Below are 144,179 nucleotides of genomic sequence, written 5' to 3'. Positions count from 1 at the left end.
TGGGCTGGGAAGGTGGCTCAGTGGTAGAGCACTTGCCTTGCATGCCAGAAGCCCTGGGTTCGATTCCTCAGCACCACATAAGCAAAAAGAAAAAAGCCGGAAGTGGCGCTGTGGCTCAAGTGGTAGAGCGCTAGCCTTGAACGGAAGAGCTGAGGGACAGCACCCAGGCCCAGAGTTCAGGCCCCACGACTGGACCCCCCCCCCCAAAAAAAAAAGACTGCAGGACTTGTTCCTGCTCAGAATTGTGAAAACAAACATGACACACTAGAGGGAGTGGCTCAGGCTTATTCCTGACCAGCTCTGTGTCTCTAGGCCTATGTCATATCTTTAATGCAAAGATGATATTGCCTAGAAGTATACGATAGCTATGGAGCTCACACCTTAATGGTGGAGACAAGATTAACACACACAAAGAGGCAGAAACAACATGCAAAACAGCATGTTAGGTTGTGTAACTTGGGAAATGTCAGCTAGGACTGAATTAAGTCAGCTGGTTGCTTCTGCTCCAACGGTGAAAGGCAAGGGAGACAGGCCTTGCAGTTAGGCAGAATTTGGAGATGTAGATTAGAGGAACAATATTGGGGGTCTTGAGGAAGTCTTGTGCAACCTGCAATTTCCTCCTGGTTAGTAAGAAGTAACCACTCCGAAGCAAGCAGGGTACATGGTGTGTTTCTAAGAGGAATTTATTTAGGGAACTTGATGTTTGGAAATTTCCCCAGCAGAACAGAGTCAATATCTTACTGTTTTTTTTTTTTTCCTGATAAATGAATTCTTAGAATGCAATATTGTGGACCTACTAAGTGTCAGCCTCCCTTCTAAGTGCTTCCTGTTAATTTACTTATTGAATCATTCCAAGGACACTGTAAATTAACAAACAGATGTACAAGCAATTAAGTCTTTTGTCCAATCTAAGAGCAGATGTGTGACAGAACCAGATCCCAAAACAAATTCCACTAACTAAGGGTTGTTGTTTTGTTTGTTGTTCCTGTTTCCAGGTCTATACAAAAAAGTATTTGAAGATAACATGACCTTTGTTCTTCCCATTCTCCTGAAGTCTTGGTTATCTCCTCCAGTTCTCTTGTTTGAATGCAGTGGTTTAGGGGATGGTTGGCTTTCCATATGTAATATATGAATAACATTAAAAAGGAGCTGTTGCTGAGTTTGAGAACTCAAGGGTTAGGGATAGGTTTCAAAACTCTCACCTTTGTTCATGGAATTCTGCTTGTATAGCCAATGGTGGGTGGGTTTAGGAGGTAAATTCCAATTGGGAAGTAAGAGTTCTTTATTTTCATTCTCAAGCAAAAAGGCTCTGAGAATGTACATGTCTGCTTCAGGGATTCCAGTACTCAAGTCAGGCTTAGGTAAAGCACAGAGAGGTAAGAATGATTCACCATCATCATTATGAACAAAAATAGCTATACATGATTATTATTATGGTTTTAAGTGTTCCCCAAAGAAAAAAATGTGAAGCTTAATCATCAGCCTATGGCACTGTTAGGAGGGAAGGGAGCCTTTAAGAGGTGGTACTTAATAGAAGAATATTAGGTCACTGGGGTCAAATATGCTTGGGGGTCAAGCAATGAATGGAAGGATGCTAGGTCATGGACCTACACCCTTGAGGGAAATGTTGGGATTCCAGCTTCTTTCTGTCCTTTTGCTTTTCAGTGGATGTGGTAGAGGCTCCTTCTCTGCTCTGCCACACACTCCTGCCGTGATGGACAGTCTACACAGGCCCAAAGCAAAAGAGCCAAGCAACACGTTGTCTGGATTTTCTAAAAACCACCCCAATAACCACTTTCTCTGTTTAAGGATGATATGTAAGGTATTTTGCCTTAGTAAAGGAAAACCAAGACAGTAATCAAGCATCTTTACTGGGCAAGATGCAAGATGTGTTGAACCTAAGTCTTACCTTTGCCCTTATAAAAAGTGAAGTCTTAAAAGTAGACAACTATCATTTAAGATAAAGGCCACAAGTGACATAAAGCATTACAGCTCTCCTTTTGGATTTGACTACTTTTGTTACTAACCAATTCCTCCATAGCTCCAAGATTCAGTTGGATGTATTTTAAGCACCTAATTCCCCTAGATTTGAATCCAGTTCTTTCTTCTCTGAAAGGCATAGATATTTCTTACCTTTGGGGACAAGTCTCCACAATTCCAAGGTCCCCAAAGCCAGATCCATCATAGCCATAGTAGTAATAGCCATAGAAATAATAGAAGCTGTGATTGCTGAACCAAAGTCAGAAGTTTGGGAACCAAGTCTCTCCAGTCTGAGGCTGGCATGCTGTCATCAGCCAAACGTAAGAGGAACTCAGAACTGGTTGTTAAATGCTTGAACAGGGAGGGAAATAGGAAGCAATGAGAAATAAAGGCACTTCCAGAACAGGGTCACAAGACATCCACTCAGGGAGGCCATGTCAGCCTCAGCTCAGAGTAATTTGGATTACATGTAATTGGGGTTGGAGAAGAAGACTTCAGACTGAGCATGCTCAAGGTCAGCCATGTTAACTGCAAAGATAACAGACTTCCATTCTGCCTGCTCTAGCTATAAATCATTGATTGATCTTTCAACAAGCCTCAGAAACCACCAACGTATTTACATAAAGATGGAGCAATTGCTGTTACTGGTAGCCTTTTTAGATTTTTTTCTACTATTATTTGGATCGTAAAGAAATGTAATTGCATCAATATCTTTTTTAAGTTTATTAGATTAAAAAAATAGAATTCCATCTGGGTTGGTTCCATATCTTAGCTATAGTAAATAATGCTGCAATAAACATAGTTGTGCTGGTAGCTTTAGTGTGGTCTTGTTTGTAAACATTTGGGTAAATGCCCCAAAGTGGGATTGCTGGGTCATAGGGGAGCTCAGATGCCCCTCAGTAGATGAATGGATCAAGAAAATGTGGTATATATACACAATAGAATTCTATGCCTCCATCAGAAAGAATGACATTGCCCCATTTGTTAGGAAATGGAAAGACTTGGAAAAAATTATATTAAATGAAGTAAGCCAAGCCCAAAGAAACATAGGTCCCATGGTTTCCCTCATTTGCAATAGTTAGTATATGTATGAATCAAGCAGGAAAGGTCAGATAAGGTGATGTTAGGAAAAGGAACCCTAAGATATGTATTTAAATGTTTTTTTTTCATGCATTTGTTTCTAATGCATTTATATGATTATTTCTTTGTTGCTTTGTATGTCCCTGCCCCACAGTATAACCCCTGCTTTCGTTGTATTTGATGTCGGTATAATTTGTGGAGGGGAATGGGAAAAACAAGTCATTTAAATAAGGATACAGGTGGACCTGTTGCAACAATGAGAAGTACAAGTTGTCATGTCGAAAGCGAACTTTACAACTTTGGTGGGGAGGGAAGACTGGGGGGGGAGGCTTGGAAGGGATGGGAAGGGGAAACAAAGGAGGAGGCTACAATGCTTGATAAGAAATGTACTCATTATCTTGCCCATGTAATTGTAACCCCTCTGTACAGTTTTTTCACAATAAAACAAAGTTTTTTAGATTAAAAAAATAAACCAAAGACCATTTTAAAGGATACAGTTAGCTGTGTTAAATACATTAGGATTGCTGCGCAACTAACCAACTAATTAATCTCTTGCAGTTTTTCACCTTATAAAATTGAAACCTGGGCTGGGAAGGTGGCTCAGTGGTAGAGTGCTTGCCTTGCATGCCTGAGGCCCTGGGTTCGATTCCTCAGCACCACATAAGCAAAAAGAAAAAAGCCGGAAGTGGCACTGTGGCTCAGGTGGTAGAGTGCTAGCCTTGAGCTGAAGGGCTGAGGGACAGCGCCCAGGCCCAGAGTTCAGGCCCCACGACCGGACCCCCCCCCCAAAAAATTGAAACCTTATACTTATTAAAACTATAATTCACACTTCTGTCTCTCCTGTACTTTGTGAACAATCATTCTACTTTTTGTTCCTATGAATTTGACTACACTTCAGACCTCATGTAGGTAGGGCTGTAAAGGATTTGTCTTTTAGTGAATGATATTTCTTCTAGAATGATGTCCTCAAGATTAATCCATGTCATAGCATAGCATATATCACAATTCCTTTCCTCTCCTCTCTTCTTCTTTCCTCCTTTTCTCTCCCTTCCCCTCTCCCCTCTTTCTAATTCCCCTCTCTTTTTAATAAACATCCTTATCTATCCAGCTTCTCCACCTCTTGGCATACAGATGGGCCACAGAGTGGTATCAGGGCCCAATGCGCCATGCACCCCAGAGATGCCCACATCCTCATCCTAAGCCTGGGACTATTTGTGAAGGGGGATTTTGCAGATGTGATCAAGTTAGGACTGTTAGATAGGAAGTTAAGTCTTAGGATCAATGTAATCATTAGGGTCTTCGTAGGTAAAGGAGAGTTAACCAGGCTGTGCTGCTGACCTCAAAAGTGACTCAAGACTCATTGCAACTAGAAGCTGAAAAAGGGAAAGGAACAGGTTAGGCTCCAGATTCTGCAGAAGTTCATCCCTTCTGAGACCTTGATTCTGGCCCCACAACAGCATTTTTTGAACTTCAAAAACTTTAAGATAAAATCTCCAAAACTTTAAGATAAATTTTATTTTATGCCACCAAGACCACTACTGAGGGGAATAACCTTTCTGCCATCTCGTCGCCTCTCCCCATTTCTTGCTCCAGATTTCCATTTTAGAGCTCTTTTTTGTCAGACACTTTGTACTCATATACTGCTTTGTAGAATGGGAACTCCTTTGTACAACTACTTAAAGATAATAATAAAAAAATAAAAATAAAAATCTCTTTTTTTCCAGTCCCAAATCATAAATCTCCATGAGTGTGTTGGTAGAGCCAGATAAAATACCTGACTCATAAATATGAGCTCTATCAACACACTCATGGAGGTGGTGGAGAAATCATCATATAAAGCATACTTGGGCCTGACATCCTTGGGACATTTTATTGTTTTGATGGTTATCCCCATTGATCTATAAGTAATGCTAAAATAAAATATTCTAGGTCATCATTAAAAGACATTCGTTTCTGCTGGAATTTATTTCATACATTTGAAAGAACCCCATCAGATGCACAACAGGAGCTCTCAGCTGCTTTCCTTGCTCATTCGTTGTATTTTCATCTTTTGTAAATTACGTTCCCTGTCCCACCAGTGACTGACTCTTCACATCATTTCACGAAAGTACAGACCTGTGGCACCTCTCGAGATCCCACTGGGAGCTGCATGCTGTCATTCAGCCATCCATCCCATCTTCCCACAAGCAAGATTTATCGGAGGCCCCCTGTGACAGGCCCTGAACTAGGATCAGGGTGTGAGAATGCAATGCACAAGCTGTGCCTTTACACAGGCCACAGGTGTTGGATTTGATGGCTTGAGAACAGTAAGCCTACCTTTTTACCCCTTCTGTAAATGTCCAAAGATTTTTTTTTTTTTTCTGAGAAGCAATTGGTGTACAAGAACCTCATTGACCAATGAGTAAAGGACAGGAAGATCCCAGCTAGTTTTCTAGTTTGTATTCAAAGCCAGGCAAGAGTTAAAAATAGTTAGATGATAGATAAGCACAGATGAAAACCAGCTCAGTTCAGTGTTACTTCCACCTTCATCATTTTCAGTCCTGCCTACCTGCTTTTAACTCAGGGAACTAAGGGTTTGAATGAAACCTGCTGGAGGTTCCAATTAAATCTTTGTGGACAAAGGACGGACACACACACACACACACACACACACACACACACACACACACACACACACACACACACACACACACATCATCCTCAAATAACAGGTGGCAATAAATCCATCAGTGCATCCACTTTCAGAGAACAGAGTCCTCTTACTCAGGAACAGCTGCCAGTATATTGAAGAGTGCCTCACACCAACATGAGCTATAAGGTAAAGTATTTTTCTCTCTCTTCAGAAAAATTTAATAATTCCCTGCAATTTGTGTCTGTTATGAAAAGATTTTTGGCTTATCAAGTTTACCTTTGATTTGCTGGCCAGTTCTTGGTGGTTTTCTGCCTTTTTGTTTTAGTTGTTTTTGTCCTTATTCTCCTTAGCATCTTTTAGTTTTCATTTTTTTCTTTAAGGCTTATTTTCATCCTTTTGATTGTAAGGATTTAGGAATGAAGGGTGTGCATAATTGCATGTAGTTTCTGGTTAAAGATTACCTACGAATTTGGTTTGCTGAGTGCTTGATTGCTTGAACTACATTATGGAAGGTATTCTTCCAGCCTGGTCTAAAAACAGGTAAGCTCAGAGCTTGCGGTAATTTCAATATTTAAGACTGACATTGAGCTGATTGATTCTCACTTAAAACTACTGCTTGTGGTTATGAAATTAGTTCATTATAGAATATTTGGAAATGACAAAAGAAAAAGAGAAGGTACTTTTAAGTCATTGATTAGAAATAGCATTTGGTTCTGTATCTTTCTAGTCTTTTAAAATTGTGTACCTACATCTATTTTTAAGACAATTTAATATCTTTTTTTTGCTTAGCATTAGTTTGAAAGTCATTAAAATTATTTGAACATTTTTCACTAATAAAAATAACTTAATAATGAATCATTTTTATCACAAATCTTTGGCTGCACCTCATATTATGACTTTAGGACTAGGTCCTTTTAAGTAGAATTACCAAATCCAAGAGTATACAATTTTTAGGATCTGATTCATTTCATGACAGTAGTTAATGTTCAAAATTCAAATGTTGATATTTTTTATACCATTACAAAAGCCACATGGCAGAAAAGGAAATCTTATCAGAAACTGTGATTACCTAACATTGGATAAGGCGACATAATATTAATGAATAATATGCAATCTTAAATAGGAACTTAATTGTGAAAGGTAATATCTTTATCTTATTTATTCTAGGTCTAGGTAAAAGTACATAGTAAATAAAATACTTCTTGAGGTGGGGGGGAGAGGGGGGGAAGGATTGGGTGAGGGGGGAGGGGAGAGGCTGGGAAGGGAGGTGAAGGGTAAACAAAGGAGGAGGCTGCAATGCTTGGTAAGAAATGTATGCATTATCCTGACCATGTAATTGTAACCCCTCTGTATAGTATGTTCACAAATAAAAAAAAATACAATAAAAAAATAAAATACTTCTTGAGCAGGGGTTCCCAGCTTAAATAAAAGAATTAGAGCAATTCGTAAATTACGGAGGAAGGGGAAATGGTGGAGCAGAAGTATGAAAATGGAAAGACTGGGCAGCACCGTGGGGCTGCAGGCTAGAGGACTGCAACTTTGAAGCCAGCGTGGGCTCCATAGTGAGAGCTTGTCTAAAAGATCCAAAGGAAGAAAGAAAGGAGGGAGGGAGAGAAAGAGGAAGTAAGGGAGGAAGGAAGAGAAAGAAAGAGAGAAAAAAAGAAAGAGAAAAAGAAAGAAAAAGAAAGAAAGAAAGAAAGAGAAAGGAAGGAAGGAGGGAAGGAAGCAAGCAAGGAAGGAAGGAAGGAAGGGAGGGAAGGAAGGAGGGAGGGAGGGAGAAAGAAAGAAAGAAAGAAAGAAAGAAAGAAAGAAAGAAAGAAAGAAAGAAAGAAAGAAAGAAAGGAAAGAAAGAAAGAAAAGAAAGAAAGAAGAGGGTCTGGGAAGGTGGCTCAGTGGTAGAGTGCTTGCCTTGCATGCCTGAGGCCCTGGGTTCGATTCCTCAGCACCACATAAGCAAAAAGAAAAAAGCTGAAAGTGGCGCTGTGGCTCAAGTGGTAGAGCGCTAGCCTTGAGCTGAAGAGCTGAGGGACAGTGCCCAGGCCCAGAGTTCAGGCCCCACGACCGGACCCAAAAAAAAAAAAAAAAGAAAGAAAGAAAGAAAGAGAGAAAGAAGAAGAAGGAGGAAGGAAGGAAAGGAGGGAAGGAGGGAAGGAGGGAAGAAGAGAGGAAAGGAAGAAAAAGAAAGAAGGAAGGAAGGAAGAAAGAAAGAAAGAAAAGAAGAAAGGAAGGAAGGAGAGAGAGAGAGAGAGAGAGAGAGAGAGAGAGAGAGAGAGAGAGAGAGAGAGAGAGAGAGAGAGAGAGAGAGAGAAGAAAGAGAAGCTTGGGATTTCATTCCCATTTGGCACAAACTGTGTTAGACAGAAGAAATCACACAGGTTCCTGAATCTCTGGGGTTTTTTGTTTGCTTATTATTATTTTTAACGGTGAGATGACAGTTTTGATTAAGACCAATGTTTGTCAATGGTCAGTATGAGTCACACTGTGTCAACCCAACGAGATTTTGAGGAAGTACTTAGAATCAAGACCATAATTGTTTAGTGATGTGTAGATATAGAACATAACCTATTTGCGTAGATTTTTTAAATGACACTTTAGTATTTCAGAAGTTTGGATTTATTACAAGCAGGAAGTAAGTAAGAATCTGGGTGAAACCTAAGCCACCAAGGTGAGACGTGAATGCCTGCCATTGAGAACCATGGACAGGTGCTTTGTGGCATCTCTACATGCTAGCAATAACTCAAGCACAAATCACCAGCAAGTAAGCAGAACTTACCTGGCAGGCATTCTGGGAATTGTAGAGTTACGGAGATGCATAAGATAAAAACACAACAGAGATACAGGGACTGAGAATTCACATCCCAATTGATTCGTACTTTTCATTATAGCAGTGAGTTTTACTCACCTCGGCAGATCTCCACCTTCTGGCAAAGTTCACAGAAGACCTGTAGCTGTAGCAGTGTCCATCCTAAACACCTAGAGAAGACTGTACCCCACTCCAAGCTAGGCCTCACCATGCTCCGGGCTGTCCTGGGAGCTCCGCAGCGGGTCCTGAAGGAAGGAAGAGCATCTCCACAGCTGGTGCTGGTGGTGGTGTTTGTCGCTCTGCTCCTGGACAACATGCTCCTGACGGTGGTGGGTACGTCGGTCTCCTTGCTCTGTCAACTTGCTCATTTCTACGACACTGGCAGACAGCACATACCACACCTAAGGTCAGCAGTGAGGAGGATCAGAGATTGCCGGGGGTTAGAAGGACGTGCTGGCCATTGTTAAGGTTTCAGGAGAAGGAAGGTCAGAGGGCAAGAAGGCCTTTGTGCCAGAATGACCTCGCTTTTTCTTCCTCTCAATTATGTCCTCCTAAGGTGCTACTGCACACAGTGGCCTTTGGCACAATCAGCATCTTGCCATTGTGATTTTTTTTCCAGCAACTAACCAACTCCTGATCAGTTCTTATCCACTCAGATTCATGCTCATCTAGTAGACACTCACAAATGTTATGTTATGGCAATGTATGGATGTGTGTGTGTGTGTGTGTGTGTGTGTGTGTGTGTGTGTGTGTGTGTGTGTGTGTGTGTGTGTGTGTGTATGCTATCCCTGAGCTTTTTTGCTCTAGCCTAGCACTCTACAATTTGAGCCACACCTCCACTTCCAGAGTTTTGGTGGTTAATTGGAGATAAGAATCTTACAGACTTTCCTGTCCAGGCTGTCTTCAAACTATGATCCTCAGATCTCAGCCTACTGAGTAGCTAGGATTACAGGCATGAACTACCTGCACCTGGCTGAATGGATATTAGCACACGTAAAATATATGCTTTTAACTGAGACAAGTAGTTAGTGCATTATAGACTATTATTATTATTCATGGTTCTGTAGTTATAGTTATATTCTATAGAGTTATAGAAAATGGAATTAATGAACACTGAATTATTACTTCTAGAGTAACTACACAATCCACTTACACAAGCACACATACACCTATACCTACCATATAGACAATAATCTTAAACTTAATGTAGCATAGCCTTTAAGTTTCTATTTTCTTTACAAAAGAAGACATTGGTTCTAAGAGTTAATTGACATATCAAGGCTACAAGCAACAGGTGCCGAACTGGAATTCAAGCCTCATGAAACAGACTAGAGTTAATCGTTTCTTCTATCCCATCTTTAATCTTTTGGTCATCTTGCTATGATAGATGTGACAAGGAAGCAGAGTTCCAAATTTCCTTCATTCTGCACAGTTCTGTTTGTAAATTGATGATCAGTTTATAATAAATCTTAATGAGTAAGCAAATTACTCAGTACAGAATCTACACATCGAAGCAGAGCAACTATATGATAAGTGAAATTTGTGTACTTTAGCTAATAAGATAACTCGAGTAGACGTGGCCTTTAGTAGACTTTAAATGATGCCATATCTTCTTTAGCAAAATCAAATCTCATAGCAGTGGTAAACAAACAAATTTGGAAAAAGTTCTGTCCTTAGTCCTTGTCATGTTCCCATTCATTTCCAGTGCCCATTGTGCCTACCTTCCTATATGCCACAGAGTTCGAAGAAGCCAACCCTTCCCTGCCCACCAGCAATCCTGTCAGCCCCCAGCAGGGTCTCTCCTCGGCTCCCTTCTCCACCATCTTCTCCTTTTTTGACAACACCACCACGATTGTGGAAGGAAGTGCACCCATGGGCTCTGCTCTCCCAACCTGGCCTCCAGTCACAGAAGACAGCTCGGCACATAAAAACAACTGCTTGCAGGGCACAGAGTTCTTGGAGGAAGAGAACGTCCGAGTTGGGGTTCTGTTTGCTTCAAAGGCTTTGATGCAACTTCTGGTCAACCCATTCGTGGGACCTCTCACCAACAGGTAGCTCAATGAGCCCAATGCTTCGTAAGTACTCCCAGACACAGGAATAGCAGAAGCTGAGGTTTCAAACAGGTGCTTGGGAGAGGAAAAGAGGTGACCCTTGAGGATGAAATGTTATTGAGGAAATGTTATTTGGGGCTGGGGGGCTTTGTATTTTGCTAGTGATGTAGTGATTATTGAGCATCCAGCAGCAGTGTCCAACAGCTGTAAACTACTGAACATGCTAAGAGGGCTGCAGGTGGCCAGGGACATCCTTCAATGGCACTGGCTTCTGAGTAATCCTGTTTGGGAATATCTTGATGTTTTTTCATGACACTGGGGGTTGAACTCAGGGACTTGCACTTGCACTAGCTATGTAGGAGCTCTACCACTTGAGTCACTCTGTCAGCCCTTCTTGTACTGGTTATTTTCAAGAAAGGGTCTTGCTCTATGCTCAGGTTCACCTGGACTCCAATACTTCTAGTTGTGCTGCCCTGAGATGACAGGCATGCACCACTGTTCTTGGCCATTGCTTGATATGGAATCTCAGGAACTGTTTTATTTGGTCTGACTTTGAACTGTCATTTTCCAACCTGTCTCCCAAGTAGCAGGGATCACCCATTTGACCCAGTGCCTGCAGCTTTATCCTGATACTTTAGGAGACATATACCATATGCAGGTTAAACTTTCTGGAAAAGAGGATTTTGATGTTAGTCTTCTGGTAAATTTGCATGTTTGCCTCTATTAAATAACATGTTGTTTTCCATCTCCATACTTCACATTCACAGATATGTTCTATCATGCACTCAAATGAATTCATTTCAGTTCCTACAAACAGTAAAAACTGTAGTCCCATCATGTGAATGTCTACTGAACGAGATCTTCTGAATTCCTTTTAGGATTGGCTATCATATTCCCATGTTTGCTGGCTTTGTTACCATGTTTCTCTCTACACTGAGTAAGTACTTCCTTCCTATTTTCTTCTTTTCATTAAGTTGTTTGATTTTTTTTCATGTGATTGCAGTGCAGAGAGCAGTGTCAGGTTGGACTGGATTGTTATTAGGCGTGTGATTACATGACAGCTTGTCCATATGAATGTTTAGCAGTTTCTAGACTGGGGCCTAGAATAGCGGTAGCAACTTAAGTTCTGCTGGTCTGTTCTGCTACAATAGATACTTCATTTACTTCTGTGGGAATCAAGGGTATTGTTTATATATGATTGTGTGTGTGTGTGTGTGTGTGTGTGTGTGTGTGTGTGTGTGTGTGTGTGCATGTGTGTGTGTGTGTGTGTATGCATGCACACATGCAAACTTTTTTAGTCCTCCAATGTGCATGTTCCAGATGAAGTGGAATAAAGTGGGTCTGCTTCCCCCTCTTACACAAGATGCCCAAGGATTGAAGATGTGATGGATCAGGGTAAATATAGTAGGAAAAGATCTAACTTTGAGACTGTCTCACCAGGCTTAAATTTGAATTCTGGCCTCCATTGCTGGCAGCCTTGGACATGTCAATTAACTCTGAATGCACTTTTTTTTATTGTGAAAATATTGTACAGAGGGGTTACAATTACATGGGCAAGATAATGAGTACATTTCTTATCAAGCATTGTAGCCTCTTCCTTTGTTTCCCCTTCCCATCCTCCCCCTGCCCCACCCAATCCTCGCCACTCGCCCTCCCCCCCACTTTTTTTTTTAAATAAAGAAACCAGGATGTATTTGGCAATGGAAACAAAGTTTTTATCTTTATCATAAAGTACTTGTCTGATTCTTTGGCAAGAACTTACATTTTAAAAACTTTTTAAAAATCTGTAAAGATTTTATTATTATTATTTTGTATTATTCATCAAACAATAATAATGGTTTTCATGAAATCACCATGGAAACTGTACTGGATTGGTCTCATTCTAGTCAAAAGAAAATACATTTAGTGTATTCAGTGTAGGCATTTAGTGTATACATCATTTTTTAGAGTTGATTCACATGCTTTAGAGTGCCCATTACCACCCTCTGGGAAACGATGCTCCATGCAAGTAGAAACTAAACAATGGTCCAGAAGTGCCAAATGAAAAGAAAATTAATTTGATCTTCCTGAATACAGTGACCTTCCTAATTTCCTGGGATAGGGGTACTTATCAGAAAGAATGTGATACTTTCAATTTTAAAACTAAGACAAGTTGGTCCCCCTATTCTCTAAGGACAAAGAAACAGTGGATTTTGAACAGACTAGCAATCAGAAAGACTGAGAACAGACATTGGGGGCTAGCAGGAGAGCAAGAATGTGCATGTTTGAGAGATGATAAATAGCTCAGTGTGATCATGTCGGAAAGTAGCTGAAGATGATCATACACACAACCAAAGATACCAGTAATTAATGGGCAGAAGGATTAAAATTCCTCTGATTCAGACACTTTGGGAGAGATTCTTCTGTTGGAGGGAGACATTGTTACAGAATCAAGGATAAGGCATGTCTGGACCTACCAGTCTGACCACCAACACCCTATCATTTAGTTTTTCATAACATTCCTGTTTGGTTCTCAGTTTAATGTATGATAGTCTCCAACAAACAAATACTTTTAGGGTATGAATTAGACTTTTTGTTTTTCACATCTGGCCCAGAATCTAGCAGAGCTCTGCACTTAGTATTATATAATAAACACTGATATGGATTGCTCGAAAGATCTTCTAATATATGGCAAGGGGAAGGATATAATGCCTACATTCTTTGACATGGCTTATTTTCATGGGATTCTAGATGAATCCCACAAGAGTGTGGCCATCCAATGTGATATAACAATGGATTCAACAGTAAAGACAATGTCTGGTTTCCAGCCCAGGGCATTGGGCTTTATGAACTTCCTCAATTGTGGTGGTTAGGATGTTGGACTAGCAAGAAATATGGCCACTCATCCATCCATTGTGTGGGGACTTAGCTTAGGTGTTGGTGGCATGTCAATCTTCTTGTCAATTAAGAATCAGTTATGATTGAGGACTGAGGGGATAAGAAAGATAACGTCAAGAACAGAAAGTAAGCAGCATCATGCTTTCTTCAAACATAAGCATAATGATTCATCTCTGCCATATCAGAGGCGTGCCATCTGGTGGCCGGGGAATCCAAGGTACTTTGCTAATTGAAGCATTCTTTCTATTCTTTGTGCCCAGTGTTTGCTTTTTCTGGCACCTACGCCCTGTTGTTTGTGGCTCGCACCCTTCAAGGCATCGGATCATCCTTTTCATCTGTTGCAGGTAAAACTGACATCATTATCAACACACACACACACACACACACACACATACACACACACACACACACTCCTTTTACCACTAGTGACTACCTTAGAGATTATACAGTTTATATGGGAAAGTTAAGGAAAACACTATCCTGGTATGTAGAAATTGTTTCTGAAACAAGGTAATTTTAGAGTTGCTTAGATCTCTAAGCCTACCCCAACTTCTCATGATGCTATTCAGTGCAGCTGACTCAAGTCAGAATAAGCTCAAGGGAAAACTATGAAGTGGAGCTGGCTCCCTTTTACTGCCACATTATGGCTCTTTCTTTCCACTCCTTTATTTTATAGGACCAGTTATACCAGTGATTATCATCATAGTTTATTAGCATTGTCATTTACAATATTTCAGAGATCCTGCAAGGTTGGTATTTTATGCCATTTTATATGACTGAATTGCCTGAGGGCACAAATTGCCTTTTATTGACAGCCTGCCCAGTATTTTAATTCTTTTTTTTTTTTCCAGCACTGTGTTGAACAGAACAGTCCCTAGTCATAGATTTCCTGTTCCATAGCTACCTCATATATGGAAATGCATTAGGAAATGACAAAACACTGTGAAATGTTGTTTCTAGACAATGGTGTTCTCCTTTAACCTTCCCAGAAGCCTTTGTACTTCCAACAATATTAATGCAAAGAGTGAGTGCTGTGGAATTTAGGGAACCAATGGGTGGAGAGTATTGGTATTTGCCAGAGTGTGAGCTCAGTTCTGTAAGGCCCCACAAATGAAAGCTCTCTCTAAACCTATCACTGAAGAGGTAATAGGCAGGGAGTGAGGGCCCTGAGTCAGCCATACAGAAATCTCCCGTATGCTGACTGCACCATCATGCTCTTCTCAGGTCTTGGAATGCTGGCCAGTGTCTACACTGATGACTATGAGAGAGGAAGAGCCATGGGAATTGCTTTGGGGGGCTTGGCTCTGGGAGTGCTGGGTAAGTGTACCTGGATGGAGATTTAAGTTCAGGAGGTTAGGGGTGTGCTGAACCTCCAGAGATGGCTCCAGGAAGCAAGTGATACCAAGGCCATGGAAGACAATGACTATTTTTCTTCCCTCCCTCCCACCAAGGACAGATGATGTTTTCCTTCCCCTTTAGAAGCCAAGTAGCCTATAAGGGCATCCTGAAACTCAGCCTGTCCAAAGCAGTGAAATTCCCCACATTCGTGGTAACTGCCTGCTGGCTGCATCTCTACTTCCAAGGTTGGCCAATGCTGTCAATATGAAAGCAAGCCCTTTCCACATTCTCTGAAGAATTCATCGTGTGTATCATCTCTCTTATTCTTTACTGCCATCCCATGAAGGACAAATGATTGTCCCCAGGATAGAGAGGAGGATAAGAAAGGTCAAGGAGCCCTCAAGGTCATTCAGCCAGGAAAAGCGAGATCTAGGATGAAGACTCATGTTTTCTGTATTCAGAAGCCCAATGGTTATACTTCCCTTGAGTACAGATTATATGAATTGTATTTATATGGATTAACTAATAGTCCCAAAAGCCACTTAGTTTGCTGAGCATTTTGTACATGACAAGCACAATGCTAGCACAGAGGGCATATGGGTAAGAAGATCAGACACAGTTATGCCCTTTAGGAGTTACTAGCTCACCGGGGAGACACCAAAAGCCTCTTCCATGGCCCATTTCCTACCGTCTTTCACCACTGAGAGGAGTGGAAACAGAGAGCTCTTGTTTGGTAGTATCCATGTAGTTGAACACTCAACCAAAAACTTTGATGTATTCTGGATTCCATCATTCCAAATAAATGAGTCCATGATATGGACGCTACACCACAACAAGGTCAGATCCTTACCCCTCCTTGGTTAGAACATGGCACCTGTATGATCCTGGTGCCACCTGGAGAATCATCCTGAGTCCTGAGCTGCTGGTGCTTCTCCTTGGCTAATTATCACTGACATTTCTCCCTAGGCCACAAGGCCAAGTAGATCTCTCACCCGGATATTCAAAACACCTGACTAAGTGACCTCAACAATTCCCAACTTTTTTCTTCCCCTCCTAAATGCATATAATAAAAAAACCCACTGGCTTTCTTCCTCCACCTCTACCCTCTCTCTTAACACCTCTGTGTTCTTCTTATGTGTTTATGCACTGTACTTGGAAAAGACAAGTCACTTGGTCTTTCTTACTTACTATGTTAGGCTTACATAACATTTTGTACATATAACCATTCACTGTTTAGTTTTTGCCATGTTTGAATTAATTAGACAACCCCTTTCCATCCCTACTATATACCACCTTGAACATTCCCCTTCACTACAAACTGGGGACAGGGACAAGGTCTTTTCTCCTCCTCCTCTTCCTCCTCCTCTTCCTCCTCCTCTTCCTCCTCCTCTCTCTCCTCTTCCTCCTCCTTTTCCTTCTCCTCTTCCTTTTTCTTCTCCTCCTCCTTTTCCTTCTTCTCCTCCTCCTCCTCCTCCTGAAGGTTTGTTGGAGATAAGAGTCTCATGGTCTTTCCTGCCTGGGCTGGCTTTGAACCAGGATCCTCAGATCTCAGCCTCCTGAGTAGCTAGGATTACAGGTGTGAGCCACTAGCACCAGGCTGACCAGGTTTTCTCTATCTTTGAACCTCCAGAACCTCAGATGGAGCTCAGCCCTTCATAGGTCTTTAGTAAATGCTCACTGGGTGTTGTGGGTGAGTCTTGCCTTTTTCTCACTGGCTAGATGAAACTTCAACTCTGTGTGACTTTGTCTTTCCAGTGGGCGCTCCCTTTGGAAGTGTGATGTACGAGTTTGTCGGAAAGTCTGCTCCATTTCTCATCTTGGCCTTCCTGGCACTTCTGGATGGAGGTAGGTTAACAATGTAGCCCCAAGCAGGTAAAAGCATACGGCGATGCATTATATTGTGGCATCAGACTTGACTGCTCATGGCAGGCCAAGCCAAGGTTAGATGGATAAAGGATCTCCTTGATCACAATAAAGAAGGAAGAGACTCAGAGTTATGATATGGTAGCAATGTGGTTGTTATTAGAGCCATTGGCCAATCAGTGGACAAATTAAACTCTCTTTGTCTCTCTTCTTTCTTAGTGCTCCAACTTTGCATCCTGCAGCCTTCTAAAGTCTCTCCTGAGGTATGTAGATATCAAGACCCATCACTAAGAGATACATAGAATGGCTGAGGATTGGTACCTCAGCATGTCTCTCAAACCATAGGGAGAAATGTGAAGGGATGGATACAGAGTAAGGATGGTCAAAACTGTTCTTGAATTTCCTGATGGAGTTATATTTGGAGTAGTGTGTAGATGATGGTAAAGGAGGCTGGTTTAATATTGGACAAAGATGGGAGAAAGAATCTTATTTAAAAAACAGTTTCTTGTCAGAGGGAGCAAAGACTATAGAGGCCTCCAGATAGGCTTCTTCTAACAACAGACTTCTGTCGAGAGCCTCCCTCACAGAATCTCATGTTGTCACGGCTAGAAAAGTTCAGAGTTGGCATCTGTCTGACTTCAAGTCAAAGGTGGTTCTGGAAGATCAATGTCAAACCACATTGGGTTGAATTACTCAACAGGCAGAAGATATAGGAATGTTCGAGCTAAAGATCTGTTCTTTGCATCCAATGGCCCATCAAGGTATTTTGGAGGTAATTTACAGCTACACAAGTTCTTGATGACCTTGTGTATCCCATGAGCTTTGCCTAGCATGATGTCTATGCCTTATCACATATTCCATGGGTCAAGGACAGTCCTCAGCCTTATTCTACAAGCAGAGAAATAAAAGGTTAACAGACAAGCTCCTGAAAGAGTTTGGCACAGTGACACAAGTGACACTTTGAGAGGGAAGGCTCTACCAGCTGCTTTGCTGGGGCCTCTTTCAGCTTACAGACCTGTCAGCCCTTGGGAACCAGCTATAGATGTAGAATATCTGAGTCATGTGCCACCACCCACCTTGGACTCCTAAGATCCAGAAACACCAAAGACCTGCTGCCTGGACTTCCAGGCCTGGAAAGTGCTTGGTTCTAACATCACTCTTAACACCTACCCAGGCTTAGAAACATTCATCCCGATGGTTCTGTCACTATTGACTGAGCCACCTCTGTGTTGCTAGCAATGATCACTCAGCAAGCAAGCTGAGCTGGGGATACTAGGATAAGCAGGGTATCCGCAAATATTATTTTCAAAACTTGACCCAAATAGTCATAATGCTAATGTTATTTTTTGGATATATGGAACATTATCATTTAGAAGTAAAAGTTACTGAAAGGTATACTCAGAGAATGTCAGTCCCTCCATGACCTTCCTACCCTCCTTTACTCTTACTGCTTATAAGTAATCAATTTAATTTTTTCTTATCCTTTTGTCCTTTTCCTCCTCAAACAGTTCATGTATGTTACATCCCTAGGCATTTTTATTACACATTCTTCTTTGAATTTCCCACTTTTTCTCTCACTTACATGTAAACTTCCTAGATTTTTTTTGTCAGTTATAGGGCTTGAACTTGTGGCCTGAGCACTGTCCTTGAGCTTTTTTTGCTCAAGGCTAGTGCTTTGCCACTTTGAACCACAGCACTACTTCCAGTTTTCTGGTGGTTAATTGGAGATAAGAGTCTCATGGACTTTCTTGCTCAAGATGGCTTTGAACTGTCTCAGGTCTCAGCCTCCTGAGTAGCTAGGATTACAAGTGTGAGCCATTGGTACCCAGCTCCTATTATTTTTCCAGCTATGTGCTCCTAGTGTGAGCATATGTTTATCATATTTCATTCAAGTTCCCATGTGAGCATTTATATAGATTAAGTACTTTGCCATTACAAATAGTACCTCAATAAATAACCTTATATGTGTGTTTGTGTATCTGTGTGTGTACTTATAATGTTGACAGTAATTTTTAAATTCCTAGAGGTAGGACTGTCACACCAAAGAGTTTATTCAGATTCTGGATAATTTTATGATTTACATCAGTTTCTTTAAAAAAAACTAGGATGAAGGCATAATTTTGTTTTTAGGGTCTCAATATGTCTTAATCCATTGCTGTATGTATGGAAAAAGGATTATGATGTCAGAACTTTTAAATCTCTCTTGGAATATAATGTAGTAGACACCAAGGATGATCCAGAAGTTAGAAAGAGGAAGAGATTCCATTTACTGAGTCAGAGAACATGGTGGCAAGAAGGGTGTATTTGAACTTGACCTTGAACAGTAGGCAGGATGAGGTGCTATGGAGCTGAGAAGGAAGGTGGTTTAGGCAAAGGTGACCATGATGGAAGAGGGCCTTCTGGGCTATGGGAAGGAAGGTAGCAGCAGTGGGGGAATGATTTGAGGAGCTCCCATGAGAGCAGCCGCTCACACTTTTCTCCAAGACAGACATTTTAACCTCCGTGTTCAAGCTGTTCTGCTGCTCAATCCAGTGGCTCAGAAGCAGTTAGAGGGAAGATTTTGGATGACTAGGTTTACTGAGGCGTGGGCTGCAGTAGGTGTCTGTGCTTACTTGGGGATTTGGATTCTGTGGCTCTCCTGGGACGGACACAGAGGCCAGAGAGATCTTCATGGGAAGGCTCTGGGACACCTGTTGTCAAACTCTGGTCTTGCTACCACTCATTGTGACCTGGCCAACTGTCATTGTGAGTTAGAATTCATCCCCACGACTGCCACAGGGCCTGCCTGACTCACAGGACAGGCTGGCTGCAGCTCACGCTGGGATTCCAGGCAGGATACATTCTCTCTCTGGATGTAGGTTTCTGGGTCTCTGTAGCAATGGAGCTGATGTAGCTGGTGTCTAAGTTCCTGTGAGCACGTTCTCAGACTCTGTGAAAATGGAGAGGTGTGCAAACACTGTAGAAAAGGAAGCTCTTTGTTGTCTATATCCTCAGAGTGTCAAAGGGACTCCGCTACTCACACTTCTCAAAGATCCTTACATCCTGGTGGCTGCAGGTAAGCTGGCCCTAGCCTCACTATCCTACAGGCCCAGAAAATCAGTCTCCAGGCAGCCATGGTGGCTCACAGAACTCTCCTCCCTACCCCACCAGGTTCCATTTGCTTTGCCAATATGGGAGTGGCCATCCTGGAGCCCACCCTGCCCATCTGGATGATGCAGACCATGTGCTCTCCCGAGTGGCAGCTAGGTAAGTGGCCTCAGTCCCTGTGACAGGCTGGGGCAGTAGGTGGGTTTTATGGGCCCTTCCTCAGGTAATCAGGAAACATCAGACCCAGGCATCAGTATTTCAGAGGGTGCCTGAGTCCCTTGGTAGCAGAATTACCTACCTGTCATGACTATACTCATGGATCCAGATTCAGAGGGTGAGCAGTCATCAGAAAAGCAACCAGAGAAAGAACAGGGGGCTGGATGGAGCCTGCCTAGCTGTATGGTAAAGCCATTAAAGGTTTACAGTCAAAACACCTTGGTTTACTGTGTACCAGTGGCTCACACCTGTAATCCTAGCTACTCAGGAGGCTGAGATCTGAGGATTAAAGTTCAAAGCCAGCTTGAGCAGGAAAGTCGAGGAGACTTTATCTCCAGTTAACCACCAGAAAACCAGAAGTGGTGTGGTAGCTCAAGTGGAGAGGGCTCACCTTGATCTCCAGAGCACAGGGACAGCACCCTGGCCCAGAGTCCAAGCCCCACCACTGACAAGAAACAAAAGAAAGCAAAACAAACAAACAAAAAACCCTTGGTTTTTGTTTCTGCTCCTTTGACTGGCTATCCAAGTACCTGCAAGTCATTTAAATTCCTGACCACCACTTCTTGTTTTTAATGATAACCACTTTAATTATGTGAATTATAAATTTCATAGTTTACACGAATTATTCATTTAAAGCTTATTTTGTTCAGTTGCTTTAATAATTATGAGAAGCACACAGGCTAGAGACTATGGGTTCTATATTATAGGTAAAAGCAGAAACCTTGTTCCCTTATTTATTTTGGGTGGTACTGGGAATGAATGAAACCCAGGGCCTCATGCATACCAGGTAAGCGCTCTACAATGCTACAACCCTAGTCCTCTTCTTCTGTTTAATAAGACACATGTGGCATATAAACTCTGGGCTTCTATAGCCATGAAGATTTTTTTTTGTTTGGGTCCGGTCATGGGGCCTGAACTCTGGGCCTGGGCGCTGTCCCTCAGCTCTTCAGCTCAAGGCTAGCACTCTACCACTTGAGCCACAGCACCACTTCCAGCTTTTTTCTTTTTTGCTTATGTGGTGCTGAGGAATCGAACCCAGGGCTTTGAGCATGCAAGGCAAGTGCTCTACCACTGAGCCACCTTCCCAGCCCACCATGAAGATTTTTTTCATGCATTTTTGGCCTCTTCCTCCTGTCTAAAAATGGGTATCAAAGTACCTTCTGGTTCAAAGACAAATTGTTGAGAACAAATAGCACAAGCTGTGGAGATGCTGTGTACCACGTACAGGTGCAGCACCTCCATTAACCACCCATACTCCCCCCTCCCCACCATCTTACTCCCTTTCTACCATCTTGTCTCCTCTAAGCAAGGGTGCTCAAGGAGGATGAAACTGTGCTCTCTCCCAGAGATCAATGGAGCTCTGTGCCCAGGCGGAAGGTTCTGGGCCTAGGAGAGTGGATCTCAGTTTCTCCTATTTCATGAAGACCTTCTGACTCATGTGAATTTGTGGGAAGCCCAAAGGAGAGAGGGGCCAGAGAAGGTTACGTGCACATATGCAAATGGCTCTGTCATTTCAGGAAGGAGAAAGGTGTATGGGGCCAGAGAGCAGTCTGATAAGGCTCTGATACAGCTTAGCACGTAATAATAAAAGGCACGGAATCTAATTTTGTGGGGAACAATTCTAAGCCAGGCTCCAGCTGCACTCCTAGCCACAAATTGAATTTTTCTAGGTTGCAATTGTCTCTGACCATGCCAATTAATTGAGTTAGCTGGTACTCAGTACAGATAAGACTCTTCTAGCCTGAGGCTCTGGCCAGTCAGGCTCCAGAGGGTCTGGGTATCTTCAGCTTGCAGCAGTTCTCAGAACTGCTTGGTTACCAGCCTCAGTTGCTGGTTACCCAGTTGCTTACCCAACCTTTGCCATTGCCCTGACAGCTTTTCTCAGTGCTGTCTGCATCTCTAGCAGACAGCACCAAAAAGCAGCAAAGCTTTTTCCAAAGATGACAGCGGAGGCATTTGGCATCTGTCTGCTTCATCCTCACAAATGCTGGGATTTCAGAATGTACCACCACAGCTCAGTTGTCTTCTTTCACTTGCAAACATGGAAGTATTTTCCCAAGGTGTTAGTCTGATGTGCATGGATTATGGGCTCAGTCAACACATAATGACCATGTTCATAACTGCTGTTGGTTAAGTTGTCTTGATGGACCCATCTATGTGTAATCTGCTACGTGCTGTGAAGAGCCTGTATGTGTCAAAAGACACGTAGTATTGGGCACAATTGTGGCTGAAATGTGAGCGATGGCCTGGTTTGAAGAACAGGCCACCTGGACTGAGGCAAATTTCATTTAGGAAACTGTACACCCATTTGCAGAGATGTTAAGGAGACAGAGCTAGGCCAGCGAGCTTCCTAGAAGAGCCTATTTTACACATCAGACAAATGGAGTACTCAGAACTTCCACTTTTTTTTTTTTGGTCAGTTGTGGGCTTGAACTCTGGGCCTGGGGGCTGTCCCTCAGCTCTTCAGCTCAAGGTGAGTGCTCTACCACTTCAGCCATAGTGCCACTTTCGGTTTTCTGGTGGTTAATTGAAGATAAGAGTCTCACGGACTTTCCTGCCCAGACTGGCTTTGAACGGTCCTCAGATCTCAGCCTCCTGAGTAGTTAGGATTACAGGTGTGAGCCACCAATGCCCCAGACTATTTTTTTTAAAGCAATTAAACATAAATAAATAGATACACTTTGCAACAGATTGCCACACTATGCTGATAAGAGAAGACAAATACCCTAAAGTATACTTCCTTTCTACTCCATACAAGAGAATATTAAAAGCAAACAAGCTTTCAGCCAGTACCTGGAGGTCTGTTGACTTTGGGCTTAGTGTCAATGGCCAGGGTGCTTTCTATTGGGCTACATTGTCTCCTTGAGGTGTCCTGAGAGGCAGAGGGAAGGTTGAGAGTCAAGGAAACTCACTGCTGATTTCAAGCTGGTCCTTAAGCCAGAGCCTATGCTTACTACACTGGTGAGGGTGGAAACACATAGTATTGGGGAGAGACAACCCTGGATTCGAGTCCTGCCCTTCACCCACTGGCTAAGATGATAATAACAGAGACCATTGACCCCGGGGCAATTACTCTGTGTCCAGCACTGCTCAGAATACTTGGTTTGTTGTATTTTCTTAATGCATCATGACCAACCTATCTGGAATGACTCTTCCCTGTCTGAGTAAGCTTTGCTATTATAACAAAATACTCGAGTGGACTGAATTTATAAAGCCTAAAAGACTTATTTGGATCACAGTTTTGGAGCGTAAGACTCCAAACAGCATTGCATGGGCTCTGGGGAGGGACTTGGGTGGATGATGACAATACATGACCACCTCCTCAAGTAGGAAGTAAGAGAGTAATTCCAGAATCAGGGTTGCTCCAATCACTTATAACAGCTCACTGTCAGATTTCAGGAGTTCCAGGAGCTCCACCTTAACGCATGGCCACATACTAAGGTCTTCCAGTGACTGGAAGTCCTCCCACTCAGCCCCACTTCAACGTTGCTTTGCAGTGCTGGATTGCTAAACAAGTCTTCCACCACTCGAGCCCCATCCTTAGCCCTCATCCCACTCTTAAAGGTCCTGGACCATTGCACTAAGGATCAAGACTACTTTTAGCACGTGAATCTTGGGGAAAGGAGGGAAGACACACTCAAACTATATCTAAACTCCAGCGTCCCTTTATCTCAGAGAGTTATTTTTTTAAATCAGACTCAGTTTTGTTCTTTCAAATCCTTGGCTTTGCAAACTGCCCTGTTGTTGCAAACATCCCTATGACCTCACCCTCTTCTCTGAATGGGTCGCCCTCGTGGAGGCCTGGATACCTCCTGAGAACATTTTCTTGTAGCTCTCTCAACAGGGTTTCAACTCCTTCAGGTCCTACTGTCCTTTGCTGCTTCCAGAACATTTCTGTTCTCCTTCAAGAATTGCTCAACTGCTTTGGGGATCATTCAGTTAGATTGTATTTCCCCACTTCTTTTCAAGACAACTGTCTGTTGTTATTCCTCTTCACTCATTAAAGTCACCAACACCTCATCTTTCCAATTCTATCCCAGTTAGTGACCTTGGTATCTAGGTGGTTAGTTCTAGTAACATCTAACCTTCTTCTAATTTGTTTTTTGGGTCCGGCAGTGGGGCCTGAACTCTGGGCCTGGGTGCTGTCCCTCAGCTCTTCAGCTCAAGGCTAGCACTCTACCACTTAAGCCACAGTGCCACTTCCGGCTTTTTTCTTTTTGCTTATGTGGTACTGAGTAATCAAATCCAGGGCCTCATGCATGCAAGGCAGCGCTCTACCACTGAGCCACCTTCCCATCATCTTCTTCCAATTTTTAATCTGCTCTCTTGTGATGATCCTTTTCTCTTCTCTACTGGAACCAATCACTCCTACCTATACCCTAGTCTTTATGTTACTAAGACTGACATCACCTTTGAAAATGTGAATTCTAAGCAAGCCAGTTTTGACTTACCTTAGGAGTTCTAGAAACTCCACAACCCTTGATCATGCCGTGATCAACTATCTGTTGGCCTCAGTTTCTTTTTCTGTTCTCACTACTCATGTCCCCTCTCCCTCTCCAAAGTTGTCTGGTTGCTGCACCTCCACAGCAGAATGGAACAGTAGAGAAACATTTGGGGGCTGTGTGGTCTCACTTTATTTTTATTTTATCCATTAAAAAAAGTTACTTTTTTTATTTATTTCATTTTCGCAATACGGGGGAATCAAACCCAGGGGCTCGCAGATTCTAACTAAGCATCCTACTATTGAGCTATATTCCAGTCTCTTTTCATTTATTTTGAAACAAGGTCTCTCTGAGTTTTCTAGATTGGTCTCAAACTCAAGATACTCCTGCCTTGGCCTCCTGAGTAACTGGCACTCCAAGCATGAACCACCATACCCAGCGCCCACCTTTATATGCATGGTCGCAAATCTAAAGTGGGGTTTGACATAAATATCCTTCTTAGGAGCCCCTCACCATGTATTTCTTTCCACTTTCCAAAATAACTATTTTATATCACTCCATTCAGAGGGCTGCATGGGCCTTTACACTTGGCTCTGTGTCTGTCTTAACTGCTCTGTCCTTTGCTCCATACCAATAATGAATGAATGAGACTCAGAGAGACAGTAAGTAAATTGTTCGAGGCCACAGAGTGTTCAAGGAATGAAACCACAATGGGAGCCCAAGAGGGATGACCTGAAACCTGTTTTCAGAATATTTCATCCTTTTGTCACACAAAGGCATGTGTGGCAGAGCCTCACTTTATAAATACGTCTGCAAATGCTATTCAATTGAGTTCTCTCTGTAACCTGGTCTGACATAATCACAGCTTTGCTTTTTCCAGGTGTGAGAAATGAGATTCAGAAAGGTTAAGTAACTTATCCCTAGCACAGCAATAAAAGGACAAAGAGAAGAAATAGAAAATCAGGAATTTTACTTCCCAGAAAGTCTATGTTTTGCTCTGAGATTCATGTTCTCTTGTTAATAACCAAACATATTTTATATACACCAGTGGCTCACTGGGGCTCTTTGTGGGAGGGAGAGGCTTGTGAACCCCACAGAGGCCAAATAAAACCCTACTTCTGAGGAAAGTAGATACATAGGGCCCTGTGAGCACTGCTTTTGGTTTGTACAGGGATCTCCAAGCCCTACAACAATGATCCTTTGGGATCCTGGAAAGTGATGGGGGTCTGTAGGAGACAAACATTTTAGATGAATGTGGGCACTTCTTAAGGTAAGGATCTGTGTCCTTCTACAGGTCTAGCTTTCTTGCCTGCCAGTGTGTCCTATCTCATCGGCACCAATCTCTTTGGAGTGTTGGCCAACAGGATAGGTCGGTATGTAATCTGGGGTCTGGGAAGAAGGATTGGGGCATGAGATAGGACAGCCCTTCGAGGTTGATCCTGCACTTGGGATGATGTGTAGCTTCTCTGAGACTCAACATTTAGGACAAATAAATTGTGGTAAAAACTGCCCACAGGAAGCCTGAGTGGTGGATGGGCAGTGAGGGCAGTAGGGGGGGGGGAGTATTGGGGGGAGGAGAGCATTGTCCTGAGCTGATTGCTACAGCAGTGGAAGAACCAGTGTACACACGAGGACAGCCCTGAAGCAGATAAGCCCAACAGAAAACACCTGTGGAGGGGCTGGGACGTTGGCTCAGTGGTAGAGCGCTTGCTTTGCATGCATGAGGCCCTGGGTTCGATTCCTCAGCACCACATAAGCCCAGAGTTCAAGCCCCACGACAGACTACCCCCCTCCCAAAAAGAAAACAGCTGTGGAGAAAGTAGTGTGTACTTTGTAACAGGGATTGTTAACCTGTTCTGTGGGCCCCAAGGACATTCTATAGCTAGCCATCAAGGGCATAGGATGGAATCAAGATATGCGAGTCTCGAGTTCCCCCACTACAATGGAAATAGCTACAGCTTACATTTTATCTTTGAAGTCCAGCATAAAGACCTTCAAAATAAACTTAAAAGCACTGCGATAAGCAATTATAGATAAGATTTTTTTGCCAGTCCTGGGGCTTGAACTCAGGTCCTGGGCAATGTCTCTGAGCTTCTTCTGCTCAAGGTTTGTACTCTACCACATGAGCCACAGCACCACTTTCTGTGTATGTGGTACTGAAGAATCGAACCCAGGGCTTTATGCATGCTAGGCAAGCACTCTACCACTAAGCCACATTGTCACCCTCTAGATAAGATTTTTTGGTGTGTTTTTAGGGGAGGATCTGTAAGACCAAATAAAATATAAAAAGGTATGGGGAATTGGAAACACCATGAATCAAGTTCAAGGGCTGCTCCCAAGAGTTAAATCTACGGATTCAGATTCACATCTACTGAATATGAGCTACTGTACCAGATTGGCTTCTGCTAAGGGAAGAGATGGGAAGCTAGGGAGGAGATGGAGACAAGGAAAGGGAAGGTGAAGCCCTGAGTACTAAGTGGGCGTACAGCAGTGAAGTAAGCGTCTGTCCTAGCAAGTCTACTCAGTGTGATGGGTCAGGGTGGCAGGTGACTTTGTTTGATGATGATGTTTTTCTTCCAGGTGGCTTTGCTCCCTGATTGGGATGATGCTGGTAGGGACCAGTTTGCTCTGTGTAAGTATAAGGCCTACTTGAGGGAGTGAGTCATTAAAAGACTATTTTTTTCTTTTTGAGTGGGTAGGAATTAGTACTCAAAGAGATGCTCCCAGTGGAAGTGGTGTGCCATTGAAAGGAAGGATGCATGCAAGGAAGTGAGAGGCAAGTGGGTAGCAGGAGCTGGAGTTCCATGGCTTTATGGGAGGACCTACAAAGACAGATGTGTTTGGCACATGTTGAATGGCACATTTTACGACCTCACAAAATTATAAAGTCACCATCAGTTCCCATAAATCATTAGGAGAACCAAAATTTATGGCTAGATCTCTAGCCTCCGAATACTTGGTGGAGGAAAGAAGGGCTTTTCCCTCTTCAAGATCCCTTCCATGCCTTTTATGTTGTCTGAGGCTTCATTTTCTACAGACCCCAGTGAAGATCTTCAGTACACGGGCCTCTGGGCTTGAGGGAAGTGAGAACAAAACTCCCAAACTCCAGGCAGCATGCTCACGATGGGCTGGAAGTCCCAACAAGGAATGTGAGCTCAGCATTCTATCCCCAGCTTTGCCATTGCTCTTTGTGTGGCTTTGAGTTATCTGGATCAAGATCCTCATCTCAGTAGAGAGGATCTGCAGGATGGTGGGTGGAATTGAAACTGAAGCACAGTGTGGAAAGGTGGTAAAACCTTAGTAAGCCTTGGCTAGCACTACTGATAGATATAAACACTTCTTGGGACATCACCCCTCCAATTGTCATCAGCTGCTAATACCTAACAGGTATGTTAAGCCTTGTTGGGCAAATACTCTGTAATAGTGGGTCTGGGTGCCCAGAAAGGGAAGTAAAGTATATCAGAGGAAAGGAAAGGCTTTCAGTAGAGGGTTGGGTGAGCAATGAGAATGGATGTCATAGCTTGCTGATGAGACACTTCCAAACCATGCCACTGTCTCTCCAGCTGTTGAGCTGTGAAATTCTTTATTCTGTCTTTGTGCTCCAGTGGCTATCAAACCAGGGGCTTCACCTTGGCTTCCATTAGTAATGGAAAGGATCCTGTGATGAATGAGGGCAGTGTGTGTTGGGTGTGGAAGGGTAGAGGATGAGAAGAACCATCCATAACAGAAGAGGAGTTAAGCCTGACACTCAAACTTGGTCTTGGTATTTACTAACTTTGTAACTCTGGATGGGGCAAGTTAATGGTAGCAATGGTACCAATTTAGGCTTTGTATGTCCAACATGGAGGTAAAGATTCATCTTCCTAAGAAGGGGGAATCATTGAGAGATGGTGCATGGAAGACACAGCAGGTGCATTTCACCAGGAGTCCTTCTGCACCCGCCTCCACCTAACCGTCCCGAAGCCCGAGGAACTCATCTTTCTTCCTCTTGCAGGTTCCTCTGGCTCACAATATCTTCGGTCTCATTGGTCCCAACGCGGGCCTTGGCTTTGCCATAGGTAAGATGCACCCTCAGAGGTCACAAGAAGCCCTTGAAAGTTGCCTTTGGGTCAGATGATCCTCCATGTTTTCACCTCGGAAGAGGCAGGTAGAAAGGCCGAAGCCGGAGAGCAGTAGTAGCGAGGATGCAGGGCAACTGGCTCATACTCGCGTGTGGATGCTGTGGGGGATGGCTGCAGGCCAAGGGAATGGATTACATGGGGAGACAGGGGGTGGGGTCGCCACACCTGTAGGCCAAGCTGATTGGCTGAATCCTGTTTGCTCTGGCCACAGGCATGGTGGATTCCTCTCTCATGCCCATCATGGGACACCTGGTGGACCTGCGCCACACCTCGGTGTACGGGAGCGTCTATGCCATCGCCGATGTGGCTTTTTGTGTAGGCTTTGCTATAGGTATGTTGGTTGGGACAGAGGGGAGCACCCAAGTCCAAGCACCCCGATGTCCCGTAACTCCTGTGGGCAAGTTGGGAGTGGACCCTGCCAGCTGATCATGCTGGATCGCCCTCTGGGTGCCCCACGACCCCCGGGCACAGTGGGTCACAGGGGATCTAGCAGGGCGCATGAACACTTGTGAACTCCACTTATTCCCCATAGGCCCGTCCACCGGGGGCGCCATTGTACGGGCCATTGGTTTCCCCTGGCTCATGGTGGTCATTGGGGTTATCAACATCGTCTACGCTCCTCTTTGTTACTTCCTGCGGAGTCCGCCGGCCACGGAGGAGAAGCTTGTAAGGCACTGTGGAAGCTCATGAACTCACCCCAAACCCATCCCTGTTTCTTTCTAGTGTTTCTCTTACACCCTCCCCAGCCCTTTTTTTTGGTCTTGTGCTCATTAGCTTACCTCTTGATTATCTCTCTGTTACCACTTTCCTGATATCCATTTCATGTTTATCCTGCTTTTGTGCTTTTTAAAAAAAATCTTCTCTAAGAAATGGCATCCCCTCTTGTATGAGTATTAAATACAGAGGAAAGGGAAATGGGAAGCTCACACAGGGTTGGAGGCAGGAGACCAATGAAGACATCCATCAAGGTGATTTTATAATTACTGGAGCTACTAGCAAGGTGTGAATGACCATGTTATCTCTTCCATTAATGGGTGGGACTTCACTGGGCATATTCATTCATTCATTCACTTACTCACTTATTCGTTTGAATCTGCCATGATCCTTATGGAGTGCTCTTTGTCTGTGTCTGTGTCTGTGTCTGTGTCTGTGTCAGTGTCTGTGTCTGTCTGTCTGTCTGTCTGTCTCTTGCAAGGTTTTTCTAGATAGCCCAAGCTAACCTTAAACTTAGAATCCTCTTGCTTCTGCTTTCCCAGTGCTGGGATTATAGATATGTTCCACCATGCTTGGACAGGCCATCTCTTTTAAATTACAAAAATTCAGGGAAAAGATCTACACAATTATATTTAAAATGATAAGATCCTTTCTTTTTTTTCCCCCCCTGAGATCAGGACTCAAACTCTGTACCTGACATTTTTTGCTCATTTGCTGGCACTCTACCATCTGAACCATGCCTCCAGTCCCATTGTTTTGAGACATGAGCCTTTGGAGCCCTGCATGAGTTTGGGATGGGTATAGAAATTGCTTAAAGGAACAGAGGCAGAAATATTCCAAGATAGAGATGCTGCCAGTTTCAACCAGTTTCCTGATGCATCTTATACTGTCATGAACAGGAATCAATGAAAAGCCTGTCATTGGTCCTGACTAGAGTTGAAATACCAGATCCTTGGGAGGTCTGTGAAGCTTTACAAAAGTAGGAGAGCACCGTACTTACTTCTGAGTCTCTCCTAAGCAATGGTGGGCTTGGATGAGCTAGTTGGAGGACAGCAAATTCAGGAGCTGGTCAAGCATGCTCAGTAATTTCTTTTCTTGCTTCTTGGTAGGCTATTCTGAACGAGGACTGCCCCATGGAAACCCGGATGTACGCAACTCAGAAGCCAACGAAAGAATTTCCACTGGGGGAGAGCAGTGAGGAGGCTGACAGTGAGGAGTAGGGTGGCAGGAAGATTCCCCTGTCCCAGGGAATTCATGAGGCTTCGGGGACTGTTCATGTCAGAAATAGATCATGAGGGTCTGTCTAGTACTTTACTTCCTCTCCCCTAGGGATTGCCTCCCCTCTCCTTCCCTCTCCTCCCCTCCCATCCCCTCCCCTCCTCTCACCTCTCTTCTCTCCTCTGATCTCTCTTCTCTCCTCTCTCCTCTGCTCTCTTCTCCTCTCTCCTCTGCTCTCCTCTCCTCTCCTCGCCTCTCTTCTCCTCTCTCCTCTTCTCTCCTTTCTCCTCTCCTCTCTCCTCTGCTCTCCTCTCCTCTCTCCTCTTCTCTCCTTTCTCCTCTCCTCTCTCCTCTGCTCTCCTCTCCTCTCTCCTCTCCTCTCCTCTCCTCGCCTCTCTTCTCCTCTCTCCTCTTCTCTCCTTTCTCCTCTCCTCTCTCCTCTGCTCTCCTCTCCTCTCTCCTCTTCTCTCCTTTCTCCTCTCCTCTCTCCTCTGCTCTCCTCTCCTCTCTCCTCTCCTCTCCTCTCCTCGCCTCTCTTCTCCTCTCTCCTCTTCTCTCCTTTCTCCTCTCCTCTCTCCTCTCCTCTCTCCTCTTCTCTCCTTTCTCCTCTCCTCTCTCCTCTGCTCTCCTCTCCTCTCTCCTCTCCTCTCCTCTCCTCTCCTTGCCTCTCTTCTCCTCTCCTCGGTGCCAGGTCTTGGGCACACCTCTCATCTGCGTTACCCATTGTCTCCCTCCACTTTATTCTGGGAGGAGAATAATGCTTCCTCCCAGGCTACTGAGGTCCATTAAAACTGGAGCTGTGAGAAGTTCTGCAGGTGGTGACTCATTTCCTGGAGCTGGCTGCGAGCAGTGTGCTCCTGAAACCAGACTGGTGGTGGCTGACAAACTTTGCTTGATCTGTTCTGAGATTTTTTTCCTTTGGCATATTCCTGACAGTTTTGTCTTCTGTTCCCTGGGTTTTTCCACCTAGCTGAGCTGAGCAAGGTGAACTGTCTTCAATGTCTTGCCAACTATGAAACTTTTTTTTTACAAATAGAGTGGAGTGTGTGTGTGTGTGTGTGTGTGTGTGTGTGTGTGTGTGTGTGTGTGTGTGTGTGTGTGTGTGTGTGTGTTGTTTTCTGCTTTGTTTTGTTGTTGGTAGCTAAACCTTCAGCTGGGAAAATGCCTTTCCCCTCAGTAGATAGAGCCTCTTGCCCACTGTCTTATCTTCATTAGCCAATGAAAAGGAAAAGAGAATGTTTCTTTTATGCTTTAGTCACTCACCCTCACATTACTCCCCCTCTGTTTCTCCTTTGCCTGAACTTTTAAAGTCTTAGATATAAAAGTAGGGGAGTGACAGGCCCAAGAGTTCATGGGAAGAAGTAAAGAGATACTGCCTTGAAATTTCTCCCCGTGAAGATTTCCTAATAACCATAAAAGGAGGCATTGTTCACACCTGTTAATGAGTAAGCTATTACCCAATTCAGTCACGGTAAACCAGATGATATTCTGTAGCAAAAACAGAGGAGGTGGGCAGAAGTGGAAGGTGCCATACACAGTATGGCATCTTGAAATAGTTGTTGGATGATGAAGTTTCAGAAGAGATGACAACTTTGGCACCCACCCCTGTGGCTTCCATCTAAGTAAGCAAACCAGATACACATGGTATAAGAATAATCAACACTGCAAGTTAATGTACATGTTGTGTGCAGTCCAAGGAGGCTGGGATGCTCCTGGTCTGGTGGGTGCAATGTCAGGGATGGAGATGGAGACAGGACAGGCTCCCCACCAGGTGGCAGCCCCACCAGGGCAGACTGCCCTATCAGATGGGTCCACCCAGGCTTTACCGGAAGGATGCCTGGTTCTGATGATTGCACTCTGTAGGTGGATGGGTTCAGGACATACTCTTAAACACTAGAACACATTGGGTTGACCCTCTCAATGAAACCTTTACTTCTTGGACAATGAATGCCTGATGAGTGGATGTGATTTCAGGAGTGTGTCATTAACTATAGAAGCTCCTTATCTGCAAAATCAGGTGGACTCACATAATCATCTAGATAGGGTGATATGTGTCTCAGATTTTGAAGTTGCATGAAGGTAAAGCTGGAAAATGTGTCACCACTGGTAACGATGAATACATGCCGAGTGGTCACAGCCATGCCTGCACAGCAGTATAGTACAAGTACAGTTGGAGGTGCATGATGTGGCTGACACCTTTTAGAGACCCAGTCATGGTGGCCTCCTGGCTTCAGGAGACTGTCACAGGTAGACACTCCCTTAGTTCTAAGGAGCTGAGACTAAGATGACAAAAGGAAGATATTACTTCCCAGTGTGTTCTTATTTCTGGAGTTTTTATTATTCCACGATAAAGCCCAAGCTAAAATAATGTTCTAAGATGATTGCTCAGGGTGCTTTATTCCTGGTGACAGCTCTGCCATGCCAATCTTTGAGGATAACACAGAGAGAAAGCAAGGTGTTCTGGGTAGTCCCTGAATGGGAGGTGATGGGGATCTTTGGGGTCTTTAGCATTGGTTTGTCTTCTGCATGCAGGCTGAGCTTTGACGTCTGTGCACAGTGGGTTAGGCAGCTTGATTATACAACTCGTTTTTTTTTTTTTTTAACTTTGTGGATAAAAAGAAGATGACTTTGTCAGAGAACTAGTGAAACAGGCTAGCATTTGCTCACAGCAGGCCCTCCAGTCATGCTGGGAGTGGCTTAAGGGAGGAATGTTGGTTGGCAGGAGCTGGTATGAGTCAGGAGCAAGCAACTCATGTGAACTTTCTAATCGAGTTCTGACACTCACTGGCTGTGGGACCCGGGACAAATCCTTTCACATCTTAGGGTTTCTGTAGATCTGTCTTTTAACATTTTTTTCTCACCTATGGAGCATTTTGGGGTGGCCATCTGTGAGTTCCAGGGACAGGGCTTGTGTGAAGAGCCCAAGAAAAAGCTGAGGAGGGTTACCCCAACAACCCACCATCACCCCAGATAATTTCCTTATTTCAGGAAATTAATGGAAATTCCGTGTGTGTTCCTTCTTCCTTTCCTCCTTTTCCTCCCTCTCCTTCTCTTCTTTCATTTTCTCCTTCCTTGTTCTTTCTGTTTTTGTCCTGGAGGACAAGGAGTGCATGGTTAACATGGAGTGATGCCTGTTTGGATTTGAACGCCAGATGGAGTCATTACACTGTGATACTGATGATGCTCACCATGACAGGCTTTCTCTTCATTTGTCATCTTTGAACCTAATCTACCTTCCTTTATTTTTAAGTTTAAAAGTTTTTATTGTTATTATAAAGGTGATGTACTGAGGAGTTACAGTTATATAAGAGTACTTTTTTTGGGGTCAATCATTGGGCTTGAACTCAGGGCCTGGGTGCTGTCCCTAAGCTTTTTCTTTCAAGGCTAGTGCTCCACTACTTAGAGCCATATTGCAACTTCTGGTTTTCTGGTAGTCAATTAAAGGTAAGGGTCTCATGGACTTTCCTGCCTGGTCTGGCTTTATACCATAATCCTCAGATCTCAGTTTTCTGAGTAGTTAGGATTATAGGCATGAGCCACCAGCAGCTGGCAAGAGTACATTTCTTTTTGGACAAGGTCACCCCTTCCCTCACCCTTTCCTAATTTGTTCCCTCCCATCTCCCACCACAAGTCGTATAGTTCATTTTCAACATAGTGTCCAGAGAGTACCACTGCTGCATTCGTTCACCCTTCGTCCCTCTATTTCTGTGCCTCCCCTTGCACACTCCTGAAGACATATCACTGAACAAACAGAACAAAAAGGAAAGAAAACAGAAACAGGAAAAAAGAAAACCTCTTGTTTTCATTTCCTGGAGCTCATTTTGATAGATACTATTTTGTATAATCAGATGCACAGAGGCCTTGTGCTTTTTTGTTCCTTCCTAAGAATGTCCTCCTTTGGTTTCACTGTGTGTGAATGCCTAGAGACCTGTATAATCTATCATGTCCAGGTGTATTTTAGATCTAGCTTCCACATATGAGCAAAAATACACTGTCTGTCTCTCTGAGCTTGGCTTACCTCATTTAACATGCTTTATTCTAGGCCCATCCATTTCCCTGCAAATGACATAATACTAATCTGTCTTCTTTTAAGGGTAAATGGGAATTGAGTATCTTCACTGTCCCCTCTCCAAATATTGTCTGTCATGTCACAAGGGGCTAAATGCATGCGAAATATGTGATCATGACCAAAGTAGCATTACTCAGGAGGGTCTGATTTTGTTGTTTCTAAAATTGCTGTTTGCTTCTTTCTGGAACTGCACTTCTTCTCTTACTCTTCAGCCTTCCCTCTACCCTGGTTGAGTCACAGGTTTATCTACTTTTATTCTATTTGCTCCTACCTGTACCAGCAGAAATTCTTCCCATAGTTTCCAGAGCCTACAGAGATCATGAAGAAAGGGTGCCATGCGGCAGAATTTAAAATGCTGAGAGAGAGAGAGAGAGAGAGAGAGAGAGAGAGAGAGAGAGAGAGAGAGAGAGAGAGAGAGAGAGAGAGAGGAGAGAGAGATAGAGAGAGAGGAGAGAAAGGGAGAGCAAGCACTATCTTATCTTGTATGGAGATCTAAGATTTCTCCTACACCACCCTAGTTTTCAAAGAGTTTTCCTTTATTCTTCTCCCTCTCCTTTCTCCCCCCTCTCTGCTATTGTTTTAAAAATTGTGTGAGTAGTATATCATTGAAGCGTATAACATTTAAATGTGTGCTTGATCAGTGTGGGTGTGTGGCCGTCCCTCAGAGGACAATGCACAGCACCTGTGAGCTCTCCACAAAGGTAGCCTTGTGCTCTCTCACCTCAGCCAGTCCTCCTCCATCCTCCATGTATCTCATTTCCATCCTCACCAATGATTTTTTCCTTTTTGGTCATGGGGCTTGAACTCAGGGCCTGGGTGCTGTCCCTGAGCTCTTCAGCTCAAGGCGAGCACTCTTTTACTTGAGCCACAGTGCAACTTCTGGTTTTTCTGGTGGTCAATTGGCGATCAGAGCCTCATGAACGTTCCTGCCTGGGCTGGCTTTGAACCATGATCCTCAGCTCTCAGCCTCCTGAATAGCTTTGATTACAGGCGGGAGCCACCAGAGCCCAGACACCAATGAATTTTTGTTATCTCACTTTATCCCCCAGGGCCAGATGTTATTGCTCCCATTTTGCAGATGGAAAAAACTCTGACCCTGAGAGGTTATAAATAACCAGCTGGAGCTCAGAGACTCACCTGCTTTCAGAGTGAGCAGCAGAGCCTGCATTAAGATTCAGGGTGAGTCTGAGCTCTTTCCTCTATAAACCATTATGAATAGTACTTAATACAGCCTGCTTGTTATTTTTCAGCGACTCTCTACCAAAGCTTGGGCTGTAGAAACCTTTCTGAACATTTTAAGAAACATTCTATGCCTCCATTATCTGTTCCCACTGGTTCTCAGCCCTCCTGAGCCACCTGCTCAATTCTGCCTCCATGCTTACCACTTTACTCTTGCCAGTCAGATTTCTAGGGTTGATAACTGACCAACTTGCAGGCCAATTTCCATTCATTCCAGAAGAGGGCAGTAGAGCCCAGACTAAATTTGCTTAGTTATGAAGTAGGAAGCTGAATGGATCTGCCTGTGTCCTATAACTGTGATGTCATGATTTAATACTATTTACTAATTACCGTGGGTAGTCCTTACATATACTTACACATTTTAGGCAACATTTATCATCTGTGTTCCGCCCTTCCTTTTCCTGTTGTCTCTTTATCCTTTAATTTATCAAAGCCAGAGCCATGGCCTTTACTCCACCAACCACCTCTCAGTGAGTGGGTGAGGACTCTATTTTCTTGTTCTTTTTCTGCCAGTCCTGGGGCTTGACTTTAGGACCTGGGCACTGTGTCTGAGCTTCTCTTGCTCAAGGCTAGTGCTCTATCACTTGAGCCACAGCAACACTTCTGTCTTTTTCTGTGTATGTGGTACTGAGGAACTGAACTCAGGGCTTCATGCATGGTAGGCAAGCACTCTACCACTAAGCTACATTCCCAGCCCTAGGACGCTGTTTTCTTCAGCTCTATTTTCTCCCCAAGGCAATTCTAAAAAGTGAGAGACTAAATGTGTGAGGGATGCACCTCATGGTAAGAGCTGGCATCTAGCTTCATCCCCTGCGCTCTGGCTACTATGAGATGAATCTCTTGATTTTAAAGAGGAAAAAATTAAAAAGCTGGAAATCAGAACAAGAAACACTTTCTGTGCCAAATATTTTTTTTTCAAACACAAGGTTCCACAGAGGTCTGCGCAGTCTCCATATATATGCTCAAGAATTCAGATGCACACAGTCTCTGAGCAGGTGGGGACCTCAGATGCAGAGTTCTGCCTTCGCAGAGCTTGCTTCTTTGTCAGCTGGCCTGGTGGGAACGCCTCCTCGCCCACTCAGTGAGGGCGATCAGCCCCCACCATCAACATGGTGTCATGGAAAGGTAATCGGTCTTTGCTTGGTTCCTGATACAAAATTCCAAATCCTTGGAATTGCCTAAATGATGAGGATTGTCTCATTTTCAGGAGATGAGTCTTGTCAGGCTGGTGGGCAGAAAGGTGAAGTTTTGATTAGAACCTTGAACTTTCAGTTCCACCCCCTAAACTCCTAGGACGGGTGAAGTGGACCAATAACCAAGAATGTAATCAGTCATCCGGGGATAATGAGACATGCTTGAGACCTGCTAAACGAGGGCATTCAGAGGACTTGCAAAGCTGAAGCTGCCCAGTACCAGAAAGCAGAGAAGGGGCAAGGATTGGAGAAGTGAGTTTCTCCTCCTTGGGATAATGGCTCATAAATCAACCTCTCCTCCCACTGGGAGTGAAGTCATCATAAACAAAGGGTGAAAGGGATGATGGGAGATTCTAGGCTAACAGAGGGGAGAAATACTCATATATTTCCTGAGAATGGGTGGAGCCTTTCCAGAAGTGGGCCATTATTGTTTGTTTGTTTTTTCCCCCATTCCTGGGGCTTGAACTCAAGGCCTGGGTGCTGTCCCTGAGCTACTTTTTGCTCAAGGCTAGGGCTGTACCAGCTGACCCACAGCACCATCTCTGACTTTTTCTGTGATTGATTGTCAATAAGAGTCTCACGGACCTTCCTTCCCAGGCTGGCTTGGAATTCTGATCCTCACATCTCAGTTCCTGAGTAGCTAGGATTACAGGCATGAGCCACGGTGCCTGGCTCTACCCTTATGATTTGATGCTTCCTATTATGATGGCTGGCAAGTATGTCATGTAGTTTGAAAACTAGATTATAATGAAGTTATAGGTTCTCTAGCCTACCTGAAGAACTTTGGCCTCAAGAAATGGTGTCCTCCAAGATAAGCAAGCTTAGGGTAGGGTACAAATTCACCTAACTTGTAGGTAGAACCCTGGGTCACAAAATGATTACTTCTGGCATGTACATTCACTATGGTAGATATGGAATAGCAGAAAGGGGTCTGGGTTTTTAAGTCTTGGTTTGATTCTATGTTCTCCTTGCCCCAGGAGACCTCCCACCCCCCCCATCCCCTGTCCCCCAGTCTTCCTCTCATTCTGTGAATTTAAGACCAGCAGCTACAACTATTTGACCAATTGCTCCAGAATTACTACTAAGATCAAATAAGGAGACAGCTTGGGAGAGGGGGAGAGTCAGAGCCTTAACTAACTTCCTGAGCTAGGGAAGTGGGGAGGGGTCTTGGCTAGGAGGAGACTCCTGTATGGTGGATGGTGGTGTCAATTAGCTGTGGGAGGGATTGGGGAAGGAACTAACGGAGGAGCAAAGGTTGTCCTGTCTTGTAGATAATGTGTCTTAGGTAATCTCGTGTAATTGTCCCCAGAGGAATAGATAAAGAGTCTGAGGATCTCAGGTGTAGCTCAGTGCTTATTGGAAAGGTCTGTCTGGGCAGGTGGCCCAGATCATCCCTGCTGGTTTGGTGAGTTTTTAGGAAAAGAGTTTAAGATAATTGCATTCCTTTCCTTAGTCTGGTAAGATAGTCCCCAACAGAGTTTCTGCAGTGCTTTGTGGAAAAGCCGGATAAGGTCATTAGGACTTTGACTCTGGGGTAGCGTCTTAGGCCTATGGAGTTCTGATTTCTGGAATCTGTGAGTATAATATGCTATTGGCAAAGGAGACCTCGAAGAGTTGGCTAAGAATCTTGAGATGGGTTATTACCCTGGATTATTAACTCAGTCCAATCAAACAAATCCATAATAGAAGAGGAGCTATTCCAGCCGAGGTGAGAATCAGAGGGAAATGTGACAAGAGAAAAAGGGCTAGAAAGATCCTGAGAAGGGAAGGGGCCATGATCCCCTTAAGAAGAGAAAAAGGCAGGAAGTTGATTCCCCAAAACCTCCAGCCTGGTTGACTTTTTGTCCAGTAAAACAAATTGTGAATGTCTAACCTACAGAACAGTAAGATATATAGTTGGGAATAGAACTCAGGGTCTCACAGTTTTTAGACAGGTACTCTAGCACTTGAGCCATGCCTCTAGCCCCCATTTTGTGCTAGTAATTTCTGAGGTAATGTCTCACGTATGCCTCGTCTGGTCTGTGCTGCAATCCTCCTCCTTGTGCATCCCCACATTGCTGGCATGACCAACTGTGCCCAGCCATTGTGCTTTCTCAGTAGCTGGGATAACAGACTTGCTGTCATGCCCAGCCATGAAGTGCGAAGATCTTGTGACTTTTACGCCTGGGCTGGCCTGCAACCATAGCTCTCAATTTCTCCCTTCCAAGTACCTAGGATTACAAGCTTTAGTCACTACACCTGGCTTTAAAATGCGTATTAAGCCATCAGGTCTGCAAAAAATTGGTACAGTAGCAACAGAAAAAGAATACACATACAAAATAGATAAATGGACATAAAGTGTAGTAAGTGGACTAGAGGAAAGAGAATTAGGAGTCTTTAGAACTTGTACATGGGTCCACTAGGGGGCGTCCTCACCACACTGTTGAAACCTGAGTTCTCTTCCTGGAAACACAGCTTGTTCAATTTCAGGAAGTTGTTTACAAGCATAAAAAAAGTGGTTGGAAGTGGTGCTGTGGGTCAAAGAGGTAGGAGAGTACTAGCTTTGAGCTCAGAGACAGTGCCCAGGCCCTGAGTTCAAGCCCCACGACTGACCACCACCACCACCAACAACAACAACAAAAATTGTTAGTCTAGTCTGGTGCAAATTGCTCACACCTGTAATCCTAGGTACTAAGGAGGCTAAGATCTGGGGATGTAGTTCAAAGCCAACCCATGCAAGACAGTGCCCTAGAGACTTATCTCTAATTAATCCCTTAAAAAACCGGAAGTGGAACGGTGGTTCAATTGATAGAGTGCTAGCCTTGAGCAAAAGAAGCTCAGGGACAGTGCCCAGGACCCGAGTTCAAGCACCATGACCACCACCAACAAAAAATAGTCTACAAAAAGACCTAAGGAAAACTCGTGAAGTGGTTGTTCTGGTCACTCTCCTGGCTGCTTCCAGTTTAGCATATTTAGGTCACCCTGCGGCTGGCATAGCCCTTTTACTGCTGGACGGTGACATACTCACTGTAGCTTCTGACCTGGGTCTGCCAGGGCAACTCTCCTGTGCTAAACCACCACCCAACACTGCCAAACCAAATGCACCAGCCTTTCATTGACATTCAGCTGATGAAGTCAATCTATGCTTCCTGTGTTCTACCCCAGCTGCCCCTTGGTCTACCCCCCCCCTCTACCCCCCCCCCCCCCCCACGCCTTATAACCTCTTTCCTTAAAGTCCTGGAAATCACCATTTGTACTCACTAACTCTTTGACTGAATATTTCCACGATGATCATTTTTACTTAAACTCCTATGCTGTATCAGTTACTGTAGAAAAATAAGATTGGGTCAAGCCTAGTTCCTATCTAGCAACTCCATATATAGGAGGGGATTTTTAAAAAATGTCCTAGGGAAGTGGCAGTGTGGCTCAAGTGGTAGAGCGCTAGCCTTGAGCTGAAGAGCTGAGGGACAGCGCCAGGGCCCAGAGTTCAAGACCCACGACCAACAAAAACAAAACAAAAAAAGTCCTGGGAGTACAAATGAGACCTTCCCCATTTAGCCACTGTTGGGGAAGGAAGAGGGAGAAGACAAAGGTAATTTATACTCATCTGGATTACAGTCGGCCTTCCTGATGCACAGGTTCTGCGTCCCATCTGCCCACATCATGGGTGCTGTGTAGTACTGTCGGCAAGGTTGAGTCTGTACTCCACAGGTACAGACTCATTTTTCCTGATTTGTGCTCCCCTCAACAATACTGAATCACAGCTACTCATGTAGCATTTATACTGTATTAGGTATTAGATGTCATCTGAAGGTGATGTGAAAAACACGGGTGAATTAGGATGTGTGTGGGTTCTACACAAACACTGCATCCTTTTATGTAACACATCTAACCAAAGTGTGTGTGTGTGTGTGTGTGTGTGTGTGTGTGTGTGTGTGTGTGTGTGTGTGTGTATGTGTGTTGAATTGATCTACCAAGGATGAGATGACTGCATGCAAGGGTTTTACTCATGTCTTAACATGGCCATGTTTGTATAAAAACATTCTCACAGATGGACCATATGGAGGTTGGAATGTGATGAGCCATACATACCATGGGAAGGAAGACACGCTAGGGGTCCAAATATAGATCACCCCAAAGAGGGCACAAGAAGTCACCATGGAAGAGATGAGATGAGTAAAAGAAGGCAGAATTTATGAGGCTTCGTTGAGGGAATGTGGCGAGGAAGGACTAGAAGCTGAGCTATGGTTTTGTAACGGTGATTGGGTCAGAGCCCTCATGGATGGATTAGTGGATGAATCCACCCATAGATGAAAGATTAGAGGATCAATGGGTTCTTGAAATGATTCACCTGTAAAAGCAAGCTCTCTTGAGCAAGCTGTTTCATCGTGTCATAACTTCCATCACGTAAAGTCTTGGCAGGAACAGCTTCACCAGATACCAAGCCAATGCTGGCACCATGCTTATAGACTTCCAGAAGTGTGAGGCAAACAAACCTCCTGTCTTTATAAATGACCCAATGTGTGTGCTCTTCAGCTCTGGCAATTGAATGTAGACAAAGACACCAGCTCTTCCCTTGCCCGTGATGATTAGAACTGTGTTGTTAACGTACTTCAAAGTCAACATCTCAAGTTAGATAAAGGAGAGGAGAAACAGCCCTCAGAAACATTTTTTGGAAGGAAAAAAAAAAAGAAAGGAAATCTATTTGGGGGCTTTCATTTTTTTCCCCTCCACTAAGAGAGATTTTGTCAAACGCAAAGTGACTGAGGAGAGGTTGTGTTTGTAAAGTACATATGTTGTTACATCTCACTAATTCCCCTAGGAAATTCCCATGGCTCAGCTGAAGGACAGGTTGGCATTTGTCTCTTTCATGATGAGATATTATGAACACGATGGCAGACCAGAGGTTCAAAGTGCTTCAGATGGATGAGAAACGAATTGTAATTATTACCAAGAATAAAGAAAACCGATTCATATCCAACTACCAAGGGAATCAGCACATACACTCTTATTAGACATTGATATCTCAACAGTTATCTTAAACAATATTTTTAGAAGATTCTAGTTAAAATGCATTCTTCAAGATACACAATTGGATCTTTGGAATTGTTTAAAATAAGACATCCACAAGTGTATGTAGATCCTTCCTCCATAGACCACACATGCTGAGTTAATTCAAGTGAGACTGTTTTCTATTTGAGTGTTGAGTCATGCGTAGGAGAATTTGTTTTCCAGGGGATGAGCTATCCTGCTGGGCAAACAGGAAGTAAAATAGGAAAAAAGAGAAGTTTCTGAGCAATGACTTGAAATAATATCTGTCTTAGCTCAGCCTGCCATAACAAAGTACTGTAGGCTGAATGCCCTACACAATAGAAATTGGTTTTCTCAGTTCTGGAGACTGGAACTCTGAGGTCAGGGAGCTCATGTGGTCAGCTACTGCTGAGGGCCCTCTTTCTGGCTTATGAATGGGTATGGATGGTTGCTGTTTCTCCACATACCCAAATGCATGCATACTCATTGAGTGCTTGTGAAAAGAGAGGGTGCACAGTATCTCTGGTCTCTCGGCTTCTAAGGTGATCTATATCATCTGACCAGGGTTCTTATCCTCATGACTTTGTATAATCCTAATGACCTTCCAAAGGACCTTGTCCCCAATACCATCATGTTAGGAGTTAAGACTTCTACATAAAGATGGGAGTAGACCAAGTGAAGTTCATAGAAGCACTGGAGACTGTGATTTGGAGAAAATGAAGGGCAGATTATATATTTAAAAAATTCTAAAATAGTTCAAAGGAAGGAGAACTCTCTTTGCGGGTCCTGGGAACTCCATAGCATTTGGGCCAAATAGTCAAGAAGAAGATGCATTTTATGTGGGGAAAGAGGTTCAAGCATCAATCTTAGAGAAGACGAAAGCTGATGGCTCCATGAAAGAACAAGATGTACTGGGCATGTGTGACTCGCCATTGCATGCCAGCAATGGCTGTGGGAATGGAAGGAAATGTCATATTGCACAGGAATGCATTAATAAAGAACATCTAAGACCAGAATGGGGGAAACTTGCTTTCTTACTGATAGTAGGGAAGGGAGAACAAGAAAGGTGGTCATTCAGGAAAATGGCTAGGATATCCAGGATAAACGTAGGGGCCACCAGAGACTGGCAGCCTGGAGACGAAGCTGTGGCAACGTCTCAACCCGGAGAGACCCAGAGCCTGAACTAGGGTCTTGGATCCTGCCATTACTTTTGCCACACTGAAGCTGGCAGTTTCTGGCTTCATTTTTTTCCCTCCCAGAGTTGAAAGTGTTACACAATTGGATGGAGGATGCAGAAGTCCAAGGGACTCTTTCAAAATTCATGTCTTGTTTGCACTAAAGACATGAGGGAATGGCAGGAGACTTGAGGCAGAGGCCTCAAGCCCAGAGAGATGACGAACAAATACCGTAAGGTGTTATGATAAACTATGATTGCATTAGACAGGGATCACTTGCAAAAGCACTCGAAGTTGAAATCTCATAATGGTAGGAAATGGGAAGATCCCTAGCTTTCTGTGGACCCCTCTTCTCTGCTCCCCTACCCCGACATACAGGGGAAGCAAAGAAGAGGAAGACTGGGGGGCATTGAACGGATTATGGAAGACTTGTTTTTCCATGAAAACCAAAACAAATCCAAATAACCAAACAACAACAACAATAATACAATGATTCATTTCCTATCCATATCGCCGAGTCATTCTCTAAAATTCATTTCACAATTCACATTGCTGAGCCAAATGTTTCTAAAAGATATGACTTCTTCTCCTGAGAGCCCTGGTAAAGGAATTTCATTGTATTTGGCAACGTAAGCCAGACACATCCTGTGACCTGATACAACCCACATTAGCCAAACCCCTCAATAGTTTGTACTTGCAAATCAAAAAAAAAAAAAAATCCCAACAGGTAGTAGTCTCTGCCTTGGTTTTCTCCACCTTTGGTCCATTATAGCAATGACTCTCTTGCTTGGGACACTTAAATTGGTGGGTTTTGAAGGGTAGTTCATGGCCAACTGAGCCCCAGACAGAAAGCTGGCCAAGAACATGTCTAGTCCAAGACTTGTACAACTCTCAACGGGGTCTATCAGAACACTAACATTATAATATCTTGTCCCATTTATGTCAGAGTTGTGTTCAGACTGAGATTGAGAATTCTGCTTCCAGCAATCTCTATAGAAGGATTTTGAGGGACATTCAGTCATGGGGGAGGAGGAAGAGCACATTCTGAAACTTTGCTTCTCCTCCTAAGTCTTGAGAGAAATGGAAACTTAGTAGAGGATGCACAGGCAGAAGCGACTAATGAGAATAATGATGTCATCTTAAATTGACTTATATAGAATTCCCCTCATTTTATCCAACATGAACACAGCAGGTATCATTCACTCTTCTTCGTAGTCAGGAACACAGACATTCTGGAAGGTGCTGTGTCATACTCTGGTCACATAATCCGTGAGTGCGTAGAGATGAAAATGCAAATCCGGGTCTTCTGACTCCCATCCACTTTGTGTTCTGAGCATTAGAAAGAAGATTCCGTCATGTAAACCTGCTTCCTTCTTTGACTAAATGACCCGTAGAAACAGTGATGATAGCAGCAAGTTCTAAAGAAATATTTTACTTGACCTCTGTGTAGTTGACAATGGTCATTTAGGATTAAAGTGTAAAGGCACCTGACTTTGCACTTCTTCCAATGCAGTTAAGAGAAGAGGGGAAAAGAGAAGCTGTGAGCACCATTACATCTAAGTTCTTTCCCTCATTGCCGCTCTACTCTTCAGCAAAGACAATTTTTCAGCTCCCACCTCCACTCCGAACATGCAACACATACCCAGATGATTTTTATTTATCTAAGAGAAAGCTCACTTGCACCTTCACGATCCCAGCCTCTGGGAAAGGACAGGGCTGGCAAGGAGAAGGGGCAGCCATACTTTCTTACCAAGTTCACAGGATTTGTTTCTCTTACCATGTCTATAAAGAGAGCTCTGCTAAATCTTCAGCTTGGAGACACATGTTCCACTAAGCCATTCTTTAGAATAAACTTCCATTCAAACAAGTCATAGCTACCTGAGGTTTTTGCAGTGCCATTTGGGGAGTGATAGCTTTTTATTTCCTCTTCAGGTCTACAGCTGGAATGGTAGATTACAAAATCTCCATGTCATTTTTTAAATCTCTAGACCAGATTCTACCTCAGACTACTTGTTTAGGTATGTTAGCATAAGTATATGTATATATGTAACTGTGTATATGCATAATGTATATGCATAAGTATAGTTTTGGAAATATATACGCATTAGAAATGTATATGCATAAGTAATTTTAGAGAACAAAATCTAACAAATATTTCAGAGAGTCATTAAAAATGTGGGTCAAATTATGCAAAGGGAATTCTTACTGTGAGTGGAATCAATGATCCATGATCTAGGTAAGAGCTCACGATACCAGGTCAAGAGTTTCTGAGCATTCCCTGTACCTACTTCCTTTGACAAAGATAAAAGAGTACATAACTTGCTTCCATATTAATTGAAGAAGAAATAACTATTGTCACTAGAAATAAATTTAATAAAAGACAAAGCAATAGAACAAAGCCCTGCTCATTTTTTAAACCTCATATGACTTCCAATCAATTTATGATATGTTTCTTAGGATAAAAACTTCCTTGTCCAAACCCAGGTTTATCTAGTTGAGGAAATCCCCAAGAGAAGGAAAGTGCCTTGGTGGATGGTTACGATCTCCCAGAGCTCTGCACTGGGGAATCAAACAGCTGAAGTTTAGATACTCACTTTGACCTCTATGATCTTCTAAAGGCTTAGTCTTCTTATCCATAAAATATATTTTTTTGTCAGTTGTGGGGCTTGAACTCAGGGTCTGGGCGCTGTCCCTGAGCTTCTTTGCTCAAGGCTAGCACTCTACCACTTTGGGCCACAGTGCCACTTCCAGTTTTCTGGAGGTTAATTGAAGATAAGACACTAAACCTAGGAACAGCATACAGACTAGTCTAGGCAAAGGTAAAGATCAAAGGGCCAATATCAAAGAGACATCAAGAAGCTGTTTCAGATAAAAGGAACTAAGAAGAAATGACAACAATATGTTATATGTAAACTGAGACCGGGTCTTGGGCCAGAAAAATGACACTAGGAAGACAGTAGATTCTGCCATCTTGTTTCTCCTAATGTTAATTTCACTGTGATCATTCTACTGTACATATATACGATACTTACATTTGAGGAGTCTGGATGAAGTATATTAGAATTCTTTGTACTATTTTTGCATTTTTATATAGTTGTGAATTGATTCCAAAGTTAAAAGTTTGAAAAGGTAAATATATCTCTAGCTCTAGCTCTAGCTCTAGCTCTACCTCTAATCTATCTATCTATCTATCTATCTATCTATCTATCTATCTATCTATCTATCTATCTATCTATCTATCTATCTATCTATCTATCTATTCCTCTAGATATCTATCTATATCATAAATGTATCCCAAATACTTGTGATACTACTCAAAGTTTGAGGAATAATTGAGTGGTGTGGGGTGGGGAAGGCTTTGTAGGAAATGGAGAAAAAAGTTTCATTGGTAGACATCACTGAGTAAATTAACACATTTTAACCATGTATATTTCGATGGTCATTTGGAGTTTGAGTAGAGTTGTGCACATAAAATGCCTAGAATAATCTGGCCCCACATGGATACCTAATAACTGCCAGTCACTGTGGTCTGTTGCATTACTGCTGTCTGGTTGTACAAGCCCATGACGCTCAGCTCTGTTGCACATGCATTCTCTGTATCTGGAGCTTTTTACATCTGCGCACACTTTCCCCCAGTTGAAGATTTCTCTCTTGCTTTGACTCTTACAGACCTTTACCACAATTTGTTGGGTAATTTTTTTAAAAAAGGATTTCTATATATTTTAGAAATAACTGCATTCTTATACACTATCTAAAGATCCAAGAATCAGAGAATACATATGCATTGGCTCCACTAAATTTTGGCTAGAGGAAGTGTTTGTGAACTGAGAAAGAACAGAAGTGAAAAGGTGAGAGGTTTCCCACAGGAGAAAAACAAAGACCAACTAACTCAAAGATCAATCATCATTTCCTCCAAAGTATGCTTCTTTAGAGAGAACCACCATTCATATTGGAGGTGTTGAATCTAGACCTGCAATTTCCTGTTTTCTGTGTGTAGCAGACCTAATAAAGGAGACTACATAATTTAGTTTTGAAAGTAAAAGTTGGTGCCCTAAAACAATTTGTAACCGAGCAGGTGCACACCGAGAGAAAGGCAGGACACAGAATGGCTCTCAGGGATCTTGCAGGGTGAGCTCTTTGCTATGTATGTAAGTCCTGAGCTATCTTGGGAAGGCATCCAGCATGCTCCTTAAATAGCAGGGAGCTTCTCTGTCAGAGCCTGGGGAGCATCAAGAAAGCATTCCACCCCAGCATCTACATCTCTGTAGTCTTGGCTATCGGCTCAGGGAGGACCAACTTTACAGGACCCTGACAGGTTGTATAACTCCATTTCCACTGCCCTTCCATAGCCAGCCTCTGCCCACCCTCAGTTCCTCTGTCTCTGTATTTGTGGCTGGGTTGGAGTTGAGCAAGTGTGTGGACTGCCTTCTGCCCCACAGTGATAGAGGGGTGCCAAATATTTCCTACAAACCTCTTCTTCCCCTTCCCGAGTAATGCTTGCCACACTCCACAATTTGCTGAGGTTTGAAATTTCTTAGCAGAGGAAAATGCTTTTGTCTAGGAAACAAAAGTTGTAGGGGAGAGAATAGTAGGAAAATAAGAACTTAGAAGAGTTGGATTTGGGCTTTTAGCACCTGCCCTGGATTCACCTCACTAGCTCTCTCAGAGACAGGTGGTGAAACTGAGTCTGGAGGTTCCAGGAATGTCTCCCATGGTTGAACATGTCAGGGTTGCATGTCTTATGGCATCCTTGTCCTGAGAATTCATGGTCAAAGTCATTCATTCCTGGGAGAAAAATATGGAAAGATTAAAAGAGATCTGGTCATTGCACACAGTATGCATGCATTGAAATGTCACATTGTACCCTGTACATATGTAAATTACTATTGTACATACTACGTATATGTCCATTGTAGATTTGTGTATATACAATTACAATTCGTACATCTATAGACATACACATATGTATAGACATATGCACATTTGCATATGTAAAAATTTGATGTCTGTAAAATGAAATCTGTTTTCTTGTTCTTTAAGATCATTGCAAGGATCAGAATAGACAAAGGAAAGAAGTCAGGTGAAGTTAATAGAGGTTAACAATAGCGGTGATACACAGTGCTTAGAATGATGGAGTTTGCCAAAGAAGTATAGGTCCCCGAAGGAGGAGGTAATAATGTACCCATTACCTTACCCATGTAACTGGAACCCCTCTGTACAGTATTTCTACAATTAAAAAACATAAAGAAGGAACATAGGTCCCATGGTTTCCCTTATTTGCAATAACTAGTATATGTCTAGGATAATCTCACCAGACAAGCAGAAAAGGTCGAAAGCTATGCACCTATGACCACATAAGATGATGCTAAGTGAAATGAACCCCAAGATAGGGACCCAAGAGGTTTTTTCTTTGTTGCTGTTATTTTTAATGTAGTATGTGATTATTTTGTTTCTTTTGAATGTGTTTCCTCCATGGTATAACCCCTGTTGTCACTGTATTTGAGTCTGGTGCTCTGCGTCTTGTATATACATTTCTCTAATTTGGGGAGGGGAAGGGAAATAACAAAATGCTGAAATAAGGATACACAGGTCGATCCATTGTAACAATGAGATGTACAAGACACTATGTTGAAAACGAACTTTAAAACTTCGGGGAGGAGGGGAGGGAAGTCTTACAAGACTTTCAGAGAAGCAGTTCTTTGGCAGGAAATTCCACTCATTTTTCTCAAAGCCAGAAAAGTCTCTCATATTCCCTCTCGGGCAATTCTAAAATCAGCCTGATGTGGTTTCTGTCCCACGCCCAATCCTGTTTGATTGCTAATAACTGTGAGCACCTATCTCTACAGAAAGTCTTATTATTTTTTTTGAAGTAAGTTTTATAGCATGACTTGTCCAAAAGATTTCCTGGGAGAAAATGACTTAGTTTTTTTTTTAAGTGCTTATTTTAATGTAACAAAGTAAGCAACATGAAAACCACTAAAAAGTATTCACTTGCAGGAAGTGGGCAGGGGAAGCAAGCTACGACACTCTGGGCTTCGCTGGCCGCATCCTGCTCTCATTACAGATGGTAGAACTATATTCAAGTATGGCCAGCGCCCTGCGTGCCTGCACTGGCCTGTCAAATTGGTTCCTAAATGATAATTCTGTCCTTTAGTCCATCCAGTAAGGGATAATAGCCTTCAACACCATTGAACCTTGGTGCTGGAGAAACTTTATTGTGGGTGCTGTCCCTACATTTCAGGGTGTTTAGTAGCATCCTTGGCCAAATTCCACTAGATTTCAGTAGCACAGTTCTCTCCACTAACAGAAATGTCTCCAGAAAGTTAGCAAATCCTCAAGGATAAGACCACAGCCCTTAGGAAACTTGTAGAAGCAAGCCTTTCATCCACTTGAAAGACGTCCACATCCCTTAGATCAACAAAGATTCTTCAGCAGCCTCACCCCTCCTATCAAATAGAACACAGAGCAACAGGCAGGGACAAGTGTTGCAGAAAATGAGTCAAGATCTAAGGGTTTTCATGAATGTAGACAGACTGTACGGTCACTTACTATTCAGCAAAGGGAGGAGAATTTTAGAATCCTTCCAAAGTTCTAAATGCACATAACCAGCCTTGCAAATTGTGTGTCCTATAGATACCCGCCTCCTCAGTGTGGTATGTGCAGAGATATTCTCTGAGTTTTTTTTGTGTAGTGATTCACACAAAACTGGAAGCCCCAAACACCCATCAATTTGAGAAATGATTGAGTGCTTGGACTATAGTATAGAATGCTGGACAGTATGGTCAATTTATATAGGCTGGGATGGATGGATTTACAATATGTATTAGGAAAGAGAAGGAACACATACATATGTGTCTGTGGTATGTGTTTGTGTATATGTCTGTGAGTGGATATCGTGTACACCTTGCATGTGTTTCTGTGCATTGGAGGACAGTCATGGTAGAAAACACAGAAACCAGGGGCTGGGAAGGTGGGTCAGTGGTAGAGTGCTTGCCTTGCATGCCTCAGGCCCTGGGTTCAATTCCTCAGCACCACATAAGCAAAAAGAAAAAAGCCAGAAGTGGCGCTGTGGCTCGAGTGGTAGAGTGCTAGCCTTGAGCTGAAGAGCTGAGGGACAGCGCCCAGGCCCAGAGTTCAGGCCCCACGACTGGACCAAAAAAAAAAAAAAAAAAAAAAGAAAACACAGAAACCAATCTAAATTGGTTTCTGAATAAGAAGTGATTGGACTTGTAACTGGAGAGGAAAATTATTTTTGTACTTTGTTGACTCTTGGATTTAAAAGCAATATAAAACAGGAGATACTTGAGTATTAAATACATAGCATATAACATTTAATTGCAAGGTAAAATACAAATTTATGTGCAATACACATAAATATATAGTATTATATGGCATGTATATCCCTTTTAGTAACAAGTATACATGTTTCGCTTTTGAATTTTAGAACAATCAAGTTTTGCCATTAACAGGACTCAGGAGGAAGCCTTCGTGCAGCTTTCCTGGCTGCTCCGCCCTCCTCTGTGTCTGTAGCCTGTCACTTAAATCTCTCATTTTCAATTAGCCAGGGACATCTCACAAGCTCCCATGTACTCTCTCTATCAGCTAACTTGTTACTGTTTTAGTGGTTTCATTTTCCTTATAAAACTGGTGCAGACGCTTAAAAATAAGTGCCAATTGTAAATTTAAATGAATAGAGCTTAGTAAAGATGGTGTGCTAAATCCTGAAACAATTAAATTCTGCACAAACCCAGGTTTGCAGAGACTGAGAACCGAGAAGAGCTCTATCAAAGGGAAACGAGAAGATCAGGAATGGATGGATGCCATCGACTTGCTCTGCAGGCATGAAAGTGAAGTCTGGACAGGTGAAAGGAAACATTCAAATTACCCAACACCCCAACAGCATGGTTGAGGCCAGAACTCAGGCCTTGAAGAACAATAGCAAAACAGTCTCCATCCTTGAAGAAAGAACATGTATGTAAAACAATGTTTAAGAGCTTTTATCTTGTAATTTAGCAGATACTATCAGAAAAGTGAGCATCTTCTAATTCTATAACCTTCTCCATTCGGTATAGGGTATCTCCTTCCTATCTTAAGGTTTTCAAGTTCACCTGATTAAAAGAATTCCCAGTTTCCTGAGAATTCCTGGAAGGTATGAGCATCTAGATGATTTATGTTCTTTGAAATAGGCAATTCAAGTAAATCTTACAATGAAATGATGGTACAAAACACCACTTAATCTCACCCCACTCTCCAAACAAGCTGCAGAGATTGGTCAAATAGACATTATTTTCTTTTTAGGTGGTCATGGGGCTTGAACTCAGGGCTTGGGTGCTGTCCTGAGCACTTTTGCTCAAGACTAGTACTCTACCACTTGGAGCCATAGTGCTACTTCTGGTTTTCTGGTGGTTTATTGGAGATGAGTCTCACGGACTTTCCTGCCTGGGCTGGCTTTGAACTGCAATCCTCAGATCTCAGCCTTCTGAGTAGCTAGTATTACAGGCATGGGACACCAGCACCCAGCTTGAATATCTATTATTTCTTTATTTCCACTTAACAAAGATGAGGCTCAGTATGTTTTTCCTTTACCCACACTTAACATCTCTAAGCTCCAGTAATACCCTTGTTAATATAGACTTTGGTGTTTTGTTGTTGAACGTAGAACAAATATTCACTTGTTCTATCCTTGAAAGAAGGATATTTTCTGACTGCTATAATATCAACATCTTAACTAAAGTTGCCACTGACAAATGTGCTCTTGAATGAGGCTCCATTCATTGATCACAGGAATAAAAGTTATACAGAGTAGCTTTGAACAAGAACTGAAATGCTTCCATAGGTTTCCATCCAAGTCTTCCTGTTCTCAAATAACACACGAGTTGGAAGGAGAGGGGGGAGATTTTGCAAAGCTACTGGGCTTGGCTACCGCCTCATCTTTTCCTTCAACTAGAAGGTCTTTCCAAGACATGGTGGAAGGAGGAAGTGTTTGCATGAATCACACTGCCACTCGCCTTAAAATAAAAAAGGGAAGAGTGAAATTGTAATTTAAGGACAAAAGCAGAAGCAGTGCCTTGACCCCATACATGAGGACTAAGGGTACAGGCTAAATTTGTTCAGGATTACCTAGTAAGGAGGAAATTCCTTTCCGGTCACCCCTCCTGCCGTAGGAGACATCCGTGGCCTTCCTTCTCCAATTGCAAAGTGTAGTCACACTTTGGGTATCTGAACCTTTGGAAGTCATTAGCTGTTTTGAAGGCTAATTTTTATTTTCACAGCCTTGAAGCACCAACATTCCAGCTGTTTTGGATGGACACTAAACTCCTAGGAGAAGTACACAGTAAATATCAAGAAATATCTGCTGAGCGGCTGATGGAAGAAATAAGGTTCTGAGAATTGTGTCAAAGTCTCAAGACACTATACAACTTAACAAGAAAAAAGAATAGGAACAAGAAGAGTGTAAGTGTTTAGGCTAGTCTTGTTCTACTCTCATTCTACAAAACACAAATACAGTCTCTGCAGCTGTGATCAGATTTGTGGATGGGTTCCTTGAGTCTTGGAGTAATGGAGATTTCCAAGAGAGGCTAAAGGTTTAACATTTCACTCTCGGTAGAAAATGTCAAAACAGGGGCTGGGAAGGTGGCTCAGTGGTAGAGCGCTTGCCTTGCATGCTCAAGGCCCTGGGTTCGATTCCTCAGCACCACATAAGCAAAAAGAAAAAAGCTGGAAGTGGCGCTGTGGCTCAAGTGGTAGAGCACTAGCCTTGAGCTGAAGAGCTGAGGGACAGCGCCCAGGCCCAGAGTTCAGGCCCCACTACCGGACCCAAAAAAAAAAAAAAAAAAAAAGAAAAGAAAATGTCAAAACAAGAGTATTGGTAAGTTATAGAGTTTTTGCCCACACAAGACATATTTTCAGGCAGATAATTTTGTTAACCTACATTTTTCTAAAATTGCTGCAATGTAATTGCTGGACTTCAAACATAAGTAATCAATTGATGTGAATTATATGCAGGAATATGCTAAAAGTACAAACTTGTTTGTCATGTGAATGCATACATGTTTACTTCCATTCCATTCTGCCTTGCATTCAAGACTTTTCTCAATTGAGGCTGACCTAGTTTTAAAAATCAAACTGGCCAACTAGTTTCTGTATGAATCCCTATGGAGTCAAGCTGATTTGATTTTTATTCCAATCATCTTAAAAGCCAAAGGACATGCTCCAGAGGACAAATAGAACACCAATTTTGCTTTAGTTTTTAAACTTAGAGATCATATGTAGTGTTATCACAGATCACGTTGTTTATGTATGAAAGGGTGATTATGTGTGCGTGCACATGAGTGTATGAATATTTATGTGTACCTCTGTGTGTGTGTGTGTGTGTGTGTGTGTGTGTGTGTGTGTGAACCCTGGGTCCCAAGGCACTGCACTTAGGTTAATTTCCATTCACATCCTCCTTTGAAATGATGCCATTATAAACTGACTTGGAGCAGGGATATCCTTAGAGGGGCTCAGAGTTATCACTAGGAAGTATGGTTAGAGCAAAACTACCTTATATGGGCTCCTCCAGGGGTCGTTATCCAGATGAAAGTCAGCTCAGATGAGATGGAGGGAAGTTTTAGGGAGCAAAAGCATCACAAAATAGTTACATGAAGGAAAATTCATTTGCTTATTCAGTCCACTAATCACGAACTCCTAGTGTGTGCCGGGCGCCCCAAAAGGCAAACAGGCTACACTAATGAATAACACGTAGAATGGCCCCTGTTCCCTTGGGCTCATATTCAGGTGTCAGGCATAGGGGAGACTAGTAATAAACAAATTAGTCAATCCTATGTAAACGTGAGAAGCACCTTGTAGGAAAAACAAGTTGGAAAAGAGTGACAGGTGAGGAATATGATTTGAGAAATGGTAGTCAGAGGGTGTTAGCTCAGTGCTAGGGTGCTTACCTACCATGCTGGAGGCCCTGGGTTTCATTGTAGCACTGGGAGAAAAACAATGCAGATTGAAAAACCCTCTTAGGCCTGAGCAGAGGGAGGAAGGAGATAAGCAGATATATACCCAAGGAAAGAACCTCTGAACCGAGGGGAATGTAAACGCTGGAAAGTAAAGCAGTTGGGGCAAGATAGTGAATGCCTGGAGGGCCCAGGGAAGGGCTTTGGAACTTAATCACAGTGAGACGGGTGTGACTGCAGCATATTTTGGGACATCATCTCACTCACGTTCTTAAAGTGTAAATGTTTTCAATCTTGACTCTGGGGCTGTGTAAAGAATCAAATGAAGAAAGAAGTTGGAAGCCTAATCCATGTAGAAGGGGCTATCAGTGGGAGCTGATGGCAGCATATACTATCAGCAGTGAGAATAGAGGGAATTATTTGCCTTCTGGATATATCCAAAGATGGGGTGGTGGTAGAGAGGATGTGGAATAGGAGAGAAAGGGAAAAGGAAGCACGGTTCTAAAGCTTTGGGCATAAATTGATGGAAACATGGAGTTGGGGGTTTCTGAGTTAGCACAGGTCATATAGGACTGATAATAGACCGATAATTGAAGGACATGGACATGCTAGGATTTTAGATGCATACTTGATATCCAAATGCAAGCAGACAATTTGCTCTGTGAGTCTTGAGTTGGGTGGGAAGGTCCACACGAGGGACTCGAAGTTGGAGGTCTCTCATCCAGAGGTGGTATTTGAGGCTATGGGGTCAAGTGAAAAAGGAGTTGGCTGGGGACTGAGGCCAGGGCCAAAGGTTGGGAGGATGAAGAGAACCAGTGAAGGAGGCCAAGCCAGAGCGGCTGGTCAGGCCAAAGGAAAAATGAAGAAAGAGAGGGAAGGATCAGTCCTTGTATGTTCCCGAACAAACTGAGGCCTAACAGTGTTATTTATGGTTTTGGATTTGTCATATGAAGCACCAGTGCATTTGATAACAGGAGCTTTCAGGGTGAGGGAAGGTGGAAGTCTGGATGTGTGTGTGGATGGAATACCCGTGGAACGTGTGGTGGGAGCATGGACAGGTCAACCAATGAAGCAGGTAGAAAAAGCTCCTATGTACAGGTGCAACCAAGGTCCAGATTTTTGGTTTTATGTTGTGCTTGTCCTGGGGCTTGAACTCAAGGTCCGAGTGCTGTCCCTGAGCTTTTAAAGTTCAAGGATAGCTCTCTACCACTCGAGCCACAGCACTACTTCCAGTTTTCTGGTGGTTAATTGGAGGTAAAAGTCTCAGGGACTCTGCCTGAGCTGGCATTGAACCTTGATCCTCAGATCTCATCCTCCTGAGGAGCTAAGATTACAGTGAGCCACCAGTGCCTGGCCTTTTAGGAAGAGTTTAAGAAGAAATGACATGTTTCTGCTGAAAGACAATGAGCCACAGAGGGTACTAGGACATATGTGAGTGTGTGTCCATCATCTGGGCAAGGAGGGCCGCACTGACCGGTCATCTGTGTCATGAGTTTTCCATGGTGGTCATGAGATTAGCCCTGGAGGTCTTTAGGAAGATTGCTGGAGTGAGGCAGAGAGTGTTGAGGATGGGGAGGGGTCTTGACAGAGGACGCAGAACTTCCTACATCTCTCTTTGAGTTTCTCACAGTTGGCCAGGGACCTCCAAGGAGCTCTCTGTCAGATTAACTGACAGAGCATCTGGGAAAGATAGAATATCTCATTCTGGCTCTCCAACAGAAAAGGAGTGTGGTATAGTGTTACATATATCTGGTCAAAAATTATACAATAAATACGTTCACACACACAAATCCTTAAAAAAAAAACAGTACCGACAGCATCGTAAAGTCTTAAAACTACTCATCCATCAGCTCTGTCTTCCTGGAACTCTTGGACCATGGGGAGAGATTTTATGATTTGGCACCTGCTCCGGTAGTTTTTGGTAACAAAAATTTCTGGCAAATACCATCCACAAGACCTGTGATACAGAGCACATTTTTGAGCTCTGCATGGATGCAGAAACAGGAAGGAATTTTCCACTGAGCTCAGACCTATTGGTCTCTCTCTGCCTCTCACTTTTTTCCCCTTTACTCCTCTTCCTTAGTAGATCCCAGGTCTATGCCAATGGATCACTCATGGGAATGAGGAACAAAAAAAGAATGCATCCTCTCTTTACTCTGATGGTGACTCCCAAAGTTCCAGTTTCTTGTTGAACGCTGCAAGGCTAGAGAAAGTCTATTTTTGCTTTGGAGATAATCTCAGGTGCATGCTGGGAAATGATCCTTTCTGGGTATTGGGTGCTATGACCTCATTACTTTTATGACATCCTAAGAAACAGGTCAAGTACACAGTAAAGATATATAAACGAGGAAGCTAAGACTCAGGGACAGACTTGTCACCTAAGGCCATTGAGCCAGTTAGTAGCAGAACCAGAATTGAAATTTACTCTCTCCTCAAATAGACTGTTTCTCTCTCCTATGTTCTACAAACCAAGGCCAGGCTCTAAAGCATAGCAGGTCTCAAGGATAGTCATATCTTTCCAGTCCTCTAAGAGCTTGCTTCCTTTTGGAAAGCCTTCCAGGGGAGGTAAACTAAAGTTAAACCTGCTCTTAGTAGTTTTGACCATCTGTTTGTCTCTCAACACCTCAGGATCCCTGGGGTTGGAAACTCAAAGTGATACCTCTGTTCTTCCACATCCTTGCTCCTAGACTGCTTTGTCTCCAGGTGCCAGGGTCCCAGACCAGCTGTTTCTGTGATTCCCATCTTCCTTTGTCTGTCACCAGAGCAGGAAATGGAGAAATCATTGACCTTTGACTTAAAAAGGAAACACCGAGAAAATAACACTGAGAAATATCAAGCAGAGTGACTGTTCAGCAGTGACCTGCCATCTCGGGGTAGACTTCTCTGCATGGAGGATGTAGTAGGCTAATTTCTTTGGTGGGTTCCCAGCATCTTGGAGGCCTCTCTGTGGCCTCCTCTAAGTCTTTTGCTGAGATGTTTAGGAATCAGTTATGGAAATTTAATATCAAAAGGAGTCACCTCCTACAATTTATCCAGAAAGCACAAGGGAAGTCATTGCATTGAAAAAGGTCAGGCTTGGGGAATTAGACCACTGTCTTCTCTCCTCTCTACAGGCTATAATACTACCACAAAATGTATTTCAATCTAGAAAAAAAAAACACAAAATAGCAGGTGGAAAATATTTACACACACACACTTTATTATCTGAAGTTTTCAAAATGGAGTTAAAATTTAAACATATAATTTCTCTTTTTAATCTTTATAATTGCTTTTTTTAAAGCAAGGGAAGTTTCAGTGACACATTCTACATGTGTATATCACATACCCTGATCAAACTCACCCCCTCTTATTACTTGTTTTCTTTTCATACCTGCAAATAAACTACTTGAACAGTATTTATCCTCTCCCTCCCACTGGTACTCCTCCCCACAACAGAGCCTGTTGAACGCATTTCTTTTGCTGACACATGGAAACAAAACCTGTTTTCACAACTACCCCTTTAAAGTTTCTCCTTAATCTTTATTAACCTCTTACTGTGTGCTAGGTGCTGCCTCAGTACTATAAAATAAATTAAAGCATTGGTTTATGTAAATTTAATCATGAACACAATAAAAACTTGGTTGGAAAATAACAGCATGGGCTACCACTTAGGTGCAGATGTTGAAGTAAGTATTTCACATAAGTTATCTTCTTTAATATATAGCATCTCTCATTACCAATCCCCCCTCTAAATTGTCCAAATTTCATCTTGGGTAATCTCCTACTGAGACAAATCTGAACAGATTACCTTTCATACAGGCAGAGAAGATCTAAACTGGCCAGGAAAATAACAGAAATGAATGGCAAACATTTGTGAGATGGTGCCTAGAAGATGAAGAATATAGATGAGTACAAACCAAAAGTTCATCTGGATGTTCAGAATGTGATCTCACTTGGAGAATATTTGAGGATATAATTCATTGAGGATGTATTGAGATTATAGTATGTTGGATTAGGGAGGGTCCTAAATCCAATGACTTGACTATCAACATGAATTGGGTGTAAAGAGAGAGGGGGAAAGGACCTGAAGAGGGGGGGGAGGGGACAGGGAAGAGGATGGGACACAGGCAGGGAGAAGAGGAGAGGCTACAGAGAAAGAGGTGACAGTACAGGAAGAAAAAAGTACATGGAGAGGATACGGAGAAAGAAGACAAGACATGGAGAAGAGGAGAAAAGAGGGGAGAAGAGGAGAGGAGACAGAGAGGAAAAGACATAGAAAGGAGAGGAGAGGCCTCCAAGAGGAGAGAGGGAGATTTGGAGAGAAGGTGGAAGGGACAGAACACAGGTAGGGGAGACACAGTGAAAGAACAAGAGGATACAGAGAAGTCCCTTGGAGACAGAGGGAAAGACTATGCAGATTCCACGCCACCCCCTCCTGCCCTGCCCTGCCCCAAACTGAGGAATATCAAGGGTGTCACCAGCCACATCTCTGGGAGAGAGGCCTGGAACAGATTCCCCATCAGAACCTTAGAAGGATCTAACCTTGGCAACACTTGAGTTCTGGCTTCACGAACTGTGAAGGGGAAAATTTCTCTATTTTGAGCCACCCACTTGGTGGTAATTGGTTATGGCAGCCACAGAGAACTAACACAGCAGATTGTTTTTAAAAATATGGACAGAAACTAAGTTGGACGGATGTGTCTGGGTGGTGTTGGAGGCCATATAGTTGGTCGTATTTCAGAGGAGAGGTTTGAGAATGAGAAGTGAGAAAGGAGAGATACTTGTGTCTTCTGGCCCTGCCCTAGCCATCGGTCATGGGCCAATTTATGTGCTGAATGACACTTCATGGCAGGTGAGTCCCCTCAGGTGTATACCTCTGACTGAGACACAGAGAAGGCGTCTCCCAGGGACCTCGTGAGTCTGTATAGGGTCTAGGACCAAGGAGGAAGTTGAATGTGAGGCCAATCAGGTGACACCACTAAGGGCAGTAGGAGGAAGTGAGAGCAGGGTGGAGACAGAATCCCTTCAGGCGGATAGTAAGTTCAGGCCACTGAGGAGCCACTAATGAGTGAGATTCAAAGTCCAAGTCCCAGTGTGTCCTCAGGCTATCCAAATAGATGTGAAGGTCTGGCAAAGTTCAGACAAGCGCGCCAGGAGCTCCAGCCAGCCAGTGTGGGAAGCTGGCATGGGTCTCCAGGCAGTGAGTGATAAGAGAAGAGGCATGTGGAATTACCTTGTTGTTCTAAGAATTGTGCCTATTCTTGGCTGGAGCATGGTAGCTAGAGAAATGTACACCGGGACACCATGCCCTGAAAGAGGAGAGCAGCAAGGAAGAGACAGCATCCACAGAGGGCCTGGGACTGCTAACAGCCTCCTAGCTCAGAACCACAGCGTCTATGCAACAGCTTCCTTCAGTTACTCTTCCTCCATCACTTACTCTGGGCTACTTATTTTGCTCAGGATACTAACCTTTTCCCCTTTTCCTTAGCCTAGGGCCTGGAAACTCAGGTATTATGCAGTAAACTGGCAATTATTTTATTTCAACTGGATTAGCATTGGAGAACTCCAATCAAAGACTAGAAATGACCCCCCCCCCGCCCTTTTTTTTTTTTTTTGCCATGGCTGATGATTCATGCCAGTTATTCTGGCTACTCTGGGGGCAGGGATTCAAATCAAAGTTCAAGGTCAGCCTAGGCAAAAGTGAGACACTATTCAAAAAAAAAAATAGGTAAAGCAGAAAGAACAGGGTGGGTAGTTCAGGCAATAGAGCAGCTATTTAGCAAATGCGAAGCCCTGAGTTCAAACCCTAGTACCACCCAAAAAGAAAAAAGAGAGAAAGGAAAGAAATGCCCATTTCTCCCATTTCTGGGAGAACAATGCTGTCTCAAGATCTTTGCAAGCAATGAGCTATGTAGTCATCAAACCACCATCCTCCCAACATAAGCCTAATCTTGTTCTTAAAAATTAAAACAGGGGGGCTGGGAAGGTGGCTCAGTGGTAGAACGCTTGCCTCGCATGCATGAGGCCCTGGGTTTGATTCCTCAGCACCACATAAGCAAAAAAAAAAAAAAAAAAGAGCCGGAAGTGCGCTGTGGCTCAAGTGGTAGGACGCTAGCCTTGAGCTGATGAGCTGAGGGACAGCGCCCAGGCCCAGAATTCAGCCCCCAAGACTGACAAAAAAAATTTAAACAGGGCTGGAGACATGGTTCAAATGGTAGAGGGCCAGCTCAGGAAGCAAGTCCACTAAACACAAGGCTGAGTTGAACCCCAATAATAGACAGACAGACAGATGAATAGCTAGGTAGATAAATGGATCAACAAATAAATAATAATAAAAGTTTCAAGGACTATGTTAATTTTTCTCTTATACGGAGATAATGTTTTTATATGGTCTAATTCAGAGAAAGAGCACGCATGGGAATAACCTGGCAAATGATAAAAGACTTTGACTGTAAGTAAGAAAACCTCAGTGGATTACTCACTTAATCCTTTGATTTGTTTTTCTTTTCCCCAACAGAAAGTATTCAGTAAGTATCTAGTCATGCCATGTGTTTTTCTAGGCATTCTTTAAGGAGAGCAGAGGACAGAACAAATGCAGGACAAGTCTCCACCCTCAGGGACCAGACAATAAATATTTTTACCAAGTCCATTTGACTTAAATGAGAAGAAGAGGCAAAAGATAGACAATTAGAGCAGGTGTAAATGTTAGGTAAGATGTTCTCTGTTGGCCACTAGAAGGAAGTGAGGCTTGAGTGAGCCGAAGTCTGAATAAAGGAAACAAATTAAGAACACAATATGTATCTGGGGAGAGAGAGGATGTGTATTTGGAGCTCGAAGCATGGTCTTGTGCACTGTCAGAACAACCAATGTCTGGCTGCTTACTGGACACTCTTGGAAATAGAGGCTCTCACAGACCCTGAACCAAGGACCTTCCATATCCAGCTGCCCATGATGCTGCAGACCACGGAATGCCACTTAGTGGCCAGCATGATGGTAGGAAGACGTGGGATCACTGAGAGGTGATTGAGTCAAGAGGCTTCTCCCTTGTCACTGAGATTAAAGGTGTCCCTTTCTTATTCTCCTGCTCTGCTGCTTTCTACCAGCTGGGACACCGCATCCCTTCCTCAGCATACAGCCCCCAGGGGTTATCTTGGAAGCAGAGAGCCAGTCCTCATCAGACAACTGGCCCTTTGAACTTGGACTTCCCAGTCTCCACAACTACTACAAACGATGTTTTTTGTTCGTTAAAAATGATTCAGGTTGGGCTGGGATGTAGCTCAGTGGCAAAGCGCTTGCCTAGCAAGTGCAACGTCCTGGGTTTGATCCCCAGTACCAAAAAAGAAAAGACAAAAAAAATACAGTTAAAAAAAAAACCCCAAACAAAAAAAAATGACTCAGGTTATAGAACACACGTGGACTAAGATACAATCAAATCAATGGAGACAATGGACCCACAACAATTGTCCAAATTAGTAGAACTGCCTAGCCACTAATCTTGGAAACCCAAACTCAGCCAGGCATTTTAATTGGACAACAATCTGATATCCTATTAACAACGTATTTTCCCTCCCAGTACTAGCTAATTGCTAGACAGAGCAAACAGCTAGTCCTATGTACCCCTTTCAGCATTAAAGTAACCAAAAGCCTATGCTCCAAACCACATTTAAAAAAATTATATCCAAGACCAGGATTCCATCCTAATCATACCATGGTCAACTACCAGACAGTCGGGGACAGGCCCATGCCCCAGAGCCTGATGGAAGTATTCTAATCAGCCCATCCAAACCCAGCTTAACTTGTTTCACCTGCTTCTTTTAGTGAAGTGTGTAATAACAGTTCTTGTCCCCTTACCCCTCCCCCTGCCTCCTAATTTCTCCTGGTATTTCCTGAATGGCTCCTTAGGGTGTGACCTAGCCCTTTCCTTGAGTATAAAACACTGTCCTGTAATTCCCAAATGATTTTACAAAACCTTTGTTTTAAGACACCTGGACTACAAATGTCACTACTCTATACAGGACCCCAGCTGTCTCTCCAGATCAATCAGATGGAATGCCCCGCTGCAAGGCCTCCAAGGCGGTCATCGGTCCTCTGATCTTATTCCTGATGGAGCTCATTCATGGCCTTGCTGCCTCTTCTCTGACCTCAGGCTGCCCTCTTGTCTGGTTGTTAATATCACATCTTAACTGGAGTACTTACTGGTATTTGGGGTATCCTTAACTGAGTGTATCAGTTCCTCTGCGAAAGAGACCAATACATTGAAGGGAAAGGATTCCCAGAATGAGAAATGAATCTTTGAACAGATGAAGATACTTGAACTATATGCTCCCTGGCAACCAGTTAAGAAAGGGACTACCACTGTTGGAATTTTAAAAGGTAGAGGGTGAGCAATCCTTCGTGCACTCCTTGGAGATACTTTATAGCAGTGTGAAGACACACATACAACCAACCTCTTACTGGGGTAGGCACGGTATATCTCAGAGCTTTGAAGCTACTTTCTTCACCATGCATATGCCAACCATTTACCCTGTCACTTTTGCCCTTAGGCCAATGGGATGAGGCAACCCGGTTTCTGGGGAAGCCAAGTGAAGTGATGTGTTCATTGGAAAGAGTGCACCTACCGCATGCCTGCCAAGACTGCAGTGCTAATGGCGGGGCCCCATGCAATAAAAGATGTGGATCTTCTACAGTGCCTTGGTAGTAATGACCAGTTAGGGCCTTGCTCAGGCTCTTTCTGTCCTTGAGGCTGAGTCATCTGTGCTCTCAAAAGGGATCCACAATGATCTTTTCACCATTTCAATGATACCTCCATTGAATCTCCCTTTATCTTACCATAGCACTGGAAAAATTCTCCCCACTGCTTAAAATCCTCCAACACAATTCAGCACCAAAGTCTTTATCTGATACCAGTCTCCAAGTAGTTAACTAGAGTTAACTTCTCACTCTTTCTTATGGATGAAGTCCTGTATTGCTTTGAAGTATAGCCCATACTCAGCTTTCAATAACTTACCAAACACGTAGGAATTCTTTCCTCTTATCAACTCACAAACAGAACTAGTCGTAGTATCTGAGGTAACTTCAGGTTAAAATCATAACACGTAATGTTAACGGTCAGGAGTTTCTCAGTTCAGTTAAGAAAGTGGGATCGGTTGCCAAAAATGTGGACTTTGGCCCAGGCTGTGATTAGAAATAACACATGTGGAACCATTCAGTGTTTTCCTCACCTGCCTGAAGCTTCATGAAAGGTTGGGAGTACTGTGGAATATCTTTTGATTGCTTATGCTGTAAACCTATGGTGAGAAATGACGGAGGAGACAAGCTCTTCTATTTCTCAACCTACAACTGATGCAAACTCAGTTGGGCAACTAAATAAGAAAACCAGTCACAGTTAACCCCAAAGCCAGTCCATTAACACTGAGATACAGATGACAAAAGTTTTCTGATCTTTTCTGCTTATGCATTGTATTCACACCCTTACCACTTAATTTCTTTAGGTTGCTGCTACCATAATCAGCCCTGAGCTCCTCTTGTATGGTTGTTAAGTGTTAAATGCCAAGTATCAACACCCCCTACCCTAGGAAAAAAGAGGAGAACAAGACAGTTTTACAGCAGATATCTTTTTTTAAATTTTTTTATTGCCAAGGTGATGTACAAAGGGGTTAAAGTTACATAAGTAAGGTAATAAGTACATTTCTTGTTGAATTTGTTACCACCTTCCTCATTTGTTTTCACAATGGATATCTTGTCCAGAAATATTATAATCAGAAATACCTTTGCTTTCCACCAGATATAGTACTTTTTTCTTTTTCTTTCTTTTCTTTCTTTCTTTCTTTCTTTCTTTCTTTCTTTTTTTTTGCTGGTCGTGGGGCCTGAACTCTGGGCCTGGGCACTGTCCCTCAGCTCTTCAGCTTAAGGCTAGTACTCTACCACTTGAGCCACAGTGTCACTTCTGGCTTTTACTGCTTATGAGGAATCGAACCCAGGGCCTCATGCATGCAAGGCAAGCACTGTACCATTGAGCCACCTTCCCAGACCCAAATATAGTACTTTTAAAGAACCTACAATGCAAATATATTTATATCTATGTGGACGAATTTGTATTAGCAAAGTTTAGTGGTAACTTAAATTTCCATCAGTAAGATACAGTTAAATAGAAGTTATTCAACGGTTAAAGAAGAGAGTTTGTATTTATTAAAAGTGTCATTAACATTAATTAAGGAGAAAAAACAAAGAATAGAACAATGGGTACAGTGCGAGGTTCAAGGGGAAGGAAACAAGAGAATGTATTTTGAAATACATGCATATCTTTGCCTGTGTACCCCAGATCTCCAGCAGGTAACAAAGAAACTAGAAAATAACAGCAAGGAGTGGGAATTTCAAGAGAGAGAAGACAGATAATTTTTCACTGTGATATACTGTATGTCCTCTGCTTTGTTAACAACATCAATATATTGTTCAGCTAATTAAAGACTACATTAAAGAAGATTAAATCCATGATGGTCCTTCCTTTTAAAGAAGACTTGGGCTTTGAGGGCCTTCCATGTTCTAAAGGGAATAATTACGATTGACATTTGTACAACAGTCTTACCTCTACTCCTTGATGCCCCTATACGGCACCATCACTCGCCTAATTCTTAAATCAACCTGTGATGTTTGCTTCCCAATTTCTAGTTAGTATTGGAGAATACTGGACTTCTGTGATTTCACCAATTCCCAGATCTCCCATGTGTTTACACGTAGTTGGAGCTTCTGCCAGAGGCTCCCAGGTGCAAACTTCCTTCTACCTACCATGCCATGCTGCTTCCAGGTGTTTGGCCTTGGCTCATGGCTTGGCAGCTACACTGTTGCTTCCTCTTGTCATGTGGAATTTGTAACCCACACTGATTCTCTGGGGTAATTATACAAATATTTGTCCCAAACCCGCTCTGCACAAAGGACGCTTGCGTCGCCTTCTTGTGCTTTCCTGATCATAATATGACGGTGAGAAAGATAAATATTTCCCCAAATCCAAGTTCCCAGAAAAGAGCCTCTGTGTCAACTAACTGCACCAATGGTGGCACACTTGGACAGCTGCATGGTTTTTGCCTAGGAGGGACGTTGTGCAACTCGAGAGATGAATGAAGAATGGGTGGGGGAACAGGGCAGAGTGACTGAGTCCCGCAGTCCCTGTGGGGATAGCCCTTGGTAACCCCCAGAGCATTAGTCCCTGTAAGACTCTGGAGTTATTACAATTGTCATGTTGTATAGATAATCATAGAGAACTTTCATAGCCTGTGTGCTTGGCACTGTTCTAAGTACTTTGCACTAAGAACTTGGCAGGTGCCCGAGGCTGACATCTGTTACCCTTGCTAATCTGGAGGCAGAGATCAAACAATGGCGGTTCAAGGCTCACCTGGGCAGAAAAATCCAAAAGACTCTGTTTCTGAAATAACCAGCAAAAAGGCCAAACTGGAAGTGTGGCTGAAATGGTAGAACAGTAGCTGAGCAAACAAGCCAAACAAGTGGAAAGCCTTGAATTCAAATCCCAGTGCTAGCCTGCACATGTACATGCATGTGTGTGCACACACACTCACACTCACATAAATCTCGTGTCCACCTTAGGAAATGGACACTATTGTAAATCATATGTTTACAGTGGAAAAACTAGAGAATTTAAGCAATCCACCTATGCTAACACAGCAAATACATGTTAGAGCAGACTATAGGAATATAGAACATTTCCTTCTGTGTTTGTACTCTTCACTATTAAACTCTGAGGCAAAGTGATTTCCCCAACTCAACTACCAAGTGAACCAAATAGACTAGAGCCCAGGTTTCCTGCTTCCAAATGAAGAGAATGTTCTCCTCCTCCATGGAGGAGAGGGCTACAGAGATTTAGAAAGAGAGTAGAAGGAAGGAAGGCAGGGAAAAAGGATAGACAATTACTTTCCAGGTCCTCAGAATATGTGGCTCATCTTCCCATGCAATTCTCTCTCCTCCCTCCTCTCCTCCCACTGTGGCCTGCCCCGAGTCACCTGGAGACCAATAGCTCTAACGCTGATTTGTGATCCTGTCATTTTGGATAAAGTTTCATCAGGTGGCTACATTGTCCTAAATATCCCCTCTTCTTACCTTTTGTGTTTTCTTATTGTTACAGAGAAAATTGCCCTGATTAATAAAACAAAGCTCTTGAGTACTTGAAAGATTACTAATTACAAGAACAACTTAACTCCTTTTTTCACCTTTAAAAATTATTTTAAGCCAGGCGCCGGTGGCTCACACCTGTAATCCTAGCTACTCAGGAGGCTGAGATCTGAGGATCATGGTTCAAGGCCAGCCCGGGCAGGAAAGTCCGTGAGACTCTTATCTCCAATAAAGTACTAGTAAACAGGAAGTGGTGCTGTGGCTCAAGCGGTAGAGTGCTCGCCTTGAGCTGAAGAGCGCAAGGACAGCACCCAAGCCCAGAGTTCAAGCCCCATGACGGACAAAAATAAATTATTTAAAGTAGTTGTACAGAGAAGTTACCACTTCACAAAGCAGTTTATGAATATAATGCATCCTGATCAATGTCACCCCTTTCAACATTCTCACTCATCCCTTTCCTCACTGCTCTTAGTTTTCCAGGACATACATTGGATTCTTGATTGCATTCTCCCCCTCTTCTTTCTATTGGTCTACCCCTTTCTCCTTGACCCCACAATTATTCCTTTCTGGTGTTTATTTTATTGAACTTTGCCTTTCTATAAAATTACACTCTTTGAGTCCTCCTACGAACCTACCATATTTCAGTTAATAAATTTGTATACAGTTGCATACCACCCAACAAATTTTCTTTTAAGTTCATAAGCTTAATCTGGCTTCCACATACAAGGGAAAACATGCAACCTTTGTCTTTCTGGGGCTGACTTATAATTTTTTCCTGGGTTTTTCTTCACAAATGGTGTGATATCACTATTTCTAATGGATAAGTAAATTTTCATTGTGTATCTATCACAGGTTCATTTGTCCACTGAGGGACATCTGGGCTAATTATATACCTTAGCTATGGTAAATAGTGCTGCAATGATCATGGTTGTGCTGGTAGCTTTACTTTGGTGGTGTTTTGGATAAATGCCTTGGAGTGAAATTGCTGGGTCATAGAATAGTTCTATGTTTAGAGGAAACTTCACTCTGCTTTTCAGAGTGGTTGAACAAGTTTACATTCCCACTAATTATTAGGGTTCCCTTTGGCCAGATCATTGCCAGGTTCTGTAATAGTTTGTCTTCTTGCTAATGGTCATTTTAACTGGGATGAGCTGGAATCTCAGTGTTGTTTTGATTTATATTTTCTTTATGGCCAGAAATGGTGAGCATTTTTTCATGTGTCAATTGTCCATTTTTTTTTTTTTTTTGTCGGTCGTGGGGCTTGAACTCTGGGCCTGGGCACTGTCCCTCAGCTCTTCAGCTCAAGGCGAGCGCTCTACCACTTGAGCTACAGCGCCACTTCCGGTTTTCTGGTGGTTTATTGGAGATAGGAGTCTCACGGACTTTCCTGCCCAGGCTGGCTTTGAACCACGATCCTCAGATCTCAGCCTCCTGAGTAGCTAGGATTACAGGCGTGAGCCACCAGTGCCCGGCTCAATTGTCCATTTTTACTCGTTCTGAGAAGACTCTTTAGCTCTCATAGCCCATTTTTAATTGGGTTGTTGGGCTTTTGAGGATTTAATTATTTGTCTGTATATTCTGGATATTAGGCCATTGTGTAATGAATAGCTGGTAAAATTTTCTATCTCATTTTTATCTCATTTTGGTAACCATGGAATGTTAGGCCTGCTTGGGAGAAGAGCTCCCTTCTCCCCTCCGCTTCATGAAGGATAGCAAATAGCCTTACCAGAAGTCACCTGCCCCAAACCAGTGACCATCTGTGACTGTTAGCCATCTGACTGTGAGTCAGCAGAAGGACATCGTCCTCTGAGGTCACTTCTGCATCCGCTGGGTCCACACGTCCTCCTCACCTTTCCCTATATAATCTGTCTCCGCCATCAGACAGGCTGCTGCCGGCTAACTGCTACAGGCCACACGTGGTGTGCCTGACTCTCTCAAGCACCAACCTATAAACCAAGTAAACTCTTTCTGCCTGAACTGTGTGGTAGTCTCCTTTTGATAAGTGTTACATGGAAGACTCTGATTAATACATTATCATCTGATTTAGAAATGATCGCCACGGTAATTTTCACAAAGTCATGTAATTACTAAGCAAGCCTGGTTGTTAGGATGATATACTCCTTCTTAGAGTATATTCTGAATTCTGCAGATAATTCTATAAAAAGGGCAGCATTCAAATAATATCATTGCTATATCTACCAAATAAGTGGTGGTGCATATTGTCACTTGGGAAGAGGTCACCTCTTTTCCAGCCACTCTTCTATTCCCAGTGGCCAGAGATTGGCTTCAGCCAGATCACAGTGAAGCAACCATGTCCTTATGTAAAACCGGACCCAGAAGTAAGCCATATGAGAATTATTTAGCAACTGTGTTCTTTCTAGGCCAAGAGAAAATAACTCTGAACAAGAGTATAACCCCCAAAGGGAAATGAGTTTCTTGCTGGCAGAACTCACAATATGTTTCACAGTTCTGCAGCAGTAGCAGACTTCTCTAAGTTTCTGAGTCCAGACAGAGTGTTTTATAAGAAAGGAAAGAAGGTAGGCAGGCAGGCAGGCGGGCAGGTGGGCAGGTGGGAAGGAAGGAAGGAAGGAAGGAAGGAAGGAAGGAAGGAAGGAAGGAAGGAAGGAAGGAAGGAAGGAAGGAAGGAAGGAAGGAAGGAAAAAGATGAACATAAGAAAGGAAGTAATGGACTTTGTTTTTCTCTTTACAATAACCAAGTTGTATTTCTTGAATGCCGAGGATACCTTCCATTCCAGAAGGGTCAGTCCGTCTTTCCCTCTCGCCCCTGCAGAGCCATCACCACGTCCTTCTCTGAGATGTGCCTCATCTCACCAGTATGTCAGCAAAAGGCAGATACCTGACCTCCCATTTCCTAACTTTCTTTCCCCACAATCACTAAGAAAACAGACTACAATTTCAACAAAGTACCCTGTTGTCTCAAAAGGAAACTGAACAAAAGTCAAGTAGATGGCAAAGCGTTGAGCAGACCTTGAGCTGGATGAAGCCATCTCCACTGAAGCTCAACAAGCCTCCTATAGAGGAGGTGAATTTGTATCTTTTAGCAATTTCTCCCCCTTCTTGCATCTGATATTTATTTTTCCAAATGCTTATTAATTTTGTAGACGTTACACTCAGCGTAAGGCCCCAAACAGATAAAATTCCTGCCCTTCAAAAACAAACATCCTGACAGATAACAGAATATAAATGCAACTGCAAAAGTGAAATCACATAAGAGAAGGATATGCTTTCAGGGAAAAATAAAAAGTGGTCTTGGCATTAAAATTGTATAGGCCTAGAACAAATCATGAAAAGTGAGTTAAGTCAAGCCTAGACAGACAAATGGTGCATGTTAGCTCTCATGTGGAAGTGAGACTTAAAATATAACTAAAGACAATAATTTATATGGAGAGCTATGCATTTACACCAAACTGACTAAGGGAGGGCACACATAGGGAGAAAATACAGAGGCAAAACTATTTTGAACATCTAAAGTACTATTGATCAAAACAAATGCCAAGAAATGGAAACATACTTTTATCCTTCATTTTGTTTTCCTTTCTGGGAGTAGTGGGAAAAAAGGGTGGACAGGAATGGAGCGAGGAAGGTGAGCAAATGCAGTTGTTGTATTTGATATACGTGATGTAAATAATGAACTGTGTAGCCTGTGGGTAGGGATAGGTGGGGGAATGGAGGAAAGCAAAGAAAGGGAGACATTGCCTGAGAAACATTGTACTCATAACCTGGATTATGAAATCATAACTCCTTTGTCCACCTTCTGAAAAATAACAATAAAAAGGTAAGACATTTTCAACTGTGTAGAGCCAACCACTGAGAACTTAACATTTGAATCAACTCTGGGAGAAGTGAGGCAGAAAGGCAGGCTAATGTACTGCAAGAAAGCAAGGAGGGAAAGAGATGTCGTTTGTTGATGCTTAGAAGCATCCTGTTTTTTGAGGGAGTGGATATGTGCCATCCTTGCTCTTTATGGGCCATTGCCATTGATCTCATTCCATCCCCAGCCTTGGAATACCTATAAACAGATGGAAGACTAGCTAGTACAACCCTGAAGTAGATGAGAACAGGAGCCTGAAAATGCTGAAGTGGCTACAGTGGCTGGAGAAGAGAGAGAAGAGGTAGGAGAGGATGAGATCAGGGAGGTGGATGAGTGTCACCATGGCAACATCATCATCAGTAACCCCTGACATGTTCAGGGCTGTCATCAGAGCGCAGTGTGCATCCTTAGATCCTCCAGCAAACTCTATGCCAAGAGGCAAAAAAGCAGACAAATTCTTCTCTCCATTCTAGTGGTGAACCAGATGTAGAGAAAATTAATTAAATTACCAACTTTTCAGAGACTGATTTGATCTGGGTTTGACCCCATGTCTCTTCATTTTTAGAGCGTGGCTTTTGGCCTTGTACCTTTGGTTCTCTTCTAGGTCTTTATGCTTTTCAAATGATGAGGCAATTAAAAGAAAATGCTAACCCTGTTCTTAGTGATGAGCTTATGTCTTGATCCATTTTCTGTCACTATCACTGAATACCACCGTCTAGGTAATATACAAAGAACAGAAGTGCATTCAGTTCACAGTTCTGAAGATTGGGAAGTTCAAACATAGCTCCCAGGATCCAGTGAGCATCTTCTTACTGCATCATCACATGACAAGACAGGGAGCCCAAGAGAGCTTGCTTTTATAACACCAAGTCCCTCGATATCACCATTAATCTATCCATAAGGACAGAGAGGCAAAGCGTCCCACAAGTGAACTTTTGGAAGCCAAGTTCAAATCACAGCACCATGTTTATTTGTACTGAAGTCCTTTTGTTCCTGATTCATTTCACTATCTATGGATGCAAAGGAGTGTGGTTTGCACACTTAGGATTCGGTGTCAGAGCACACACTCACAGTGGCAGAGGTCATGCTAGCTCTGTGCCTGGATCTCTCTGCTCTGTAATTTCAAGGATTCTCATGTTGATGGAAAACTCAGGTGTTGGGGTATGGGAAAGGATATGGCTGTGGTCACCCTTCTTGTACAGGTCACCATTCACATGAACTAGTGTGTGAATCTTGCCCTGGCTTTGAGCCAAGTCCAGGGCACTCCCATTGGCTACCATTTGTCCTTATCTTGACTTTGTCTATTTTTAGCCCCACACTTGACCTCTGAACTCAATGGCATAATCCATCTCACCAGTTTTGGCTTTTGGCATTCTCTACATAGACTTTGGTTTGCACTGATGTTTGGCAAATAACTGGCCCAAAGCCAACCCAGCCTAGATACCTCATCTAGAATGATTTGTCTAGAAGGCATCTCCATCCTCCTCCTCCTCCCTCCATCCCAAGTTGAGGAAGTCGGCTCATATTCTTAGACAATTTGTATTTGTCTTTGATTCTTGTGTTTATTTTAACTTCCCCACCAGATCTTGAGCTGTAAGATTTCTCTGTATGCTATTTTAATGGGATCTTGACAGGTTTCTTTCCCCCTCCTCCCCCACCTCTCTTTCTTTCTATAGATCACTAACACTGAGCCCATTTGATGACAAGAGTCTTCAGAGATGGATGTTCACTAGAACAGATCTGCTAAGCTACTAAACTTCACGATGAGGCTTAAACCAATTTCCTCGTATTATGTAATCTTTCCATGTCATCAGGCTGTGCTGTGGAGGGAAGCAGATGATGTCTCCAGGGTTTTGTGTTCCCAGTCACGGCTGGAATTTACAGAAGGGTAACCACAATCATGCACTTTCTCACGACCCACCTCCCAATCCTGAGTTTGCCATGAGTGTGAGAATTCTTAAAGTTGCAGAGCTGAGTTCCAGGCACTGAAAGCCTGTGTTTCCTCTCTCATTGTGAGTGCTTGCTCTGAAATTCCATTCTAAGTCTTCTCTGAAGATGCCTGGTCCTTTCCAGTTAAACTGCTTTAGACTTCCTCTACACTGAGGTCCTTGCATCCCTTAGATCATAAAATTCTCTTAGCTCACTGCAGGAAGTCCTTCTAGGAGAACTCAGAAGCATCTTTTATCTTTTAGCAAATGAGAGATATGATATAAACCTACAAGTACATGCAATACTAACACCTCAGCACAAGTGCAGCCCCTACAATAGTGCAGGATAAATGTTCTCCATTCATGTTTTAAATGTTCTTCCTCTCCATTCATGTTCCCAGATTCCTGCTTTCTTCCAAGAGTAGTTTGTTCCAACGAAACAAACATGGATGAAATATCTTATTTTACTTTCTTGGGTGTTGGCTTCTTACTTTGAGTTGAGCTCCAATTAAACAGTTAAAAATATCTTAAAGAAAAATGTTTATGGGCATAGAGGTAATATGCCTATAATCCCAGCGAGGCAAAAGGCATAGATAGGAAGAACAAAATCACAAGCCCGTTCCAGGCAAAAATAGGAGAACTTATCTGAAAAATGACTAAAAGCAAACAGGATTGGGGAGTGTGGCTAATATATGTTGATATTAATAATTTTGTCATACTTATGGCTGAAATCGTGGTCAGTTTTTATAATCAGATTCAGGATGCCCACTTCATCTTTGGTCTCGATCCGTGGTATTCAGAGTGCTTCTCAACTAGCAACATAGGCATCACCAGAGACTTGTCAGAAATGTAAATTTACTATACCCCCACCTCCTGGCCCATTGACCCAGAAACTCACAGGATGCACCTTAAGTTTCAGCAACCTTCTCATGTGATTTTGATGAAACTTTAGTTTGCTAAGACATTTCTCCTAGACGATAAAAGTATTTCCCCTTCGTTTTCCAAGTTGGTAGTATCCTAAATAGAATCCTTCCAGGTTGGCTATGAAAAAAGTTGTTTAGGGGCTGGGAATGTGGCTTAGTGGTACAGTGCTTGCGGAGCATGCATGAAGCCCTGGGTTCAATTCCTCAGTACCACATAAACAGAAAAAGCCAGAGGCAGTGCTGTGGCTCAAGTGATAGAATACTAGCCTTGAGCACAAGAAGCTCAGTGACAGTGCCCAAGCCCTGTGTTCAAGCCCCAGGACTAGAAGAGAGAGAAAGAGAGAAAGAGAGAGAGAGAGAGAGAGAGAGAGAGAGAGAGAGAGAGAGAGAGAGAGAGAGAGAGAGAGAGAGAGAGAGAGAGAGTCATTTATACTGTAAATGCAGGTAACTTAGAAAAAAAGTTATAACCTGATTTTTATACATGTCAGAAGTGATCAAAAGCGGCAAAACCAAGCAGATTTTTTTTTTTCTGTTTGAATTTTTTTTTTTAAATTGTATTTTATTTTATTTGACAACATACTGTACAGAGGGGCTACAATTACATGGGCAGGATAATGCATACATTTCTTACCAAGCATTGCAGCCTCCTCCTTTGTTTACACTTCACTTCCCTTCCCTGCCTCCCCCCTCCCCCCACCCAATTTTACCCCCCTCCCCCCACCCAATTATACCCCCCTCCCCCCCCCCCACACCGAAATTGTAAAGCTGGTTTTGACGTGACATTTTGTACTTCTCATTGTTGCAACAGGTCCACCTGAATCCTTAAACGACTTGTTTGTCCCCATCTCCTCCACATGATATACTGACATCAAATATAGTGAAAGCGGGGGTTACACTGTGGGGGAGGGACATGCAAAGCAACCAAGAAATAATCTTATAAATGCATTAGAAACACATGCATGAAAGAAACGAAAACATTAAAATACATATTTAAGGGTTCATTTTCCTAACATCACATTATCTGGCCTTTTCCGCTTGACTCATACCTATATTGCAAATAAGGGAAACCATGGGACCTATGCTTCTTTGGGCCTGGCTTACTTCACTTAATATAATTTTTTCCAAACCTTTCCATTTCCTAACAAATGGGTAAATGTCATTCTTTCTGATGGAGGCATAGAATTCCATTGTGTATATATACCACATTTTCTTGATCCATTCATCTACTGAGGGGCATCTGGGTTGGTTCCATATCTTAGCTATGGTAAATAATGCTGCAATAAACATAGTTGTGCTGGTAGCTTTAGTGTGGTCTTGTTTGTAAACATTTGGGTAAATGCCCAAAAGTGGGATTGCTGGATCATAGGGGAGATCTATGTGAAGTCTTTTGAGGAACCTCCATACTGCTTTCCAAAGTGGTTGAACAAGTTTACATTCCCACCAACAATGAAGTAAGGTTCCTTTCTGTCCACATCCCCTCCAGCATCTGTTGTTATTAGAGTTCTTGATTTTTGCTGTTCTAACTGGAGTGAGGTGATATCTCAATGTTGTTTTGATTTGCATTTCTTTTATGGCTAGGGATGTTGAACATTTCTTCATGTGTCTATTGGCCATCCTTCTTTCTTCTTCAGAGAAGCTTCTCTTTAAGTCTTTTGCCCACTTATTTATTGGGCAGTTGTTTCTTTGAGGATTTGTTGTTGGGTGGTTTAATTTTTTGAGTTCCAAGTATATTTTAGATATGAGACCTTTGTCCGTTGTATGGCTAGTAAAGATCTTCTCCCAATCGGTGGGCTTTCTATTGATCTTGCCAGCTATGTCATTTGCCCTGCAGAAGCTCTGCAATCTTATGCAATCCCATTTGTCCAACCTTTCTTTGATTTGTTGTGCTTCCGGGTCTCTATTCAGAAAATTTCGACCTGAGCCAAGGAGACCTAGGGTTTCTCCTATTCCATCCTGTAATGTTTTCAGAGTGTCTGCTTTGAGTTCAAGGTCTTTGATCCATTTGGAGTTGATTCTGGTGCAGGGTGATATATAAGGATCTAGCTTTAGTTTTCTACATGTAGTTAACCAATTTTGCCAGCACCATTTACTGAAGAGGCTGTCTTTCTTCCATTCTATTGTTTTAGCTTCCTTATCGAAGATTAGATGGCTATAGGTCTGTAGGTTCATTTCTGGGTTTTCAATTCTATTCCATTGGTCCTGAGGTCTGTTCTCATGCCAATACCAAGCTGTTTTGATTACTATGGCTTTATAGTAGAGTTTGAAATTTGGTATTGATATTCCTCCAGCAGTGTTCTTTCCGTTGAGGAGCGTTTTTGCTATTCGGGGTCTTTTATTGTTCCATATGAATTTTTGGATTGCCTCCTCTATTTCCTTGAAGAATGAGGGTGGAATTTTGATAGGTATCGCGTTGAATTTGTAGATAGCCTTGGGAAGTATTGCCATTTTCACGATGTTAATCTTGCCAACCCAGGAGCATGGGAGGTTTTGCCATTTTTTAAGTTCTGTGTTGATTTCCTTTTTCAAGATTTTAAAGTTTTCATCATAGAGGTCCTTCACTTCTTTGGTTAAGTTAATTCCTAGGTATTTTATTTTTTGTGGGGCTATTACAAATGGAGTTGCTTTCCTAATTTCAGCCACACTTTTCTCATTGTTGGCATATAGAAAAGCCATTGATTTTTGGGGGTTAATTTTATAACCTGCTACTTTGCCAAAGTTTTGAATCACCAAGCAGATTTTTGAAAGCACCTAACACTTTCCATTTCCTTCCGTTAAAGCTATTTCCTCTTCTTTTTTGATTCTGTACATTCTTCACACTTTATCTTCTTTCCAGTTCTTCACCATTCAAGACCCAGTTGCCAACCTTGCTTTAACCTGAAGTCTTTGAGCTGTATTTTTCCTTATCTCTTTACCATTTACCTGGATTTTTCATTCATTTATATACTCTCCTTTCTATGTTCTCCACAAAAGAATTCAGGTTTCTAGAAGAAAATATATACACAATTAGGTAATTACCATGTCCACTGCGTGAAATGCTACACTAAATACAAAGCAAAGTGTGTTTTCTAAGTTGAACTACGTTACAGTGGTTGTCATTCACAATTTTATTGGTCTCTAGCAAGTGGTAACAGATTTGCTTATCTTTTATTCTGCTATCATGAAGAAGTCTCCATGCATTTCCCTGAAGTAATTATATTCTAGAAAATGACAAGTAAATATCCAAAAAAAACAAACTTCACTTTTGTAGAGGTGCAAACAATGTGCTATAGGATCACAGAGGTAAGGAACATGACCCTATCCAAATGTATTGGGAGCAACCAGAGCATATTACTGAATCTGATGTCCAGATTTTTTTAAACTGGATGTGATACAAACTCAAGAACGACCCTAGAATGAAGACAAGTATTCTAACTTTATTCTTTATTCATAGGCCAGGAGCAAGCCTGGTATGTGATGGGCACTCTTGTTTTTAAGTCTATGAGCCTAGCTGTGTTGTCATGACTACATCTTTTTCCCCTTAGGGAGTAAACCACACTCTGTATCATCTGATCATTCTTGGGCAGGCTGCACAGTAAGCTCTGTATCTCTGGAGAGCTGAACCCTTTGGTTCCCACAGGGGGTCCTAAATTTGGTTTAGTAGAAATCAATGAGTAGGTAGGGCTCCAAATGCTTCCGCTAACATGAATCATGAATCCACCCACACAGCTGCTCTCCCTCAAGCTGTGGGTCTGTGGAGAAACTGTGGACTAGATGAAAACCTTCATAAATAAGAAAGGGTACCTCACTCCAAAGTGTTACTATAGAGGAAGGAAATGAATTACCCTCACGTTGGACAATTTTCTCATAGATCAGAAAAGAAGGGATTGTTTTTTTGGGGGTGGTTGTATTGCTGTTTTCTGGAAGTGTTTGGGATAAAACCCAGGGCCTTTTGCATGCTAGGAAAGGGCTCTACCACATGTTTAGCCCTGATAAGTTGTACAAAGTCCTAGAATGAGAGATCAAAGATATCCATTCTGAGCACTGCTGTTAGTTAACTAATTGCACAACTCCCTGAGAAATAATCACAAATGTGGGACCCAGTGTCCCTCTATAGAAAGGAAAGATCATTGAGCTTATCACTAAGATCTGAGTAGCATCAATATTCTATTATTTATGACTTCACTGAGCTCTTGTACCCATTCAGTATCGGTTTACAGCCATCAAAGAATACATTTGCCTCACAACATTATGTCTCCCATTTTTTACACTTTTAGACTTGCTCACGGTTCTGGCTAATTGTCATCATTTTCTGCAAACATTTGTGGTTGGTGGAAAATGTTTATGTATCTGTCTCTCTCTGGTTTACTACTCATCTTCAGTTTAATCTATTTTAATTACTACATCTTATAATCAAGCCTAATGTTCTAGATTACAATATCAAGGTTTGAAAAGATAAAGGAATTTTTATGATTTAAACCATCTCTCCCTCGCTGGACTGTCACTGGACTTCAGAAGGGTTGGAGCTATTAGAGTCCAAGTTACACAGACCATGGAGTGAGTCTCCAAGGTCAACTGACCCAAAATGGTTAGTATTTTTAGAATCTGGCATAGAGTTACTATTGAGAAATGTATGATAAAATTACTTGCAGCAGTAGTTGTTGGCTGGATGAAATAGCCTTGAAGTCTGTTTTGTGTTTGATGACAAGGTGAATGAAATGTATGGGGTCAGGGGTTCTGATGCAGATAGAAATTTGTTTGTTTTTTTTCCCATAAGCTTCTGGATGGCGCTTACCTCAAACACCAAAAGAATGCATTCTCTTTTAGGGACTTTTGGAAGTATTTTTTTTGTTAAGCAGAGAGTTTCAGTAACAGGAAATACATGGCTGTCCATTTCAGAGCTTAGAAGACTCCTTTCTCACCCACACTTGACATAATGGCTCAGAGGTGGTCATGCCAGCTGAGTAAAGTCCTCTAAGACACTGCTGTGGTACTCTCGAAATCCTTCCTGGTCGCCTTCCTTCTCCTCCAACTTTGTCTGTCTTCCACACATGCCTGTGCTGCCTTGTACGTGCAGGGTCCTTGGTTTCAACTCACACCTTCACGTGGTAGGGTACACTACAACTGGAGCCACACCTTCAGCCTGTTTGCTGCTCTGGCCATTTTTGAGACAGGGTTTTACTTTTTGCCCAGGCCGTCTTTGTATAGCATCCTCCTATTTATGCTTTCTGCTCTAGCTGTGAGGACACGCATCTTCCACCATACCTAGCTGTTAGTTAAGATTTGGAGTCTCCCAGACTTTTTGCCTAGCTGGCCTAGAACTACAATTCTCCCAATCTCTGCCTCCTGAATCTCTGTGATTACAGGTATGAACTGCTGTGCCCAGATTTTCTATATTATTCTTAATTCTCACATCTCTCCACAGTAAGACCTATTACCCCATTTTTAATGCTATTATGGTTTATGTGTTCCCCCAAAAAGTCCAAATGCTAAAGCATGGTACTGTTGGGAGGTGGTAGAACCTTCAGGAGGTTGGACAGAGTGAGAGACCCTTAAGCCATTGAAGATGTGCCCTAACATAGGATTTTAGGTTTCCTGGCTTCTTTGGTTATTCTGGTTCATGACGTGACCAGAGTAACCAATCTTACCAGAAGCCAAAACAATGGGGCTGCCCATGCTTGGACTTCCAGTCTCCAAAAGTATGACCTGAATAAAACCTCTCTTTATTGCACAAATGGCCTGCATTAGGTATTCTTGGTGCAGTAATGGACAGTTGACTGAAACAGCTGCTGAGGAAACCATTTCAGAAGATTCAGTGATGTGGACAAGTTAACATATAGGGCAAGTTGCAGAGAGAGAACACAAGTGTAAGTGGGTCTGGCTCCTCAGCTCCTACTGCCTCTTTCTATACCATGTTTAAAAAATTGTATTATGATTTCCCATTATGGAACTATCTTTTCACAGAAGTCTTTGGAAAGGAAATAGAATTGCCATTGAGATATTGAGTATTTAACTAGGCAGATAGTTCTCATCACCAAGGAAAATGGTTTTATTAAAGAAACATCCCATAAAGTTATTCAACTTATCAAGGAAATGACAAAGAAGCTTTGTGGTTATATGTAGACATACTCTTATTGAATTAGGCCAAAGTAGCCCAATGCAGACTATATCTGATCGTTCCTAGCCTAAGAAATAGATGCAGCCATCCTTAAACATTTCATTCCAATTGTACTCCCGAGGTCAACAAGAGCCAATCACCATTAGCAATCACCTACAAACCATAAAAAATAGAGCAAAAATGTGATTCCATTTTATAGAAAATAATGTTTTGTCTAACTCTTGAAGATTGTGTAGATTGTTCTAGAATGCACACTATTAAGTGTGACAAGGGTGTGGGCACATGTCTGAGATGGACATGTCTACCACTGTACTTGTGGTAGAGTACCTTTTAAGCAAGCACAAGGCCCTAAAATCCAACTTTAAAAGGAATGAATGAACAAAAGAGAAAGGAAGGAAGGAAATAAGGAAGGAAGGAAGGAAGGAAGGAAGGAAGGAAATAAGGAAGGAAGGAAGGAAGGAAGGAAGGAAAGGGAAGGAAGGAAGAAAGGAAGGAAATAAGAGAGAGGGGAAGGGAGGGGGAGGAAGAGAGAAAGGGAGGGAGGGAAGGAAGAAGGGAGGAAGAAAGGAAAGGAGGCAGAGAGGGAGGGAAAGAAAAAAAGAAAGAAAGAGAGAGAGAAAGAAAGAAAGGAAGGAAAGGAAGAAAGAAAGAAAAAAGAAAGAAAGAAAGAAAGGAAGGAAGGAAGGAAGGAAGAAAGAAAGAAAGAAAGAAAGAAAGAAAGAAAGAAAGAAAGAAAGAAAGAAAGAAAGAAAGAAAGAAAGAAAGAAAGAAAAAAGTGAATCGTGAAAGCATTGAACAGGATTCCAAATCTTGTACATGGATGGAGGGCAGACGGTATAGCTTTTGTCAATGAAATGAAAAGGTAGTCATGAGCGGAAGAAATAGTCTTTATAATTTTCAAGGGCAGATCATACTTGGTCCTTTTTAAGGTATACTATGACATGCTATTGTTTATTACTGGTATAGAGTTGTGGCTTATTGTTTCATGAATCAAATATAAGAACATTCATCTTCCTGGTGAAGGAAGTAGGGTCATCGAATGGCTGACATGATCTGACATTTTTGTAGATTGTTGGATGAGAAGTGTCTCTCTCCTCTATTGTTCATACACTTCCCTGCAGCATATTTGTCTTTGATATTGTGATCTAACAGTATCAGTTGTCTTTGATATTGTATATCCCTTAAAAATGTGCTGCGAGAACACAAGCTTTATTATCTATACCCTGCATGCATTCTGACCCATCAAAGTCAACTAAGCTCAATCCCAGGCATTCTGTGCCCCACCCCAGCTGCCCAAAACAAGGTCTGAGTACAGACTGTGAGTCCTTGACGCTTGGGTGTCTGCCCTGGAAAGCAAACAGATGACACCAGCTGTACCCAAAGGGGCAGAGGACAATGTGTTTATTACACAGGGAAATAGGAATTGAGCCAGAGGGCAGTGGAGGGACTGAGCTGGCCAGAGGAGAACACGCTAGCTGGCCAACATTTTTCTACTTCTAGGCAATCGGTCATCTTCAAAGCCATTTCCTGTGAAGGTTACAGTGCAAAGGAGGCAGATTCCACCTCAGTGCTGTGGCTACTCCTACCTGATGTTTGGAAGAGATTACTAGCCAGGTGGCTCTGAAATTCACAGGGAAACAAGATAGTGGCACACACTGGGTGGTTGTTAGCTTTCCAATAGATCCAAATCTTGGAGGTGAGGAGTTCCTGCTGCGTATGGGCCGGACAGTTTTCCTGAATACTCCTCACTGAGGAGGCCTGTCTAAATTCACCCTCCCACCCCCCAACTATCTGCAAAACCTTCACACACATAGTATTTCTCTAAGCCAGAATGACAACATCACAGAGAATGGTGTAAGGGTGAGAAGGAAAAAGTACTCCTTACCAACACTGCCTCTACCAGTTACTAAGCACTCTGGTGACACGGAGGAAATGAGAAAGCTGCGTGGTCATGCTGTGATCCTTCAGTCAATAAGCATGGAAAAAAAGTGTTTGGCCATGAGTGAGTTCATAGGAATTCACTCTACTAACCTGGGATGTGGGAAAGGCTTACCCAAGAGAAAGATCGGTGAGACAGAGATAAAGAGGAGCAAGTCTATATTAAGAAATGAGAGAAAGGTGTTCTAAGCAATGGAGTACATATGCAAAGTCCCCGAGGTAAGAGAGCAGGAAGGTTCAGGGACAGTAATAGCTTTACAGTGGGTGGAGACATTAATGGAGACACAGACTAGGTCTTCTCAAGCCCTAGGAGTAGTATGTAGCAGCATCTCTCATTTGAGTACAGGTACAAAGCCCTTCTGTGTCACTTGTGTTATTGTTCTATGTACCATTTACGCCAGTATGGGAAAGTGGTTACTATCATTTGCCCTCATTGCCTAGTGAATTTCATGACTTCTCTATGATCATTGCTCTGTGGTTATCTAAAAACAAGAGTCAGAATTTGAGCACCATCAGTCTATCATCAGAGTTGCTTAGGACTAAGTGACAGGCTGCAGGAATGACTGTAGAGTTTTCCATCAATACCAGACCTTACTCAAGCCCTCTTAGTTACAGTATTTTATAATGTAATGGAAAGAATTGCTAATGTTTACAGTTTAATTATCTAATTGTTCCTTTTTTTTTTTTGGCCAGTCCTGGTCTTGAACTCAGGGCCTGGGCACTGTCCCTGAGCTTCTTTTGCTCAAAGCTAGCACTCTACCACCTGAGCCACAGTGCCACTTCTGGCTTTTTCTGTTTATGTGGTACTGAGGGATCGAACCCAGGGCTTCATGAATGCTAGGCAAACATTCTACCACTGAGCCATATTTCCAGTCCATGACTAATTGCTCTATCCAATTCCATCCATTTATTCCTTCAGTAATTAACTGTACATTTGTTGAACACCTACCAAGTGCTAATAGGCACTTGAAATGCTAGGAGGCATTAGAAATAAACCATAGAACAAAATGTACCCAAATCGTTGCCTTTATAGTGTCTATGTTTTTAACAGAGAGCGTCAGGTGATTCATAGCAATACCATAAGTCAACCACATAACGTGTGAGAAGATGGATGTTTTGGGGAAAAGTAGAATGGCACTGGAGTCCCTTGGGATACATAAGACCTTTTACTGTTGCATAGTAAATTATATCAATCTTTTTTGTATATAATTATTTCCTGTGTTATCTCTTTAAGAATATTTCTCTGTCTCAAAGATAATCCTGTATATTTAGATCCACCTATGTTTTCCCAATAGTTTGTTTCTAAATTTTCAAATCTGTGTAACTATTGAAGATAAAGTATGGAGTATCAATATATTCTTCACCTAGATTCATAGAGAGTCAGAAATTGGTAATATTTAGGCATTGTACACATTAGCATTATTACTCCTATTATTGTTTGCTGAACCATTTGGGAATGAGTTTCTGACATTAAACACCTTACCTCCAAATATTTCAGTGTTTCCTACGTTTCCTATGTGACAAAGTCCAAACAAATAACTGATATTTTGTCATCCAATAAACTTTTCGTATACTTTTTCTAGCTGTATAACTAATGTGTTACATATATTTTTTTCCCCTTAAGATTTTGGGTCCAATCAAGGGTCATTTAGCTGCCATGACCATATGCTCCTTTAATCCGGTATGGAGCCTTTTAAAAGCTTTTTCTGACACTGACATTTTTAAAGAATACAGGTGAGTTGTCCTGCAGAACCTCCTTCTGCATGATATTTCTGATGGTTTCCTCATGTTCAGATTCAAGCTAGCATTTCTTCCTGGTTTCCCAGGTAGTCATAAATCCCTGAGATAAGTTTCAATTTCCTTTGGGAACTGTGATAAAAACGGAAGCTCCTCAAGTTACTGCATTAATTGGGGCATAGATTAAATTAGTGTTAATAAAAGAGACCCTTATCTTTGAAGCCCATCCAAGATGGATTTTTACTTGTCTCCATCTACTAGGCTATAGGTAGACATTCTTGGAGAGGCTCTGGACTCCTCCTCCTTACTTCTCCACCATGGTTACCTCAAGAAATGGCTCTTCACAAGGTTGAAACGGCCTTACTAGCATTTCATCTGTATCTCAACCTGAAGGAAGAGGAAAGGAAAGTATAATTTTTCCATTTAAAAATATGGTACTAGCATTGCACTTACAACTTCCATTTGCACATCCTGCTCAGACCCCACAATTTGCTGCTGAGGAAAACCATCAGGGGTTGGGAAGTCAGTTGCTTTGCTGAAACTCTAGTGGTTGTATAAGAAAAGGCAGACCAGGGCTGGGAAGGGGGCTCCGTGGTAGAGTGCTTGCTTCGCATGCATGAGGCCCTGGGTTCGATTCCTCAACACCACATAAGCAGGAAAAAAAAAAAGCTAGAAGTGGCACTGTGGCTCTAGCAGTAAAGCACTAGCCTTGAGCTGAAGAGCTGAGGGACAGTGCCCAGGCCCAGAGTTCAGGCCCCATGACAAACGAAAAGAGAGACAGAGAGAGAGAGAGAGAGAGAGAGAGAGAGAGAGAGAGAGAGAGAGAGAGAGAGAGAGAGAGAGAGAGAGAGAGAGAGAGAGAGAGAGAGAGAGAGAGAAGAAAGAAAGAAAGAAAGAAAGAAAGAAAGAAAGAAAGAAAGAAAGAAAGAAAGAAAGAAAGAAAGAAAGAAAGAAAGAAAGAAAGAAAGAAAGGGAAGACAGGATGGGCATCAGGGGTCACATCTATGCTTCCCTGAAGGCTCAGTACATGAACTATTGATTCTACTTTTTCATTTTTCAGTTTATCTTTCATGGACTTTATCAAAATGTTTCCTTTTCTGGGTAGAGGTCTTCTAGGATTCTCTTAATGTGATTTTAAATACCAAAAATAAAGTCAGGTGCCAGTGGCTCATGCCTTTAATCCATCCTAACTGCTCAGGACGCTGAGATCTGAGGCTCATTGGTCAAAGCTAGCCTGGACAAGAAAGTCTGTGGGACTCATCTCCAGTTAACTACCAAAAAGCCAAAAGTGGAGCTGTGGCTCAAGTGGTAGAGTGCTAGCCTTGAGCGAAAAAGCGCAGACAGGGGCTGGGAAGGTGGCTCAGTGGTAGAGTGCTTGCCTTGCATGCCTGAGGCCCTGGGTTCGATTCCTCAGCACCACATAAGCAAAAAGAAAAAAAGCCAGAAGTGGTACTGTGGCTCAAGTGGTAGAGCGCTAGCCTTGGGCAAAAAAGCTCAGACAAAGCACCCAGACCTTGAGTTCAAGACTTAGAGCTGTCTGCTAACACACACAAGCACACACATTCACACAAATAAAAAATAGTCCATAAAAATCTTGAGACCAAATTCCCACCAGTGGAGGGCTGGATTTCAGAGTTTCTCATATGATTCAAATTTTCAGTGACTATTCTGACAGTGATAATGGAGTGCTCTGATGTCAGAATCGAATTTCCCCCACTTTTCCTTGACCACTGGCCTATGGAAAAATAATTAAGTATCTTCACTTGGCTGATTCATTCCTGTAAAAGTCACAGTGATGCTAAGAGGTAGCAATAGTATGTTAATACTAAAAGTGACCGGAGAGATTAGTCCAACTTATGTGGCCATTTTCTAGGTGAGAGGAAAGCTGCCTCACAGCTAGTTAAGACTAGACCCAGATGGCTCTGCTGTGGACTTCCCATCCATGTCTCATAACCTCTCATCTACTTGGAGTCAGTGTCTCTCCTCACACATCTGTTTCCAGTCACTAAATAGCCCAGGTGATAGCCCTGCTCTTCCAAGTGATCTGGAAAGAAGTGTACCAGCACCAAAACTGGTAGGGTGATACAGGGCTGTAATCCCAGTTCCCCTGGGAGAAGAAGTAGGAGGCCCAGGCTGGCAAGACAGTGAGCCTCTGCCTAAGCAAACTGACTAACTAAAAGCCAAAGAACTGGGAAAACGGTTCAAGTGCAAGACCCTGAGTTCAATTGCCAGTACCAAATCAAAAGCCAACCAGATACACAAAAACAACCCTAGCACCAGCAACAAGCAGTTGTTGAACGTGTTCCTTTATGTCATGTTTTGGAATGTCTTTTAAAGTGATACATGATACCTCGGGGCTGGCCTGTCCACCTTCTGCCATGCTTAGGGATTATCCATTCTCTTTGCCAAATTCCACCATTAGTCACTGCTCAGCTCTGGGGGCGATTTCCAACTCATGTGAAGCTATTTTCTACCAACAGCTTCCAAGGTCACTAAAAAATAAAACTTAAGCAGTATTCTCTTTGTAACTTTTCTACAAAAATGTCCCACTGCACTGTATTTGCTCTTGCTTTCATTCTTCTAAAACTTTAATAGGAAGCACTCCAAATATCAAACCAAGAGCCAAAGAATAATATTCACATACTCACTACTGAACTGAAAGGATGCTTTTAATATTCACCTATATTTACTCCAGGGTTTCTTTTTATGTATCTATTACAGACACAGTCAAGACTTCCCCTTTTCAGTCCCTCTCTAGAGATAATCATTGTCAGGAATTGAGTATGTCTTATAATTCAATTTTTTTTTGAAGTTTAAAAAATCATTTTGTCAGTGTGCATCAATTGATGTAGGCATTATGGTATGATTAATAGTCATTATGGTGTAATTAATGTAGACATTATGATATAGCATGAAGTAGTGACATCAGGGCTACTTGAACATAAATACTATAACAATGTCACAGCCAGTGGCATTGTAATAAATGACCACATTGTAACAAAACAGCTATGGGAAGGTAGCACACACAGTGTAGTTTCATTAGCCATCCCAGGCAGGATGAGAAGTTTAGGACATGAGGTTTTTATCATGCTACTCAAAATAGTGCACCACTTGGGGCTGGGAAGGTGGCTCAGTGGTAGAGCGTTTACCTCACATGCATGAGGCTTTGGGTTTGATTCCTCAGTACCACATAAACAGAAAAAGCTGGAAGTGGGCACTGTGACTCAATGGCAGAGTGCTAGCCTTGAGCTGAAGAACTGAGGGAGAGTGCCCAGGCCTAGAGTTCAACCCCCACACCACCACCACCAACAAAAAATAGTGCTCCATTTAAACCTTATAACTCTTTATTCCTAGACATTTCCCTTTAGTATTTCTACACTGTGGTTGAAAATAATAACAAAAGTGATATGTAATCATTATTGTGGCAAATTTAACTGAAAGCTTTCTTTAAGTGCTGAATAAAATGGTTATTTGTTTCTCCTGCTGTCAGTGGGATTATGGATTTTATAAAATGAGACATGCCATATTTTCTTTCATTTATAGTCCTGGATGAGGGATTGGTCCTGTGATACTACCTTTGACATTCTCAGTATCAATGCAGGGCAGAATGAACCCAAATTACCCTTTAAAAATCTCTTGGAGATTTGCTGGGCAAGATGGAGAAATTATACAACTGCTAGACTGAAAGAGCTAAGTACAGTGCCAAAGCAGACTGAGAAAAAGGAGAAAAAAAGTTCAAACTGCGTCTGTTCCTCAATATTCTAAAGTCTACAACATTTAACAAATAGCTATTAGATTGAAAAAAGCCAGAACATACATTCTCTCCAGATAATGGTCTGCTTATGACACAACATGGAAAAAAAAGCCCTTAAAATGAAGATGTTTGTGATACCCAGAAGAGATAAGTAAAGATTTAGAGGAAGGCATTCCTTTACAAAGATAGCAAAAAGGGCATGAAAATGACTCCTTTCAGTTAAATAATTTTACATTGCTACTGTAAATGCGAAAGTATTTAAAAAATGTCCTCCACAACCAACTTATTAAGTGGGTTATTTTTTGAAGGAGGGAAAATTGAGATGCCAAGTTATACACTGGAGATTTTAGTTTTGGCCTCCCTTCTCAATTATTCGCCAACCTTTCATGCACTTTTGTCCCCTCCCAATCCTTTCTCTAATCTTCGATTGATCCATCCTTTTCTCCTGGCATCCTTTATAATATCCCCTCCTCTCTTTAATTCACATGAATTGACTTACAGAAAATCACTGAGTTTGTCTGAAAAGAAAATGCAGAAGTTGGTCTCAGGAAATCCAAATTCTAGAAGAATGTTCAAGAAGAGGAGAAAAAAGGTCCTCCTAGCATGGGGCTTTCTGGCCTGTTATCTCACTACAACTCCTTTGTGTCCTATGAAAGGTCTTCAGGCTCCACAAATAGCTGAGATACAGATGTGAAATGCAGAGTCTCTTGTCTCCTTCAAGATTTCAGCAGCATTGAGCATCTAGTCCAGAAACCTCACTCTGCAGGGTTCCAATATGTCAGGTTCAGCCACACAACTAATATGATCCTTACAGAGTAGTGCTAAACAACAGTGAAAGGAGAATTATTAGTGTGGCAATATCATGCGAAGAGGGAAAATTATTAAGCATTTCAGCCCATCTTTGGGAGACTGGCATGAGCTTTAGGTTTAAATTGAGCAAGAATTGGAGCAGGAGACAAGAGGTGAATGGAAGCAGGCAGGCTGGGCAAGTGTGGTCTGGTTGGTCATTATCTCAGTTCATCCCTGCTAGGTGGTTCAAAGAGGTCCTTATTCCTTGAGGGGATAATCCAGTGTCAATGAGGTGATTGCTCCTGAGTTCAGCTGTTGTTAGCTTCCAAGACGACTACAGGTTTGGAAAAGTGACTGGACATTCCCTGCCCCTCTTCAGATTCTAGAAGAGGACATTGTAAGAGCAGACAGCAAGATGCTGCAGTTACTCTTATTTTTGTGTCTCAGCCCTTGAAAGAGGATGAGATAGGTTAGGTAGGAATGGTTACCATGTCTCTGGGAAGAATAATTAAGCAGGAGTCTGACCCCAAATCTTAGGACAAAGGAAAAAAAAAAGTAAAATAAAGGCAGGAATGCCAACATTGTATCTTGTTTTCAGTTCACTTGGGCCCAAGAGAGGAGTCCGTGCTTTTTGCTAAGATCAGTTTCTTAGTACTTGCTATCAGATTCTGTAATACTCAAGATTTTTAGGTACTTACAAAAGCCAGAGATTTTTAGCCAAGAAAAGGAAACTGGCGTGCTTATGGTAGACAGTCTCCAAAGATAACCCCACAAGGACACATAGAATCAACCCATCCCCTTGTAATAGTCCACCTCCCAGAATATGGGCTGGTTTTTTGGTTTCTAAGTGCCTCACTTGAAGCCAATAGGAGTTGGCTGAAAAGAAATGTTGCTTGGTGTTGTTCTCCTGAAGGGAAGCCAGATACCATGAGAGAACTGACCACCTAGGGGTCCACAAGGAGAAGCCCACAGGAGCCTTATAGAGATGCTATATGGAGCGATGCCTGGCCAGTCTCGGCTCTCCACTCCCAACTAGCTAGTTACATCATTCCAGGGAAAGATCTAGACATTGGGCTTCCAAATGAAACCATGTTTGTAGAATGTATCTGAATGTTCACCTCCAAAATCTACAGAGTTAATTCATTTCCCAAACCGTTCATACAGGCTGGGCTCCATGTTTCTCTAACATTAGACCCCAGGTAGGGTTCCTTGGGATTTCCTCTTGACTTGGAATTTCTTTATGTCTCCCATCTGACTTATGTCCACTGGTTTCCAGCCCAATGCTTTGTCTACTTCTTTCAAGACTTGATTGGATCTTGCTTTAAAAAATAAAGTTTAGTTTCTTTCTTTTACAGTTTGAGAGAGCACCCAACAGGCTAACATAACTGTCAGAGATACTCAATGATATCACTGGTTAGGATTCTCCATCTCCATTGCCTCCATCTTCTTTGTCTCCATCTCCTTTGTCCTTAGCCACTGCACTAGTCACCACCAGTCACAAGTCACGAGAAAAGAAAGGAGACCCATGCTTGGAGAGGATTCCCCAACTGGCAGTGTGGAGGACTTCTCTAACACAGGTGGCTTTTCTTCAGCCCCTTGCTGTTTGCTCCTGCTAATATGAGAACAGGCAGCTGTAGCTTCTTCATGCTGAGACTTGAGAATATTATTATTGGCTCCCTAAGATGTCAAGAAAGTGACATAATTGAAAAGCCCTTAAATTAAATGCCCACAAATACATGTTAGCTTCATTAAATGTGGAATCTATTAAAAGAAAAACTTCTCTAAATTCAAACATAATTTCATGTTACATTTTGTTTCTCATTTTATAAGAATTCCCCAAAATACGTAAGCAGTAACAAAATAGCAGAGCCAACTGTTAATTACTCAGGAAAAAAAAGTAACCAAAAGTAAAAGCATATAGGTAATTTCAGTTTTAAATGAAAACTATACTCGATTTGGATTAAGGTTGCATTATGATTTCTTAAAAATAATGTGGCTGAGGAAGGATTTCCACGTGAGCCTGTGGAGGCTCTTCCATGTTCTAAAGGGAGCAATTTGCTTTAAATACAGTACAGGTCAGGTCTGTTTTGTACGCACAGTATCTGTTCATTGGTTCCATTCATTTCTTCTTGGCTGTGAGCTCTCCATGTCTCTTACAGAATTAGGTCTCGATTCCAGAGGAGCTGAGTCTGACAGCTAGTCTACTATTGCCAATTTTAGAATACAAGCCAATGGAGTGATTTGCCCAAGGGTACACAGCTGATAGAAAGGAGGGGCAGAAACTAAAACCTACATGTCCCAAAAGCCACATTCTACTTTCCCCTTCCAGCTTCCTGCAGCATTCATTTTACTCATGCTGAAAAACATCCATGGTGTCAGGAAAAGGACATCATGCAGTTCTCTACTTCTGCAGGGGCATGGCTGAATCATGGCTGAAAAATCACCTCTGGAACTGTTTTAGAGCGGGGGAAAGATATCAGAGAATAGTATGGAAGGACATTGAGAGACATGGCACAGAATCTGAGAAAAGAAACACAAATAACAGCAACTCCAAACCCACAAACTGGGGAGGCTTAATCGAAGTAACTTCTGGTAGCCATCCTGGTGCCTTGCTGGGTGAAAGGGGCTTTCCACCCAGCACTGAAAAGCATGGAAAAGAACTGCAGATGTCATGCTGTTTAGCCCTAGGAGAGCTCTGCATAGAGAATACTCTGACTCTGCCTTGATTTCCTCCTTAAATGGCTTGATGCACTCATCTGAGTAGCCTCTAAGTAGATGCAAAGGTTGAGTTGTATCCCCTAGATGGAAAGTTCTGCTGGCTCCTGACCTACTCCCTAATATTGTCTGCTTTTGCTGGGCTTGAGTGCCCCCACCCAAGCATGCGGTGTTTGTCTTCAAAAGCTTGGTTCAAGCTTTGTACTGGGCTGCAGGTCTTTGAGACAGGAGTCTACCTGTGGATGCCAGCTCTCCAATACAGACTCCCAATTCGACCTCTCAAAATGTGGCTTCTCAGCCGGGCGTTGGTTGTTCACGCCTGTAATCCTAGCTACTCAGGAGGCTGAGATATGAGGATCGCAGTTCAAAGCTAGCCTGGGCAGGAAAGTCCATGAGACTCTTATCTCCAATAAACCACTCACAAAATGAGAAGTAGTGCTATCTGACTGGACTCCCCTACAACACTCAAGCCTACTCCCCACTGGTATTTCAGCCAGCCACTCTTCTTCCTGATACTCATCCTACACAGAGTTCAGGTCCAGCTCACAGTGGAGGAGCTAGAGGAATTTTCTGTGATTGGGTTCTGAGGGGAGGGAGATAGAAGCCCAGAATAATACAGACTTGGGGGGTAACTTGTGTTCTTTTTTTTTCTACCTTCAACTCAAATCCTCTTCCCAGAAAGGATTCTGCTCTTGGTGACTTGCACAATCCAAGTCATTAAGTGACCTCCCTCAGGGCCTTTTGCATTTCTGCTGCTTTATTCTGGCTTGAAGAACAGGGCTGAGGCCTTGGCTCCCTGTTAGTTCACTAAACACAGGCTCCCATCATGCCCCTCTGTTTACTCACACTCACTTGTTTACACAGTAGGCTTTGGCTTCAGTTTTCCTTTCCACAATCTCTTTATTGCAACAACATTTATGTTTTAAGGTAACGCAAAACCCTCTTGTTTCTCAGTAGAGTAAAAATCATTAAATCAAGAAATAACGATGTCCCCAGCAACTGAGACATGTTTGTTTTCCCTGAGGTGCTTTCACCTCTTAAATCATACCCTTTTAGTTTACTCCTGGCCTGTACCACTATCAGAGGGGAGACCTTCTTGCCCTTGTCCCTTCCAAATGACCTGCCCTACCCCTCCTCCTGGGAAATCTTTTCTAGACCTCTAAACAAAAGTTAAAACATGTGGTCTGTGCAATAGAAACTTGGAGAAAATCAAGCCAAGAACCAAGGAAATAAGCCCTTCAAATAATTTAAAGGAAACTCTTTGCCTTTTCAATATCTTGTCAGGGAAAACTTAAACAATCCCAAATATCAGGAAGAAGTCAGTTTATTCTGCCTCCCCTCCTCCCCTCCCCCTGCATAGCCCTGGGAATGGTCTCTCAAACATTTCTGCAGAATATGCTCTATGATTCTCTGGAAGAGCAGCCAACGCAGCTTCTGGCTAATGCCTGGAACTCCCTGCCTATGGTGCCCTCTGTTTGGAGGGCATGGTTGCTCCATTAGAAATGCCTGGTCCACAATCCCCAGTCCCAGGTCTGAGAGAAGTGCTATGCCTTCTTGTCTCCCCATATTGAAGTCTTTCTATTCTTCGTGCCTTCTTATAACCTCCCACAGCTCTCTGTGTCAGGTAGAAATCAGAGCTACTGGTGAAACCATTATTTGCCCAGTTTGGTAACACACAGATAGACTATGAAGCAAGTTCTTCACAGGCAGCGCATGCTCCAATGACCCACTTTGCAAGCTCCAACCATGACAATGCCATTTTTCGTAATTTCAGTCTCTTCTGCCCGAGTTCCTCCTGGCTACAGGCTCGGGAATGATGAACCACAGCTGCACATCATTAGCTCCTCCAGCCCTGCTCTTCATGTAATCAAAAACAACTGCTTCAGACCTCCCTTCCCCAGATGAAATAATGCCAAAGCCCCAAAATATTTCCTCCAAGTTCCACTTTCCAGATCTATGTTCCATGCAAGCATCTTATCTGGGGACTTAAAAATCAATCTCTTCCTTCAGAAGCAAAACTTCGAATAGGATACATTTTAAAATACCATTTTTATGTATTTCCAACATATAATTTAGGCATGTATGCAAAACTTTAGAAATAAACCGGTGATACTGTGAAAAGATGGTCACCCCCTACTTTTAAATTTTATTTTATAAATACAAAATTATCTTCACCTACCTTTGTTCTTTGGCAATTCAGGTCCTAGGCACAGAAGTAGTTAGTGCTATCATCCTCTGAGGATTCTAGTAGAAATATGCAGCACACTCAAAAATGTACGCACATCTTTGAGAACAGTTTTCTTCTTTAGATTTCGCAGATGAATGCCACAGATCATGTATTATTTGCTTTTTTGTGTCTAGTTTGTTTCCATAGGCAACAAGATTGTCTTCTTCTTTATCTATATCTATATCTATATCTATATCTATATCTATATCTATATCTATGCAGATGTTACATGTGCTTTCTCCATTCATCCATTGGTGGACACTAAGTTTGGTACCATTTCTTGGTTATTGTGAATAGAACTGTACTAAACACAGAGTGCATATTATCTCTTAGACATACTGATTTCTTTTGGATACATTCCAAGTGTGCTGGATCATGTGTTCGTGTGTGTGTGTGTGTGTGTGTGTGTGTGTGTGTTCGTGTGTGTGTGTTCGTGTGTGTGTGTATGTATTTGCTGTCACTTCCACACTGTTTTCCATAGTGGTTCTATTTGTTTGCATGCTTACTAACAGCTGGCAAGGGTTCCCTCTTCCCCACATCCTCACCAACACTTATCTTTTGTCTTTTTAATAACAGCCTTTCTCCTGAGGGAAATCTCATTGTGATTTTAACTAGCATTTCCCAGATAACTAATTATGTTGGGCATGTCCCCATATACCTGTTGTGAGTCATAGAAGCAGAATATAGAAGAGTGGCTAACAGAGGCTGGAGTAGTTAGTGGGTAATTTTTAGTGGGGAGTTAATAGGTGGTCAGTGGCTAGTTACTGAATAGTTAGTGGGATCTAGGAAGATGCTGGTCAAAAGGATATGAAATTTCAGTTAGGCAGGAGAAACATTTAAATTCAAAAGCTCTATTGTGCAATAGGGTGACCATAATTAATAATAATGTTTTAGATATATTCATAAATGCAAATCTAAGAGACTAAAGATGAAATGCAGACCCATAAGCATTGCCTCATGTTTTTATCATTTTAAAAATGACATACTTCCATATGCAAGTGTCACACCCCAGGGTAGTACTTGAAAATACCATGTTGAATGTGGCAAATGCATACTATTTTCTCTCTATATATAATGTTATCTATATAAAGCCACCAGCAAATGTCAGACAGACAGGTAGATAGAGATAGATAACATAGATAGACTGACAGAGATAAATGAATACACAGATAATTTCTCATACAGAGGGGTAATTTACACCTATTATTCTGTAACTCACTTAATATATATTTTAGGAGATATTTCCATATAAATAAATATAAAGTTATTTCTTTCAAATAACACATTGTGATAACAATACATCATAATTGATTTCACTCTTTAGTCAACATTTCAAGTGTTCGATTATTACACCAATTCTGTCTGAAAATCTGTGCTAATTTATAACTTTGCACCTGTAAGAATTTGTAAGTAAAACAAATACTTGGAAACATTGCTAAGCAAGAGCATGTATCCATTTTTAGTTTTGAAAATGCACTGCACTGGTCTGTTTCCCTTCAGAGGAGTTGTGCCCACCTATTCTCCTTTCCTCTCTGTATTGTGAAAGTTTATTCTCTATATTATCATCAGTGTTGTTTTGTTAAATCTTCTCTCTCTGTCTCTCTCTGTCTTATTACTAGGGTTTGAACTTGGTGTGTTTTGTTTATGAAGCAAGCCTACCCTTGAGCCCTGCCTATAGCCCTCTTCTATTTTTCTAATATTACCTCTAACTAGGTACTGTAGCTCACACCTGTAATCCCAGGAGGCCATATCATGTTCTGAGACTCACTGGGGCAAAAGCACAGACACTACTTAAAAAAATAACCAAATGAAAAAAGAGGTGAGGGCTGGGAAGGTGGCTCAGTGGTAGAGCACTTGCCTTGCATGCCTGAGGCCCTGGGTTCGATTCCTCAGCAGCACATAAGCAAAAAGAAAAAAGCCGGGAGTGGTGCTGTGGTTCAAGTGGTAGAGTGCTAGCCTTGAGCTGAAGAGCTGAGGGACAGCGCCCAAGCAAGGCCCCATGAACAGACCCCCCCACAAAAAAAAGAAAAAAGAGGTGAAAGCATAACTCAAGTGGTAGAGAACCTGCTACAAAGCCTAAAGCCCTGAATTCAAACCTCAGCACTACGAAAAGCATCACATTTTAAAACTATATATCTTGTGAAGATATTTTTGCCATAAAGATTTGCACTTCTCTCATAATTTGTATTGATTTATGGATGCTCTTTACATGATAAGGAAATAGGCTCTTCTTTTTTGTTCTTTTCCTTGTTATTTTGTTGTGATTTTTTTGTCAGACAGAAGTATTTTAGTAATGTAGTAACATATCTTAGTCCTATTTTTATGGCTTCTGGATTCTGTTTCCTGCTTAGGAATGTCTTACTAATTCCAAAAATATTTTAAAGCTCTCCTTCCTTTCTCTTAGCATCAAATTTTAAAGCATGTATTTATTTTGGTATAAGATATGAAATATTGATTAAGTTGTTTTTTCCAGAATATTACTCAGTTGTTCAAACATCATTTATTAATTAAATATTTTTTAAATATTTGAAATATTTACTTATTTTTGTTTTTTTCTTTCTTCTTTAGTTGTTGTTTTGAGACAGGACAGACTCTTATTATGTAGCCCACGGTCTTGAACTCAAAATGCTCCTGACTCAGTTTCCTGATTTACAGTCATGTGCCACAATACCAGAACTTATTTTTCTCTTTAATTAAAGAGTTCTGACTTTATTCTATAGGTAGTAGGATACAAGTTTGTCTTAATCTTTTCACATTGCCATAGAAAAAATATCTTAGAATAATTTATTTGTAAGTAATGGAAATTTATTGCTCGTTGTTCTGCAGAATGTTCAGTTGCAGATCAAGATGCCGGAACATCTGTTTCTGTTGAAGGTTTCTGTTGAGGGCTCTTCTCTCCTCCACAGATGGCATATTGCTGCTGTGGCTTCTCAGGATGGAAAGGCAAAAAGGGACAAAAAGGCTCCCTGCAAACCTTTTATTTATAAGGACACTAAGCCTGTTTGTAGGAGTGGAATGCTTCTGATCTAATTGCCTTCCCTACATCTTAATACTATCTCTCCCCCTAACCCCCGCCTTTTTTGTCTTGGGGCTTGAACTCAGGGCCTGGGAACTGTTTCTATGCTCAAGGCTAGTGCTCTATCACGTTGAGCCACAGATCTACTTCTAGTTTTTTGGTGTTAACGGGAGATAAGAGTCTCATGGACTTTTCTGCTTGGGCTGGCTTCAAATTGTGATCCTCAAATCTCAGCCTCCTGAGTAGCTAGGTACTAGCGCAAGCCACCTGCTCTCAAAAAATTGTCCCTTTTTTTAATGGTAATGGGGGTCTAAACTTAGGACTTCATACTTACTAGGTAGGCAGTCTATACTGCGAGCCACATCACCAGCCCCATTCACAGAATATGGATTTCGGAGGGATACAAGCATGGAAGCAGAGTTTTAGTCAGGAGAGCAACACACCATAATTGTGAGTTAGATAAACATACCACTGGTTATGGTGTGGAAATGGGACTGAGACATTAGAACCCAGGAAAACAGAGTGCTAGGATTATATACCAAGTGGAAAATAGTGACTACTTGCACGGAAATAACAGAAAGAGAGCTGAAGTACTATGAATATGGAAGACGGAAGTTACACAACTGAGCTTAACACATGTGTCGAGAGGATGAGGAAGGAAAGACGCAGAATGACAAGTTCTGGGTTATGCATCAACGCTATTCATGTAAGGAACTAAACAGAAGAAGGACCATCACAATCCAAGGGGTGAGAATAACTTTGGCATCATAGTTAACTTCAAATACTATAAAATGAACAACAGTCATCCAAAGGAATGTTGTGTGTGCTTATGCACACACACACACACACACACACACACACACACACACACACACACACACACACACACACACACACAAACCTCCTGTACAATACAGGAAAGGCCACTGGGCTCTAAGATATCTATGTGTCTTTATTCCTTTGTGTGCCTATAACAAAATTCCTGAAACTGGGTAATGAGACAATATCAGAAAATCACATCCTTCAGTTCTGGTGTTTGGAAAGGCCACAACCAAAGGCCTGCAAGATTTCCTTTTCTGGTCACTTACTGGTATACAGACAGTGCCTCTTTGCTTGCCCTTACATGATAGGAGACAGGAAAGCTCTCACCTCAGATGAAGCATTCTGAGAGCCTAAATCCTGATCAGTCTCTATCTTATTGGCATCTCCATTCTTTACTTTTGCTTGCTCACAGCTAGAGAACTACCATTTGAGCCTTAACTCCAGCCTGGATTTTTGCTGATTAATTGGAGATGACATCTCATAAAGTTTTCCTCTAGGCTGGCTTTGAATATCAGTCCTTAAAATCTCAGTTTTATGAATACCTAGCTTTACAGGTGTGAGCCACCAGCACCCATCTGTCACTAATATTCTTGAGAGGCAAGAATCCTATCTATTTTCCAGGATTACTTTGGGACTTAGTAGACAAGTAAGACTTTCAATTAGTGTATCAGTTTATTTTAAGGCAAGTAATCTAAAGAAGTTACAGGTATTAATATACCTGTAGAAATAGTTCTCTTAAGCTTACTTAAATGTTTTAAACAAGTTCCCTAAGATTTAGTTAAAATACTATCAACATTTTTCATTATGTACTTACATGCTATAACAAAATCAATAAGTGGTCTACATCATCCCTCTCATTTTTAGAGTATAATCTAATATGCCAAGTACTAGATGTGCTGTTGACATTTAATAAATGTCAAAGAGAATAAGAACATTTCTCACTGAAAGTATAATTTGGATTTCAACCTTTTTATAGTATTGCTCTCTTTCCAAGATATGTTTATGAAAGTTCAGAATCCTTTTAGGGAAGTTTATCTTTAAAACTCTTAAAGAAGAGAATGTTTATATTCAGTTTAAAGATATTTGTACCTAAAATGCAAGATGAGGAAAAAAATTGCTTTAAATAAAAACATGGAACCAACGCTTGGGCTTTGATTATCTGTAAGTACTATGTGAGTATAGGCAGAAAGAAGCTGAAACAGGTATCACTTAGAGTTACTAACTTTAAGAAGCTTCTAGTCCCATGGGAGAAGAGATAAGACTTGGGAAGAAATATCCTTAATGGAGAATAAGTGTAATGGTAATGGGTCAAAGGAAAGGTCGGATTTCAAGGATGTGACATTTCAGATCTGTAGTTGAAATGCAATGAAAAACAAGACAAAATCCTCATCTGCAAGGGCCTTACTTTCTATTGGGAAAGCAAAGCTCTATACAAAGGAGTAACCTTGAATCTATGTCTGTATCCATGTCTAGACTTATGTCCAAGGGCATGGCAGATGATGTCAGCTCCACAGCAATGGCATGAAAAGACAAGAGTGACATGATTTTAGACAGAATGGTCCAAAAAGGCCTCTATGGCACTGCAGTATTTGGGCAGAGACTTTGCAGAAAGAGGTCAGAGAATGAATCACAAAGACCATCATTGTCAGGTAGAGAGCAAGTCCCAGGAAAACAGCAATGTGGTTAGGGCTCTGCATGTGTGATGGGAGAAATGGCTAAAGAAGTGTGGTGGGAAAGAAGACGGAGGTGAGACCAACACTCCCCAGTGCCAAGGGCATTGAAAGTGCGTGACGGGACCCTGACTTCTGCTCTGCTTGAGGTGGGAGCTTCTGAAGGGATGAGTGGAGGGAACAAAACAGGTGCATGAGCTGATATGGTTTCCACAAGGATTCCCCGACATCTGAGGTCACGCCACTGACATGCCCATAACTTGACTGGGGGTATAGCTGAGGCAGAGCTCAGGCCCCTTTCCCACGAAACCAGTGTCCTCCTCAGCCCTTCTCTAACCTGTCACCTAGTTGACACTTTTCAGTCGGGGTCTGGCTCTGTCGCTCAGCCTGCTTCAGACCCTTGACTCTTCTTCCTCAGCTTCCTGAGTGTGCTGTCACACCCAGCACAGGCCTCTTCTTCTCAGATTAGCATAAATTAATATGTTAATTGGCACAATAATAACAATCACTTATTCACTAATAAGGGCTTTATTGAGGTATTTACATTCATGCATATAATGCACTTCAATCCTACTCATTCATTCTACTTTTTCTTAATCCTTTTGTTATTTTCCCTTTTAAGTTTTTTTTTTGGGGGGGAGGGTGGTTCATTACAGGTCACTTCTTACGTGTACACTTGTGATGTGAATCAGAAACTCTTCACACAGATTCCATTAACCTGTTTATCAACGGAGCATTCAACAAAACCCCAACCCTCAGCACCCTGTGTCTAGGATGCCTCCTCGCTTTGATTGAGTAACTACTCATTCATTGGTCTGAATGACCTGGAAAAGCACCGGAAGCTGGAGAGCTTTGACCTTCCTCGAAGCCTCTGCACACAGAGAAGAGCCTGTCTCTAGAACATTTACTCACGTCCATTGCTAATAGCATGGACACAGCTGTCACCTGTCTGGCTCATGTTCTGTTCTTTCTCTGGAGCAAGGCAAATCTATTCCACCACTTACTTCATTAGTAACCCACATTTAAAAAATTAGCATGACCATTCCTAGAGGCCGGGGTTAGGCCCTTAGATGGAAGTACCCGTGTGAAGCAGACCATCTGAAGATGAATTAGCTCATGCGGGGTGTGGCTGGGCATGTGCACTTTCCAAATCTCCTCAGTTCACTCTAATATGCAAAGAAAGTTGTGACAACTACTGTCTTACCAGAGCACACAGGAGAGGAGGTCTGGGCTGTTGTTGATTATTGACTTTGCTGGGGTCTTTGGTCTATCTCTTCATCCCACTTTTTTATATAATCAAACGGTGAGCTAGATAATTCTACAAGAAACTCTTCAATACCATGTGGAACTCAGTCTGGAGAGAGACGGAATTTGACCGAGAGTAACCTTTCGCCCCAACCCATTGGAATTTTACTGTTTTAAGTTTTTCTTCACACTCAAGTCCACAGTAAGTGACTGGGCCAGGTTTTCTGGAGAGACTGCCAAAGAAAGAGTTAAAGTAGCATGACAATATTTTCCCCTTCGTTAATATCTAGTGCATAAGCCAAAGAATAGCTAGCTTCTTGGACTGTGACCATTTGCTTTTTGTTTGCCTTGGACACTTAAATAACACTTAAATGTAATAATAGCTTCTAGTGGTGCCCTAAGAAATGTTGTACCCCACTCAACCTCAGCCTTTGCTAAGAAGATGAAAAGAGGGAAGTGGGAATATAGCCTGTATCTACCCAAGGAATCCTGATATCCAGACACAGAAGGTAGGATACCATGGGATCTCACAATTTCCACGCTCCCTGGAAACTATAGATTTCTCTCATGTACAGAACAACCAAGCCAGCTGTTACTTTCTATTAATTCTACTTAAGAGTTACACTCAGATGAACTAACCAAAATATAATTCAGCAATTTGAATTGTTCTGGATCTTTTGAATTACGCAAGAAATCAATAAGCATCAGTTCCCAGTCCTGATCAGTGTGTCTGTCTTTGATACCTACCAACTCTACTAGACACAGGAAGGCCCTGCTGCCTTTGTGGGAGGCTGTGTTGTTGGAAGCTTTCCTTGAAGGAAACCTCAGGAAATGCTCACACTCCTCACCCCCACTCTGGGGGACCTGTGATGGAGGAGGATGTTGAGGTGCATGGAGAATTCACACAGGTTTGGAGAAGACTATAAAACCTTCCTCCTCCATGATTGCTTACTTACTCTCAAATTCTATCTTTACCAGTACTTGAAGAAACAGGAATGTTCATTAACTGTTTAATGGCCATCTAGTCCATGTGAAGCCCCAGATTCCTCTCACGGGCACTTCCCAAGTCTGCCCAGTGTATGTGAGGAAATACAATGTTCTCTCTACCTTTCATTATTCTTCATTTGCTCAGAGCCTTGGAACAGAAGATAGATTAACAAGAAAATGGACTAACATGAATACTTCATATCTACATTGGACTAAGCTTCTAAGAAGTTCTCATTGCCTCTGCTCCTGAAGAATTATTCAGAGAATTATTCCAAGGTGATGTAACTCACATTAAGAAAATCAGAAAAATAAAACAGCACAACTGAAGATTCTTGGAATATGAACATCAGAATGACCAAAATATTTACTGAGAGGCAGGCAGCTCAGTGATTTGAGAACTGAAGATCACATCCGTCTTCTCAGTAAGAGTAAGAGCAAGACAATGCTTTGGGACTCCAGGATAAGCACTATAATTAACTGAACTTCTACAGATAGATTTTAACCCATGAGTTTATAATTATCCTAAAAATATAGCTAAAAACCTAAAGAATGAGTTTATTGTGTTGAAATCTTGCTACTTAAGGATTAAAGTTAAGTACTTGCTTGCTTTTCTTATGCAGTAAGGAAGCTAAATGTATTTTAGCTAAAAAATGAAGAAAATACATATCAACATTCTATAACTTCCAATAAATTTATGACTCTATACAATGATTATCAAGGGTTGATTACATCAGAGATAGACCATCCCTCCTTTCCTCCCTCTCTTTTTCTTTCCTTCCTTCTTCCTTCCTTCCTTCCTTCCTTCCTTCCTTCCTTCCTTCCTTCCTTCCTTCCTTCCTTCCTTCCTCTCCTCCTCTCCCTCCCCTCTTTCTTCCTTAATTTCTTCTTTCTTCTTTCTGTGGTTCTGCTGTTTTGAACTTAGGACCCCATGATGAGTTAAGTTCTCTACTTCTTAGCTCATGCCCCCATGCATTTTTAGCGTTAGTTATTTTTCAGATAGAAGCCTGTGGTTTTGCCTAGGCCAGTATCACATTGCAATTTTTCTATCTATACCTCCTGTGTAGCTGAATTAGGTATGAATCATCTGCTCATCTTATTTGTTGAGATGATGGTCTAAATGAGGTTGTCTCTTAATTCTGGAAATTGCTTCTGTTCCTGTGCAGAAGCTTTTTAATTTTGTGCAACCCCGATCATCAATTCGTATTCTATTTCCTGAGCAGTTGGAGGCCTATTTAGAGAGACATTATCTATGGCTCTATCTTCAAGTGTTTCCTATATATTTGCCTGTAAAAATTTAAGTTTGGGGTGTTACACTAAGATCTTTTATCTTCTAAGTTTAACACTAGAGGTTTGTTTGTTTTGAGGTTATTATGAATTTTCCTAAGGTCTTTCTCAGCCTGTTGATTATTGGTGCATAGAGAAGTTACTTATTTTTATATAGTATTTTATATCCTGCTCACTTGCCAAAAGTGTTTATTAGATCTAAGAGGAGTTTTGTTTCTGGTGTGTGTGTGTGTGTGTGTGTGTGTGTGTGTGTGTGTGTGTGTGTGTGTGTGTGTGTGTGTGTGTGTGTGTGTGTGTGTGTGTGTGTGTGTGTGTGTGTGTGTATTTTAGGGTCTTCTAAAAATTGGATCACATCTGTATATAGGGACAATTGACTTCTTCCTGTCTATTGATATGTTTTGTTTCCCCTCTTGCCTTATGTCACTGGTTAAGAATTTAAGCACTGTTTTAAACAAGAGTGGAGAGAATGGACACCTTTCTCTTGTTCCTAGTTCTTTATGCTTTTTTAGATTGTCAAATAGGGTCTCCCGTTAACTTTTCTCAGGCTGGCCTGGAACTATGATCCTCCCACCGGGTGATGGGTGTATGCTAATATGCACAAATATATGCCCAGATGCTGCTGGGGGTATTTTTGTTGTTTGTTTTGTTTTGTTTTTTAGCAGAGATTCTCTATGTAACACAGGCCTACCTGTAATATGCAGTCCTCCTGCCTCAGTTTCCCAGGTGCTGGGATTATAGGTATATGTCACCATGCTTAGACTCTATGAGTTTTCAAGACTAGGTTTCAGGAAAGACAACTTACTATTGGAAACATGAAGGCTTCTTAGTGGCCTCCTCTAATAGTTGAATTAAATACAAATGAAATGTGAATGTGTTCATTCTTCAGCACTCCCAATCCCCTGCTACCTACTCTGAACTTCAACTTCTTCTTGTACCTCTATCTCTTCTTGCATTCAGCTCCAGAAATGCTGGCTTTCTCTTTCTTCTTTTTTTCCCCAACAAACCTCATTCTGCCTTAGGCCTTTTGCTCTATGCTGTTCTCCTCTGTATGAATGCTTTCTTTTCTTCTCTCATGCTTTTGCCTGAATGACTACTATTTATGTAAGTCTTTATTTAAATCCACCTTCCTCTAGGATGTCTTTTCTGATCATCGAACCAGGTTCACATCTCATCACTGTTGGCATATATTTTATGATCATAATCAATGCAATGCCTGTTTTTCTATTAGACCATCAGCTGCTTCAGAGATGAAGATTATATTTTATTCATCATGAGATTCTTAGTACCTCTCTTGAGCTTGGTATTGACTGCCATTTAAACACCTGGATGATGAATATATAGGTAAAAAATTGAATGAATGAAACAAAATACATCTCAAGTAAAAACGTAAGTGGCGCTTCATGGTAACTAGACTCTCAGAAGTTGCTGATAAAAAATGTTTGTCTTCCTCCAAACCAAGTGTTTAATGTTTTAACTTTCAAACTCTAAAAAAGGTTTTGTAGGTAGTAGACACAACTAGTATATATACATGAGATAAAGTATACAAGGTAAGTCCTGGATTCTGGATTCTAGACCTTTCTAAGGTGATTTAAACGAATCTAACTTTATATTTTCACTGTGTCTATTATAAACTATAAATATTAGATTTGCTCTGTTCCAACTTCTTGTATGTGTCAGAATAGGAGACTATGCAGTCAGCTGACTTGGGGAAATACTTAAATATCCTAGACTATTCCTGGTTGGATCTATGCCTTCTCTAACCCTATATTCTCTGAAGCTGCTTTAGGCTAAGACAGCACATCTAGAAGGTCTATGAAGTAGAAGGAGGAAGGATTTGTTGAGATTCTGATGGAACAGCTTGTTGATCCATAGCAGGCTATGTGCTAGAAAGAATGTGGATGACAAAGCATTGAGGTACACAACAGCAAGGTATGTCAATTAGTGATGAATGTGTTCAGTGACATAATGTATGTGCGCTGTATATCTTAAACATATACAATATCATCCTTCTCTATGACAGACACTGCATGTTTACAGATAATTTGCTATTTGTCTTTGAAAATATATAAATACATTTAATGAAAGATGAAATCATGTTATTTTCAGGGAAATGGAAGGACCTAGAAGCTATACTATTAAGTGAAGTAGGAATTTATATGTGGATGGTAGACCTAAATTATAAACATACATAGATATATGATCATATGTATATGTATATATAATACACATTATATAGACACACATATTTAACCAACTTGATTAAAGCCTGGTATATGCATGTATAAGATACCATGATGAAACTCTTGAAAAATTAATATTGTTTAACAAAAAATATCAGAAAGTTGAAATATGTCTTGTAAGGTATATAGGCATTAGTGGAAGGGGTGATTGAGTGGGGAGCAGCAGGAAGGGTGAATCTAATTAAAATACTCTGTGTGTGTGTGTGTGTGTGTGTGTGTGTGTGTTATGTGGAACAAGAAAACTTGGTGAGATTGGTTTGGCAAGGGGAAGGGGAGGAGAGATATGAGGTGTAGCAGGCAGATCCAGGAAATCAGTGCATCTAGGAAGACTTGGGGAGAGTGAGCATTATCAGTGTGTCAGCCCTCCCGGGCCAAGGAAGAGTTTACAGGGTTGCCTTTGGTCCAGCTTGCTTTATGATTACTTTCCTTCCCTGTGTGTCTCCTACATCTGCCCTTGGAGTGGATTGTGACCTCCTGGTAGGTCTTCACACCCGTCTGGAACCCTTCCGCCTCCTCCTCTGAGTATTGAGGAAACTCAGCCAGCCTGGCTCCTCTTGTTCCCGTTCAGAAATAGTCTTCTGCTGTTCCATGTCCATGAGCCAAATCCCTTGGAAGATCAAGGACTTCTAGTGGTTTGGCCCCTGGTGTTGTCACCTATGCTATGAGACAAGGTCAGCCATCTGCTTCTTCCTCCTTTAGCATTTTCCTGAGGAGTCAAGACCAGGCAGCCAACGAAAGCTTTTCCTCTGCTGGGACCTTCTAGGCCTTTCTAAGGCTACCACAGTTTTCCCTTAAAGACAGAATTCTCATAGACATCTCCTAGTTTTAGGCCAAATTCAAGATTAATCTGGATATTAACAATATACGTAAAGCCCTCTATTTTCAAACTGGAATTAGGGACATACTACTCTCCCAAGACCCCCACATGGCCGTCACATTTTAACTCAAGCATCAGAGCAGACAAGCCATAGGAAATGGATATTGACACTATGAATACTTGCGGGTCATTGTGAGGACCCATACTTTCATTCCTCTTTGGTAAATACCCAGGAGTAGAAATTGGGGTCCAAGAAAAGTGCGGGTAGAACATTATAAGAATCAGCAAGATGGCTTTCCACAAAGGCTACCAAGAACAATAGCTAAGTGTTCTATTCTCTGTCTTTGTCAGTATTAACAAAATTAGCCTTTTTAATTTTGACTATTGAATAGAACAAATGATGTTTTTCATCTTTTTACAAGTTTCTCCACAAAGTATCAGATATGAGGCATTGAAATGCTCTGTTCATTTTAAAATAGTTTTCCACTTCCATTACAACCATCCATCCTAAGCAATGAATAACTGACTTTCCCTTTATATAAAATTCCCAGGCTGGGAATGAGGCTTAGTGGTAGAGTGCTTGCCTGGCATGCATGAAGCCCTGGGTTCAATTCCTCAGTACAATGTAAACAGAAAAAGCTGGAAGCTGCGCTGTGGCTCAAGTGGTAGAGTGTTAGCCTTGAGTAAAAGCAGCTCAGGGACAGTGCCCAGGACTGGCCAAAAGAAAAAAATCCTAACTCTGGACTTACAGATGGATATAATTAAATAATGTTAGTGGTCATTTGTGATTGGCTTCTGTGGTTAACATAAGGTTTTTGAGGTTCATCCACCTTGTAGCGTGTAGTAACACATATCAGCATTTTGTTGTTATTTACAGCTGAATAATATCCCATTGTACAGGCATACCACAGTTTGATTTTCACTCATAGGTTGCTTGACATTTGAGTTGTACCACCTTTCCTATATGATAAACAAAGCAACTGTAAATGTCCAAGTATACATACATACAGATATATATATATATATATATATATATATATATATATATATATATATAGGGTAAAATTCTATGTAAAATTGTTTGAGTAACTGTTAGTCTGTTTTGTCAGTCGTGGGGCTTGAACTCTGGGCCTGGGGGCTGTCCCTCAGCTCTTCAGCTCAAGGCAAGCGCTCTACCACTTGAGCTACAGCGCCACTTCCGGTTTTCTGGTGGTTTATTGGAGATGGGAGCCTCACTGTCTCTCCTGCCCGGGCTGGCTTTGAACCGCGATCCTCAGATCTCAGCCTCCTGAGTAGCTGAGATTACAGGCGTGAGCCACCAGCATCCGGCTTGTTAGTCTGTTTTCAAAGATAGATGAAACATTTTTCTTTCCCACCAGCAATATATGATAATCTTGTTATCACTATAACCTTCCAAATATTATTTTGTTATGGTAGTCATGCTAATGTATATAAAATGTTATCTCCTTATGGTATTGATTTGCAGATCATTGATAACTTTAAATGTTTATAGGTAATTTGTATTCATTCCTTGAGATGTATATCCATGCTTTTGTCCTTTTTTATTTTTTTTTAAGTTTATTTCCTTTAGTCAGAGTCAAAATAAAGAGACATAGAAAAATTTTAAAAATGCCTCTTGAAAACAGGATTTAAAAAAATCAAAATGAAATTATTAGATTCAAAGTGGCAATTCTTATCTGTTGCCTTTATACTTTCTGAGCAAGGTGTGTACACCTGGCCTTGTCTTCTAGTAACTCAGTGGATAGGATGAACAAGACACATCTGAAACAATGAAGGGGAAGAGGGGGGAGAATGTAGTCAAGAATTCATTGCATATATCACAAAACTAAGAAAAATAAGGGAAAGGGTGGGTCGAAGGGGAGTGAAAATGTTGAAGGGAAGACACAGATCAAGATGTGTTGTATACATAAACTGCCTTGTTAAATGGCAAAACAATTTTCAATACATATCCTAAAAGATTGAGGGAAGGATAGGCTGGGAGGGGTGGGTGAGAATTTTGAAAAGGGTGACATTGATCAAGATGCACCGTATTCATAAACTGCTTTGTTGAATAGCAGCTTCTTTGTACAACCATTTAAGGATAATTTTTTAAAAATTAAAACACACGCAGGTAATCTGTTTCTTATGAATCTCCCTTGCAATATTCCATATAAATTTTAGAGTCATCTTGTCAGTTTCTACAAACAAGATAACTGGGACTCATAGAATTTCACTAACTTTGTACACAAATTTAAGACATATTACTTTACTTTTACCTTTCAATTAATAAGCATGAGAATTATCCCTCATTTATTTAGATCCCTTTTATTTTCAACAATGGTTTTTGATTTTTAAAGTACAAGTAGATTTGCATGTCTTTTATTAAATTTATTCCTATGTCTTTTGGTTCAGGGTGATCATAGTTTTGTTAATTGCATTTTTAGATTATTGCAAGTGTATGAAACTGAATATTTTTATGGATTGATATTGCATTATGTAAACTGTGCAATATTGTTGAACTTGTTTTTTTCCTAAGAGTTTTGTATATGGTACAAGGTAGGAATCCAAATTCATTCATTTCTAAATAGTCAATGAGTTAAAAAGATGACTTTATTTGTTGCTTTGTTTGAGTGTATTCCTTCATATTTTCTAGATAGAAGGCTGTGTTATGAAAATGGGTGTATTTGCTTCTTCATCTATTCTAAGGCCATTTGCATCTTTTTATAGCCTAATAGTCCTGGCTAGAATCACTAGTTTAAGGCTGAATGGAAGTGGGGAAGAGGATGGCCTTTTTCTTCTTTTAGGAGGAAAGCAGGTCATCCTTAACCATTAAACATGTTAATTATTGAGAGTTTTCTTTTCTTTTTTGTAGATACCTCTATCAGATTTAGGATATGCCTTATTAATCCCAACTTTCTGAGATTTTATCATAAGTGGATATAAAAATTTGACAAATATTTTCATCCTCTTTTTTATTGTTATAAAAATAATCCTTGGGGCTGGTAAGGTGGCTCAGTGGTAGAGTGCTTGCCTTGCATGCATGAGGCCCTGGGTTCGATTCCTCAGTACCACATAAGCAGAAAAAGCCAGAAGTGGTGCTGTGGCTCAAGTGGTAGAGCACTAGCCTTGAGCTGAAGAGCTGAGGGACAGTGCCCAGGCCAAGTTCAGGTCCCACGAATGGCAAAAAAAAAAAAAAAAAAAAAAAAGAAAAGAAAAAAAGTCCTTAATGAAAGGGTAATATCCTGGCCACAAATATTGTTATAAACAAAAATGTACTTACTGAAAACATACCAAAATCCTTTTGCAGATATATTTCTTCCAGATAAATTCAAAGGAACAAGAATACTAAATGAGGGTTACATTTGTATTTTCTTTATTACTGGTACTGGGGATTGAATTTAGGACTATATACACTCAGTCTTCTTGCTAGTGGTTTGTGCCCTACTTCTTGAGCCCACAACTTCAGTCCTGGGTTTTGGGGGGTTTTGGTTTAAACAGTTTTTTTGTTTTGATATTTTGGAGATGGAATTGTGCAGCTTTCCTACCTGAGCTGTCTTTAAACTGCAATCCTCTAAAGTCTCAGCCTCCAGAGAAGCTAGGATTACAGTGGCATGAGCCACTGGCACATTTGTAACTTTGATCAATATTTCTGATTGTCTTTCATAGAGATTGTACATTTCCAACTTTAGAGTTGCTAACATAGTGTATTTTTTTAAACTTTCCTTCCCTCTTCCTCCCCACCAACTTCTGTTTTCCCTTGTTCTTATTTTTTTAACCCCAGTTCAACTGGGGCTTTATGTAAGGAGGGTCAATATTTCAGTTCCTGTTTGTTTCTTTGTTGTTAAGACATACAGGAAAAAGTTCTTCCTAGATCTAATAATGTTCGTGTTTGTTATAGTCTTGAGAAACTCATTGTAATGAATCAAGGAATGTAATTTTAGATCAGCCCACGTGTGCTGTTCTCAGGAAGAATGAGTGTACTGGGCCAAGTTCATTTACACCCACTACTTCTAGAATCCTGTCAGATACAGAGAGACGAAAATTTCACTTATGTATGTTATTAGAGTTGAAAATTGCATATTTGTGATAGTCACTATTCATTGATTTTTGCATTTGCTGAAAAAAGTTTTTAAAATAAATTAAGCACATTTTATTTTTATGCTCTTGAGTTTCTCTTTTTTTAAGAAGTAGATGGGTGATATAACATTGTCATCAAAGGAACCGAGGTCCTTATTAAGCAAGACAGTGATGGAAGTCAAATTCTAGAAAACAAAAGGACAAGGCAACATAGGGAAAAAATAATAGCACTGTATTATTTTTCTATGTTTTCAGGTCCCTTTTATACCATAAGTCTCACCCAACTAAGTTAGGTGAAGGGCAAGGCAGTAAGGAAAGCCACTGATAACCAATTGGCTAAATTGCCAATTGCCATTCTGAGAATTGCCATTCTGAGTAGAAAGGCATTCTTCTGAGTGTAAGGAACATATGAAGCTGAGCATCAGTTGGCCACGCTTACAATCCTGGCTACCCAGGAAACTAAATTCTGAGGATTATGATTCAAACCCAGCTCAGGCAGGAAAGTCTGTGAGACTTTTATCTCCAATTAACCACCAAAAACCCAGAAGTGGAGATGTGGCTCAAATGGTAAAGTGCCAGCCTTCAGTGGAAAAGCTAACCAAGAATATAAAACCAAGAGCCAGTATTAGCACCAAAAAAGAGGAAGAGGAGAAAGAGGAAGAGGACTATATGAAGACCAAGGCCATGCTAACATTCCTGTTCACTTCCATATGGATGCTTATCCTTCCCAGCGACCCAGTACCCAAGAATCTTACAAAATTACCTGCACAAAGAATATACCTTGTAAATAGTTTTCACTTTACTTTGTTGCTCCAGTTGCTTACAATGTTATTACCTGTTACAGCCCACCACTCATGGGTTGCTTATGGCCCACAGTATGAAAGTTTGCTAATCAACTCAATCTCTCCTGATGTCACTGCAATCAATGCATCCAAACCTTGCTGGGGGAAAATGGAGCCACAATATCCACAGCAGGGGGGACAAATCTAGTCACCCACTGATGATTAAAGTTCCTTGGGTATTCAGCTAGACTGAAAACCAGTAGGAGGTCCAGACTCCAGACAGTATTTGATGTTGTCCCTTCACTATTCCAGTCCCTCAACCATGAGTTGCTTTCGTGCTCTGTCTGCTGTCTTCATTAAAGAGAAGTTTTTGTTAGCAATGGATTTATGACAGATTTTAATCTCTAAACACTCCAGCTACATCTGTACAAGCGAAAAATTTAGAGGGAGAATACCAAAACAGACCACAGCACTGACTTTGAAGTCCAACATGAGTTTGAATGTCAACTCTCCCACTACCTAGCTGTGAGTCTCCAACCTCTAAATAGCTTTATTTCTCCATACCTCAGTTTATTCACTGATGAAGGGAGGATAACAATTCCTACCTCAGAAGACTGTTGGGAGAACTAAAACCAATGTAAATGAAGTACTTTAGGCAATACTTGGCATACATGGACGCACAAAAGATGGTAGGTGCTAATGTCAGCAGGTAACATCTGAGTGAGTGAACTTGTGCTTGTACTCACAGAAACTTCTGGCCATGCAACAGCAAAAAAAAAAGTTTGAAGGAGAATGCCCAGAAGAGTGAATGATGCCACTAAGGTTATCAGGAAGACAATGTGGCTATTCTAGACAGGGAGAGTCTCAGACTAGATAGACCAGCTTGAGAAACCTTATTTAAAGAAAGAACAAGAGATCATTCTGACTGGGGTCAGATTAATATAACATATTTGAATCTAATGGGAAAGGTAAAATTTTAATATATCATAATTAATGATAGCCATCATGCTAAATAGTAGAATTTTTTAACTTCTCTTTTTTAAATTTATTTTTGATTCTTTTTATTTTTTCTTTTCTTAAAAAAAAAAAGATGAATGAATTAAATTGCCAATCATTTGTCTGGGCTTAGAGAATAAGGTAGCTATAACCAGGCCTTTCTTAAACAAAGAAAACCAGATGGCATCTGTGAAAGTATAAACAAACAGCCAAAGGAAATTAGCCAAAGACCCCACTGTAGTCACAGAGGGCATTGTAAGAAGTATTACAATAAGCCACAAGCAGCAGCGCTTCCTTTACCTGAGGAGCAATTTCTGGGCATATGAACCCCAATAGTCTAGCCCCTCCCCCAACCTTGTCATTCCCTAATTATGAAAACATGGTTTTGGAGGGGAGGGACAATTATTAAGCCTCCTCGAGGGAAACTAAGTCTCTTGTGTTTTCTGAAAATATCTAGAACCAGGGACCCTTGTCGGGAAATGCAGCAGGAGTTCCCACCTCCACTGTACACTCACAGACATTTTAGGGGAAGTAATATGGCAAAAGGGAGGAATCTGAGTTTCCTTCCCAAAAGGCTGATCTAAGTACCCCAGGGCCCTTCTGTGTCAGAAGAGCAGGGGAACACGTGGCTCCAGTGCCAGCTGTGGCACTAAGGATCGTGGGAAGGATTCAGGGCCCAGCTGCTGAAGGGATGAGAGTTTTTCCAACTTCCATCTCTTCCTGACAGTGGATCGAGGTCTCCTGGATCTCCTCTCCACACCATGTGCAAATACCATGAGAAGACCTGGCTCATCATCCCATGCAGGATTCCCACCGGCTAGTGGCTAGTGTGGCCAGACCCAGGGGCCAGCTACATTCATGGGCTGAATTCATCAGCTTGTTGACCATAGAGGCGGGGCAGCCACCTCTGCCAGAGAGTGCTTGATGCCGGCCTGGAGCACAGCATCCCGTGTGGAGATCATCCCTCCCCACCACATCATTCTTGGTGGCTGCAGGGAGTTCACCCACTCACGGATCTCGCTGTATTCAATTGTCTCCTGCAGGTTCTGAAGGCTGGAGTTGGCGCTGCGGAATGCGTATGTGTATGCCTTTGGTAGCCAGATGTCTCGCTTCAGCTCCACCAGCTGGTGTGTGTGTCCAGCTGGCATCTCTTCCAGCTCTCTACTGCTGCTGCACCAGGGAGCGCAGCTTCATTGCCTGAAGCTTTGCCGTTGTGGTTTACGGCTGGTCTTTGGGCATCTCCAGGTCACAGCCCTGTTCACAGGTCACAGGCCTCTGCGGGGTTGTGCTCACCAAGGTGAGACACCAAGTTCTTGGCATGGGAGCCAAGCACAGCATTGTCATGGGCAATCTGTTGCTTTGATAGCATATCCCGCATGATCCAAGGTACTGGGCAAACGTGGGCCACTGTCACAACACAACAGTCTACCAGACACGTCTGCTGCTGAGAAAACCACTGGGTGATGCAGGCCTTGCAGAAAGCACACTCACAGTGCAAAGCACCTGACTGGCTCCTCCCCGACTCCACTGCCAATGGGGTAGATAAGGTCTTCCTCAACATTCCCCCCTGGGAAACGTGTTCCATCATCCCCTGTGTCTCATCCCTGAAAGCCAGGTCGATGCCTCACTCAGTGCCACACAGCAGATGCTCCAAGAAGCCCATCTTGTTGGCTATTCACTCTCTGAGTCTTCCTTCCTAGCGACAAGCTCCATCACCAAGGGACAGTTGTGATGTCACAAGCAGGACCACTCCAGGCCTGGCTGGAGCTGAGACTCTAGAGAGCAATGGATAGGCCGTGTGGCGGGACTTAGCCCTTCCTGTGAGGGGAAGGGAGAAGGGAAGGAAGGGGAAGAAAAGTGTGGCCACTTGTCACTGTCTCCGACAAATCCTTCTGCTCTTCTTTATTTTTCAAAACATCATCTTTAATTAACTGTACAAAGGAGCTGCCATTTAACAAAGCAGTGTATGAATACAATATATCTCCATCGCCTGTGCCCTGGTGGATCACACCTATTCAGGAGGTTGAGATCTGAGGATTGCTGCTCAAAGCCAGCCCAGGAGGGAAAGTCCGGGAAACTCTTATCTCTAATAAACTACTCAGAAAAAGCTGGGTGTGGTGTTGTGGCTCAAGTGGTAAAGCACTTGATTTCAGCAAAAAGCAGCTCAGGAACAGAGCCCAGGCCCAGAGTTCAAGTCCCAGGATCAGTAAATAAAACTATCTTGATCAGTGTCACCCCTTTCAACATTGTCAGGCATCCCTCCCCTACCCACCCTTCTTAATTTTGTAGTGTATTCTGTTTGTGTATTCTATTCCTGCCTGCACTTTCCTCCCCTTCCCTTCATTGGCTTTCCCCTCCACCCCACCCTACCCTTTGAGCACCTACTTCCCTGTGTTTTAGTTTACTGATCTTTGACTTTGACTTTCTGAGGAATTATACTATTTGAGTCCTTCCTTGAATCTACCATATTTCAGTTAATACATTTGAGATAAGGCTATCCAGGTATTGTAGCCATTTTCTGATTGGAATTTTGGTTTTCTTGTTAAGTTGGTTCTCTTGTGTACCTGTGATCAAGCCTACTTGGATCTTGAAAGCTTTGAGTTTCAATAAGTATTTTACAAAGGTCAAAATTATCAAGGCATTAGCAAATGCTTGGACTGCGAGTGAAGCCCTAACGGTTATACTAGGCCAATATTTAATCCAGGTTCCCACCTCTTCCATTTCTACCTCCGCCATGCCTTCAAGCCATCATTTCCTGCACTTCTGTTGACTGTATGCCCTGTTAATGTACTCTGACTTGTTCTAAAAATGGAAATGGCTTTCCTGTGAAGGGAGAGTTGTATTTCAAGCCTGGGTGTAAAGCCTTTCCAAAGACAGCTCTTTCTAGAGATAACTTTTTATCAGTAAGTGTATCTGTGGAAGGTGGATCTCCAGTCAAAGGCATTTTACAGACCATTCTCTGGTGAGAAGACTGAAAGGAGTGTGGGAAGGTTGTTTTTCTTCCTGGGGTTGGTTGTTTGTGTTGAAACTCTGCTCTGGGATGTATTATCAGGCTTAACTACATTCCAGTATTCCAGAACAGAATGAATTAGTATTTTCAAACAGCTGTACCAAGTTTCTAGAGAAGTAATGAGGACTTCTGGACATGAATACCACATTTCTTGCATCCAGTGGACTTGGTTTGGATGTTGATAAGGTGGTGGGAAGCTCAGGCTTTCATAGTGCTGATAAGAATAACTTACTCCGTGGTGCCATTGTGTTACAACAACTGTGAGTTCCAGAACAAGCAGAAGTCACATCTAGACTATTAGTGACGGAATTGACTTTAAATATCTTAAGAGGTCTTTACAGGATTTTATACAATCATTTCTTTTAAATTCAGTAGGGAAATAAAATATACAATGAAGTTGGAGATGTAGCACAGTGGGACACTGTGAGCTTAGCATGCACAAAGCCCTAGGTTCAATCCTAGCACCACATGAAATAAGATGAAAATGGGCTGGGGAATGTAGATACATGATAGAATATTTGCTGGTATGCATAAGGGCTTCAAATCACAGAAAGAAAGGAAGGAAAGAAAGAACAGAGGGAGGGAGGTAAGAAGAGAGGAAGGAAGGAAGAAAAGGGAGAAAGAGAGAGGAGGAAGGGAGGGGAGAAAGGAAAGAGAGAAATAGAAAAAAAAATCCTGGTGCTGGTGGCTCACACCTGTAATCCTAGCTTACTCAGGAAGCTGAGATCTGAGGATCACAGTTCAAAGCCAGCTTGGGCAGGAAAGTCCGGGAGACTCATCTCCAATAAACCACTTCTGGCTAGAAGTGGCGCTGTGGCTCAAATGGTAGAGTGCTAACCTTGAGATGAAGAGTTGAGGGACAGCGCCCAGACCCAGAGTTCAAGCCCCATGACCAGCAAAAAAAAAAAAAAAGACAGAAAAGAATCAGATAAGTTGTAAGACCAAGCCAGTAGCCAACTACTTGCTATCCCGGGGGTGTGATCACTGGTGTAGGAGTTAGTCATCTGTACCATGCATGGTAAAGGAACAAGCATGGTCTGTTTGGTGGTGCAGAGGTCCGCCTGTGGAGTCACGTGCAAAGTAAGCATGAGTGTGACTGTGGAAACTTTTCTTCCAGTTTGATAAGTTTAAGCTAATTTCTTCTCACTTCCTCAACTCTTTACATCCCAAATACAGAGTTCTGGGGAGCTGAAAGCTGGAGGCCCAGCTCAGCTTTCCTGGGTTATTCCTTATCTCTGAGTCAACCAAGCAAAGTAAGACAAGAGTATTAGCCACAAAGCCCAGTGCCTAGAACACGGGAAACTAGTTAGTAGCTCTAGCTAGTACTTCTGAGACAGTGTAGACTTTGTGTTTCTTTCTCTTCACCTGGACCTGCATATCCAGTGTCCACAAGGATGCCCTCTGCCTCTTCAGAAAGTTTCTAGCCCTGAGTTGAAGGCCAATTGACTCCAAGACCACAATGCTAGAAGGCAGCTCAGGAGTGATTCACAATTATGCTACTGAATAAGAACTGGGCTGGCAGCAGGGAAGAGAGCCAATTCATACACAAGGGACTTCAGAGCCACAGGGTTCCCATGGGGTTCCTGTGTGGCAAAACCATGGAAGCCAAGGAAGGAATTTAGCTGATGAGTCCATTGGTTATTGTTAGTCTCAAATCCCATTGGATTGTGGAGCCTATAAATAATACTACTCTGTAGAAGAAGCACATTGTTTATAAATGCAAAAACTGGGATGGTTATGCTGTATGGCAAGACAGCAGACAAGACACATTTTGAGAGGTCGAATCAGGAGTCTTTATTTTTTATTTATTTTTTTTGGTCGGTCATGGGGCCTGAACTCTGGGCCTGGGCACTGTCCCTCAGCTCTTCAGCTCAAGGCTAGCGCCCTACCACTTGAGCCACAGCACCACATCCGGCTTTTTTTCTGCTTATGGGGTGCTGAGGAATCGAACCCAGGGCCTCATGCTTGCGAGGCAAGCACTCTACCACTGAGCCACCTTCCCAACCCTCAGGAGTCTTTATTACAAGGCTAGCAACTGTAAGGTGGACTCCTGTCTCAAGGACTAGCAGCCAGCAAATACACTTAACACTGTTAGGAAACTGAGCCATGAAGACTAGAGAGGAAAGAAAGAATAAAAACAATACCAACTCCAATGGAGAGCTGAAATGGGATGGCATGGCAACCAGAGAACAGCCAGGAGACAGGAGACAGGAGACAGGACACTAACATGGAGGGACATGTGCCTTGGCTTACTAGTGCCTGAGCTGGTCTGGGCCTAAATAGGGTAAGGGCCAGAGGTCCCAAGCACTGGACTGACAGGTTTAGTAACCTATCATCCACGTTCCCACCCCTGACTCCAGGGATTCAGGCATGCCCATCACCTGGGGGCAGGGAGGGAAGGGCTTCACCTCTGCCACCATGAAGACAAGATGTCAGACCCTATCATCTACTATGTGGTCAAGATGGTGCTATCCAGACCTGATCTCTCCACTTCAGTTACAAGCATAAAGACCACTGAGCTGATTATCCATTATGGTCCACTGTCTTCTATTTCTTCCAGGCTGGCCTTGATTCCCAATCCTCCAGCTTTAGTCTCTTCAGTGTTGGGATCTCAGGTGTGTGCCACCACACTTGTCCAAAATATGATCGTCTAAATGTTTTGTTCCTAAGAAATAATTGAGGGGCTGGGAAGATGGCTCAGTGGTAGAGTGCTTGCCTTGCATGCCTGAGGCCCTGGGTTTGATTCCTCAGCACCACATAAGCAAAATGAAAAAAGCCAGAAGTGGAGCTGTGACTCAAGTGGTAGAGCGCTAGCCTTGAGCTGAGGAGCTAAGGGACAGCGCCCAGGTCCAGAGTTCAAGCCCCACAACCGGACCCCCCCCCCAAAAAAAAAGAAATAATTGAGGATTTAGGTGCCTTATCTATGGCTGCCTAACAAATTAACCCAACATTTGGTAGGTTAAGAAATCAACGTTTGTTATTTCCATTTCTGTGGGCAAAGAATCTGGAAGTGATGAAGTGGGTCAGGGTATCTCTCAAAGTTATAGCCAAGCTGTTGGCCTGGCTTCTCTTCTCCAAGCTTGACTGGATCGGGTACCGTTCAGTTCATTCATGGGGCGAAGGTGAGCTAGAGGCCTCAGTTCTTCATTACAGAGAGCTGTCTATAGAATCAGTCACATGGCCTTCCCCAGGGCATGGACCCCTGACGGACAAAACAAGAGAGGAGAGGAGCCACAGTGGAAGCTGAAGTTCTTCATTTGGGGTATAAGATATCATGGCTTATACTCTGTGTTATTGTTCTCATGGATCAATGTACATTCGTGAACTGCATAAGGGTTTGAGGAGCAAAACACAGGAGCCATTGAAGAAACCTGATAGCAGAATGTGAGCAGCCATGTTTAGTTCCCAGACAGGAAATTCTTCAGTGTCTACAACATTGTAAGAATGAAAGATACTGCGATACATTCATCAGCACCTACAGAGTGGACTTACTGAGATGCCTGGACACCAGGTGTACTGGGCCACTAGTCACAGAGAAGATGACATAGATGCATAGCCTCTAATGGTCAACTTATTGTGATATGTTTGTATATGAAATGTGTCCTAGAAAATTATATTTTGCATTTATATAATACCTTATTGTTGAAACAGCATACTGGAGGCAAGGAAAATTCTATTTCGAAATATGTTCTGTATTATTTCCCTCCATAGTTAACAGACAGCTAAGACTTTGTAGAGCCTTAGACAAATGTCAGCACAACACATGCATACTGTCATTCTTGGAAGTACTATCCTGACCAAGGACAATGGTTATTCAAACTTTGCTAAATGAATCTGACCTAAGAATAAATTTACTTTTTTTTTTGAGAAGGGCTGAAATGATACAAAATAATTACTTGGTATTGTAATAAACTTTTGTCAATTTTATTAAAAGTAGATTCCATTTCTTCACATAGTTAAGTCAGTTTCTTTCATTTTTAAGCCAATTTCATCATATTATTTAAGAATAAGTTGTCAGGGAGACCGTCACTAAAAAGAAAATATGTACAAAGCACCACACAACTATAAATGCAGGTAACCAAAAACAACCTTTCCAAGATATACAAGCTCTCTTACACACCCACCCACACATATATTTACAGCTAATAAATATTAAAGCCAAAGCATCATTGATATGTATAGCAGAGTCTTTAGAAGTCAGAGATCCCAGTGCCAGGTTTTGTTAAATCTTTTAAATTGATGCACCCTGAATTAAAACCTGAATCCACAAAATCAATGAATTAGCAATAAAGGGGATGCGAGTGACATTATCATACATCATTTTATTGTTAGAATGCATTCCAAGACTGATAGAGTCAATGACAACATTTGTCCAATATTATACAGACACAGTCATCTTTCTCCATCAAAGAGTTGACATTCCAGTGTGTCGGGAGCTACTGCTACTCTGATATGTTCCAATTCGCATCTTGATTGTTTACCTTCCAAATAATGATTGACAAGTATACATGTGGAGCTTTGCAGGTAAGTAAATGTCCAGACTCCTGCACACATTCATAGTTTGGGCTCCCAGCTCTAGCTTCTGAGATAACTTGGTTTCTTGATTATTTTATATTAATATATAAGAAAAAGCATTCTGAAAATATGAGCTCTAGTTTATAAATAAGTGCTCATTCACTCTTGATTAGTTATTAAAAAATGACAACCCTCCTGGTACTTCCTGTGGCTACAGTGGTTTATAAGACTGCTTATGTGTTAGTGTACAATAATGAGCCTACTTTTTGACTTAGCAAAGTGGTTCTCATTTAAATTTGTAGCACACAATGCAAAATTTGAACTTGAACACATTCTCTAACTATTACTGAGAGGTGACCAAGCTAAAACTGAAGAGCGATCATTCCAAATAGATGAAAACAATGAAAGAAATCTGATAATGAAGTTAGGGTATTCTTTTCTTCTCTGCACCATTCAAACTAGGTGCCAGCTGAAAGTTACAAGCTTCCTTTCAACATCTACCTTGTGAACACAGTTAAAATATAATAGTTAGACAAAGGAGGGGGGAAATGAGGGAGAGAGATTAAAGACTAAAATATCAAGGCTATGAAGAAGCACTTGATCTCAGTTTTGTACTGCTTTCCCCTTGTAACATGACCATGGCATAAACCAACAGTGGAACTTGATCAGTTCCATGTTCTCACCCAATCTCCAAGGCACCATGTCCCCAGTTAATTGCCGAACCATATCTCAATGTCGAGAGAACTATTCAGAAAGATCAGGTGTTTTGCCTGATCAATAAACGCACGTGACTCACACCACAGAAAACAATTTCCAATATTCAAACTTGGAGCAATATTTCAGAAGGCTTTTATCCCCCCATCTCCCACAAACTCCCAAATTCTAATTACACTGTGAGATTCTAATTAATTCTAGACAATGTCCAAACATCCCACCTGAAAGAGCCTTATTTTACTATGGCACCAGCAATCTTTTCTTTCTCAAAGGACAAAACAAAACAAAACAAAAAACAAATGCAGTGCGTCTCAGATCTGCTGTCTGTGATGCTGGAGATTATGCTGTTTGGCCACTAGGCTCCTCATCTTCAATTAGCCGCTTTTTAGCATTCGAGACTGTCTCCTAATTTAACGAATTGGGATGGAGCTTTGAGTAATACTCAGGAGAATCTACTTTTAAATACTCAAAGCACAGGGCATCTTTTGTTAAATTGTCTTAGTTGACTCCATTCTTTACAGAACTCTTGAATGGTTCTTCTTTCTGAACATTTATCCAGTATCTGAGGAAAGAAAAAAAAGGACAATTTATTATCTCTTCTTAGTATTTTAGAAAGTCCTCCCACACTTCTGGCTCCTCTTATCTTCATCATTGTTAAGATTATAAAAAAATATTAATCTGGAAATTCAGAACAAAGCCTGTGAGAATAAACAGGGAAATGTAGACTCCAGCACTGTAGCACTTGAGCCATACCTCGAGTCCCATAATTTGATCCAAATAAAAGATAAATCTTATATATTACAAAATATGAATGGATACAAATCAAACTGTTAATTGGAGGTGCCCATGGGTGATAGAGTCTTAAATGACATTTTTTGTTTATTTTCTCTAGTCAACTTATTGTGAATATGTACAAATTAGATATCAAATAGAGATTTCAAATAAGAGAAGTTCCACATAAGGTCTTTAATATATCATGTTCTGAGGAGGTAATTCTTATTGTGTCCTTTTCCCCATAGGTAATTGCTTTTTCTATTTGCAGGTGATGCTGGGACCAGCCTTTTGTCACTGTTTCTTGGGTCACTGCCTTTTATTTATTTGTTTGGTTGGTTGGTTGGCATGAGGCTTGAACTCAGGGCCTGGGTGCTGGCTGTCCCTGAGCCTCTTTATGCTCAAGGCTAGCACTCTACCACTTGAGCCATAGCACCACTTCCAGCTTATTCTGAGTAGTTGGCTGAAGATAAGAGTCTCATGGACTTTTCTGCCTGGGCTGGCTCAGCTCTCAGACTCCTGAGTAGGTAGGATTATAGGTGTGAGCCACCAGTATAGGCTTGAGTCACTATTTTGTACGGAAGGATCTTTCTCCCCTTTATATGTGTAACCCATTAGCCCTTGGATCTGGAGGGCCTTCAGGAATGAAAATGACATGTCTTGAGGACTCAGGAGAGGAGAGGGGAAGGTCACATGCTTGGTCTCCACTTAGCACTGACGTTCTGGAAAGATTCCGCTGACAGCTGCCATGTGGATTAGCCTTAAAGGTCAAGTAGGAACGAGCCAGCAGTTGTTTTGAGATAGAAAGGAGAGCAGTTTCCCACACTCTGTCCATCCGCTCCCCGTCCCCAAGGTTCTGAGGTGTGTGCCTTGTGCCCCTTTGGTTCTGTGTACTGGAGTCTTGTGGCATTTGGAAAATTCAGACTCTGTGACTACTGCTGATGCCATGAGACTTGTGTGTGTGTGTGTGTGTGTGAGAGAGAGAGAGAGAGAGAGAGAGAGAGAGAGAGAGAGAGAGAGAGAGAGAGAGAGAGAGAGAGAAGGAGGGAGGGAAGGAAGAAGAGAGGGAGGGAAGGAAGAAGAGAGGGAAGGGGAGGAGAGAGACAGAGACAGAGAGAGAGAGAGAGACAGAGAGAGAGAGACAGAGAGAGAGCACACATGCTTATGAGCAAATGCACTAGTTCTGGGGCTTGAACTCAGGGCCTGGTACTGTCCCTGAGCTTTGTTGCTCTGGTTTACCACTTTAACCACAGCTTGTGCCTTTTTGGTGGAACTGGAGATACAGGTCTCATGAACTTTCCTTCCTGGGCTGGCTTTGAACCATAATCATTAGCTCTCAGCCTCTTGAGCACCTAGGATTACAGGCAGAAGCCTCTGGCGCCCAACTACCATAGGAGCCATTTTTATCCCTAGATATATGCTTGTAAGAGCTGTACCCACAGGCATGCTGGCCAGGGCTAAGCCTGAGCCACATACTCCGAAGTCAGTATCAATAAAGGTAGCAAAAGTGCAGCATCAGGAAATGCAGAAGTAGAGGATTTAGGGGGGTAGCTGTGAACAACTACAATAAATTCTAAATTGTTGTGTACCTACCCTGAATGACAGTCATGACTGAGAAAAAGAAAAATAACTACTATACAAAGCATGTGGACCCCTTTGATACATAAGCAAAAGTACTGAGAAAGGTGGCCTGAAGGTTCTGTTCAAAGAATGGTACCAGTTAGTAGCTATGGGATAAGGAGCAATGCTTCTCATGGATGCTCAGAAAGTTTTGTCCAAGATGCTCACCAGCCAGACTTCTTTAGAGACTTGTCATGGCATTTCACAAACACTGCAGAGCCCTTTCCTTTCTGCAACTGAGACACCTTCTCTCTGGAACAGAAGATCACCCTGTGGAAGAAATTGGATGTGAATATACCACCTGGAAAAATCAAAAAGACTATTCAACAAAATGTCAGGCTGCTGAAATCCTGAATAATCATTCTGGTTACTTGTGCTGAGATTTCTAGTCAATATACCATTCAGGTCACATTTCACTCTGGAGGCCTAACTCACACAAGCTAATTAATCTAGATAGGCTTATAAACAGCCCAGGGCAGCTTTAAAATCACAAGATTTTTCTCTAAGAGATAACATAAGACCAATGTCCACACCTCTTAGTCTCAGCATTAGGGAACTGGAGAGTCAGCTGTTAATGAGTCTTGTAGGAAAAAGGTTCCATATAGTTTTTCCATCCAAAAGTTGTTTTGTTTTTCTCAGAGCTGAGGACTGAACTCAGAACCTTGCACTTGTCAGGCAAGTGCACTTCCACTGAGCTAAATCCCCAACCCCCGAAAAAACCTGTTTGTTTGTTTTTGTTCAGTTGTTTTTATATACAATTTGTTTTGTAGATGCATGTGGGATGTGCCTGAGGAAAGAGGATGAGATTATCTTGGAATGTAACGCGTCTTAGCCAGGTTTGTTTTTAGACTTTGAATGTTAGACATAACTGTTTTATGTAAGCAAAAAATAGTGCTATCTTAAGAAGCCAAAATCAAGGGACTGGGAAAGTGGCTCAGTGGTAGAGCGCTCGCCTTGCATGCTTGAGGCCCTGGGTTCAATTCCTCAGCACCACATAAGCAGAAAAAAAAAGCCAGAAGTGGCGCTGTGGCTCAAGTGGTAGAGCACTAGCCTTGAGCTGAAGAGCTGAGGGACAGCTCCCAGGTCCAGAGTTCAGGCCCTACGACCGGACCCAAAAAAAAAAAAAAAAAGAAGAAGAAGAAGCCAAAATCAAGTTTAGCAAAATAAAACACCAGGAACCAGATACTCAAGGGGGTAAGGAGCAGACATTTGAAAAGGAGAAGAGAGGGAAAATGCAGACAAGAATCCAATGTATAGCCTACAAAATTAAGAAGAATGAGGGAAGGGATGGGTCGGAGAGGGATGGGCAAGAATGTTGAAAGGCGTGACATTGATCAATATATACTCAAAACTGCTTTGTTAAATGGCAACTCCTTTATACAACTACTTAAAGATAGTAGTGGTGGTGGTGGTGGTGGTAGTAGAATTAGAATTTTAAAAGAGGGGCTGAGAAAGTGGCTCAGTGGTAGAGCACATGCCTTGCATGCATGAGGCCCTGGGTTCGATTCCTCAGCACCACATAAGCAGAAAAAAAAAAGCCGGAAGTGGTGCTATGGGCTCAAGTGGTAGCGTGCCAGCCTTGAGCTGAAGAGCTGAGGGACAGTGCCCAGGCCCAGAGTTCAGGCCCCACGACCTGACACACACACAAAAAAAAGAATTTAAAAAGAAATAGTGCTAAATGTGAATACTGAGCTTCTGGGCTTCTAATCCTCTCTCATTCCAAATTACTGGGACATATTCAGACCTTGCATATTCCTTACATCAACATACTTCTTTCCCTAACTGAAAAATCTAAAACTCAAAGTATTCCAAAATTCAAATCTTTTTGAGCACCAACCTGATGTCAGAGACCTTACACTTGATATCACTCTTGTGAAGGGCTGCAGCTCAAATACAGGCACACCACAACAACTGTTTAAAATTAACGTGAGACTCTATGGACACATACCCACGAAGCCTCAATGGCTGTGTCTTCTCCCACAAGGATATTCTACCTACATTATTTCTTCAGTGTGATGATAGCAAATATTCCCAAACCATTCCCAAACCATAATAATCTAAGCCACAGAGTACTGGAGAGGGCTGATAAGCTGACACTTGCACATGGAAGGCCCTTGAAATACTATCCCTGTGTAATACTGTTGGGGTGAATCTAAAGTGATGAAAAGAATTCAACTTAATTACTTTTTCTGTGTCTCTCCTGCTTTTACTCTGATCTTCTCAATGGCAAAGCCAGGGCTCCTCCACCAGTCAGACCAACTGAAGTAAGAATCGCTCTTCCATTTCAGCTTCATCATTAGCAGCTCTCCGATGTCCACCTCCGTGTAAATCAGGAAGGAATACGTCTTATTTGTGGAGACCTCTGGCCTGAATAAAGTATCAACACATTCATTCAGTTAGCTCTGGAAATCAGCTTTTTCTCCTCCCCCAGTGGAAATAGCTTTGTTGTTTGGGCCCTATTTTTAAACTGTAAAAAATGTCCAACAGAAAACCTTAAATGAATGTCAATAGCATTTAATAAATTATAAATACTCAATACAATTTTAAAGGGGAAACATCCATTAGCTAATCTTTAGCTTCATATACTCCTTTTAATGTATTGATATGTAAATTTATTTATATGTAATGCATTAATACGTGAATTTATTTCTACCAAATTCATTTCTACCAAATTACAGTCAAACTATGTACACACTACCCTACTCTTTTTTGTTCCTTTCATGTTAGATCTTTTATTTTTCTTTACCATATTTTACCTAGTTTTCTGTAGTAATAGTTCTTCAAAGGCCAAATTGACTTAATTGACTTGCTAAACCACAATTCAGTACTTAGGATAAATACTTTCTTTAAAGGACTATTCTATTCCTTGTGGTTACATTTTAAAGTTATGGACAATTATTTCCTCACTGCCTTCCTTACTTGGAAGGTTCTAGAAATGAATAATGTATCCTGCTTTACCACCTCACAATCAATGGGTGTTTTAGAGGATATATTTACTTAGGCATTACTAAAGGTATCATAAAATTTCCTTAACTTCATATTTCTTTGATCAATGGTAAGGGGTAAGGCTGTGTCTTGTGGTTTTTCTCCCCTTATATTACTGTATTTGTTATGTTGGTACTTGGACATTGTTTCCTGATACTATTGTTTGTTTTCTTTCATGTCAAATTTATTTATTTATTTATTTATTTATTTATTTATTTATTTATTTTGGGATACGGTCTTCCTACCTATGGAGGGCAGGCTACCCTTGAACCCAACATCTTCCTAAAAAAATTTTCCCATGTTAGGAACCCAATCCAGGGTCTTACAAATGCTAACAGAATTACTCCATCATTGAATTACAACTTGAGCCTATTATATCAAATCTTTGGAGGGAATTTAATAACTTCATTTTGTTTCTTTGTATAAAAGTAACAAACAGGCCCAAAATGACCAAAGAAAATAAAGCATAAATGAATTAAACAAATATGGTTAATAAATTAATAATTAATGGATAATCAATAATTTAAATAAAACTAAATTGGCAATTGGAACTTCTCTTTTCTCAGTTGTGAAATTCTAATTTCTTGAAGGAGTGGGACGTGTTTTCTAGCTGGGACTCTGATTCTGTTTCTCAGACCCAGGACTGCATCAGCAGGGAAGCAGTGGTCAGGCCACAGGTTGGAGAAGTGTCCTGAGACTACTCACAGAGTGAAAGGAATGTTCTCGCTCTCTGCCACAGTGCCATAAAGAGAGATCTCGAAGGGCTGGTTGCTCTGCGTGTCACTTTCTGTCCCAGAAAAGTGAATCTTTACTTGGTAATGGAAGACTGTAAGGGCAGAAATTGCAACAAAAACTTATCAGTTTTCAGGGCAGCAGAGCTTAGGAACAATCAGGCAATTCAGACCCACAAAGCACATTGCACTAGGCACCGATCAGGAAGTGGACAGGAGGTTGAGCCATCTTTGTGGCTTGGAAACACTTCTTTTCCTTGGACAGTGTTCACACCTTCAGAGTGTAACCCTTGAATACTACTCCTTTTAAAAAAAAAGCACATGTGTGCTGAGCACTAGTGGCTCATGCCTGTAACCCTAGCTACTCAGAAGGCTAAGAATCTGAGATCGCAGTTTGAAGCCAGCCTGGGCAGGGAAATCTGTGAGACCCTTTTCTCCAGTTAATCACAGAAAAATCCAGAAGTAGTATTGTATCTCAAGTGGTAGACTGCTAGTCTTGAGTACAAAGAGGGTCAGGGACAGAGCCCAGGCACAGAGTTTAAGCCTCAGCACCAGCAAAAACAAAAACAAAACAAAACAAAACAAAAACCACGAAAGGTGCAGTGCATGGAAAATCTACATGTATCTGAGTTAGCAGTCCTAGAAGGTAGACATCTTTGATGGAGTACTGTGAACAAATCAAAGCCCTGAGAGCCTTTTTCCATGATCCGCCTGCCTTTGCCAGCCTGTCCCTTAGCATTTCTGCCAAGCACACTTGGCATTTGTGGCTACATCCTTGTGGGAAGCCATGTTTCTTCTCATTTCACTGGTATTTCCATGAACCCTACTCAGCATCATGTCAGAGGATTGGACCCAGCCTCTTTATTCCCCCCATGTGCGAGGCTCACATCAAGAGCAATTCTGTTGAAACATCAACAGTGGGGCCCTAAGGATTGCCTTATAAGCCACTCCCTAAAGCAGTCAGATGTAGGGGGAGCCTCTGAGGCAGGAGCATGAACTTCTACATCTCCTTCATGGTTTTCCTCCCATCTCTACTAAAACCCCTGGCGAGGAGAGGCAAGCAGGGCTGGAAGTCTCAGGCTGGGCACTGGGTCTCTACTTCATGGGAACTGGGAGCATCTATGAAATGGATTAGTTACAATTCAATTATTTTTTTATTATTATTATTATCAATTGAAGCACAAGGTGGTTAGATTACTTCTTTAACTCTATTGCAATGGAAAGAATCAGTCAATGTAGTGCAGTAAGCATGACAAAAATGAGACCAATTGATTTTCTTTGTCTACAGCAGCCTTCAGCCTACCTTTGTAGGGCATCTGAGAACGAGTCTTCATGTACATCTTGCTGCTTCTTTTGGCTCTGACCTTGTTGATCTCATAGCCCACATTGTTGCAACGGTTCTTCCTGCAACTCAGGCAGAGCCCTTTCTCAAAGGCTTCCTTGGAATTACATCTGTAAGCCTTACTTGGGTTTTCTTCATTCAACAGGGAGTCAATGAAAAGATGAATGGAGCGCTCATGGGAGCATTTCACCAGCTGGTCCACATCTGGGGAAAGAGCCACACAGGGAATTTCAAGTCTGCAGAAATCCACAATGAATGTTTTGTTTTGTATGTCTAAAACAAGATGGGTATAGTGGTAAAATCAAATGACCCTAAGTTCTGGTGCTATACATTGGTAATTGTAGGCTCTGTGTTATGGGACATTCTGGGTAGCACCTGCCCACTTACTTCCAAGTTTGTCCAAGTTGCAATTTCACAGGGAACTTCTGGTTTTTCTGCTGCTTAATACTTATTAATATTATAAATCCATAATAAAAGACATCCAAGGTAGTAGTTGATTCTCCCCAGATTATCTCATCTTTTTCTGATATTGAAAATGTCTAATACTACTTCTAGACACCACATCATAAAGGGGATAAACATTAAATGAGTAGTATTTTATCTTGCATATTGTGAATAATGGAGGGTTGTACCCTACTTAGGATTTTTACATCAGATGAATCTCAGGGACAGTCAGTAATGTTATAAGAATATATTTATCCCCATAAGCTTTTATAATTTTTAATTAAAAGCAATAATGTAATAATGCAAGGTGTTCTAGCACATGTACACAAAGCACTTAGTGTGTGAACAAAGGCAGGTCCCAATGTCCATAAAGTATGCACAGGGCCCTTAAAAGTAAGCCACAAATCACCACAGGCTAACAGGAAGTATTAAGATAATCTTAAGGGTTTTTTTTGTTCCCCCCATTAAATTGAGGAGATTTACCACAGAGTGTGATTTATCTTTTGCCTCTCTTAGAAAAGCCAAGGAAAGACATTTTGAAGTCTTAACATCTTTCAGTAAAACTCAGTATCACTCTATGAGTCAAATTATAACAACAGTATTCAGATGACATTTTATGATGCTCTTATGGTGGCCAGAGATTTCCTGCCTAAATCACATCTTTACTTCCTTTTGCAACCGCAAAAGCAGATCTCACGGTAATTCACAATATAACAAAAGAAAGATAAGAAGGCCAGTTTGTTTTAAGGTGATCTGAGACAGGTAGGAGTTTTCAGAAACATATTGGCAAATTATATACGCTAAGGCTAGTGAACAAGACATTAAAAAAAACTCATTTTTAATTGACTACTAAGTCATACTTACCTCCAAGGCCTCTCTCTGTAATCACGCGGATGGCTTCCCCAATGTTACATCCTGGCTGGAAAGTGCCTCCATTAGGATAAATATCAACATGACCTACTGGTTTCTGGATTCCAATACTTCGTCCAGGCGACCCTCTGGTGAATGTGTGCAGGACATCTACAAAATCCGCATCATCTGGAGAAAGACGACTGGGAGCTTCGGCGTACTCAAAGTTAGGGCCTGCTGGATCCAGACCTTGATGGAGAAAAATGTCCCAAAGACATTTCAACCTCCATTAGTTTTAGTGCTCCCAGGAGTCACATTAGCATCCTGTGGACCCTCATTTGGACGTAACTGGCAGCCACTTAGATTCTTATTGGCTCCCAGTCCACAGGAATTGGGTCTTTCGATTTACTAAGATAGGGTGATGAAAGTAGGCTTGGCTCTCCTCAAGTGGAAATTGAGTCTCTGTCTCACTCTCTTTCTCTCTCTCTGTGTGTGTGTGTGTGTGTGTGTGTGTGTGTGTGTGTGTGTGTGTTTAGCCTCAAATCTGTAATCTTCCTGCCTCACCCTTCAGAGTGGTAGCATTATAGGTAAATGCCACAAGAATCACTGAGATTTGAGACCCTTCAACAAGTGACTCAGCATGGCTTGGCATCGTATTGCATGTCATGTTTGACTCTACGAAACCTTTCAGCAGTGGTGGGGTCCTTCCTCGCTCTGTGTATCTAACCCTCCCCTCCCCCCATCAACACTCTTTCAATAACTGTCATCTTTCCAAATGGCCTTTGAAATTGGCCCTCTGTCATTTTCCTTCCTGCTATTGCTGTGAGAGTAGATATCATCATATATACCATCCATTCCCAAGCCTTTCGCAGAGAGGAGGACAACACTTCTCAGAGGAATGTGTGGACCCTCTGTGCTAATCTCTGCTAAGTTCTAGTGGTAGGGCTGGCTACAGATGGACAGTAAATTCAGGAGAGCAAGCATCCATACTTAATCTCATTCCTGAGTAAGAGTCCACTCATGAAACACTCAGTGTCAAACACATGCCACCAAAGAATGCCACATGCCTGTGAATATTCCACATGTTGCTATGATTCCCTTTCAGCATGGCAGCCACCTTAACTCTGATGGGAGAGATGGAAGCAAATTCTCACCAGTAATTCTGTTGACCTTCTTATTGGTCAGACTTCCTGCAACACCAGCAGCATGGGCTCCAAGGCTGTAGCCCAAGAGATGAACATTGTCTACAGGGTAGTTAAATTCATCCTTTGGAAGAAAGAAAGAAGATTTGTCATTTTTTTGCCAAAGATCAAAATTAAAAGGAATTAAAAAACCCATAAATATAAATTTCAAAACATAGCCTTACTACAGATGAATTTTACTTATTTTGTGTTGCAGATGTGAGATAGAAGTATATCCTCTAGTGTACAGATTTTATCTTCTTTTTTTTTGGTAATACTAGGGTTTGAATTCAGTGCCTTGCTCTTGCTGGGGGAGTACTCTACCATTCAGTCATATACCAGCCCTTTTTGCTTTAGCTATTTGTTTGTTCACATAAGGTTTCATGACTTTTCCCAGAGCCAGCCTCAGACTTTGATCTTACTACCTCTGCCTCTTGAATATCTTTGATTGCAGGAGCACATCATTATGTCTCGCTTCTATTAGTAAGAATTTAACAGCAGGCTTAACTCAGAAAGTTTTTCAGTATGTCTGAAATGTATGCACATAAATCAGCATTATATATATATATATATATATATATATACAGGAATAAATATATTACACTTACATCTATAGTATATGTGTATCTGTATCTATACAAACAGACTTTTTTTTGCTGGGGGGGGGGAGCATCTGGTCATGGGGCCTGAATTCTGGGCCTGGGCGCTGTCCCTCAGCTCTTCAGGTCAAGGCTAGTGCTCTACCACTTGAGCCACAGCGCCACTTCTGGTTTTTTTCTTTTTGCTTATGTGGTGCTGAGGAATCAAACCCAGGGCCTCAGGCATGCAAGGCAAGTGCTCTACCACTGAGCCACCTTCCCAGCCCCCAAACATAAACTTTATCCCTAGCCAAGTACTGCATATTACTTTATTCTCTAAGGTTTTGTTTGCCAGGCAATGACTTGTAATCACAAAACCCAAGACTGGGAAGACGTGAGTCACAAATGGTCCCGGTGTCTCACTCAACAGGTAAGGCACCCGAGGCCCAAGAAGACAACCTGATTTTCCCACTTACCAGATGAGCAAAAGAGCCAGGAACTTTGGTCTTTCCATGCTCAGTCTGATAAACACAGCTTATTATTTTTACCTACAACTATCTGGTTTCAGTAATTTAGCCCTGTCAGAGTTTTAGCTTCCTTCCAACCTCAAGGTATTTCTCAAAGGTGATTCTCAGAGCCTGGCCTTAAGAAGTCAGCCATCCCCTGAATGTAGGAAAACCTGCAGCTAAGTCAGAGGGCTTAGATCCTCTGTCACCTCATATCTTATAAACCTTCCCAGTAAATGCCCTTCTGGCTCAATCCATTCCTCTCTCGTCCCAAACAGGAGATTGGGCCATGTGTCTCAACAAAGATCCATGAGCTACAGTAAAAAATAAACATGGTAATGTTTTTATTTGTTTGTTTTCTGTTTGAAGTAAGGCCTTACTAGGTAGTCTAAGCTAGCTTCAAACTCACAATCCTCCTGAGTTCGTCTCCTACGATTACAGGCATGCACCACATCTAGCTGAATACCATCCATGTTTTTTGTTGTTGTTGTTGTTGGTGGTGGTGGTGGTCAAAGAGACTGGTATTCTGACTGAGGGCAAATCAAGGATTCTATGTCCATGGACCAACTAACTGGTGGGGAGGGACTTGGTTGGACATGACCTCTTCCCTTTGTCCTGAAATAGCAGGCTTTTGTTTGTTCTGACCACTTTGTTCTTGGTCTTGGCAGATCTATCCACTGAAAATATCCAAGGACAGGGCAGGGTGGGACGCTAGAGTGGCTTTATAGTCTTATGATTCTGATCATTAAGTCACCTTTTGGCTAAAAAGAATATTCCCATGCGTGATCAGAAGACATCGCTGTCCCAGGAAAGGCCAGTCGCCTGTCTCGTTTTAGGCAAGAGCCCAATTCTGGCCTTACCTCCATCCAGTTGATAAACCTGGCCACATCACTGCCCACCAGCTTGGTGTAGCCTGCAGACACTGGGTAATGTTGCTGGGCCCGCAGAAGCCAATCTACCACGATGACATTAGAGTCAGGTTCACGCTTGTACAGGGCGGCCACAAGCTTTGGCACCCAGCTCTCGTACATTCCAGTCACCTGAAGAGGGCACACATAGGCACTGTGAGAATAAATATGAAAGGCCCCACATGCCTACATTCCACAAGAAAGTCTCCCTCGGACCTCGGAGGGTGGTGTGGTGTTTGGGCTCCTGTGACTGCTTCTTAGCAGGCAGGTCTGAATGGGTTCGAGAGACGGGTTGGTCTTAGAATGGCAGACTGGAGTTTACTGTACTGTGTGTGTGTGTGTGTGTGTGTGTGTGTGTGTGTGTGTGTGTGTGTGTGTGTGTGTGTGTGTGTGTGTGTGTGTGTGTGTGTGTATGTGATATTTTAAAATTATCTTTAGTTGTATAAAGTGGTTTAATTCCACATGTCAGTTTGTATATCTTGATCAGGGTCACCCCTTTCATTGTTCTCCCCCCTCTCCCGCAACCCCCTCCATCCACTTACATTTCTTGCTTCCATTTTCACACATGTACATTGTATGTGTTGACTCCATTCACCCTCCCTTCCCTTCGACCAATACATATTCTAGCTTCCTGGTATTTTTTTATTTTTTTGGTCAGTCCTGGGGCTTGAACTCAGGGCCTGGACTTTGTCCCTCAGCCTCTCTGTGCTCAAAGCTAGCACTCTACCACTTGAGTCACAGTGCCATTTCCAGCTTTTTCTGTTCATGGGGTCCTGAGGAATTGAACCCAGGGCTTCATGCATGCTAGACAAGCACTCTACCACTGAGCCACCTTCCCAGCCCCATGGCATTCATTTTTTTAAGAAGTATGTTTTATAAATTCACTTAAACTTCAGCAATTTATACTCTGAAAGAGAAAAGTTTAGTGTGAACAAATTAAAGTTTGTAAAGAATTGGCAGCTATTTTTAAACAAGTAAATCCCAGCAGGTTCCAGTGGAGCTGAGCCTGAGCTGTACTGGGAGGGACCATATGCATGCTACATGCTAAGCATTCTTTGGGTTCTTGCCCTGCCCTGCAGAAGAGTGTCCTCACTTCCCTTCATCTGTCCTTGAATGGCCCAGGAGCTTATCTCAAACAAGGTGTTTGCTCTAAGTCTGTATTTACTATCAGTAGTTCCCAGTTAGGCAACCTGGGAAAGGGTAAGCAAACTCACTTTCCTACAATGGCAAGATAGTCTCCATAATTAGAGTAGCCGCTAATCTTTTCCTTTTCAATTCAACAGAAAATATAGATGAAAGTAACCTCAAACAAAAAAGGTGAAGAGTCCAAGTACCTACGTTCCTCAACACAGAAAAAGTCCCCTCTTCTAGGGTTTTCTTCTGCAGTTCCTCTGTGCAGTATCACAGTACAAGTCTTTGGTTGTCAGACATGTTGCTAAGCCAGTGCCCACCCTACCCCATGAACCAGATGGTCCAAGAAAACTGGCCACTGAGTTCTGAGATAAGCCGGGACTCTGAGCCAGAGTTAGCAGGCTTTGTTATCATTGCAGAGCAAAGGGCCCTGGGTGATAGGGAAACTCAGGCCTCCTGGCCAGCACTCCACCATGCCAGAACACAGACTGTGAACAGCACACGTGAGCTTGTGGGATCTCAGAGCCAATGATCTCAGCTGCCACTGCTGATGGATACTGGGTGGATCGTGCCATCTTTTCTCTTTTTATTGAGTTTTAAATGTATTTTAATCTACAAATGACTAATGTGTCCATTTATGTGTACAGTGCCTCTTCGTTGTCTCTAACTAGTTGCACAAAGGGGTCTCAATTCAACATGTCAATTTATGAGTACTGCATCTTAATCCTCCTCCTCCTCGATCTCTCCCAGCCTCACCCATCCCCTCAAGTTGCCCGCTTCTCATGCCTTTTTGTATGAGAAGAAACCATTTCTACAAAGACTCTTTGGGTACATAATTCTCTCAGGAGTAGAACCGAGATATCTAGTTTACTCCTATTATTAAGCTTAAACTTTTTGAGGAAAGGTATTGGAAGCCACATATGTTCACTACCAAGTCTTTAGAGAACAAGTAGAAGGCTAGGATGTAGACCTCTCACTGGCTCCCCACTACCTAGGGCATGATCTATCCCCAAACCATGCCTTTCTGCAGAGCCAATCTCACCGTCCAGCCATGAATCACCACGAAGGTCTTGCTGCTGTGGTTGAAGTGGCAGTTAGCCACAGATTCTGTCACTCCAGGAATGAGATGGCAGGTGTCTTCAGCTGTATCCTCAGGGGTCCTCAGAGCAAATTTACTTTCAATGTCCGCAAAATCTATTCCTCCTGTAGGAAAAGGGCAAAAGAAAATCATCAGAGCTGAACTGGAGGGTTGTTTGTTTTTCTTTGCTGGGCTCATAAGCAGCTTCTGCCAATGCTATTCTCATTGTTCACCCAATGTGGGTTGAGAGAAAATGACTGACATCTCTGCTTCTGCAGTGGTGAAGCAGACAGAGACAGCTTTGACTGGGAATTTAACCAATTCTGTTCTCTCCTCTGACTGACAACTTGTTTCGGTTCCCTTCCAGTTAGGTGTGTATACATATGCACCAGTTCCTCAGAAGTGAACTATTACTTGGCAGTTCCATAGAACATTCAGCCTTTTCTGGAAAAATAGACTAAAGTGACTTTGCCATGGTGGAAAGGGAAAAGAATGAGAACCCTGGTCTCCTGGTACCCAGTTCAAATCTCGTTTTCCTAGAGAATACTGGCTCCTGGCTCTTGGGTTGTAGAGATCCTTTTGAATACTATGCTTTCACCCTCTTAGCATTTCAGATGACCTTTAAAAAGTTTCCCATCATTACAGGTTGCCCCACTGTAACAATGATATATGTACAAGACACTGTGTTGAAAACAAACTTTAGAACTTGTGAAGGGGAGGGAGGGAGGAGTTGGGAAGATGGGGAGGAAAGGGATGGTAGGGGGAAAACAAAGGATGAGGTAACAATCTTGATAGAAACTGTACTCATTACCTTACGCATGTAACTGTAACCCCTTTGTACAGTATCTTTACAATAAATAACGTATTTTAAAAGTTTCCCATCAATGTTACACAATTAAGCAAGTGTGAGAGGAAAGTTGTTTCCTTATCATTAGCAGAAATGTTAAAGGATATTGGAATGAAGAGAAGTTGAGAGCCTGAAGAATCTTTGGCATGGAATTGTCCCAATTCCCACGGCAGGATACAGTGCTCAAAACATTTTGAGAAACCCATTATTAGCAAATCAATCAGAAAGAATGGGTTATAGATGAGCCATGCCTAGAACTTAACCCCAGATGTTCTTTTCCTACTCGTGACATTACAATCTCCCACACCAAGTCAAAGATACAAACTACTGAAAAGCTATCATAATGGGGGACAACTTTGCTTTCTCAGAGTTTAAACCAAGCTGACCAATGGCAGACAGAGAACCTCTACATGCTAAAAAAACTTTTCAGGTATTTGCAGGCAACATATACTAATCACAATGGCCATTTGAAGTGAACTATATTGCTAATAAAACCAGATTCCTTTCCCAACATGGAATACATGTTAATGGAACCTATCTCATGGAAAATTAGTAATTTCTCATCAGGTTAAAAAAACAGTTTAAGAAGCCCTGTTTACTATAAAAGCAATAGCACAATTTTTATATTTGCTTTCTCAAAGAAACTAATGAAGTTAAGAGTACCTCTAATTCCTTAATCTCAATTTACTCTGTTCTTCCAACTCATCCATTCACTAAGAATATGCCCCGCCTTAATTTATTTAATCAGAAAATGATGCTTGCTTTATTAGTCTGTGGGAAAAAAAGATTGCATATTGAACCATATAATTTCAAGATAGCATTGATAAGTCAGGCCAAGAGTAAACATACAAATAACTTAATAACAGTAAAAGTACTAGAATCAGATTCTCGTCATATAATTGTGTAAGGAAATTTTCCTTTTTAATAATTATTTCCCCAAATCCATTTCATAATACTGTGGTTACTACCTAAGAGATTCATTATATGCAATGATTTGATCACATAGGTATACATACACACATACTTCTACTACCTAAAATAGAGAATATATATATATATATATATATATATTAATGATTACATTTATTCCAAAGAAGTGAATTTTGGAAAAGTTGCTAAATACTTTATGATCGTGTTCAAATAAAAGTTTATGCTAAACCAGAGACAGTTTTTGCAGGGTGTGTGGGAGGGGGGAAAAAGATAGAATCTTGCTATGTACTCCAAGCTGGTCTCTAACTCTGATCCTCCTGCCTCAGCCTCTGGGTGCTGGGATTATAGGTGAGCTCCACCACACACAGCTTAAACCAAAGGTCTTTAAAACTCTTTATATCTCCATATACTGTTCTTACTGAGACCATCCATTCACTAAGAATATGCTCTACCTTAACTTATTTGAAGATACAGGTCTCCTTTTTCTTCCCTAACTAGAAAACAATGTTAACTTTATTCATGTGTGAAAAAGAATACTGCATATTTTTAATCAAATTCTGCTTTCAGTGCCCTAGAAATTCTTTTATTTTTAGAAAGTGTTTTAGAAAATGTAAAACTAAATTAATTTTGCTGTTCCCACATCACTCCACCTCAAATAGCTTAGATCTCCTCTTTATCATATTTTTAACATGTTTGATTATCAATTTCTTTTTAAAGCAAAGATGATCTAACAACCTGGCAAATGGATCTCCCTTACCATCAACTGGGCTGTTGACATTTAATAACACTGCCCTACCTAACTCCTAAGATGACACTCACTTTTGGTCCATTTTCTCAGGACTTACCCTACTTGATGGCCCTGGTGTTTCTTGTGGGTTTTGAAATGATCGTGAATGTGCTTTGAAATCAGTTAGGCCAACTTTGTATATTTCTGTGTGAGAAAGCCTATTCTATTCATAGATTCTGTACCAGATTATACCATGGCTCACTGACAGCCAGACAAGTACAATTTCCTGAAACCAGCATGGCTAATGGGTCTGTGGCCATGGTAAATCCATACCTTGTCATGTAAATTTGCATGTGCAAACTTTCATTTCACTTCCAAAAGCAACGGTTTTTCATTTCCCATTTTGAGAAAAAGATGGCGTCACTCTTTGGGCTATGTGATAGTTTCACCACCATGTCAGATATGAAGTCCTATTTGTTTCTGCCACTCAGTCCATCTTTCCTTCTCTTTGGTGTGTTCTAACAGCATGACAGCAAGTTTTTAACTTTTCAATTTTTCAGACTGTAGTCCCAATTCCTCAGAGATAATTTAGCATCCTAAATGCCAATCTATTTGCTTCTTCAAACCTCTATCGTCTCTTGAACAGCTGGCTTAGACCAGGCAGACCCAGATGTGGGTCCGTCAGTAAGTTCAGTGGTGTTATTACACACTGGGGCTGCAGCTGAGATGTGGATGAGCTGATCTGAAGTGGCTGCTAGGACAACTCCGCACTTACTCAGCAATACTTTTACTGAATCCCAAAGGAACAAAGGCCACCTTAGAATAAAGAAGGAAGGGAATGAACTTGAGATCTTTGCCTTCATAAGAGCCCCATCTTGACTTTTCACGTAGCACATTACCACCCTGCTGACCAGCCCACATTAAGCACCAAGGAGGAGATTCTTGGGTTCTTAATAAGCCTTAAGTTAATGCATTTCTGTACTGTGTAATCTTCATTCCTATGTCTCTAAATGGATAGGTTAAAATCTGAGTGTATAAACAGACAGAAGAAATTTACCACAGATAATGAAATTAAGCTATGTCAAAGCACTTAGACAGAAGTAAGATACTTATAGAAGGGGTATTATTGTTGTTAGAAAAAAAGAAACCCTGAGCATCCTAGGATTTAGCAGGAAACATTCTGAAGGTAGATCACAGTTATTCAATGAATAAGTTAACATAGAAGACATTATCAATAGAAAGAACTCAGTTTTAATATAATTATTTTTGAATTTCCTCTTTTTCTCTAACACACACACACACACACACACACACACACACACACACACACACACACACACATATACACCCCTAAAGAACTTGGTTAATCAATCATTTGTTCTCCAAGATGAATGGTTATAATTATTGATGTGGCATAGAATGTAGGATGCAAAAAAAAAAAACAAACCCTTTCAATTTCTAAATTGGTCAATTTGGCAATGAACTGTCATATGATTGGATTGGCAAATCTGTTTTGGTATCTCAATGTAGATACTGTTTTTAGCTTATGTGACAAGCAAATTAACTTTTCCCTTTGATTAAAAAAAAAACAAAAGGGCTGGGAAGGTGGCTCAGTGGTAGAGCGCTTGCCTTGCATGCTCAAGGCCCTGGGTTCGATTCCTCAGTACCACATAAGAAAAAAGAAAAAAGCCGGAAGTGGCGCTGTGGCTCAAGTGGTAGAGCGCTAGCCTTGAGCTGAAGAGCTGAGGGACAGCACCCAGGCCCAGAGTTCAGGCCCCACGACCGGACCCCCCCCCCAAAAAAAAAACAAAAATCAAAAAAAACACCTTTTTTAATTGAGTGGTAAAAGGAAACCCTGTATTTACTAACCCATACTTTTGGCTGAATTTTCTCCAAAACTAGGATGAAATTTCCACACTTCTAAAAAAAAAAGTCACAGTGATGTGTTGAATACACCATTGAGCATCGTCAAATGTAAGCCATTGTTGTCCAAAGGAGGCCTCTGGACTGGTTATTTCCATTGAGTATCAAATATTTCCATTGAGTATTATCCTGTAGGCATATTCTAAACCAGACTTCTTTTACTTGAAACACAAAATTCTTACACAGTGAATCTGAGGTTACTTTTTCCTTGTAAACAGAGATGGCAAGTGGAACTTGCCAATTGTTTCAAGTGAATGCAATGTAAAACAATGATTGTCTTATTAACAGTTAACTTTATTTGAGGGAAGACTAGCTAATGGGTAGACTCTACTCTTTCAGTTAAAATGGAAGCATTAGCTGGGCACCCGTGGCTCACACCTGCAATCCTAGCAACTCAGGAGGCTGAGATCTGAGGATCACTGTTCAAAGCAGACTCAGCAGGAAAGTACCTGTGACTCTCATCTCCAATAAACCACTCAGAAAACCAGAAGTGGTGCTGTGGCTCAGTGGTAGAGTGCTTGCCTTTGGCTGAAGATCTGAGGGACAGCACCCAGGCCCAGAGTTCAAGCCCCACAACCGAATAAAATATATATATATATATATATATATATATATATATGTATAATTTTTAAAAAAATAAATAAATAAAATAAAAGTGGAAGTGTTAACATTCTTTTTAAAAAATTGTAACTTTGTAAGGAGGAGGCTCCAATGCTTGATAAGAAATGTACTCATTATCTTGCCCATGTAATTGTAACCCCTCTGTACAGTATGTTCACAAAAAATAAAATAAAATAAAATAAATTTTAACTTTGTAAACTGATTTTTTTCCAAAAATAAATTTCTGATTTTAAAGATAATCTAGAAAGTAAGCACTAGATTCACATCCATTCAATCCCTCTTAGAGTTGATTTTTCACTCTATTTTGAAGCTTCTGTGAACATACATAATTAATTTGATTTAGTATGGTGTTGCATAAAATGAGATATCTCCATCTAAGAAACACACACACACATACACACACACACACACGCACTCACACATGCGTGTGTACACACAAACACACAGCTTTGTGTGCCATGAACAAAGTGATTGGTCTGACCAAGTGTGGTCATGCCAACAGGAACATCTTTGTGATTCATTGCCAGTTAGCGCTAGAGACATTTTCTTTATTCCTTTAAAGGAAATCATTAAAATAATTCAACTGCCTAGGATAGAATTTGATCATTCTAAGAGAATCGACTAGGAAGAAACGAATAAATTTAGTAGCCTTAAGCATTTAGGTACATTTCCAACAGAACTTTAAATACATACACTTACATTCACCTAAGATCATCTAGCATCTATAAAACACCTTAATGGTGTCACTCCATTCAGACAATTTCAAAATGACTGCAATATGGAGTCACATTGTCTTCACAATGCCCCCAGTAAGCTTCACAATACTAGCCTTTAAGTAAGCTTGATTCCTATCAGATGACCCTTCAGACATGAACAAGGCCTTCAGCTTTTGTAAAGGTGTTAGTTCACTGTGGTGACAAACCATATTTAGTGTATAGAACTAGCCCAAACTTTATACTGATGATAGTTTTTGTTGTTATTGTTGCCATCTAAGTTGGAACACATGAGCAAATTCAAATGATACCTCCATCCGGACCTGATAAATAATGACATCTATGTCTTGAATAATCTCCCTGATGTGTGTGATCCAAAGCTGCCATCAGCCATCAATTATACTGATGGCCAGAACAGCTCTGCACTTAAGACAATACAACATGGGTAGTAATAAATGGACTCGAGTGATGGTCAGAGAAAAAGGGAAAAGCAGAATGTGGCATGTTTGGAGAGACTTTTTTTTTTTAACAAGCTAACATAACAGAGGCAACAAGTTGTATAACCCAATTTCTCCTCCATAATAAAGCAAGCATAGAGGACTGAACTAAAAATACAGTGCTTGAAAGAAAGAGAACATTTGACATTGCAATTCTTCCCTTTACATGACACCCACCTTTCAATGCAGCTATTAATCAATCACTCCCTAGCTAAGCTCCGCTCAGGTGACATTTGCTAGTTTGCTCTTGTCACCAATCATGCTTCACCCAGAAGTTAGCCTGGAAATTTCCTGTGGCCAGTGGAACTGAGTAAATTCCCTATGGGCTTCCTCTCTTAGCTCTTCCAGTTTCCTGATCAGGGCCAGGTAGGAAAAGCACAGGTTCCAAGAAGAAAGAACCCTAGGGCAATGCTTGATGCCTTCATCCTGTTCCCAGAAAATCTGTGATTAGTAAGTAAACTCAGAGCTCAGAAAAGAACTGTGGCTCATTCCCCCCAAGTGACACATTTTTCATTGGCATTCTTCACTCCTGGATGAATTAGTCTGGAGGAGAAAGGGCTGTGAGGTTGTGGTGGGAGAGACATACTGTAAAGGGTACATAGAGCAAAAGCGGAGGATGAGGGTGGATCATTTCATGTTTACTTAGAAGTTATCCTCTCTAGTATATATTACAGCCAAGAAAGGCATGTATTGGTTAAAAGCCAATTTAATTAAGTAATGTAATGTCTGAAGTGTCTGTATAAGCAGAGAACTATTATTCTTGTCAGCTCCTTATTTTAGAGTGGAAGCTAAACTCAGAGGTGACACTAACCAGAAACCCAGCAAAAGCTGAAAATGTGAAAGATTCATTTCTGTGTGTGTTTTACAGTAGAAGTCACCTTATAAGAATGTGGGGGCTGGGAAGGTGACTCAGTGGTAGAGTGCTTGCCTAGCATGCATGAAGCCCACATAAACAGAAAAAGCCAAAGAGGCACTGATGCTTAAGTGGTAGAGTGCTAGCCTTGAGCACAGAGAGGCTCAGGGACAGTGCCCAGGCCCTGAGTTCAAGCCCCAGGATTGGAAGAAGAAGAAGAAGAAGGAGGAGAAGGAGGAGGAGGAGGAGGAGAAGGAGGAGGAGGAGGAGGAGGAGGAGGAGGAGGAGGAGGAGGAGGAGGAGGAGGAGAAGGAGAAGGAGGAGAAGGAGAAGAAGAAGAAGAAGAAGAAGAAGAAGAAGAAGAAGAAGAAGAAGAAGAAGAAGAAGAAGAAGAAGAAGAAGAAGAAGAAGAAGAAGAAGAAGAAGAAGAAGAAGAAGAAGAAGAAGAAGAAGAAGAAGAAGAAGAAGAAGAAGAATTTGGACATGACTGGGTACCAATGGCTGACTCTTGTCATCCTAGCTACTCAAGAGGCTGAGATCTGAGGATCACAGTTTGAAGCCAGCCAGGGTAGAAAAGTCTGAGATTCCATGTCCAGTCAACCAAGGAAAAAAAGCCAGATTGGAGCTGTGGTGAGCCATGTGGTGGAGCACCAGCCAAGTGCCAACACAAGCCCTGAGTTCAAGTGTGTGTGTGGAGGGGGGGGGGGGATTGGAGCATGTTCCTAAGAGCTTTTTGGCTACTGTCCTCACACTTCACTGATTTTTTTTAAAGGACACTTGTCTTTTGATCCACTGTTGCTTTGATGGAATCTCTTCTGTTATTGATCTAACAAACCTATTCACAATTTAATATAGAAATATAAACAGCTTTAAGCTGGCCATCGCAGACCGACTGGAACTTCTGAGGACATACCTTGCCACAAGTTTGGGATACTACCCCAAAACCATCCAAGAGGAGATTCAATGTTGCCCCCTTTGGGACTTGGCTGGGTGGTTTCAGTGTCTTTTAAGGTACTGAGCCTAGGTTCAAGTTACACGAACTCTCAATCATGGGCAGCTCTTGGCTTCTCTGTAATGAAGGAATTTGCATCTGGCCTCAGTCACCTTCACCAAGGCTAGTGACAGTGGTTCTGCCTGGAACCTTCCTTCTGCGCCCTGTCCCCCGCCCCGAAAACCCCTCCTGCGCCCTGCAGCCGGGCACCCTGGGCGAACCCCCACTCCGAGGACAGGACTGGAGGCCAAGAGCAGGAGTCTGCAACCCCTAAACCGGCGGTCACACCGCCCCTACAAGTTGCTGCCCCTCTTTTTGGGGGTGGTGGTGGTGTGGATCAGCCGCATGTTATGTTTTCAGGGCGCTGAGAAAAGCCAAGCGTGTGCGAGCGTGGACTCCGGAGAGCCTCGCGGCGCCCTAACGCAGGCTGGACCTTCGGGCCGGGGGTCCCATCTCTTTCCACGGCCATTCCCACTCGCACAGCCCAGAGCAGGCCCACATCCAGCGCTGCCCGGTGCAGCCAACCGGCAGACATCGCCTCCCCATCCCGGCCGGCTTCTCCAGACGCGGCCACCTCCCGCCCGCGGCGCGCCGCTGGGTTCTAGGGCGAGCCGAGCCGCAGATCCTCGTCTCCACCAGGCCAGGGTCACCTTGGCCCCCGTCCCTTCGTCTCCCGGGCTCCCATGTGGGAGCCTCACTGGTGTCCCGCGTTACCTCCCCGATCCTCTCCCGGGGGAAGCCCGTGCGCGCCCGGGAACTCGGCTGCAGCCAAGCGCTAGGGACAGCGTGGAACACCGAGAGAGGGACAAAAAGCGGGAAACCGGAGGCCGGGGCGGCGAGCTGGGAAGGCAGACTCGCTTCCCGCGTCTCCCAGGTCACTCCCCGGCCGACCCATCCCGAGACGGGAGCTGGGCACCCCCCCGAGCAACTTCCAACCACCTCCCGCCCCGGCCTCCCTCGGAGCGCTTGGAAGTGGCCGCTGCAGGTGAAGTGGGGGGCTGCACACAGAACATACCGGCGGCGGCAGCCACCCCTCCGCGGGGGGCGATCAGACTCTGAAGACACACGCTCAGGATCCCCAGGAACAGCGCTCTGCTCCCCATCTCCCGGCGCGTCCTCGGGCTGGAGCTGCACAGCGCGGAAGCGCGCGGACCGAGCTGCGGGCGGGCGGGCGAGGGCTGAGCTGAGCGCGGCCGGGCAGCAGGCAGGTCTTCCTTGAAAGGGGAGGGCAAGGCAGCCGAAGTGGCAGATTTCCTCCGAGGAAGAGGAGGAAGCGGTGGAGGAGGAGAGGAAAGAAGAGGAGGAGACGGAAGAGGAGGCGGAATTGAGTCTGACACGGTTTCCCCTGCACGGCTGCTTTTGTGACTGGAAATATGCAAATAAACCTCCTCCCCCATTGGCTAAAAAATCATAAGTTGGGGGGGAGGAGGGCCCTAATTTCACTTCCAAATATTTGGGCAAACTGATCAACCCTGCCAGCTAGAACCGGGGGAAAGGGCAGAAGGGAAAATTTGAACTTTCTTAGGCTTCTGATTGCTCCCCCAGACCCCCTAAACTAGCACACTTTCATATCGATTTTATGTTACACACTCACCAAGAACAAGTCTTCCAAGGACAGGAAGTTTTTATCTGTTTGGCCAGCGCGGATCCTCTCTCCTGGTTTGATGTGTTCTGCGCTTTAACTTGCAGTAACCCCTCCCCCTCAAAAAAAATCGATGCGAAACCCAAGGACATACTGCTGCTGCAGCCTGTTTGCACAATCTGGTCTTTTAACATGGGCAATATGGACTGGCATGTGTGATGGAGCGCCCTCGCTCGAACTCGCTTCTCGTTTTTCTTTGATGCAAATTGTATGCAAGCCTCAGATTCATGGAGAAATGTAAGAATTGGCTGGCTACTAGTGGCTGGTGCATGTAATCCTAGCTACTCAAGAGGATGAGGTCTGAAGATGATAGAGTTCAAAGGCAGCTCAGGCAGAAAAGTCTTAGTTAACCAGTTAACTCCAGGTAAGCATGGAAAAAGCCAGAAGTAGAGGTGTGAGCAAAATAGCTGAGGGACAGTGCTCAGGCCCAGGCTTAAGCCTAACTCAGGAAAAAAAAAAAAAAAGGAAAAAAGGTAAGAATTACCTTCTGAGGCAGAACATCAAGATCTAATAATTTAAAACTATGTTGAGTTATAAGTGAAAAAAGCCTATTATATTAGATAAATATTGTATTGTTCTAAATCTGTAGATGGGCTAAGGAATAATAGAAAGATTGGGAGCAGTTGATGAAAATGTTCTATAATTACATTTTTGAAACTGGGTTTATTTCAAAACTCTGTATATGTAGTCAAAACCATCAATGATACATTTTAAATGTATCATTAATCTTTCAAAAAGACGATTGGGGAGTGCATGTAAAATAAAACAAATAAGATCACATTCGATATTGTTCTTATTTGTCAGTTTGCTTAGAACATTTTCAAGTGTCTTTTTAAATGAGAAAGGTTTACATTAACTCAGAAGGTCAGCTAACTTTGTACTCTTTCCATTCCTCTTACTGTTGAGATAGTGACACATAAAGTCCCCGAACCTCCAATTGCCTGACTTTACTGGTCTATCTTTGCTCTGCCTCTCTGTCTCTCTGTCTCTCTGTCTCCTGTCTCTCTGTCTCTCTGTCTCTCTGTCTCTGTCTCTGTCTCTCTCTCTCTCTCTCTCTCTCTCTCTCTCTCTCTCTCTCTCTTTCAGTCTCTCTCTCTCTCCACACACACACACACACATTTGTAGATTTTGGATAAAAGACTATACAATGTAATCTAGGCCCACTTTTAGTGTTGTTCTTTAAAAAAAGAACAAAAGCTTGCTATTCTGTAGAAGAGTTCTATCTTGAACTTAGTGTGTTCAATTCACACATCATGCATGGTCTTGTACTGCAAATATAAAACTACAACATACCCTCTGCATTCATTCTAAAAATCTTGCAAAGCATGTGGAAAATCTTGAAATCTGCCAAGAGTTAAACCTCAAGGAGCAACTTTAGCACTGACAGAATAGATAGCAGGTATGATATGGCTGTCCTCCAAAATCTATATGGGAAACTCTAATGTTGAAAAAATGACACTGTGCTTATGGTATGAAGGCATGTAGATAGAAGTGCCAAAATGCCAGCTGCCTTACACAAAATCTGGTGCAGCCTAAGACAATCAAACCAAAGTCCACTTCCGTGTTTTCAGAGAACCGCAAGATTTTATGTGATTGCTAAAGGAAGTCTGGGTGCCTGTCATGTGTGTTTAAATGATTTCCCAGGTTAATAGATAACAAAATCCAATCAATCAAGAATTGGGGGTATATGCGTTTGTTGTTAAGTGTGAAACCGGTTTTGGACTGGCTTGTTGCTGTTAATACTGCAGAGACTTCCAGGAAGAACTGCCCCAAGCTCACCCCAGTACAAAAGCAGCCAAACTGGCTCCTTTCCCAAAGACAAGTGGTGGTCAGGTGGGTGTGACAGTCACGCTCCCCACTGATTGGCTGTGCTGGGAGTAGTCAGGTGCTTCAGATCTAGTGCAGAGGCTCACATGAGCCCAGGTCAGCAGTGTCATGCTTTAGTCAAAGACCTCATATCTAAACCTGGACAAGGTTATTTGACCATGGATAGTTTGAGGCTTGGTCTTTTTTCTAAATTGACATTCCCCTTGCAAACAGATTACAAAG

At 42.1% G+C, this 144,179-nt stretch overlaps 2 protein-coding genes and 1 pseudogene across 2 annotated transcripts; 1 reads left to right on the top strand and 2 right to left on the bottom strand.

Moving 5' to 3' along the window:
- The first annotated feature begins 8,703 nt into the window (after positions 1-8,703).
- On the top strand, positions 8,704-30,587 carry Slc18a1 (solute carrier family 18 member A1). Its single transcript, XM_070016002.1, has 15 exons — positions 8,704-8,828; positions 10,201-10,546; positions 11,425-11,483; positions 13,684-13,767; positions 14,648-14,740; positions 16,517-16,606; positions 16,844-16,887; positions 19,619-19,679; positions 19,775-19,870; positions 25,664-25,742; positions 26,950-27,001; positions 28,364-28,427; positions 28,702-28,821; positions 29,023-29,156; positions 30,314-30,587. The coding sequence occupies exons 1-15, from the start codon at positions 8,705-8,707 to the stop codon at positions 30,422-30,424; spliced, it is 1,557 nt and encodes a 518-aa protein (XP_069872103.1). The 5' UTR covers position 8,704; the 3' UTR covers positions 30,425-30,587.
- Positions 30,588-75,739: 45,152 nt separating this feature from the next.
- LOC138822974 (E3 ubiquitin-protein ligase NRDP1 pseudogene) lies at positions 75,740-112,759 on the bottom strand (annotated as a pseudogene).
- A 4,176-nt stretch (positions 112,760-116,935) lies between these two features.
- Positions 116,936-142,099, bottom strand: Lpl (lipoprotein lipase). Its single transcript, XM_070016578.1, has 11 exons — positions 142,083-142,099; positions 141,504-141,702; positions 132,351-132,511; positions 130,130-130,309; positions 128,159-128,270; positions 127,020-127,253; positions 125,673-125,915; positions 124,344-124,464; positions 122,838-123,020; positions 120,822-120,923; positions 116,936-118,824 (listed from the first exon to the last, which is right to left on the bottom strand). Coding segments are annotated over exons 2-11 (1,425 nt in total). The 5' UTR covers positions 141,592-141,702; positions 142,083-142,099; the 3' UTR covers positions 116,936-118,823.
- Between the last annotated feature and the right edge of the window lie 2,080 nt (positions 142,100-144,179).

Source organism: Dipodomys merriami, unplaced genomic scaffold, assembly GCF_024711535.1.
Source record: "Dipodomys merriami isolate MVZ:Mamm:240054 unplaced genomic scaffold, mDipMer1.0.p SCAF_12, whole genome shotgun sequence".
NCBI classification, from domain to species: domain Eukaryota; kingdom Metazoa; phylum Chordata; class Mammalia; order Rodentia; family Heteromyidae; genus Dipodomys; species Dipodomys merriami.
This window is presented reverse-complemented; position numbering and strand designations above follow the sequence as displayed.

Excerpts from the sequence above, each read along its gene's own strand:
- Slc18a1 (XM_070016002.1), top strand. The coding sequence starts at position 8,705 with ATGCTCCGGGCTGTCCTGGGAGCTCCGCAGCGGGTCCTGAAGGAAGGA. Across the intron at positions 13,768-14,647 it reads ATCCTTTTCATCTGTTGCAG|GTCTTGGAATGCTGGCCAGT; the intron begins GTAAAACTGACA and ends TGCTCTTCTCAG. Across the intron at positions 14,741-16,516 it reads CTTGGCTCTGGGAGTGCTGG|TGGGCGCTCCCTTTGGAAGT; the intron begins GTAAGTGTACCT and ends TTGTCTTTCCAG.
- Lpl (XM_070016578.1), bottom strand. The coding sequence starts at position 141,591 with ATGGGGAGCAGAGCGCTGTTCCTGGGGATCCTGAGCGTGTGTCTTCAG. Across the intron at positions 130,310-132,350 it reads TGGTGATTCATGGCTGGACG|GTGACTGGAATGTACGAGAG; the intron begins GTGAGATTGGCT and ends TGCCCTCTTCAG. Across the intron at positions 128,271-130,129 it reads GGTTTATCAACTGGATGGAG|GATGAATTTAACTACCCTGT; the intron begins GTAAGGCCAGAA and ends TTTCTTCCAAAG.